The sequence below is a fragment of the Cyprinodon tularosa genome, unplaced genomic scaffold (genome assembly GCF_016077235.1).
Source record: "Cyprinodon tularosa strain WSP-4 unplaced genomic scaffold, ASM1607723v1 ctg137, whole genome shotgun sequence".
NCBI classification, from domain to species: Eukaryota; Metazoa; Chordata; class Actinopteri; order Cyprinodontiformes; family Cyprinodontidae; genus Cyprinodon; species Cyprinodon tularosa.
In genome coordinates, this window is record NW_024038189.1 from 846,416 (window position 1) to 981,952 (window position 135,537).

At 38.6% G+C, this 135,537-nt stretch overlaps 4 protein-coding genes and 1 long non-coding RNA gene across 8 annotated transcripts; 4 read left to right on the plus strand and 1 right to left on the minus strand.

Moving 5' to 3' along the window:
• The first annotated feature begins 39,448 nt into the window (after positions 1-39,448).
• LOC119778703 (putative GPI-anchored protein pfl2) lies at positions 39,449-67,603 on the plus strand. The gene is made up of 5 exons (XM_038278052.1): positions 39,449-39,636; positions 53,843-53,994; positions 57,667-58,304; positions 64,527-64,652; positions 66,918-67,603. Exons 1-5 carry the CDS (start codon positions 39,449-39,451, stop codon positions 66,972-66,974), a joined length of 1,161 nt encoding a protein of 386 aa, XP_038133980.1. The 3' UTR covers positions 66,975-67,603.
• A 4,194-nt stretch (positions 67,604-71,797) lies between these two features.
• LOC119778706 lies at positions 71,798-84,848 on the minus strand. Of its 2 annotated transcripts, none has more exons than XM_038278056.1 (6): positions 84,712-84,848; positions 82,673-83,047; positions 82,328-82,591; positions 79,717-79,801; positions 74,363-74,437; positions 71,798-72,035 (listed from the first exon to the last, which is right to left on the minus strand). In XM_038278056.1, exons 1-5 carry the CDS (start codon positions 84,761-84,763, stop codon positions 74,374-74,376), a joined length of 840 nt encoding a protein of 279 aa, XP_038133984.1. In that variant the 5' UTR covers positions 84,764-84,848; the 3' UTR covers positions 71,798-72,035; positions 74,363-74,373. The 2 variants fall into 2 exon arrangements, with proteins under 2 accessions (XP_038133984.1, XP_038133983.1); XM_038278055.1 differs by having other exon boundaries at positions 71,798-72,042.
• LOC119778707 lies at positions 75,868-78,267 on the plus strand. The gene is made up of 3 exons (XR_005280109.1): positions 75,868-75,928; positions 76,044-76,188; positions 78,073-78,267. It is a non-coding gene; the product is annotated as an uncharacterized LOC119778707 (long non-coding RNA).
• Positions 84,849-87,999: 3,151 nt separating the features above from the next.
• LOC119778669 (malate dehydrogenase, cytoplasmic) lies at positions 88,000-100,698 on the plus strand. 2 transcript variants are annotated; one of them, XM_038278016.1, is made up of 9 exons: positions 88,000-88,195; positions 94,240-94,338; positions 94,715-94,811; positions 95,429-95,604; positions 96,171-96,293; positions 97,028-97,204; positions 97,276-97,389; positions 99,221-99,310; positions 100,266-100,698. In XM_038278016.1, exons 1-9 carry the CDS (start codon positions 88,142-88,144, stop codon positions 100,386-100,388), a joined length of 1,053 nt encoding a protein of 350 aa, XP_038133944.1. In that variant the 5' UTR covers positions 88,000-88,141; the 3' UTR covers positions 100,389-100,698. The 2 variants fall into 2 exon arrangements, with proteins under 2 accessions (XP_038133944.1, XP_038133946.1); XM_038278018.1 differs by lacking the exon at positions 88,000-88,195 and adding an exon at positions 93,243-93,398.
• Positions 100,699-104,210: 3,512 nt separating this feature from the next.
• LOC119778668 (UTP--glucose-1-phosphate uridylyltransferase-like) lies at positions 104,211-129,778 on the plus strand. 2 transcript variants are annotated; one of them, XM_038278015.1, is made up of 10 exons: positions 104,211-104,382; positions 109,134-109,249; positions 111,747-111,854; positions 120,747-120,932; positions 121,012-121,145; positions 124,024-124,321; positions 124,395-124,592; positions 124,675-124,917; positions 124,996-125,100; positions 129,452-129,778. In XM_038278015.1, exons 2-10 carry the CDS (start codon positions 109,151-109,153, stop codon positions 129,557-129,559), a joined length of 1,479 nt encoding a protein of 492 aa, XP_038133943.1. In that variant the 5' UTR covers positions 104,211-104,382; positions 109,134-109,150; the 3' UTR covers positions 129,560-129,778. The 2 variants fall into 2 exon arrangements, with proteins under 2 accessions (XP_038133943.1, XP_038133942.1); XM_038278014.1 differs by lacking the exon at positions 104,211-104,382 and adding an exon at positions 108,709-108,881.
• The last annotated feature ends 5,759 nt before the right edge of the window (positions 129,779-135,537 follow it).

The following is a 135,537-nucleotide window of genomic DNA, read 5'->3' on the forward strand; positions in this document are numbered from 1 at the left end:
TCTCTAATAAGAGAAGCTCTGAGGCAAATGTCAACTTCAGAATCACTGTGTCATGATCTGGCCTGTTTGCTCTCCCTTAAATAGTCATTCCTTTCACCTGTCGTTTTCCCTCCCTGCATCAATTATAATTTATTCCTCTCACCTGTTTCCTCTTGGTTATATTCAGTTCAGCCTGAGCATTCAATGCCAGATCATTAACTGTTTTTCTGTTAGCATGTCTGTTCAGTTTATTTTCTTGGTTCATGTCCTGGATCCTGGCAGCCAGTGGAGAGAGGGTTTTTGTGTTTGTCTCGTCTCCTGATCGTCCAGTGTTCCTCCCCCGCAGAGTCCTCTGGGTTTTTTGGCTCAATATGTGGGGAGGTTCAGTTTTTATCCAGTAAGCCTGGCTCAAGGAGGAGACCAGTTTAAAGTCCTGCATCAAGTTCTGGTTCCACGTCCTGTCTCGGCTACCCTCTTCTACTGAGCCTGCTCATCTGCACCTGATCCTGTCTGCTCCTGTGCGTGACCACCTGGTCATGCTTCTGGTCCCAGTCAGACTTTGAACCCTCCTGGGAGCCTGTGGATGCCTGGAAGTCTGGATCCTGCCACCTGTTTCTGTTCCTGTCTATTCTGGATCCCTGACCAGGATCGGCTTCCAGCATGTCCTCTGGGACTGCAGCACTTGGGACATTCTAGGACTGGACTGTTAAACCAGGTAAGTGGCCAACTCAGATAATCATCTTCTGTCAGATGATCGTGGTCACTTACCTGTGTTTCTTCTGCAGAGTTCTGTGATTGGGCGGTGCCCTGCTCCCCATCCTGCAGTGTCCGTGAGCCACAGCTCCACTTTTGTTTTTGTTTTATTATTTTATAAACATTTTGAACTTTCCTACTGACTGTCTCTCCTTGAATACTGGGTCCATCTGTCCTTGGTTCACATTGGTAGCTAATAGAGGTTTGTAATAATATCATAGTGTTTTCTATCTAATCTTAACTTTATCTACTTTAAGAAAAAAAAATGCGCCAAAGTAAAAAAATATATATATATATTAAATTAATAAAGTACAAATCATTATGCTTTACATAACCCAACATAAAAATAACTCTCTTTTAGTAATAAGGCCGGTAGAGATTTAAAAACCACCAGGTAGGATGTCGTCGTAGCTGTAGAAAAGCTTTGGTCTCCTCTGAGCCTTAAAGTCTGGTGCAAACCTAAGCTGGATAGAGCTTTAAAACTTCATATTTTAACTTTGGCACATTTAGTTTCTGGGCAGAACAAGAGAAATGCTACACCATCAAATGTAAATGAGTTAGGTGCCTTTAGTTGGTACAGCAGGAGGTGAAAGCTGGTAAGTTATCTTCTGCTCCTCCACAGTCCAGAATGTTCCATGCAAATCCATCTCTTAGACTTAGGCTGTTTCTCAATATGTGTACCTGTGAGTTCTCATGAGCTCGTGTACTCGTGAAACGTCATCAGCCACAGCCCTACTACTTTTCCAATTCACAAGAACAGCAGAAAGCAGACAAAGTCCTCCCCCTTTCCTCAGCATGCATCAGAGCAGACTTGACCGTTCTTGAGATTGACCGCCGTCCCAGCATGCACTGCAGCAGCAGCAGCTTCCTAGTAACGCTCACAGAGTTCAGAGTATTAAGTTAAAAGTTCTCTTTTCTGCTGCTGTTGTTCAATAAAAGTACCTTTAAGATAATTTGAGGTGAGAACATTACACTTTAAAGCATCACTATATGGCACATTTACCAATTTTAATGCGTAATTATAAAGAAATTACAATGTTGAGAGGACTCTGCATAGCTGTGTGAAGGCCCGCTGGCTCTAATGGTGATTTTTTTTCTTTTATTTGGCAAAATGTTCATTTAATTTGTATTCATCTGAGTGTGTTAATTAATATTACCCCACTAATTGAAAAAATTCAGAATTTATTATTATCTATATACTATTAATAACAGGAGGTTAAATGCAGACAACTTTTATTTGCAAAGTGTATACAAAACGAAAAATTTTTTTTTACAGCTTTCATGACATTTCCATTTCTCAATGGAAAATGTGGAGTGTCGATCTATTTACAAAACAGGACAGGTCCAAAGCTGCAGCGAACATATGGGTCTGCAGAGAGGATCAACCATCCCTCCATCTCTAATTTTAGAAACACCAAAAACCTCATGGTCGAAGGGTCAGACTTTTACTGTCAGGTCAGCTAACACCTTCTCCCATTCTGTAAAATGCTAACTATTTTATCATTGATGGGTGTCTAATTCCCCTTGAAATTAGAAAGTTTACAAAAATTTTAATAAAGGTTCAATAGAGAAAGGGCATAGGCTGGGAGAAAAGCCACGATCTCCATGTTTCAATGCAGCTTTGTCACAATCAATGCCCCTATCAGGCAACTACACTGACATTTCAATACTTCCTGTTGAGAAAAAACATGGACTATTGGAAGCAGAAAAATAAGAAAACATAATGATGAAAGTGTATGTATAGGTAGAGACATATATGCTTTCTGCATCGCACTGTTTTCTTGTTCCAAGGTTCTCTTTTTCTGTATAGTTCAGCAGAGCAGTTATCACCTCAAACATACACAAATTACCATGGCCAAAATCTTTTAGAAATCTTTAGAAATTCTTTTGAACTTACACTACCGTTCAAAACTTTGGGGTCACATTGAAATGTCCTTATTTTTGAAGGAAAAGCACTGTACTTTTCGATGAAGATAACTTTAAACTAGTCTTAACTTTAAAGAAATACACTCTATACATTGCTAATGCGGTAAATGACTATTCTAGCTGCAAATGTCTGGTTTTTGGTGCAATATCTACATAGGTGTATAGAGGCCCATTTCCATTAGCTATCACTCCAGTGTTCTAATGGTACAATGTGTTTGCTTATTGGCTCAGAAGGCTAATTGATGATTAGAAAACCCTTGTGCAATCATGTTCACACATCAGAAAACTGTTTAGCTCATTGTAGAAGCTACAAAACGGACCTTCCTTTGAGCAGATTGAACTTCTGGAGCATCACATTTGTGGGGTCGATTAAACGCTCAAAATGGCCAAAAAAAGAGAACTTTCATCTGAAACTCATGTCTATTCTTGTTCTTAGAAATAAAGGCTATTCCATGCGAGAAATTGCTAAGAAATTGAAGATTTTGTACAACGGTGTATACTGCTTGCTTCAGAGGACAGCACAAACAGGCTACTGCGGGTACTATTTAATGAAGATGCCAGATGAGGACCTGTGAGGCGTCTGTTTCTCAAACTAGAGACTCTATTGTACTTATATTCTTGCTCAGTTGTGCAACACGGCCTCCCACTTCTTTTTCTACTCTGGTTAGAGCCTTTGAACCACACCTCCACGAAAGCCAATCGGTATCCAAAGTTCATCTTAAAAGGCCTCCGATCAGCAACTTGTCTGCTCCTAATGCGCAGGCGGTGGTTGTGCTGTGTGACTTCATTCAGATGACCCCGTTTCAACCCACCTCCAGCCCCTCCTCCACCATCATAGCTAAAGCTTCATTGTAGTTTCATTCCTCCCGGACTGTTACTGCATTCCAAGTCTCATTTCAACCGGTCCGGCAGAAGACCGCCATGTTGAGCCTGGGTCTGCCAGAGGTGTCTTCTTAATGGGGAGTTTTTCCTCTCCACTGTCGCTTCATGCTTGCTCATCATAGACAGATTCTCTCAACCTGTGTTATCCAAACTGGACTTCCATCTTCCAGGTCAATGAGCGAAGCTCTAGAATCAGCCTACGCAGTCCACAGGATCTCTCCATAAAGCTCAGCAGACCGTCTCACTAACCAGCGGTCTACAGACTGACCGACTTCATCTATCTGCACTGGGGGGAAACAGCCTTATTCTTTGCTCCTGTTCATGCATATCTATCAAAACTAAGCGCTATGTTTCCTGCCGAAGTCTGAGCGCCAAAGACAAAGTAATTGTATCAATAAATTTCTTCTAATTGTCTTTTCTATTCTTGTGGGTTATTCTGATTGAACTGTTGATTTCACCAAATTTCTTGTTTGCAGAAACAGAAACTCTTCAGAAAAAGTATGAGAGTATATATTTGCTCTGAGGACGGATGGACGGACGGACGGACGGATAGACGGGTGGTCGGACAGATGGATGGATGGTAAAAAAGCAGCATTAAGGTCTAATAGAGATAATACAAACCTCTGCCAGATCTGATTGCAGCTGTCTTATTCTCAAATGTAACACAGGATATGCACTAATCTTATTTATTAAGGAGCTTATAGCAGCTCACAATGAGAGGCTTTATTCCAACTTAGGCAGCAACCTTATCATTATCTGAGAGGGAAGGCGATTAGAAGCAAATTATTAAACACTGAATTAATTCTGAGAGCCAATCTAGATGTGATCTCTGTTAAACTGAACCAGTTTCTAAAGTGCTTTGACATCCAGATCTGATTATCGGTGGAAGTGTTGATGAAACATTGATGCATGTCTTTGACCATCTCCCCTTTTTGTACTCTTTTTTTTTCTCCATCTAACTATAACATTCATTTGAAATGCATTAGAAAACTTCTTATGATTCAAGAAACTTCCCTAAGTGTTGATTGCATTTAAAAAATGTTTTACAATATATACATGCCATTTCATTTTATAATGAAATCCCATCACTCCTCCTTTTATCTCTATATGCTTCCTTTTTTTCTTCAATGTGTTTTTAATGGTCTTCACATTAAAATCCCCATAAAGGACTTATAATATATCAAAATCATGAATGACCCTCATATATATATATATATATATATATATATATATATATATATATATATATATATATATATATATATATATATATATATATATATATATATATATATATATATATATATATATATATATATATATATATGTGCAGTGTTGGGAAAGTTCTCTTTCTACGTGAACTAGTTCAAAGTTCAGTTTACACATTTTAAAATGAACTAGTTCAGTTCATAGTTCACAATTCCAAAAAATGAACTAGTTCATAGTTCTTTTTTTTTTTTTTTTTCATATATTGCTCAATTACACCATAGCCTACTGTAGAACCACAGACAGCAATTATTTTATCAGTTGTAACTCTGAAACTGTGCGTCAGATTTCATCTTCATATCCAGTTTTGAATCCTTATCCAACCGGGGTTTACATTAGCATTGAGGGGACAGCATTTCTCCATTGTTGCTTTAATGCTTTGTTGCTGTCCATTCACTTCACACTAGTAGCAGCTGCAGCTTTCACTCCTACAGTATATTCTCAAAAACATCAGGAAAAATGTGCTGCTTGAATGGTCTTTTTTATGAGTAATTATTAAAAGAAAAATAGGAAAGCAGTCTTTAAGGTGCAAATGTTTTTGTTTTTTTTATATAATTTTTTCCATTTGAAATTCCATTTCAATACATACTAAAAAGGAATACTGGAATCCTGGAAAATTATACCAGGCAGGTTTAACAAACAAGTTACATGGATAGTAAAACCCTCAAGAACAGGGGTCTTCTATGTTTTCCAGACCAAGGACCCCCAAACTGATGGCGAGATGGAGCGAGACCCCCTAACTATATATATTGTATGAAATTGTGTCCTATAGTCACTCTATTACAGATGGAGTAATGTAAAGAAATACATTTCTCCCTGGGATTATTAAAGTTTTTCTGATTCTGATTCCTGGTTGTTGTGAAGGAAACGGCGCCCAGCTTGAAAGAGCTCCTGTGTGTCGCTGAATGTGTGCATTGATGACTGAAAGACATCTTCTGCCTCCATTTATCTGTTTACTACAGTGTGTTGATTTCATGTTAATGAGTATTTAAAGACATTTCAATTAGTGGGGGAAAAAAATGCAGGGGGGAATATAAAAATATCAACTAACCATGCAGACCCTCATGCAGTACCTCCGTAGACCCCCTAGGGGTCGCGGATCCCCTGTTGAAGACCTCCGCTCAAGAAGATTTTACTAACACAAACTGAGGGACCAGGCTGAGGTAGGAATTTAAGGTTACTGAAGTGCGGATTTTTTTACTGAAAGCCGGCGGGCAAACTTGTTGCCATCATCCTCACCGACCACCTGGTCATAAACCTGTTTTAAGTCGCCTCCATGCTGCTGTGGCTTCCACGCTGCATTTTGTTTTGATGACGCACGCGGCTGTAGGCTACGACGCTGGTAGCTGGTGTTGCCAGATTGGGTGTTTTTCCCGCTACATATTAAGGCCTGTTTACGGTGTGATTTAGCCGGGGTTTCGCCTGGAGGGCTTTATAGAAATCTGGCAACCTATTGAACGGAGCTGAACTGAGAGAGCATGCCGTTCACAGACACCAGAATGAACGAGTTCACAATAACGTTCATCAGGCAGTAATGCAGTACGTTCAGTTCACGTTCGCCCAAAATATGAACGAGTTCATGAACTTTCGTTCAATGAACGCGTTCAGGCACAACACTGTATATGTGTGTGTGTGTGTGTCTAATGCGGCCATGTCTTTAATACCTGGTGGGGACAATTTCCTAGGAATATTTTGGGGACTCATAGGTACTTGTGGGGACCAACGACTGGTCCCCATAAGGAATGTTTCTCTTCCTGGGGTGGGGGTTAGGTTTAGGACTAAGGTGTGAATTGAGTTTAGGTTAGATTTAGGGATAGGTATGTGTCGGTAATGGTTAGGGTTAGGGCAAGGGTCATGTTTAGGCCATATAAATTAGTGGGAAATGAATGGAAGTCAATGGAAGGTCCCCACAAGGATATTGTGACACAACATGTGTGTGTGTGTGTTTACACAGTATATGTGTGTATATATATATATATATATATATATATATATATATATATATATATATATATATATATATATATATATATATATATATATATATATATATATATATATATATATTCTGGCTTCTGCTTCTCCCTTGTATCTCTTTAGCCGGGTGGCTAGGGCGGCGAGTCTTTGTTTGGCAGTTTCTAGAGCCTCAGGAATCGACAGCTTGTTGTACTTAGGTAACCTCTTCCCTACACCTTTCTGCAGGTCTGAGAGCTGACTAACCTCTCTTCGTGTTGTCTTGATCTTGGCTTCTAGCCTTCTTCTCCATGGGGGCTCTGCTTTGTGGCCTGTGGTGTTTATCTTATAGCCAAGCATCTCTAGGATCACTGTAGCTGTGGCGTAGATCAGCTCGTTGGTCTCAGTTATGTCTTTAGTAGGGATAGTATGTAGTGCTGCATTTACATCTTCTAGAAGACTTTCAGAGGGTACTCTGTCACTTAGCCTTGGCAGTCTTGGTCGTCGTACTAGGGGATCCAGTTTCGTTATGATCTGCTGTCGCAGGTCAGCTGCCCTTACATTTAGTGGGCTTGTTGTTGTTGGGGCTGGGCACCCAATCTCTGTGTGTTGGGATGATGATATTTTCCTACTGACCTGTTGTCCTGACTCCCCCTTGCCGCAGCATGTCAGTTCCACCCCAAATCCAGCACTCTGAGACTGTACACCAAGCGTAGCGAGGGAGGCCGAGGGCTAGTGAGTATCAAGACCACTGTCCATGATGAAACAACTAAGATCCAGGAATACATCAGAAAGATGGCCCCCAAAGACAAATGGCTCGGTGAGTACCTCAGGCAGGAGAAAACCGAAAGTGAGGACAAGAAAGAGGAAGGAGAACCATCATGGAGGGACAAGCCGCTGCACGGCATATACCACAGACAAATAGAAGGCTGATATTGAAAAATCCTACCAGTGGCTGGAAAAGGCTGGACTGAAGGACAGCACAGAGGCACTAATCATGGCAGCACAAGAACAGGCACTCAGTACAAGATCAATAGAGGCCAGGGTCTACCACACCAGGCAGGACCCCCGATGCAGACTGTGCAAAGATGCCTCTGAAACAATACAGCACATAACAGCAGGGTGTAAAATGCAGGCAGGAAGTGCATACATCGAACGCCACAACCAGGTAGCAGTCATAGTGTACAGGAACATCTGCCATGAGTATGGGCTGGAAGTCCCAAGGTCAAAATGGAAGACACCTCCTAAGGTAGTTAAGAATGACCGAGCTAAGATCCTATGGGACTTCAAGATCCAGACTGACAAACAGGTGATGGCTAACCAACCAGACATCGTGTTGATCGACAAACAGCAGAAGAAGGCAGTAGTGATAGATGTGGCAATCCCAAGCGACAGCAACATCAAGAAGAAAGAACACGAGAAGCTTGAGAAATACCAAGGACTGAAGGAGGAGCTAGAAAAGATGTGGAAAGTGAGAGCAGCAGTGGTGCCAGTGGTAATTGGAGCACTGGGGGCTGTGACCCCCAAACTGGGAGAGTGGCTACAGCAGATTCCAGGTAAAACATCAGAGGTCTCTGTCCAGAAGAGCGCAGTCCTAGGAACAGCTAAGATACTGCGCAGAACCCTCAAACTCCCAGGCCTCTGGTAGAGGACCCGAGCTTGAGGATGACACAGACCACCCCACGAGGGGTGAGAAAACAGTTTTTATATATATAAAACCCTTCTTGGCCCAAGCTTGGAGAAAAAAAGAGGGGAAAGATCGCCCGTGATGGGTTAGGAAGAGTTTTTTTTTATTTTATTTTCTTTTTTTTATACATATATACACACAGCAGTAAGGATTAATTTTGGTTAACGTTATGCAGAAACATGAATAAAGGTATTACTTATGCAAGGTGTTATTTTTTTTAATCATGTAATTTATTTGTAGTTTCTATGAGCTTTAAAATAACAAAAGTTGCACATTAAGCCTGTCTGTCATTATAGTTTATAAACATTAAATAGATGTTAGATGTTGGAGATCGGCCTGTCTTCAGGTGTGGTCCTGTTTCTCTGGCCGTGGCTGGGTGGATGTGCTCTCTTCATCCTCTGGCATGGGAGCTGCCTTGGAGCTCGTCTGCCTGGCTGTGTGTTTCCTGGACGGGGCCGCCTTTTACAGCTGCTTGTATCTCTGCTTCTGTCTCCTTGAACCCCAGTCGGCCTCGGCAGATGGCCGCTCACACTGAGCCTGGTTCTGCTGGAGGTTTCTTCCTGTTAAAAGGGAGTTTTTCCTCTCCACTGTCGCTACAAGCATGCTTAGTGTGAGGGATTGTATTTGAGTCAATGAGTCAATGCAATCAACTGGTTTTCCTTAGATAGAAAACTTTGTATCAATTTGACTGTATGATCTGGTTGAACTGTAAAGTGCCTTGAGATGACATGTGTTGTGAATTTGGCGCTATATAAATAAACTGAATTGAATTGAATTAAATAAGATTTGATTATCTAATTAATACTAATTACTCAGTTGCCTTTTTACCAAATCTTTTCTTACTCTTACATTAGCAATTTCTTGAATGACTTGAGTAAAAATGTTGAATATGCTCCTCTTACTTGACTATAATTTTGGGGTACTCTACCCATCTCTGTATAGTTTATAACATGTTGAAATTGAATCTTCTTTTAGATGTTAAAGGGACACTATGCAACATTTTTCAGTTAATTAATGTGTTCCATAACGTTTTGGATGATTAAATGAGTCATTTCAGGTTGAACAAAGGTATTCTCGGCCGCCCTGGTGGTCTGTGGGGGAAATACCGCACTTGCAACTGCAGGAGCACCGACCCGCACCCACAGGCTCAGAAGTCTCGTGAGAGTCAGTCTTGCTTTACGGCGAGAACTGCTACACCCCCCAGTTAAAAGCATTCTCGTTGCTAGCACAGTGGCGATCTTTGTGCAGTTATGCTACGTTCACGCAGCAAAAGCAGCAAAATCGCGTCTGCTGCTTCATTTTTGCTGCTTGTACCAGTTAGTTCTGACTCGTGGCTGAAGCAGCTTTGCTGCTCCGGCTGTGTCTGAGGCGCGTTGGGCGGAGCTTCACTATCCTTTCTCTGCCTTGCAGCTATATTTGCTGTGATCAGTGGGAATAAAGTAGTTTTAATATGTGTTTAAGTGAGAAAATACACCTGAAAACGTAATCAGTGCAGTCAGTTCATTCAGATTATTATCCTGCCTTCAATATTTTTTCTGTCGGAGCCGCTCAGACCCCCACATACCAGCGGGGCGCCAACAGTATGGATCCCTTCATCAGCAGCGGTTCACCACGGCAGCTGGTAGGTGTTTTTCATCTAAATAATCCAAACTGCATATTCTGCCGGCAGATTTCTGCATTTTAAGTTAATTTAGGCGTCAATAAACTGTTTAAGAGGAGAGATCATCAGCGCTGTGTCTCTCTCCCAGCGTTAAACGCACCGACGCGCTGCTTCAGCTGCTCAGACGTGCTGCACCTGGTGCTCAAAACGCGCCGCGGGACCTTTTGTTGCGCCTTGACGCGCGTCAACCATTGACTTTGCATGTAAACTCGCTGCTTCTGTCGCGCCAGCTACGTCCAGTGTGAACGCAGCGTTAGTCATTCGCTGCTAAGCTCAAAACAACCGCGCCTGGCTTGACGGAGAAACCAGGAGAACAGCTGTGCATATTTACGACAGTGCACTTTTACTTTCGCCCTCTGGAGGGAGCCTCACTGGAAAATCAACACCGGTTGCATAGTGTACCTTTAAAGTAAATCAGTTTAATCTTCCAGTGTTTGTTTCTTCTAAAACATGTGAAAATGCCAAACAGTGTTTTGTTTTTTGTTTTTTTGCAAAGACCAGACTGTGTTGTGCACTATAAACAGAAAAACACACACCAGCTTTTGAAACTGCATAAAAAAAGTCCCTAATAACCATTTTAAGTTGAAAATATCTTTAAATAGATTTTTTTTTTTTTTTGATGCAGTTTTGTTTGAAGTCAGAAATTCACAGCTCTTTGTGGATGTACTTGTCTGTATGGATTAATTCTGGGACTAATTAAAGAAGTGGCTGACCAACAGGGTGAAACATCAGTGTCCATCCACATATACCCTCTTTTGTCATCTTTAAAGTGGTCGCAGGGGTGTTAATAATTTGCCCCCCTCCCCACCAACCCACCTAAAGTGTCTCTTAAGTGATGAGGAGGAGAGGGTCTGTTTGAAGACTGACCCTTCAACTCGTTTCTTGCAGGCCCCTCCTCCTCCTCATCCTCTCCCTCCCGCTCTTCTCTTTCTCCTTGCCCTGTTGTCTTCTTCTATCCTCTTTCATGCTCTATGGCCTCTGCTCCTCCTTTTCAATCTGCCCAGCTCAGCAGTCAACTCTTACAGGACAAACAGACTCGAACTGTTGCTTCACTCTTTCATGTGTGGGTGGTGGGATTGGGGGGGATTGGATGGTAATCAGAGAGGTTAAGGCCAGGAATATGTTGACCACATGTATTTTGAAAGGAGGGTTGTTGTGTTTGTATGTAGATTCTATTTGTTTTTCTATGGTTTTCACCTAAAGAAATACAAATTTGCTTTGTTACTTTCAGATAAATTTCATTGCTGCTAGTATTCCGAAATTAGCATATTTCTTTAGATTTTCCTTTTGGTTAACAGGTCGTTTTTTGTTCTTCCTCATCTTATTCTGTGTTTATTAGCCATCTTTTCAGGTCTTAGCACCTAAAACATCATACATACATACATACAGGGAAAGAAAGAAGGCGCAGAGACAATTAATTTAGTTACTCGAGGAGAGTAGGAAGAGACTGCAGAGTTTACAATCTCCACTCCACTCTGCAGTCTTCAGCTTTCTCCTTGCCATTTATTTAAGAAAAGGGGATGTCCCTAATTACACCAACTGAGGTTTAACTAAAGGGAAAGGGAAACAAAAGGATCTTACTTTAAACCTCAGCAGATATGTTAAAACAAAGCATGTGGTTGTTTTACAATTGAATTGTTCCAAGAGACGTGTTTAGAAGAAACATGTGATAGAGGCTGTTCAGGTCTCTTTCACAACCTGTCCGTTGCATGACCTTTATCTGGAACAATCTTAAGCAAGAGTTAATAAAAGATGAATCACACATTATACATCATAAAAGTTCATTAGAACACAACCCATGAAACACAAACGGAGTATAAATAAAATATTTCTAAGTTTTGCATTATTATAATTAATCCCCACCTCCTCCATATTCTATTAATTAATCAAAACTTGTTCTCATGGCACCCATAAACCCTCCTCAATGTAAAAAGCCCATTGGTTTCCTACCTAATCACCACGTTATTGTGTTTTATAGCAACCGTGAGATTTTTTTTCCCTCGGAAATAATTTTCCAAATTTCGATTCCTTTTTTAATAGGTATTTTCTCTCAAAATTAGTTTTTTAGTCTCACATAACATCAGTTTTTTCTATTAGCATGAAAATATATTCCCTTTATTAACTTCCTAAAATTATATTAAGTCAGTATCACATCTTTAACTCTTTAAACCTTTCCTAAATAATTCCACCATAACTAATATGCGTCTGCTACCACAGTTTTAACACAGCATAATGTGGCTGGCAGTTTGTCAAATGTCTATAAGGAAAGCTATCATGTTTTGCACAGAGGTAGACAAACTAAGGCCAAAAAATGAAGAAGGCTGTACAGAGATAATTTCCAAGCATTCGCATTTCCAGCTGCATAACATAGACTTGGGTTTGATCTGAACATAACAAATCGAAGAGGAATTTTAAGCCTGTAGGTTTCTTCCTGTTCAAAGGGAATTTTTCCTCTCCACAGTCACTGCATGCATGTTTGGTGTGAGTCAACAACAGAATGCAAGAGAAAACCATTGTTGGAAGCTCATTCAGGAGGAACATGTTTTGCAAGTCATTGACTCAATGCAAACAGCTGTTTTTTCCTTGAGAAAATGTTTTATTCAGTTTGACTGTATTGTCTCTGTAAAGTACATTGAGTTGACATTTGTTGTTTATTGGCACTATATAAATAAATTGCCTTGAATTGGAATAAGGAATTAGGTAGGAAATCCTGTATGCTTCCTATTACAGTTAATTCATCACATCCTAAAGGAGCAAAGCACAGACCAAGTATCATTCCTATCTGCTGCTAGGGACCTACTTTATACAGATTCCCACAATCCTCTGCATGACAAGACATTGTAAATAAAACTAAAATATGAACCAAAAAAATCAGCTCACAAAGCATATCAGTGAAAACAATCGAAGCAAAACTGTAAGTATTAATTTTTGCAAAAAACGAGAACAGACAAAGAAAAACAAACAAAGCCACGTTTTGGTCAGCCTGCTCAGCTGACCTTTTATATCGCAACTGAAAGTCTTCCTGGTAGCAGTTTGGATAACAAAGAGACAAAGAAAGGCTCTTTGTAATGAGGACGTAATGAGATGTGCACTGAACTGACAAATCTATAAAGCTGAGGTGTATTTCCTAATAAAAAAAAAATGTATCTGCTGAAGAAACAAATGTAAGACGCCTGCCGTCTAACTACACAGGGTGCTTTTATTTCACGCTCTTAATCGTACAGTTAGTAAACAAAGATGGCTTATAAAGTTTTTACCGTAACAATATAAAAACTGCTCACCCATGATGGAAGTGAACAATAATACATTAATTATTCTCTTTTACTCTGTGTGACAAGTAAAAACATAGCAACTTTATATACGTTTTGTTTTATGATGGAGAGCTTCAGTTCTTAGCTTCATTTCTGTAATCAGTGTATTTTGTCTTGGAAAGGCTGTACGCCCAATCTAACCTTTATAATAATAATAATAATACATTTCATTTAACAGCGCCTTTCTTGACACTCAAGGTCACTTTACAGAAAATACAAAAGATAAATAAAAGAAAGATGAAAATACAAAAATACAGATACAGGAACATAAAAACAATTATGGATAGGGAAAAGAGCATTGTATTCAATCATCCATGTGCATTTCTGCATTGTAATAACGCCTTAAAGACTAAACGCTGTCCAGATTCATCATAGCAGTCCAAAGTTTATTTTCTACGCACAGCAGTGTTCTTAAACAGGAGGGAGGGGCTCCGATTTGCTGTATTTGGATGGTGCCATCAACTTATCACCAGGTTAAATGAACAGGGTGAAGGAAAACTAGGCAGGGTTTTTTACTCTCTGGACATGGATTGCCTGCCTCTGATTTTCCCAGAGTGGTGAATTTCTCCACTAGTAGGTACTCTACATGGTGGTGTATATCAGCTGTCCCCAACCTTTTTTGCGCCACTGACCGGTTATATGCCAGACAATATTTTCACGGACCGGCCTTTAAAGTTTGGGGGGATAAATATGATAAAATAAAATAATACGACCGGCATAGAATGCAAAAAAAATGGCTTGTAGAGAGCCAAATTTGTGGGCACTAAGGTTTTCTGTGTGTATTTAAATTTAAATAATTTTACAATTAATTTTTAATCATTTTACATGAATTGTATTTCTTAACCACAACGTTTTTTATGTAATTGGTATTGTAATTTAATCTTGTGATTTTATATTTGTGTTTATTTTTAAGGTTGCCTTTTTAATATCTGGCTGGGGGACTACCGATGAAAATTAGCACTCCTTAGCTAACTCGGGTATATTTACATTGTTTTAGGCCCCGTCCACACGAAATCAAAACGAACACGAAACGCTAATATTTTCCAGAACGTTTGTCGTAAAGACGGATACGTAAAATAAATGTGATCATCCACACGAATGCATGAAAACGTTGCAAAATGTATGGCAGGCCTGTAAGTGGCGCTGTGGTGCCAGAGCAAAAATAGGCGACGAAATGTTGGGCATGCACACTAATATTTATACATGATTGCCCTGCGGGTCCATTTTCGTGGTTCAGTCAAATTCAAGTGCTGAACTATGTCGTCGATATTGCTCTGTTCTTCCTGGAGATATTCCAGAAGAAGAAGATTCTGTTCTAAGCCTGACAGCAGGGTGAGTAGCATGAGCAGCAACCATTCAACACAGTACGGCGCCAATGGTTGTTGTGATACTGTGTCGCGCATGCGTGTTTAGAGGCGACGCTATGACGCATGCGTGTAAGAAAAAAAATGGCGGTTAGAGCTTAAAGATGGAAACGCGAGAACGGCGTTTCAAAATCTTCCCACTCTGAAGGCCTTATAAAAAAAACATCGTTTACAGACCCCCGAAACGCCGGCTTCATATGGATGAGAGGCTGGTTTGGTGAAAAATTTGTGCGTTTAGGCCAGGGTTCGGCTTCGTGTGGACGGGGCCTTCATGTTGATTAATGTACACTGTCCCCTTTCAAATAAACAATAAATGTAAATGAATCAAATACAAACAGCATAAAAATAAAACTAACCATTATGTTGAATTAGTGGGAGCCCTGAGCTTGTTTCTCTGAAACAAGCTGGTCCCATCTAGGCGTAATCGGAGACAATGACACGAAGTGTCCTCCTGATGTCCACTCTGCTCCGTAGCTTTGTTTTGGTCGCTCTAACCGCAGGAAATAGGATGCGGGTTAGGGTTATACAGTAGATAGGATGCGTCTTGACCTGAATTAACCTGTGTCAAGAGGCACAGATGCACCGACTGACGTAATTGGGAGAGAATACCCCAATTTTAAAAATATTTTTCTAAATGAGACTCTAAGACTCTGATTGTCGATAAATTATATATATGTATTTCTTTCTGTGCGGCCCGGTACCAAATGACCGACAGACCGGTACCGGTCCGCGGCTCGGTGGTTGGGGACCGCTGGTGTATATGATGGTGTAGCAAAAGTCTTTAGCAAAACTTTTTGTCCCCCTTAGATGTTTCTTTTTTCTCTTTTAAAACAGCTTTTATTATTTTATTTTATAGTTTTTAGTTCATTTTATATATATTTTTTTTTTATTTCTATGTATTTCTTTTTTAATGCTTTTTTAAATGCTTTTTTTGTAGCACTTTGAGGCCTTTTTGGCTGAAAACTGCAGTATAAATTAAATGAATTATTATTATTATTATTATTGTGGAGTCTTGTTGTTTTCTACCTATTTTTCTGTCAGTCTTGACCTCAATCCAGACCTAGACTTAGACAACGTTTATTGTCATCTTGTACACACAGAGTGTTTTATTTGGTATACACAGAGTTTATACAAAACTAAATTTCGTTTTGTATAGCTTTCATACAGTAAATGAGCAGCAGCTTAGCAGGGAAATGAACATTTCCATTTCATAAAGTGACGCATTGATCAAATGTAAACAGCGTGGGAGAAAAACATGATGCAAAACTCAGTAATATGAAAGTTCTTATGCTACGTTCACACCGGACGCAGCAGGCGCGTCAGAAGCAGCGAGTTTACATGCAAAGTCAATGGTTGACGCGCGTCAAGGCGCAGCAAAAGGTCCTGCAGCGCTTTTTGAGCAGTAGGCGCAGCGCGTCTGAACAGCTGAAGCAGTGCGTCGGGCGCGTTTAAGCATCTGACACGCGTGACGCGCTGCAAACGCGCTGCTGCTCAAGATGGAAAATTGAACTTCAGCCGCGCGTCAGAACTAAACTGGTACAAGCAGCATAAATGAAGCAGCAGACGCGATTTTGCTGCTCTTGCTGCGTCCGGTGTGAACGTAGCATTAGCAGGGCAGAGAAAAATATATATGATGCAAAAATGCATTAGGAAAATATTTGTTTTTGTTTTTTGAGGTTGAGTTCTTTTTAGTTTGGTGTCGTCAATGTGATGCAGAGTCTGTGGCTTGATTTCAAGGTTTTACAACAGTTAAGCTGTCTGATGGCAGAAGGGAAAAGCTGTTGCAGAATCTGCTGGACCTGCAGCAGATGCTGCAAAGTCTCTTCCCAGAGGGCAGCAGGGAGAACAGTCCATGGTGGGGGAGTGAGGGGTCATTTAAGATGTTACGGGCTCTGGACATGCAGCGCTGGGATGAAATGTCTTTGATGTAGGGAAGAGGAGCCCCCATGATCTTCTCTGCTGTTCTCACCTTCTTCCAGTCTGAGGTGCTGCATCCTCCACACCACACAGTGAGACAGCTGGTCAAAACTGTTTTCCATCTATTTGCCTGACTGTTACTGACAAACTGCTTTGCAGACTTAAAAGAATAGTACACCCAAAACATGATTAGCCTTCATTTTCTACTCACCCCCATGCTGAACAACACTCTGGAGTACTTTTTTGATATCTCAAATGCATCTGGAGATCTGGGAGGCTTCTTGCTGTCTGCTGACATTCAAATAATGGAGGTCTATGGTGCCCGAGGCAGAAAGGTCCATAAAAGTCCACAAAAAACGTGTCAATATTCCTCCATACTGCTCGTCCAATGTATTCCAAGTGTCCTGAGTGGGTAGCGTCCATAATTTACTCGAAACGAAGTCATTTAGAATGTTTTTAAAGCATAAACAGTAGTATATAGGATTTCCTAAAAGCGTGTTCACGAGTCTACGGAAGCCTGCAGACCAAACCAGATGAAAGTGTGCATTCAGCGTCTGCTCTGCCGATAATGCAAGCGTAGAAGAAGAAATGTGCTGTTTACCTGTGCAAAGAAAGAAACAACGAAAGAAAAATGTCTGAGGACTTCAGTGTTGAGGAAGAGCATGAGTTCTTTGCCAAACTGAATGCGCACTTTCGTCTGGTTTGGTCTGCCGCGGTTTCCGTAGACTCGTGAACGCGCTTTTAGGAAATCCTATACACTACTGTTTATGCTCTAAAAACATTCTAAATGACTTCGTTTCGAGTAAATTCTGGATGCTACCCACTCAGGACACTTGGAATACATTGGACGAGCAGTATGGAGGAATATTGACACGTTTTTTGTGGACTTTTATGGACCTTTCTGCCTCGGGCGCCATAGACCTCCATTATTTGAATGTCAGCAGACAGCAAGAAGCCTCCCAGATCTCCAGATGCATTTGAGATATCAAAAAAGTACTCCAGAGTGTTTTTCAGCATGGGGGTGAGTAGAAAATGAAGGCTAATCATGTTTTGGGTGTACTATTCCTTTAACAGATCACCATAAACCCAGAATCTTCAGTGTGTGGCACCAATGGGTCTTCACTATTCAAAGGCTAACAAAAAATACACCTCACTAAAAATAAACTAGAATGAAAACTCTTATAACCTTTATTTTTATGTTCCCTTTTCCCTTTCTCGTGATTTATTCCCATCTGTCCATACGGACAGACGGATAGACAGAGAACCTGATATTTAGTATTACTTGATATCAATAAATTATGATAGTAAAAAAAAAAACATAAGCATTAAAAACATTTATTTTTTCAACAAAATGTTAGCCTTTGTTGTTTTTTTTACATTATTTCTGCTAACTGGGTTCCGTTTTATGTGTTTGACAGAGCTTTGTGTCAAAATACAAAACAAAAAAAACCCTTGCAAGAAAAAATCTTATTTTTTTGTTGTTCCCTCTTCCACCTCCATCCCCCCTTTTCTTCCTTCAGTACTTTCTTCCCAATTCCCAGGCACTGATATGTTTTCTCAGCTTGGGCAGGCGGCAGAGCAGCAGCAGCAGCAGTCAGGCTGCTGGCTGCCAAAATGGAATTAAGTCGGTTGCCAGGCTGGATAAGAAATTGGATTCTCTTGCTTTTCTGTTATCCCTCTGGAGCAGATCCTGTTGGCCGTCGGGGAGGGGTCGGGGTTTGTGGAGATGGAGTGGTGGGGTTTGGGGATATACAGGTGGTACAGCAAGGTTAGATCTCTGCCAGGTTGCTGTCACCTTTCTGAGCCCACATCAGGCCACACCTTTCCCCCCTAAACCCAGGCTCCGTGTCTGAGCAGCAGCTGCAGCCAGCTGGGGGCCGACATCAGGAAAACCAGACACACCAGCTTATGTATCTTCACAGGATGCAGCACCTGGTCAGACCTCCACCCTGCTGGGTTGTAACACTGCTGACTTATATCATTAGAGGCTTTGGGGCTTCATCACAAATCTCCTGGCAACTTCAGCTGGCACCATAATGGAGGAACAGCAAAGAACCTGCTGTGTGTAAATAATGCTCTGTTTGCACCGTATTCTGGGGAGAGGAAATCAGAGGTTGTCTTATTTTTCATGCACACATTGTCGAATTGCAGCTTCAGACGGGCATGGTCAGGGCTCTGTGGTCCTCTGACCCGTGTACACACGTCTTCATTAATAAGTCACATGATCGGCAACCATTAATGGTCTAAAGCTACTGTTTATTTGTCTTTTCTGGAACAAATTGGTGCAGTCTTAAATTATTCTGCACTAAGCCACAAAAATGACCCATGTGATTGTGATATGAACTAGCACCCCTACAGGCAGTTGGAAGCACTGCTCTCTGGTAAGACGCATGTTATCTGTCAAAGGAAACTAAGTTTGGTTTATTTATGTTTCAGTCTGGTTTAAAAAAAAAGGAATAAGACTGCATGAAAATGATTTTTTTTCATTTAAAAAAATTCTCTACTTCTATTAATTTGTATTATTTAATTCTCCTTCAGGCAAAGTCTTATATTTGCACTTCTTAGAAATTGTTAAAAAGTAAAACAAAGTAAAAATTACACATCAGTCTTTCAACATATATTAAATTAATTAGAATATGTGCTCAAATAAAGCTCATTTACAAGATTAAAAGTACTTTTTAAAAACAACATCCTTTAAGCAGGTATTAGGCTGACATTAAATGAAGGCCACTTTTCAGTATAATTTGTTTCCATTAGTCTAAAAAATATTTTTTTTCAATCTTAAATTTTGTTTTCTAATAAGCTTAAAGTTGATAATCACATAACTAACAGAAATAAAGGCTTAACACTATGAGCCCCTGTGCATTTATGCAAAATTATCGTTGACAGAAATGACAGAAAAAAACACAGTTGTCACAGAAATAACTTTAATCTGTAAAAACAGATTTTAAAAAATCGTAGACAGTCATTGCCTTTCATGTTTCTATAGAATGATTTAAAAGAATATACTCATTAAACAGGCCTGAACAAAAATGATGGTACATCAGAAAACAAAGTAATTTGACTAAACAACAGTGCCAGTGACATGGGTGGGCAGTGGGAGGCTGTGCCCACCCAGAGAAACAGCTGGGCCAATCCTGGGGTGTGTTTATTTTGTTAGTCTTGGTATATTTTTGTTTTTCCTTGAAAGTGGCACATTTTCTATCATTCCTATCTTTGATTTCTCAGTCATATTGTTTAACCAGTCAAACCAAAAAGGAGACTGAACAAGAAGCAACATAATTAATATTAGGGATGCACGATATAATCGGCCCTCTATCGGTATCGGCCTGTATCGGCCTTAAAACTGAATATCGGACATCGGCCACCCCACCAATATTTAACCCGATATTTGATCAGCTTCTGAGTTTCTAAAGTCAAAAAATAATAATAAATACTACTTCTTCTTCCTCAAAAACTTCTTTTTTACAGACTTAAAAACTTCTAAAGACGAGGGAAAAAATATTGATACATTAAAATATCCCAATATCTTCATATGCTGATATATTGCCATTTAAAAACACCATATCAATCTCTTTTACTAATGAAATATTGCTATATGTCATCGTTATGCTACGAAACCCCCCGAAAATTCACAAAATTTTGCCATATTTTTATATGTTGATAAATTGACGCGGTATCGATCTATTTTACTAACAAAATCTCACAAGAATTTGTAACAGAACGATGAAATTTCACAAGATTTTGAAAGTAAAATAGATCGATACCGCGTTTTTAAAAATCTATTTGATATCAGCATATGAAAATATATTTGAGTATATTATTTTTCAAAGTGTCAGAAATGGATAACAAAACTGCTTTTTTCAATGACTACTTATTTTTGTCCAGCTTTATCATCGGTATCGATATCTGTTATCGGCTACATGAGTTTTGAAATATCGGCATATCGGATATCGGCCAAAATCCCAATATCGTGCATCCCTAATTAATATCCATCGGAAAGCAAGATACACACATAATGCACACTTAAACACACCACTTATAATCATGTACACCAAAATATGAAGAACTAACATCCTTAGCGACCAAAATATGTAAAACAAGATTATTTGTTCATGGATTGTAGCGTGCAGTATTACATAAAATGCAGCTTGGCTAAAAGCACCACAGTGGTCACAAAGCCTTTGTTTAGGCCTGAGGCTAAAATATGTTAATTGAAAAAGGGGTTTAATACCTCCCCTTTAATTTATTTCTGCAACCGGGTCTGCCAAGTGGACATGTTATATGAAAGTATGGCCACTAATTAACATAACAGGCGTTTATAATCTTGAACTGTCATTAGTCTATATATGAGGCTGCAGGTAATCACTGTGAAGTTTGGTGACATGGTGTCTACCACACTCAACATGGACAGGAGCAAGTGAAGCAAAGAAGAGTTGCTTCATGAGATGAGAAAGAAATTATAGACAAACACGTTAAAGGTAAAGGCTATATGACCGTTTCAAAGCAGCTTCATGTTCCTGTTACTTCAGATGGACATATTATTCAGAAAGGTATTATATATGGGACTGGAATTCAATTCAGTTTATTTATATAGTGCCAATTCACAACACATGTCATTTCAACGCACTGAGAGACAATTCAACCAGATAATTCAGTCAAATTGATTCAAAATTTTCTATCTAAGAAAAGCCAGTTGATTGCATCGACTCGAAGACAATCCCTCACGCCAAACATGCTTGTAGCGACAGTGGAGAGGAAAACTCTCTATTAACAGGAAGAAACCTCCAGCAGAAGGACTGTAGCCAACCTCCCTGGATGTGGCCACAGGAAAAAAATGAATTACAAATCAAAGACACAGATAATAAGAATAGTAACAAAAGACTGATGAATGCATGAGTACTTTAAAAGATATAAGATGAACTTCAAGCTCAAGGAACATCAGTGTTGGATCATTGTTTGAGCTAAAGTGGACTTACAGTAATGTGAGAAGACCAAGAAGGATACCATTTTTAAATACAAGTTGCACAAAAGCCAGACTGGAATTTGCCAATCTTCATCTTGACAAGCCACAGTGCTTCTGGGAGAATATCCTATGGATAAATTAAACATAAATTTAACGTTTTTGCCAAGACACATCAAGTCTATGTTTCCAGACATAAAAATTAGAAAAGAACAGAGTCCGTACTGTGAAACACGGAGGAGGATCTGTTATGTTCTGGGCTGCTTTGCTTCATCTGACAGGGTGTCTGAATCTCCAAGCACAAACAACAATTTTTGCTGCACAAACGGAGCTGAGTTAATTGACACCTATTTCGTCTGATTTGAAGAAGGTGGGGGGGCTGGTTGACCTTTGATGACCTCTAGAAATATTTCTTTATATCTTTAAAACGATAGCGGCTCAAACGAAAATTTTTGCTGCACAAACGTAGCACAAACGTATAACATTAATTTTATCTGATTTCAAGAAGGTGGGGGGGCCAACTTCACTCAGGTTAATTACCACCCTCACCTGTTTATTCAGTTTATTTTTTTAAACAACTCGATTAAAGATGGATTTAAGTTTTTTTTTTTTTTTTTTTTTTTTTTTTCTTTCATTTTCATTGAATATTTAGCATTTCCTTTATTAGATTTAAGTTATTCCTTTGACCATTGTGGATTTTTTCTTTATCCACATTTGTAACTCGTCTCAGGGAATTGAGGACCTAAAAACACAAAATTGTCAATTTTTTATTTTTTTTTGTCTAACTTTTATAATGATACAAACAAAATTAATGAAAGAAGTTAAGGTGTTTTAAGAAGTTTATAAGGAATTTTGCGAAGCTGCCCTCCATTCATGATGTTATAGCTGAGCAAAAGCTCAGTGTTATGGATGGATGGATGGATGGATGGATGGATGGATGGATGGATGGATGGATGGATGGATGGATGGATGGATGGATGGATGGATGGATGGATGGATGGATGGATGGATGGATGGATGGATGGATGTTAGCAGCTGTCTGCTGTCTTCTAACAACAATAATTTGCTAACTTCTTTCCTTTGCATCTTAATCTTCGTTTTATTTTATTTTCATTTTTTATTTTCTTTCCATTCCTCCAACAATAGTTTGGAGTTTGTACTCCTTAGTAACTGGTTCTATATTTTTTTGCCTGCCTAGTATGGTTGTGCTATCACTAAGGGGGAGAATTAAGACCCCATGAAGAACCAAATAGCTTTTTTTTTTTTTTTTTTTTTTTTTTTAAAGCTGGAAGTCTTAAGTAGAAAATTGGCTTACCATGCAGATTGCAAAGTCAACAATGGGAACATATATCCCTGCTTGGAGTGATTGAAGTCCCTGTCTTTCTGATGAAAAAACTGTTTGATTTTTACTATGGCTCTTACATAAACTGCTAGCTTGATTTCACACCATGCATCTGAGGCTGGCAACAAACACTTTAATTAGAGAAAGATGATGAAGGGAAGGGGAGAGAGGAAAGGTGATAGACGGTAATAAATCCCCAGCACACTGCAGACAGCTTAAATATACAACCAGCAAAGCGAAATATTATTTTTTTTCTTCCTACTTTTCATATCTTATTATTTCTCTCTTCATTCTCTAGCTTAGAACTGTGAATATTTTTGCATAGCTTAAAGTCTGGTTGCTATCGCACACAAACTTACGCCGTTCATTAGCATCATCAGGGTTTATGCAGGAGGTCTGTAAGACTAGAGGGGATGGGTGCATGCCAAAATAATTTTTTTTTCTTTTTTTTGGGGTTAAGATCTGAACCGGACAATTGCATGCCTTATTCTGTTTTGTGGTTCCTGTTGTGCGGCAGAATGACGGTTCCTTTGAACTGGGCCCCTCCACGCTGTAAGATTAGCCCCTTTCAGAGTATCTCCATTATCTAAGTAGTTGTTGTTACGGTGATGGAAGAGAAGAAAGAGAAAGGAGATGATAAAATAAACTCAACGAAAAGCTCAAACCTATCGCACTTGATCCTGTGGTCATTATTAAGCAGCCAGACTGATAAGCAAGAGTGATAAACGCTCTCCAAATGTGCCAATCATCGCCTTCGCCTTCTTTAAGACCCACAAAACAATTGCCTTCTCCACTCAGTTTGGGCTTTATTGGTCAGCAAATAATCAAAGCACTTTTTTTTTCTATTTGAGGGGATTAGCAAGGCAAAGTTAAGCCTGCTGGACGAGACACTATAGCGGAGAGGCTGTCTGGGGGGGTCTTCTTATCAGGGGTATGCTGTTGGATGCAGTTCTGCCACAGGACTGATTGCTTTCACTGTCACTTGTCTGCTGAGAAGAACAAAGAAGCGCCACTGCCACAATAATGCCCCTGCTCTGATGGGACACAGAAAAGATGCCTTTGTGTGTTTATTATGAGGGGCAATAGGATCAAACATGCTTCCGCCCCCTCTGGTTTTTCCTTTTTATTCATCAGACCTCCATTAAAGCAGGTTCAATTCGTTTTTTATAAACTGCTTTTGCCATTTGTGCAATCAAGAGACCCCAAAGACAACACTGTTGAATGTCCCCACAGCATAAGGCTGCCTAGTCTCGTGAGACCATGCTGATCTCGCGAGCTTTCAAGATTTCACTCGCTAATCGGTCTGGAGACTCTCCGTTAAAGAAAATTTGGAGCCGTTCACCAAACGAACGTCCAATCAGCGTTGGCTTTGAGGTGGGTTGAGGTGTGACGCAACGAGAAGCGTGACAGTTCAGTCTAAAGAACATGGCGGCTTCAACCAATGAAACTAGCGTTAGCGTGGCTATCGAGGAAGTTTTACCGGAATTACAGAGTATTTCTTCACTGAAAGAAAAGCAAAACACTGCTCTGGAGGCTTTTCTCAGAGGAAAAGATGTTTTTGCTCTTCTCCCGACTAGTTTCGGCAAGAGTAGCCTGGCTGTTAGTACGTCATATGCTTCGTTGATCTGATTGGTTTATTTGGCCCGTCTATCAACAACATAGGCCAATCAGCTAACCAGTATTTTCGCCCCTTCCCAAAATTACTTCAACGGAAGGTTTCCAAATGGATATGCGGAGCAAATCCATCTGGCGGAGTCAGGTTAGAGGCTGCCACCACTGTGTTTCCCGAACATTTGAGATTCTTATTATGGATTACCCGTCTATGCTACTTTTTTCGTTGAAAATTTCCTTCTGCCATTGCCTCATCAAATGAGGAGGAGGAGCTAATTTACCTTGTAGCTTTGGAGAAAATACAAAACACAACATTTGTAAAGAAGTTTGTATAAAGCCAACACAAAGCTGTCATTACAGGTCAGAGAGCTGTAGGGGCAATTCATATCTGTGTCACATAAAAAACAGTTTGAACCAAGGTTTCCTTTTCCTGTCAAAATAGCTGTTTGTTCCAAACAGTTTGTTGTGTAATACCTCATATTTAGACCATTCTGTAAACGAATGTTAATTATGGGGGAGCATTTAGTCATCACCACAGATTGAAAGCTTAATTTTGGTCTAATTTGAACAAAGCGGTTTCTCAGAATGAAATTATTCAGAGGTGATTTCTGAATGAATGTAATTGAGGGTGTGAGTGTAAAAGGGGCCCAATATATATGTACACCAAACTTTTCAGATTTTTATGTGAAAAAAACACAAAAAAACTTCCTTTCACTTTACATTCATACTTTTCATTACTCATACCTTTGATTTGTTACATAAAATCTAAGATTTTCATTCTAAAAAGAGTGAAAGATTCAAGAGAAACTTTATAATATCACATGATATTAGTAGGCTTATCCAGCCCCACTTCTAAAAAATGACCTCTGTTACTATTCTAGATCCGGAAGCATCCCAGACCAGATTTGCCAGAGCACCTAGGAGACACGTCTTTAGAAAAAAACAAAACAGTAAACAGAAGGATTTGAATGTTTTTCTTGATGCAGTGTTGTTGGTCTCCAGACATTTAACACCATTTTGGATCAATCCAACTCCAAGTTTCAAATGTCACCTTTTTTTCTTATCTATGTCTGTCTCACTTGTTACCATCTCAGATTTCTCCTCATCAGTCTTTTTTCTATGACTCATTTTCTCTCTGTGTTATTCTCTGTTTTTGGATGTTGAGGGATTTTTGGATGTTTTATCTATAGAGCAACGTAAGATAAAGAAGCAGGGAGCCTGAGGGGACCACTGCGGCGTTAGGCGGACAGAGCGGCGCCACAACTCACTGGCAGCAACAGTTCAGCTCATACCCTCAAATTTCCTCAGTGCAGTCTAAAATGTGGGGCACAAAAGTGAATCTTTTCTCTTTGAATGAGTCAGCTGTTTAAATGTTTATGTTTTTCTCACAAGAGTTGATTAGAATGGTTTGAAATATAAAATCATTTTAACAGACACTTCCATGTATTTAACTTGTTCTTTCTAGAAATCATTCAGTTTTGTATCATTTTCATATTACATTTTACTGTAAAATTAAAGATTAGGACCCACCTGATCAATTAAGATTTACTTTGACCGACCTAATGCAGTCTACTTTGACACTCTACTACAAAATCATCATTTCTAATTTATTCAAGCATATCTGTGTCTATTTCTTCATCAGTTGTAAATTGATTGTGCACCAATTCACACTGGATGTATCTAAGGATCTGTTTGGACTTTTGAACAGGCTATACTATTTAAGATATATAATACTAAGCAGGACAAACTCATCAGCTAATCTAATGAATACTGTCCAATGTCTTCTCCTTTCTGTTGTCATCCTTATTAAAATGATATATGAAATGATGAAAATGATAGTTTTCTACTTCTAAAGCTAAAAATTTTCAATCATAATGTTTATTTTCCTACGTGACTAAGTTCCTGTTGTTTTTTTCTGTAGTATAAGCAATATATTTTGCCTGTGTCTAACGTCTGATCTGGTCTTTAGAAATGTGTGTGCTTTTCTCCATCATGGATATTAAACAAAATAAACACTGCCTTTAGGGTCATCTTTAGGGTATGAAATAAAATACATCTGCCAAGGCTCAGAACAGTATGATATCTCAAAAGGCGTTTATTAAAAACAACGGATTTACAGTAAACAGCTAGGGAACAGCGAATGGCACGGAACCTCTGCAGGAAGAAAACACGGGTTAGTGACCACGTTAATCTAACAGAGGAAGATTATAAATGTGTGATTCACTAACCTGGTCTTAAATTTCAGTCCGTCCTCAGAGGAAGAGGTAGATTCCAGCCGGTTGGCTGCCGACAAGAGGGGGCGAATGCTGCCCAGAGAGTCCAATATATTGAAGCCCAGAAGGCTGAAGAACAGGCCGGAGATCAGATCCAAGCAGATGAAGGAAGGCAGGAAAATCCAGAGGGCAAAGCCAATGCTGGTGTTGAGGAGATTCGCAGGAGTCCAGGCCAGAATATTAAAGGGGTATTGAAGGGAAATAATGGTCAAAGTCAGGAAGCAGTTCCAGGTTCGGTACTTCTGGAATGAGCTACCTTGTACCATTCGTTCTCTTGTTTGTATAGACACTTTTAAGAAACAACTAAAGACCCACTTTTTTAAACTCGTTTTTTAGTTTAATACTGTGTTTACTGTTTTTGTATGTTATTTTAATTTATAGAAACCTTTTATAAATTTTTGCAGCACTTTGTGACCCTGGTCTGTGAAAAGTGCTATAGAAATAAAGTTTACTTACTTACTTACTTACTTACTTACTTACTTACTTACTTACTTACTATTCCCTTCCTTCAGAGAACCAGAAGCGTATTTCTGCATGGCCTGTGATTCAAGGGCTGGTAAGCATTTTCTAAAAAAAATTGTCAGAATACTTAATTGCTCTACTGCTGAAGAACATCACAAGGTGACATTGAGTGAGTATAATTTCAAATAACCTCAGTTTATTTAGAAAGCACCAATTTTACGTAACGTCATCTCAACGAGACACAATTTAATCAAATTTTCCGGAGAGATTGGTTAAAAGTTTTATTTTTAAGCAAGTCCAACTAATCACATTGAATCATTGACTTTGCAAGATTGGCTCCTCCCAGTAGACTGTCGATTGCATTGTGTCATTGAATCTGCCACAATTCCTCACATGGAGCATTCATGCAGTGACAGTGGAGAGGAAAAACTCCCTTTTAACAGGAAGAAAATAGCAGAACCAGAAAAAAAGAAGAAGAAATTAAAAACAACATCCAGGAAGCTTTCTCAATTCAATTCAAAACTTGGATAAAAAAAGTCCAGTAGATGTTTTTTTTGGAATGACTATGACCTGGATGCCTGAGAATCTTCACCAGCATACAGGAGAACCAGGCTTATTGTGAGTGACCTCCATGCTGATGTTAACTGGGTTTAAGAAGAATAAAATAGAAGCACTGATTTCTTAAATAATTTATATATTGAACAGTAAATTAGCTTAGCAGATGGCTCTGTTTATGAAAGAAGCAGTTAAGCAGATGGGATCTGAGCTGGCTTTCATGATATAATTTTAAAAGAGAGAATATGTAGTTACTCAGAGTAAAAGCTAAGCTAATAGCTATGTTTAGCATTTAAAGGGGACTAAACATAAAAAACAGAACCATCTTTATTCATAGTATCGATGGCACTAGCCCAGGATGGTGTCACAGCTAAACAGAGCACTAGGCCAGATGTACAGTAGCTACTATGACTAGGAAAAGCAGAGAGGACATAAAGTGAAAAGTTAAACTGACGCATCGCCCCTGAACAACATATTTCTAGTTTTGTACAATACCTCAGAGATGAAAGAAGGAATAAGAAACTGTTTGATGCAAGATTAAAATGGCAAGCCCTCATTAAAAAACAGTTTTTTATTACATTATTTTCTAAGAGCAATTTAGTGCATTCCGGATGAAACTTCTATTTCAAATTGGATCCAAAGAAAATAACTTGTGCTTTGTCTGCATGAGAAAGTAACACAATTTTTTTAAAAGCAGAACATCCAAGTTTTAATGTGTTTTAGATATGCCTTTGGTCTATGTAATGGGATAGTTTCATACAGATTTAAGGACAAATATTGTATCATCAGCATAACAGTGGAAATTAATTCCATGCTGTCTAATAACAGTACTGATTGGGAGCATATAAATAGTAAAGAGAATATACCCTAGCACTGATCCCTGTGGTACTCCAAAGGTAACCCTGGAGGTAACATAAGATTTATCATTAAGATGAACACACTGAAATGTGACCACTGTTCCTGTTATTCCTACAGAACGCTCAAGAAAAGAATATTGTATCAAATGTAGCGCTGAGTTAATTATCTGAGGACATTAGATTATCATTTAGTATAATATAATAATATTATAATATAAATAAAAAAATAATAATATATATATATATATATGTATATAAAAAAAAAATAAAAATAATAATAATAATAATAATAAAACAAAATAATAAAAAAATAATGAAAAAAATAAAATAAATAAATAAATAGAAAAATAAATAAAATTAAAAAAATAAAAAAAAGAATAAAAAAATATATATATATATATATATATATATATATATATATAATTTCATCACTGTTGTTTCAGTTTCATGACTAGCTCTCAAAGCCCTAATTAAAACTATGCAAAAAGGTAATTACTTTGTAAATGCTCATACCCTTTCTTAGCATCTATTTTCACAGGAATTCAAGATAAGAATGCAATATTAGTTATAGTTCTATGAAATCATGTGGTACAAATCCTTTTAATAGATAGGCTGATTATATTTCAAATGGCAGTGGAGATTCAGAGGACGCTTCCTTCAATAATTGGTTGTAATTGGATCTAATATTCAAGCTGAAGTCTTAGATTAAGCTACTAATTTTGATAACGCACACAGCTAAATTAAATCAAACAGATCAAACATGATTTCGCTTTTAGAGTAAACCCCAATGCAGCCTCAGTTTCTGATGATGAACTAATCATATTTAAGGCGTGCCACTGATTTTATCCCTAATGAGGTGAATCTTATTTATAAAAAAATCCCATAAAACAGGCGTCTGTAACCTGCTGCACCAGAGCTGAATGTGGCTCTTTGGACCCTCTACAATATATATATAAAAATTATATGAAACACTAAATAATGTTCTATAATAACAAAAACTAAGCTTAGAAGCTATAGTAGTTTTTATAAAGAATATTTACATAATATTTTAATATAAATTTTCACAACTGGATGACATTAAAAGCACCAGAAATATGTTTACAGAGTTATTTTTCTTTAGCTTGGAAATATTATGGGGTCTGTTTTATTAGCATTTTTTTTTTTTACATCAAATAACATCCTATAAAAGTAACTCAATGCTTCTGCTTTATTAACTGTTTTATGTTTCCCTAATTTAAAAGTTAGTAATACATATTGATAGTTGGTTGTTTTAAGATGACAAAAGATTTCTCATGGTAGATATTTATCCAAAAGAATAGATTCTGTTGTAGTAAAAATCCTGCAGTATATTGCTACTCTAAATGTTTTTTACTTAGCCTGACTTAGGACAAAATGGCTCTTTGGCTGTTAAAGGTTGGCGACCCCTGCCATGAGGTAACTGCTAAGGGTTACGGTAGTGACTGGCTCAGATGAGCTTTTACTCTATTTGAGTTTGGAAACTGTGTTAAAAAGAAAAGGATTATCCTTTTTATCCTCTATTAATCAAAACAAATATGCTGCTCTTGTTATATGAAGAGTAATTTTATACAGAGTTCTCTAGATGCTTAGAGAACCATTTTACCTACATTTCATTGGTATTGTTTAAAAGAAGGCAATTCTAAATCAACCCATCGAGCCTGCTTACTAGGAACGCATTTGCTCTTTTTCCTAGAGGTTAGGAGGTAACTTTATTGACAAAATCCTCAATCTGATTTGAAGAAAATAAACAGCTGCCGTCTGCATGTCTTTTCTATGATATAGAGGAGATTAAAAAGGGAATAGATTCTTTTAGATTAATCAGATTTGTGACTGAATCTAATAACATCCAGCCAAACTGAAACCTTCTTTTCACCTTCACTACAAGTTGTGAAAAAAATGCTGTTGTTTCTTCACGATCAATGCCAAATATCAGCATAAGGTCCATAGTATGAAAACCAGAGCGTGTGGGTCTATAAACATTTTGACTAAAGCCAATTAAATCTAAGATAACATTAAAAGCTGCAATGAAGCAATCACTTTCAATGTTGATATGAATGTTAAAATCTCCACTATAATAACCTTTTCAGTATTTAAGACTAAATCAGAAAGGAAGTTCTTAACCCTATAATGCCAAATGTATCGTATTTGATACATACGGTTTCTGAAATGTTTTGCATCTGACACCTTTTGCATAATTTAATGGTAAAAACTTTGCTCAAAATCCTATTATACACAATCAGATATACCTGATAACAGCCAGTAGAAGACTACACAAAAATTAATCTTGACTTATCGCATAGTAATAAATTATTAATATCAAAAATGTGTTTCTGTTTTTTCTTTTTACATATTTTGTTAAAAGGCCAAATAAGGAATTAAAACAAAAAAAAAAAGTGATTTTCTGTTTTGTTTTATTCTTGGATCAGGATTTAAAGGGTTAAACTCACCTAAAAATTGAGACTAAGGGCCTGGTGGGAACTTATAACAAAACAAAACTATCCTGTGTTATAAACTAGAAGCTATTATTTTCCTTATTTTACATTATTGTCTTGAGAGTGAGAAAAAATATTTATTGAATTCTTTTAGAAATCTGTTTTGTTTTTCTCCATTCAAACTTGGCTTTTACTTAGGAAAAAAGAACTGCTGACGTTAGCTTTGCCAGGTGGATTTTCCTCAAGTGTAAAAATATGCATTAGGATCTCAATACTTACAGCCAGGCAAGAGGTGACATGACTGCAATGGCATGATGTTGCACATGTGAGACATCAGACATTAAAAGGTCAGATTCACTTACAAAAGATGTGAAATTCCCAGGACATTTCTCCCCCAGGAGGAGGGCAGAGGTGAAGAGTTGAAAAGTTCATGAATAGAGCAAAAGAAAGGTAAGTGGTGCAGTCATGCAAATATCTGATGCAAAGACAGAACGGGGCGGAGGGGCGGATTAGATCGAGCTAAGGTGACAAAGGACCAAAAATAGGTGGAACCACAGCGAAGGTTTTACAGAGTAAAATGAAACTTGTGCTTTCTTTTGGGTTGGCTTATTGTTTTAACAAAGATTTTTCCTCAAGGAATAGGAATTTAAAGAAGTTTGAGTGAACAAGGTGAGAAACCTATAAGTAAATGTGGTTGCCACCGTAAACCATTTTGGATCCTGGAACCACAGTTATTAAACTAATGTGTTTAAGTTAAACAGCCCTCTTGATAAATAAATGTGTTTTCTATAAACATTTTATTTCTTACAACTACTTTCTCTATATGTTCCACAGCAAAGAAAAGTCATTTGAAATGTATTTACTTTGTGTGTAAAAAAAACATTCAGAATACATAATACACAAATTGATGGTTGTTGTGCAAAACAAGCATGAGTTTTTCAAAAATATGTCTGGTGTAATTTTACATTTCTTTATTTAAAGCTACAGTGTGTAATTTTCAGCGACATCTAGCGGTCAGACTGCAGACCGCAGCAACATGAACATCTCCCCCCCACCGCTTCTCCCCCCCCAACAGTACGGCAAGCGTTACGGGACAAAATGTCTTCCACGACGTCCGCATCTTCTACCTTCTCAAGTGATGAGGTTTGTTTACATAGATAATTTTACAGATAGTATTTCATTAGTCTGTGTAGGGTATAGATTTCATGTAGACTTAAGATAATAAATATACCCGTTATTTTTTCTACATCGTTGTGACGTTTTGGTGACATTTTGGCGATCTCGCAATCGCTAGTTTGTTGGCTCTGCGCTGCCGTAGCGCAAAGATGTCTGCCTCCATGGCTGCGAGACCCGCTCCTATGTAATTATAAATAACGAATTCTAAGGCAACGCAAATATTAAGGTTAAGAGGCTGAGCTCGTAGATGATGATAAATAACATAGTTATGTATAATATATTACATTTCTGACTGTATATCCCTGTAATTATTACACACTGTAGCTTTAAATAAATTTTTTTTTTTTTTCAAAATCAGCAGGTTGTCTTTAGATAATCTTCAATGTTATTCTGTAAAAGTTTAGAAAAAAACGATCCACTGGACTTGGTTTCCAAGGTTTGAAGACGTTTCGCTCCCACTCCAGGAAGCTTTCCCAATTCAATTTTTTTTTTTTTTTTTTTTTTTTTTTTATTGAGAAAGCTTCCTGGAGTGGGAGCGAAACGTCTTCAAACCTTGAAAACCAAGTCCACTGGATCGTTTTGTTCTAAACTTTTACAGAATGACTATGACCTGGATGACTGAGAATCTTAATCAGCAATCTTGAATGTTGCAATTTAGTTTATAGCCTGCGGGACAAAAAAATAATGCAACTAATCTACAGTTAAATATAGTAATTATATAATATAGTAATTCCTCATATTATCAGTTCAAAGTAAAAATTTGTATTTGAAGTCTATTTTGTTGTAAATTAAATATATTGTATTAATTTCAGTGTTAAATTCAGGCAGATAAAGGTGGAAGCAGCCATGACCCGCAGATGTGAGGTTTCAAACAGCAAGTCAGCATTTGATACATATGGTTTCTGAAGTGTTTTGCGTCTGACACCTTTTGCATAATTTAATGGTAAAAACTTTGCTAAAAATTCTTTTTTACACAATCAGATATACCTGATAACAGCCTGTAGAAAACTACACAAAAAATATTATTGACATATCGCATAGTAATTAATTATTCACATCAAAAATGTATTTCTGTTTTTTCTTTTTACATATTTTTTTAAAAGGGCAAATAAGGAATTCAAACCAAAAAAAAGTAATTTTCTGTTTTGTTTTATTCTTGGATCGGGCTTTAACCTCTAATAACATTCCCAAAATGAATTTAATATATCTCAAGAACTACAGAGTTTATTTTAATTGTTTTGGTATCAAAATAAAGGCAAGACCCCAGAGAATATGTTACAGGTCTAAAATTTGGGTCCTCATGTTATGAAAAGGTTAAAGGGTTAATGCAGAATTGAATTGCACTTATCAATCTTTTACCTACATCAATGAAGAAAAAGTGTAATTCTGTAATTGATTAGATCAAATTTACGTTCAGTAATTTTCCTCTTTTAACTATTAAGGTTTTGTAGTTGTTATGTTGGAACAATCTTTTATAGTTACCGCCGAGGAACTTGGCTTTACTTTGCTTCCTGGACAGGAAGAAGGAACTACAACTCTCTGGTATGATCACACATAAGGGATAAATGAACACATTTACCCTTCTGTCTACACAATTAGCCATTAATCAGTTGAAGAGAGCTGCTTCTGGCCCAGTACCAGCACTTTAGGGTGTTTTCTATCAGTGCCATTCCAGACAGATGGTGGAGCAAGTGGAACTGGCACAGGAATTGGCTGAGACAGAGTGGATATTGTTGCTGGAGAGTGTTAGGAAGGGGGGTGGGTGTGGTGAATTGGGGTACGCAGGGCATGACCAGCCCTAATTATCCCAGATAGTTGCCAAGTGTTGGCGATGTTAGGAGCTTTAGCGGGGCTGTGTGATAGTTTCCCAGCTCCTCTAATCTCATTTTCAAGTGTAAGGAAGTTTTCCAAACATAAATTTTGTCACACATGTATTTTCTAAAAGTAAGCATTGTTGGATGCCATCAGCTCACCCTCTAGTCTTTCCCACGATATAAAAAAGCACAATGAAGATTTCAACCAGAAACTGCTTTTGGATCTGCTAAGAGCTTTTAATCGTTGGTTTAGATGAGTTTCTCTGATTCAGTTCGCAAATCCCCATTGGAATGCAACTGTGCAAACATTGACTTTGCGAAGATATAGATCGGCCGATGTGGCCTGGAGAGGAGCCCAGAGGAGCTGAGGGACAAAGCAAGTTAGGACACAGCAGGTGCGGTAGTGAGTGTGTTGAGAGGGATCAAAATGGCGGACGGGTGTTGTTTTCATACGGGCAAATGGGAAGGCAAGGCTCTTGCCTCTTTGCAAGGAACAGGAGATAACTGGTCATTCCAGGTGAGATCAACAGCCCCAAGTTCATCCTGAGGTCAGGTTAATCCAACACTATATCCCCTATTTCCATAAGCACCATGCATTATCCACAACAAAGTTTTGTCACTGATGCAATCACTTTTCTTTGCTCTAATCACAGTTTTCCATGTCCGTAAATATTCATAATCCCCGCAGAGTTGGTTCGCAAGACATAACAGGGCTTAAGACCCTGTAGCGTCGCCAGCTGAACTTAGAGTGTTGCAGCACTTATCTCCTGCGTACAAAAGAACTTCTTCTTTTCTCATAACTTTATCAGGCAAGCGATGGAAATCTCAGCTTGCGTTTAGCTCAGCAGCAAGAATTCAGCATTCCCAGCATTCCTTCTCTCTACTGACAACCTGAGCTGCTGAAAGATCGCTTCACTGGCAGCTTTAATTGCTGCTCACATTTGAAGTCATGGGAAATGTCATCATCAATAAAGATTTGTCCGAGGGAAGAAATACTTGTATTTCAAGCATGCTGGAGATTAGTAGTTGAATAGATTTGTGCTCGGCGGCGTTAAGGTTTCTTTCCTACATGCAAACGCGACTCTCTAGAGGTCACTAAATGTATACTATAAGAGTAGCTTTAATGTGTAGCTTGTTGGAAGATTTTTTTGTTTCTTTTATTAAGTTACAGACTTATCCATTTAATCAACAATTAAATACTTTTGTTTTGAGAAATTTTTCATAGAAATCTTATCAGTTATTCTCTTGTACACGTTGCTGCTTTCTGACATTTGACATGAAATTCCTGAAACCTTCCTGAATCTTTTCTTAGTTTTTTTTCTCCCTCTGAAATTAGGGATCTTGTGCACAAGAGTAAGCAACTTTTATACTACACTGCAAAAAATGGAAATCTAAATGAGTAATTTTTGCTTAAATTAAGTGCATTTTTTTCTTGAATTGAGGAGGTAATTGAGATACTTTGCCAATGGAACAAGACAATTTACATTTAAAATAAGAACAAAAATAGCTTTGTCTTATTTCAAGTGCATAGTATATAATTGTCTTGTTTTAGGAGTAAAAATACTAATTCCATTGGCAAATCATCTTATTTATCTACTCAAATTAAAGGAATAGTACACCCAAAACATGATTAGCCTTCATTTTCTACTCACCCCCATGCTGAACAACACTCTGGAGTACTTTTTTGATATCTCAAATGCATCTGGAGATCTGGGAGGCTTCTTGCTGTCTGCTGACATTCAAATAATGGAGGTCTATGGTGACCGAGGCAGAAAGGTCCATAAAAGTCCACAAAAAACGTGTCAATATTCCTCCATACTGCTCGTCCAATGTATTCCAAGTGTCCTGAGTGGGTAGCGTCCATAATTTACTCGAAACGAAGTCATTTAGAATGTTTTTAGAGCATAAACAGTAGTGTATAGGATTTCCTAAAAGCGTGTTCACGAGTCTACGGAAACCGCGGCAGACCAAACCAGACGAAAGTGCGCATTCAGCTCGGCAAAGAACTCATGCTCTTCCTCAACACTGAAGTCCTCAGACATTTTTCTTTCGTTGTTTCTTTCTTTGCACAGGTAAACAGCACATTTCTTCTTCTACTCTTGCATTATCGGCAGAGCAGACGCTGAATGCGCACTTTCATCTGGTTTGGTCTGCCGCGGTTTCCGTAGACTCGTGAACACGCTTTTAGGAAATCCTATACACTACTGTTTATGCTCTAAAAACATTCTAAATGACTTCGTTTCGAGTAAATTATGGACGCTACCCACTCAGGACACTTGGAATACATTGGACGAGCAGTATGGAGGAATATTGACACGTTTTTTGTGGACTTTTATGGACCTTTCTGCCTCGGGCGCCATAGACCTCCATTATTTGAATGTCAGCAGACATCAAGAAGCCTCCCAGATCTCCAGATGCATTTGAGATATCAAAAAAGTACTCCAGGGTGTTGTTCAGCATGGGGTGAGTAGAAAATGAAGGCTAATCATGTTTTGGTTGTACTATTCCTTTAAGGGCAAGTATACTCAATTTAAGAATTTTTTTACTTAATTCTAGATGGTTTTTGCAGTGTAATACTGGCAGCAAATCTTAAAAAGTGTGACCAAAACAGGAGTGTAAAACCTTGGATTTGGGTTGTTGAATATTTTTAAATGTTTATAATATCCAGTGAAGAGATGTAACTGAATTCTACATAAAAGCAAAGCTATTGGAAAACTACTGTGTTGTGGTAAAACACATGTGGGTCATTTTGGACTGATGATCACTGCAGGCAGCTGAATTGGACTTTTTCGATTTTTCTCAAGTTCAACAATGTTTATATTTAGCTTGATACGATTCATATGCCCACATAGAAATATATCCCAAGATTAAGTTACCACCAGCAACACGAAATAGCTGTTAAAGCACAGTCAGTGAAGATCAGCAGAGGTATTTGTGGGGGATTTTTGCCTTATAAGCCAACATTAAGGCCAGACCAACAGGGGGGAAAAAATTCTCACCAGTCTTACATCAGGTCAGTGAAAGTATTACAAGGTAACCAGGAACACATCTATGTTAAAGCCCAGATTGTCCACTAGACAAAAATACCAACACAGTGAGGACAATAGTTGAACACCCTGCTATTTTGCAAGTTCTCCCGCTTAGAATTCATGTAGGGGTCTGAAATTGTCATCATATCCACTGTTAGAGACATAATCACCAAAAAAATAAATAAATCCAGAAATAACAATATATGATTTTTTTTAACTGCACATAAGTATTTGAATACCTGTCTATCAGCTAGAATTGTGACCCTCAAAGATCTGTTAGGCTACGTTCACACTGCAGGTCTTAATGCTCAATTCCGATTTTTTTGTGAAATCGGATTTTTTTGCGTGTCCGTTCACACTTCCAAGTATATGTGACTTGTATGTGATCTACTGCGTGAACTGAAAGCGTTCAACCGAAGTGTACCGCATGCGCACTCGAGGACACGACGACGTCACATGTAGCAAGCGTCCTCAGTGTTTGCGGAAGTAAATATGACTCGTAATACCGCAGCGTATATTGCGTTCTTTAAGTTCTTCTCCAACAGGAGCAGGCACATTACGAACGAAATCTTTTTAAGAAGATCAAAAAGAAAGACCCTCCCCCGGTTCCGGTAAGATGATTGGTCTGAATCGAGCTATCTTTCCAAATATGAATTAAGTCAGCAACCTCACTTTCTCTCCATTGACTGCTTTCTGTGTTATCTTCCGCCATGGTTGTTAGTTTTTCCCACCTCCGCTTAGTAGGACGCAGATTAGTAACGTTTAGTAACATTTGTCAAGTATCAATGACGTGTAGGTCGGATGAATGCGACCTGGCCGTACAGACACAGGTCGCATTTGAAAAGATCAGATACGTATCGGATTCAGGACCACATATCCAAGTGGCCTGGGTCGCATTTGAAAAAATCCGATCTGTGTCGTTCAGACTGTCATAAAAAGATCAGATACAGGTCACATATGGGCAAAAAAATCGGAATTGGGTCACTTCAGGCTGCAGTGTGAACGTAGCCTTAGTCTCCCTTTAAAATGTCCACCTCAAATCCTTTTATTATCCTTAATTAGATGCACCTGTTTGAGGTCATTAGCTGCATAAAGACACCTGTCCACCCCATACAATTAGTAAGAATCCAACTACTAACATGGCCAAGACCAAAGAGCTGTCCAAAGACACTAGAGACGAAATTGTCAAAAAAGCTTCACTGTTGGAGCAAGTATTAGAAAATGGTAGAAGCTAAACATGACTGTTAATCTCCCTCGTTCTGGGGCTCCATATAAGACCTCACCTCGTGGGGTCTCAATGATCCTAAGAAAGGTGATAAACCAGCCCAGAACCACATGGGAGGAGCTGGCTAATGTCCTGAAAAGAGCTGGGACCACCGTATCCAAGTTTATTGCTGGTATTACACTAAGCATATATCTGAAATCCCACATGGTACACAATGTCAAGGCCTATTTTAAGTTTGCCAATTACCATTTGAATGATCCAAAGGAGTCATGACAGAAAGTCATGTGGTCAGATGACACCAAGATAGAACTTTTTGGTCATAATTCTACTAAATGTGTTTGGAGGAAGAGGAATGATGAGGACCATCTCGAGAACACCATCGCGACTGTGAAGCATGGGGTTGGTAGTATCATGCTTTGGGGGTGTTTTTCTGCACATGGGAAAGAAGTTTTCAGGTTTGTTGATGAGGTCCAGCTTTCACAGTACCAGATAACGAAAGAAAGACAAAAAGGCTAAATTCAATAAATTACAACAGAGAGCAGCATTTAAACAAGATACCTACATAACACTAGCCTGACGTAGTCCTACTCAATTCTAGTCAGAATATGAGTCTGATGCTGCTCCATAGAGCTGTGATTATGGGGCGTGTTTCGAACGAACCAGGAAAAAAAATGCCTCTGCACTCAATTGGATAGACCTACAACCAATAAGAGCAACGGAGTGCGTGACGTATGTTAAGCGACGCATAGTTGTTGTCAACAAAAATCAAAGCTTGCAGTTGCACGCCTAGAATAAGAAGATGAGCGTGAACAATTTTTGCCGGTGTTGCAAAAAGAACCTGAGGATACAAGGAGTCATTCAACACAAGAACCTCATTTTTAAGAAAAACAGTAAAGTCGAATACACATATGATCAAGTTCTCCGTTTAGGATTACAACTCTACAAAACGTCAAATAAATCGCATCAGACGTTATAACACGGTTGGAACGCGACATGCTTGTGTTAAAAAAATGGGCAGAAGACGAAGGAGACCAGCCGGAAGAACCGTCTTCATCTGAGGCATCAGAGAAAAGATACCGGGAGCCTACTCCTTCCAAGACGACCAGGACTCTGAAGAAGTTCTGCCCCAATCCGTCAACTCCAACCGGCACAAAAACGCAAAGAACCATTACAGAGGTAAGGTTATTAATACATTTCTACTTCTTATGATATGACTATGAGAATAACCTCATAACTACACTGTAACAAATTGCCCTGTATTTTTACAGTAAAATGCTGGCAGCAGGGTTGCCAGCATTTTACAGTTAATTATACAGTACCCTTACTGTAATCAACTTTACAGTATAATACTGTTACAAAAGAAATCTTTTGATTACAGCACATTGCTGTTTTTATCAGATTTAAATTGTCATTTAATTAAATGACAACTGTATGACAACATCATCTGACAAATAAATTATGCTCCAATTTACCGGATTGGCTCATAAAATGCAGGATTCAAATGGATAGTCCTTGTAAAGAAAATTTGTGGTTGATTGGTTGACGTGATTGATTACGTTACTGTTGATCATCTGTCCATCATCGTATAAAGCCCGCCCTGACAATTTGATTGGCCCGCCAGATATTGGGCGAGCATACTCGCGCTACTATGGAGCAATGCCAGACCGAACTTCCCGACCTCAAACGTTGTGGGCGGGACTAAGTTCGGAATGGCACCCAGGCTAACATAACACAGGAGGAAGCCACCAACATCAATGTCCAGGACAAGTTGGTTAAAAACCTGCTGACGAAGCCAGAGACAGAAGTTCTGAGTAAAGGCATGAATTCTGCCATTTCTACACAAAAAAATACCCATTGTTGAGTTGATCACTGTCAGTGTATTTTAGATAATATCCAGGGGAGGACATTCCATGCTTATATGGGTTCGCAAAAAATTCAGAAGGAAGGAACACCACTTAGACCCATTGTAGCAGCATTAACCCAGTAACATACAACATTGCTAAACAATTTACTAATATTTTAGCCCCCCTGGTGGAAAACACACCACATCACATAGAAAACTCCAAAGACTTTGCAAAACAATGTCAAACATTTAAAGATGGCGCCAAGAGAAACCCTGGTGTCTTTTGATGTTCTCTTTTCACGTGCATACCTATGTCAGAGGCAGTGGAAACAGTCAGGAAACGTCTTCAACAAGACATTGACCTAAACAGGACAATTTCACTCCAGACCAGATCTGCACCCTTTCCACATCATATTTCAAGTTCAGGGATGATTTCTATAGACATAAGCATGGTTGTGCCATGGGATCTCCCGGGTCACCAGTTGTAGCAAATCTTTACATGGAGGAAATGGAAAAGAGAGCTTTGGACTATTTCAGAGGAACACAATCAAGCCACTGGTTTAGATACAGTGGATGACACATTCATCAAAATCCAGCTAAAAGAAGTGCAAGCTTTCACAAGACACATCAACTCAGTTAACCACAATATCAAGGTTACCAGAGAGGATGCCAATAACAACAAGCCGCCTTTTCAGGACTGTTTGGTGAGCATAGAAGGAGCAGGGGGATTTACCATTTGGCAGTACTTGGCAGTCACCTAGGGCATCAAGTTCATAGGGGGCCCATAAAGCTCTGTTTACACGTATGGTTAATACAACTGTCCCATTTTTGTGCACATTAATTATGTTTTTGATAAAAATCCTTTCACTAAAATGCCATCAGAACACTGATAATATTAAGTGTGTCTCAGCCTGTCTTCGCCTAGGGCCCTGTGAAGCAGATGGCAACCTCAACATTGAAAACAATAGGAAATCCACTCATGCAGACCAATATCTTCTTTTTGACTCAGAACAGGACAGTTCTGAGACCCAGGAGTCTGCAGCCCGATCCGAACAGGGAGAGATGCAGGGCTCCAGGAATCCACAGGGCGTTCAGGCAGGTTCACTCTTCCATGAGTCCATCAGCAATCTCAAGCAGATATGCTCAGATGGAGACAGGCGGGCTCAGTGGTTGAGAGGAACAGAGACAAGACATGGTACGAGGAGAACTGGGGAACTTTAAACTGGCTCCAACCAACAGCCAGGCCTACTGACTTAAAACTAACTCCCACCAAAACAGGAACAGAGCGGGCTCAGCAGGCAAGAGCCAGGACACAATCAGGAGACACGAGACAAACACTAAAATCCTCTGGGGATAGGGATATGAACTTTGAATAACTTAAACTAATGAAACAAAAATACATCAATGATCTGGCACCGATAGCTGGGCTGAGACGAATATAAAGCAGCAGACGCTGGAGGATAAGATGAGCGACGATTAGGAACCGGGCAGAGTTAGGCAGGTGTTTGATATGAACAATTAAGGTCAGCTATCAGGGCAGATCATGACTAGCCTCGTGAGACCATCCTGATCTCGCGAGCTTTCAAGGTTTCACTCGCAGATTAATCTGGAGACTCTCCGTTAAAGAAAATTTAGAGCCGTTCACCAAACGAACGTCCAATCAGCGTTGGCTTTGAGGCGGGTTGAGGTGTGACGCAACGAACATGGCGGCTTCAGCCGATGAAACTAGCGTTAGCGTGGCTATCGAGCAAGTTTTATCGGAATTACAGAGTATTTCTTCACTGAAAGAAGAGCAAAACACTGCTCTGGAGGCTTTTCTCAGAGGAAAATGTTTTTGCTCTTCTCCCGACTGGTTTCGGCAAGAGTAGCCTGGCTTGTGGTTGTGTTTTCGTCGTCGCTCTGTTAGTGCGTCATATGCTTCGTTGATCTGATTGGTTTATTTGGCCCGTCTATCACCAACATAGGCCAATCAGCTAACCAGTATTTTCGCCCCTTCCCAAAATTACTTCAACGGAAGGTTTCCAGATGGATATGCGGAGCTAATCCATCTGGCGGAGTCAGGTTAGATCATGACAGCTGTATCAAAAAAATAAATTGTTTTTAAAAAGCATACATTGTGATTTCTTTTTTAGATTATTTCTCTCACAGTGGAAATGCAGCTATGATGATCGATTCAGACCCCCTCCATAATTTGTAAATGGAAGAACCAGCCAAATATTAGGGTGTTTGAATACTTATTTTCCTAGCAGTATATAAGAGCTTCACATATGGGCTCAGCACTTTAGTTAATCACTAACAGATCATCACAGTTTCCAGATAAGTTTCCTCAAAGGGAGTCCTGATCATTCTCACTACTGAATGACACACCAAGATACATTAACTTCTCTGTACCAGTCCAACTTTCCAAGCTTGTAAAAGTTTGAAACGTCTTTTTTTAAGAACAGCTCTCCTGTATAGTCTGTCCTTATATCTGAGTGAGCTATACCCACCTAAGCTGCACAAAACCAGTGGAAGAAGACATGTATGTTTTTACCTGCAAGGTATACCTGTGTGCAGGAGCTTCTGCCTTTGTAGGCATCTGTCAGTGGCTCACAGCAATGATGGAGGGAGGGAGGACGGACAATATGTGGTAATGAGAGACGTGGTAAACAGTCGGCCATGTCTCTGTTGCAGCGCATGGCTAACGTGACATATAAACCCCATGCTGTGGCACTTTGTTTACATGTCACCTGACAGAGCCGAAGAGGGGCCTGGAGTGGAAAAGAGACGCTCCTTAGTACCAGCTGATCATCATGGTTTCTAACATGCAGCTGAGGGATTGCTGCGAGAAGCCTTCGTTTGTAAGATACATTTGTTGGATTCCTGAGAAGTGTCACGTAACAAAGTAGAAATACTTCATTACTTAAGTAGAATATTTTTTATTTTTCAGAATTCCACTCCTTACAGTTTTTTTTTTGCAACGATCTCTCCTTTCTACTGATAACATTTTAAAAATAGACTTGTTAGTTATGTGTCTTTTAAGTTCTTTTTCATTATTGACTGCTGGTATTTTAAAACAATAAAAACCAGTGTTGTATAGTATCAAAGTAAAAATACTTCACTACTGTACTTAAGTATATTTTGGAGTACTTTCCAAGAGTATACATTTTTTTTGAGAACTTTCACTTTTACTTCACTACATTTACAAACTTAATTGCATAATTTTTCTCCGATATATTTTCAATTTTTGGTTAAGTTACTAAGTAAAAAAAAAAAAAACGAACGAGAGAATAGCAAATGTTTTGACCCCGCCTGCTGACTACAAAGTCTGGTCTTGCCTGGGCTTTTTCATCAACACCAATAGGATACGCCTTTTTCGCAAAGCCAGTCTAAATTTATCCCACACTTGGTTGTGTATATTATTTTAATTTTCAATTCAATTCAGTTTATTTATATAGCGCCAAATTCACAACACATGTCATCTCAAGGCACTTTACAGTTCAACCAGATCATACTGTCAAATTGATACAAAGTTTTCTATCTAAGGAAAACCGTTTGATTGCATCGACTCATTGACTCAAATACAATCCCTCACACTAAGCATGCTTGTAGCGACAGTGGAGAGGAAAAACTCCCTTTTAACAGGAAGAAACCTCCAGCAGAACCAGGCTCAGTGTGAGCGGCCATCTGCCGAGGCCGACTGGGGTTCAAGGAGACAGAAGCAGAGATACAAAAAGCAGCTGTAAAAGGCGGCCCCGTCCAGGAAACACACAGCCAGGCAGACGAGCTCCAAAGCAGCTCCCATGCCAGAGGACGAAGAGAGCACATCCACTCAGTCACGGCCAGAGAAACAGGACTACACTGGAAAACAGGCCGATCGCCAACATCTATAAACAGGGTGTTGATGTTGAATTTAACCTTCAAATTTCACCAAAATGTTAAAAAAAATGTCATTCAAACTGCACTTACTTTTTACTTATACTTTTCACTACATTACTTGAGTACATTTTTATAGTAATTCTTATACTTAAGTATAAGCCATTTCAGACACTTTAAGACTTTTACTCAAGTAACATTTCAGTCAGTGACTTGGACTTTTACCAAAGTCATATTTTGGAGAGGTACTTATACTTTTACTTGGCTCTGAGATTTCAGTACTTTATACAACACTGATAAAAACCATCAAAATAATTTGTTTCATCCTGACAATTAGTGGACTCTGTGCTGCACCAACTACTTGTTCACCGCATACCAAAATAAATAGTTTTTCAACATAATGCAAAGGTAAATTTCAAACTTATGATTTTAGTTATAAATTTAAGAAAATAAAATATGAGGAAAATATTTGCATTTATCTTTAGTAGAGTTGATCACTGCAACAGTGTCTTCATATGTTTGCCTTAATAGTGCATCAGATGGCTGCATCTGATCTTAAACGCTACTGTCCGTGTTCTCACTAGAACTAGGAAAGTAGAGCACATTTTCCCGGTTCTGAGGTCCTTCCACTGGCTCCCTGTAGCTCAGAGAATAGACCTTGAAATCCTTCTGTTAGTCTATAAATTACTGAATTGATCCCCACCTCAATCCATAACGGATCTGATTGTTCCTTATGTTCCTAACAGAGCACTTCGCTCTCAATCTGCAGGTTTACTAGTGGTTCCTAGAACTTCTAAAAGTAGAATGGGAGGCAGATCTTTTAGTTATCAGGCTCCTCTCCTGTGGAACCAACTACCAGTTTTAGTCCGTGAGGCAGACACCCTGTCTACTTTTAAGGCTAGGCTTAAAACTTTCCTTTTTGATAAAGCTTCTAGTTAGAGTGGCTCAGGTTATCCTGAGCTATCTCTATAGTTATGCTGCTATAGGCTTAGACTGCTGGAGGACATAGGGACCCCTTTTTCATCATTCTGTTTCATTCTATCTCTATTCCCCCATTTTGCAGTATTAGTTCAATGTCTAACTTTAAGCTCTTTGCTTTTTTTCGTTGTAGCTTCACCTCGTCTGTTCTTGTTTGGCTCTGACACCATGTTGGAGAGAAATATCAGCTGTGCTGCTGCCATCAACACCTTTGTTTATCACCCTTGTTTATAGCTGTTTGAGATTGGCCTGTTTTTCAGTGTAGTCCTGTTTCTCTGACTGTGACTAGCTGGATCTGCTCTCTTCATCCTCTGTCATGGGAGCTGGCCGTAGCTCGTCTGCCTGACTGTGTGTTTTCTGGACGGTGCCGCCTTTTACAGTTGCCTTTTTGATCTCTGCTTCTGTCTCCTTGAACCCCAGTCGGCCTCTGAAAACCAAACATTGAGGAGCAGCATTTAGTTCCTATGATCCAATGATCTGGAACAAACTCCCAGAAGACAGGAAAAGAGCTGAATTATTTGAAGTTAAAGTTAAAAACCCATTTGATTAGAGCTGCCTTTGACTTTTTGAAGTTAAACTACTAACTGAGTTTGTTTTACTACTGGCTTTTAACATGTTTTTATCTTTATTTAGTTTTATAATGCTTCTTTTATTGTGTTATTCCATTCTTGTAAACCACTTTAAATTGTCCTTGTACTAAATTGCTGTAAAATAAACTTGCCTTGCTTAACAAAAGCCTTCTTCGAGGGTTGTAGATCTACTTCAAAAATCAAGTTTAAAAAAGAACATATGAAAATTAAAAGATGTTACTATCTTAAAGTAAATCTTCTCTTCAGGTACAGCTTTTCCCTGCACTTCAGCATGATCACAGATACTAGTCATTACTAAAGTTTAGGAGAACAATAGTAAGATAATTCTCAAGAAAATGTCTCTAATTTCCCCATAATGGAATATTGTTTATTTTAATAATTCTTTGCTTTCCTATGACGGACCTGACCACGTTATCTGCTTGCATTCATTAAACAGTTTCAACATGACAGCAACATGAACATCTAGAGAGCTAACAGTTTGTAACAAAATCTGATTATAAGTGTGTGTGTGTGGGGCATGTGTGTATTGGGTTTTCACAAACTACAATGCCTACTTTAATTGACCGAGTTACTGGTTGGCTGTTATTTGGCAGGCTGGGACCTGCTGTGTGAATCACTCAAGGCTGCCTAATCATGTTTTGTCCTTCCCAGTGAAGGCTACATGAAGGAATGTCAGAATTCACCTCGCGGTCAGAGGAGTCACGTCGATAGGAGATTCATACAGGGACCGGGGTCATGTGGTCAATGAGGGACACTGAAGTATGTTTCTTTTTCATTTATCTGCAACCCATCTGGGTTTTTATTTTTGGTTTTTTGTCACAGATCTCTTTAATTCATTTGATCATCATCAAAAGTGAGATGTGAATATTATGGAGCTGTTTGCCTTAAATTAAATTATCACCCAGAGGACCACCCACATTGGAGAAATACTTCAGGTATCATCCTGCAGTGAATCCAGGCCAAACATAGCTTTACAATAGCTTCTCAGAGAGAGTTTTACCATAGATGATAGCAAGTGTGATGCAGAGATGTATTCTCCCAGAAGGATGAACAGCTACAGTTATTTTGGGGTCTTCTTGAACTTTCCAAGAACCATCAAATAACTGAAGGTGAAGGTGCTATCAATAAAAGTCCTAATTACTACAAGGACTCATTCTTGCATTTAAAATGCCAAGGCAGCTTTACTCTGGTGGGAAACCTTTCCTGTGGCGCCCCCTTGTGGAAAAACAGAAGTATAATTTCAAAAACTCTAAATGAGGGAGGAAGTAAAAGAAGAAAACTTTGAAAAGAATTTAGAAAAAAAAATCCCTAAAGTTTCACATGAGAAATTTCATTAAAAAAAGAACTTCTTGAGACAGAGTTTGTAGAGGTGACAACAAGTAATGACAATTTACAAAAGCGGAAAGTCAAACACTTTTTTCTATTCTAAATATCTTGTGTGTGTAGGGGGGGGGGGGGGGGGGGGGGGTTGTCTTTGTCTCTGTTACTTTGAGGTTGGACTCTTGTAATTCTTTGCTATCAGGAAGTCCTTAAAGGAATAGTACACCCAAAACATGATTAGCCTTCATTTTCTACTCACCCCCATGCTGAACAACACTCTGGAGTACTTTTTTGATATCTCAAATGCATCTGGAGATCTGGGAGGCTTCTTGCTGTCTGCTGACATTCAAATAATGGAGGTCTATGGCGCCCGAGGCAGAAAGGTCCATAAAAGTCCACAAAAACGTGTCAATATTCCTCCATACTGCTCGTCCAATGTATTCCAAGTGTCCTGAGTGGGTAGCATCCAGAATTTACTCGAAACAAAGTAATTTAGAATGTTTTTAGAGCATAAACAGTAGTGTATAGGATTTCCTAAAAGCGCGTTCACGAGTCTACGGAAACCGCGGCAGACCAAACCAGACGAAAGTGCGCATTCAGCTCGGCAAAGAACTCATGCTCTTCCTCAACACTGAAGTCCTCAGACATTTTTCTTTCGTTGTTTCTTTCTTTGCACAGGTAAACAGCACATTTCTTCTTCTACTCTTGCATTATCGGCAGAGCAGACGCTGAATGCGCACTTTCATCTGGTTTGGTCTGCCGGCTTCCGTAGACTCGTGAACACGCTTTTAGGAAATCCTATACACTACTGTTTATGCTCTAAAAACATTCTAGATGACTTTGTTTTGAGTAAATTCTGGACGCTACCCACTCAGGACACTTGGAATACATTGGATGAGCAGTATGGAGGAATATTGACACGTTTTTTGTGGACTTTTATGGACCTTTCTGCCTCGGGCGCCATAGACCTCCATTATTTGAATGTCAGCAGACAGCAAGAAGCCTCCCAGATCTCCAGATGCATTTGAGATATCAAAAAAGTACTCCAGAGTGTTGTTCAGCATGGGGGTGAGTAGAAAATGAAGGCTAATCATGTTTTGGGTGTACTATTCCTTTAAATGGTAATTATAAGCCTTCAGCTGATCCAAAAATGCTGCAGCCAGAGTTCTGATAAGAAAATTAATGTGAGATCAATATATTTCTATTTTAGCTTCTTTTCATTGGCTTCCTGTTAAATCCAGAATAGAATTTAAAATCCTCCTTCTCACATATAAAGCCTTAAATGGCCAAGCTCCATCTTATATCAGAGATCTGATTGTTCCTTATGTTCCTAACAGAGCACTTCGCTCTCAATCTGCAGGTTTACTAGTGGTTCCTAGAATTTCTAAAAGTAGAATGGGAGGCAGATCTTTTAGTTCTCAGGCTCCTCTCCTGTGGAACCAACTACCAGTTTTAGTCCGTGAGGCAGACACCCTGTCTACGTTTAAGGCTAGGCTTAAAACTTTCCTTTTTGATAAAGCTTCTAGTTAGAGTGGCTCAGGTTATCCTGAGCTATCTCTATAGTTATGCTGTTATAGGCTTAGACTGCTGGAGGACATAGAGACTGCTTTACAGTATCTTGCAGTATTTGTTAGTTCAGCCCCTAACGTTCTCCTCTCTCTGCTTTATATCAGTATAGTAGCTGCATCTGGTCTGTTCCTGTTTGGTTGTGACTCCATCCTAAAGAAAAATATCCGCTGTGCTGCTGTCATATAACCCTTCGATTACAGATGTTTGGGCCTGTTTTTCACTGCTTAGTCATGTTTTTTTTCTAAACATATGGACTCAGCTTTTACTGTTAGGTAGGTGGGGACCCCCATTTCATCATTCTGCTTCATTCTATCTCTGTTCTCCTATTCTGCAGAATCTGTTAGTTCAATCTCTAACCTTCTGCTCTCTCTGCTTTTTCTCATAGTAGCTTCATCTGGTCTGTTTCTGTTTGGCTGTGACTCCATCCTGGAGAGAAATATCAGCTGTGCTGCTGCCATCAACACCTTTGTTTATAGATGTTGGAGATCTGCCTGTTTTCCAGTGTAGTCCTGTTTCTCTGACTGTGACTAACTGGATGTGCTCTCTTCATCCTCTGGCATGGGAGCTGGCTCGGAGCTCGTCTGACTGGCTGTGTGTTTCCTGGACCAGGCCGCCTTTTACAGCTGCTTTTTGTATCTCTGCTTCTGTCTCCTTAAACCCCAGTCGGCCTCGGCAGATGGCCGCTCACACTGAGCCTGGTTCTGCTGGAGGTTTCTTCCTGTTAAAAGGGAGTTTTTCCTCTCCACTGTCGCTACAAGCATGCTTAGTGTGAGGGATTGCTGAAGAGTCAATGAGTCGATGCAATCATATGGTTTTCCTTAGATAGAAAACTTTGAATCAATTTGATATGTTGTGAATTGGCGCTATAGAAATAAACTGAATTGAATTTAATTGAATTGTTACTTCATTTATGTTCTCTATTTCATCCCTTAGACATGAAAGTAGCTTATAGTTAATCTGCTTAACTGTTTCTATCATAGACAAAGCCACCTGGGGAGCTAGGTTACTGTTACGTTTTCCAACATTAAAAGTATTTTGGGATCAGTTCTTCTATGTTCCCAGTTAGCCTCGGCAGAAGGCCGTCCACTCCGAGCCTGGTTTTTCTGGAGGTTCCTGCTAAAGGGCGCTTTTTTTCTCCCCACTGTCGCTGCTTTCTCTGTATGAGGGATCCCTGTAGAGTCAAAAACACAATGCAAGTGAATATATACCAAAGCTGGCCCTGCAATGGACTGGCGACCTTTCCAGGGTGTACCCCGCATCTCGCTCGTAGACAATTTGGGGCACAGACAACCTTTCTCCAATAAATCATAAAAACTAATTGTTAAAAGTTCATGAATTCTGTATTCATCTTCTTTATTTGTGGTATGTAAATGTAGTTCCTTTATTGCCCCAAAATGGGGAAATTTACTCTCTGCATTTAACCCATCCCCTTGGTGAGCAGTGAGCTGCCACTGTGTGGCGCCGGGGGAGCAGTGTGGGGTTAAGGGTCTTGCTCAAGAACCCAGAGTGGAGGCTGTGGGAATCGAATCAGGTAGATAAATGGTGCATTTACCTGCTGTGAAAACTTAATTCTTTTAATGTATCCAAACCATTTTATGACTTTTATTGTTCATTTATTGAAAGTCTTTCAAGTCTCTTACCTTCAGCCTTTTATAGCAGCCATGGATGTCAAACTCAAGTCTTCGTGGGCGGGTATCCTGCGACCTTTTGATATGTCCCTGATCCAACACACTAGAGCCAAGTGGCTTAATTAACCCCTCAGCATACAGTCAAGTTCTGCAAAGTTCTACCAAGGAGCTGATTATTTGATTTAGGTGTGTTGAAGAAGATACATATCTAAAAGGCGCAGGATACCTGCCCTTGATCACTGGAGTTTGAAATCTGTATTCTCCAGCCTCTGAACCAGAAAGCCTTCATATACACAAGTCCTTTGAAGGATACGCAGCTACTTGGATGATCAGTGAAGAAAGCACTACCCTTTGAAGCTAATTTGGTCTATATTTAAATTCTCCAAAACAAACCTTAGTTGTTATACAAACATACTGAAACTGTGATATTACTGCATCGATATTGTCAGCTATTGGTTTATAGTTTTCTTTCTCTATTGTCCTTTTTGCAAGTTTTTTAATTAACTCATTATTTTTTTACTGTTTATGTTTGCAGTGATTTCAGTAAAAAAATTAAAAACTATATTTTTGTTGAGATCACTGAGTCTGGGAGCGGCCATTTTTGCTCAAATATAGCAACGCCTCAATTCAGCCATTATCCGGCAGTGACGTCACGGTGCGGTAAGCCTAGCGCCATTCTCCCCGCTTTACAAGCTAAATCAATGGGAACTACTAGACACATCTGCAATCAACAACAATTATTGAAGATTTCCAGAGGACTTCACCATTGAAATTCACCAGAGCTATAGTGAAACTGACAATGCCCACGTGCATGGCAGCTGGATGCTGGAATACATCGGGTAAAAGTGAAAAAAAGAGTTATTCCCCCTTTCTGATTCCTGATCCTCCACGGACGGGTTGGTCGTTGGATCGCCGACTTGAAGAGGGAGGATTTGCCATCGAACTTCTGGCCAGAGAAAAAACCCGTAATATGTAGCCAACATTTGGAAGAAGAATGTTTTCAAGATGACTTGGATAATAGCGCGTTGTGACAAACACCAGATACAGCACTGGGACTTGATCAACAGCCGATACCGCACCGTGACGTCACTAACCAGTAGGTGGCAGTAGTGTTCTTTGACAAACATGGATGCCTCCATTAAAGCACATTCACATGAAAATTACTCTGAATTAAAAACGCTTATCATTTATTAAACAGTATGTAATAATTTCATATTTAAAGTAGAAGTTTGAATTCTGAATTTGAGCAGACTTTCTACTTTAACACATTTTTGTATTGTATTGAAAGCTATAGAATTTAAACCTTCGAGCTTTCCCGAGAAGAGATCCCAGGGAGCAAACACTTTATGTTATATAAAATGGCTATAAATGGACTTACATAATCATGAAGGGCACTAACTAACACTTGAAGTCCCACCCTGCCACGCCATCACATCACATACCTGTTCTTTGTAAATGATGAGACATTTCTGGCTCCAGCCTAATCAACATAATGGATAAAGTTTTTAGATCAAGAACAATCGGATGCACACTGGCAGACCTTTCTCTGTTCTGATTTATAACCTCTGTCTGTTAAATAACCTCGATAATTTATAGTGTTAAACACTGGTTAGGAAACTATGTACATCAACTAATATTAAAGGAATAGTACACCCAAAACATGATTAGCCTTCATTTTCTACTCACCCCCATGCTGAACAACACTCTGGAGTACTTTTTGATATCTCAAATGCATCTGGAGATCTGGGAGGCTTCTTGCTGTCTGCTGATATTCAAATAATGGAGGTCTATGGTGCCCGAGACAGAAAGGTCCATAAAAGTCCACAAAAAACGTGTCAATATTCCTCCATACTGCTCGTCCAATGTATTCCAAGTGTCCTGAGTGGGTAGCGTCCATAATTTACTCGAAACGAAGTCATTTAGAATGTTTTTAGAGCATAAACAGTAGTGTATAGGATTTCCTAAAAGCGCGTTCACGAGTCTACGGAAACCGCGGCAGACCAAACCAGCGCATTCAGCTCGGCAAAGAACTCATGCTCTTCCTCAACACTGAAGTCCTCAGACATTTTTCTTTCGTTGTTTCTTTCTTTGCACAGGTAAACAGCACATTTCTTCTTCTACGCTTGCATTATCGGCAGACGCTGAATGCGCACTTTCATCTGGTTTGGTCTGCCGCGGTTTCCGTAGACTCGTGAACCTCCATTATTTGAATGTCAGCAGACAGCAAGAAGCCTCCCAGATCTCCAGATGCATTTGAGATATCAAAAAAGTACGCCAGAGTTTTGTTCAGCATGGGGGTGAGTAGAAAATGAAGGCTAATCATGTTTTGGGTGTACTATTCCTTTAACAGGTAGGGTATATTAGGGTTTAACAAGAACGTACATCAATGATCCTAACCGTATTTATTTATTTTTGAGTTTTTGCTGCACTAGTGGCTTGTTTTTTCTACAGTAGGCTTACAGGGTGTGAGAGACGGGGAGAGACATGCGGCAAAGGACCACAGGTCAGGTTTGAACCCGGGTCAGCCGCATTGAGGACTAAGGCCTCAGTACATGGGTCATGCGCTTATAACCGCAGCCCCACTTGTACGCCCCACCTAACAGTATTTAAAGAGAAATTGTTTGTTTGTGCTCTATTTGTTTGTAGAGGTTGCTGTTTGAGAAAACCAGTAGGCAAATTGTTGTAAAATATTGAAAAAGGGAATGACGTGTAGTTGACTTTCCATTGTTGTTACGGATGTTTGTCCGGGAGGAGTGACTACTGCAGATTAGTCACTAGATAAAATCAGCTAGATTTTCTCAGATAAAAACTTTTTAATAGCTTTAAAGCTTTCATTTTATAGCAGTAAAAGCTGATAGATCCTTTTTTAAATCAAATATAAAACATTTCTAATTGATAGGAATAAGTTCAATTTACACAAACTGATGTATTTAAATCTATGAATATGGAAATATGTTTTACAGATTGTTAACCAACTTACAGGGAGGAAAACAGGGCGACCACTAGATCTTTTCTGATCTGTTTCTCAGTTCAAACGTCCTGATTCCACCTTTATAGCAATCCTCCCATAAGTTAGATTTGTCTGTCATTTTAAAATGCTTTTTTTATTTATTTATTTAACCTTTATTTTACCAGGAAGTCCCTTGAGATAAAATCTCTTTTTCGAGGGAGAACTTTACCAACGGTTCTCCAGATGTTCTGACATTTCTTTTTTGGGTGCCTCCTATTTTCTTATTATTAGTTTATTCATTTTAATCATCATTTAAGGATAAAAAGGCTCCTGACGTCGAGAGAAGAGCCAATTTATAATGCTACTTTACCAAAAATTAGATATTTATAAACACTGATTTTATTTAAAATGACAAAATTTTAAACATTTTTAATCCTACAAAAAAGGACAAAGTCTAAAGAAAGAAAAATATTTTAATCCAATATAATTTCCGCAGAGAATAAATGCATTCTAAACATTATCTGATAATTCAGCATTAAAGTCTGTAATGCTTAATAAACCAGTTTGACCACAGAGGGGCGCTGTGCTGAGGAATCCCTCATCCTGAAGGGAGAGCTCCATCCCTCCCACTGTTCCTCCCCCACCTGTGTGCAGGTCAGCCAGGTGTATAAAGGAGCCTTTCTCTTGGTGGAAACAGACTCCAACAGATTCACACACTGAGATCTTTGTCACAAACGGCCGGATTTCCTCCAGGAAGATGGAAACGCCGCTCAAACTCTGCATCATTCTCATCATTTTCTCCTCAGGTAAATAAAACAAACTCAGTTTAAGATTTTAATATCAAGCTGTTTGACTGCAGCTTAAAGGGGAATGAAAAACTTTGAGCATGAGAAAGTTAGCACCGATCTTTTGAAGGAATAGAGGATGAAAGCTTTGGTCCCATTTACATGCTGAGAGAAGGAAAGCTCACAGATTAATTGCTAAATATATTTCAATCAGAACCAACTCATTTAAACCTGCAAAAACTTTTCAGCTAAAGTTTTTTTTCCATTTTTACTTTAGTTCTAGGTGAAAATGAAAGGATCTAAAACAAACAGGAAAAAATTATCTTTAGTCAGCCTCATTTCTAAAAGCTTTGTTGTGAAGCTGCACCAGTATTCATCATTGTATCCTTCAGTCATAACTGCAGTATTAATGTGTGTAATACATGCATTGCAACGGATCCCTGCTGTGTTTATTAGGACCATACCGTAGAGTCAATATTGGGTGATGGTTGAAGCTGCATAAAGGGATTTTATGCATGTTGCTAAAGCTGATTGGCAATAGGGACAAGTTAAGATAATGTGGCCCAATTTAACAGAAATGTTCTCCCAGGACTCAAAAGTAGTTGAAAAATACTTTTATAGTTATATGTTTTCAGTATTATTCTGTCCTAACTTAGCCTCTTAACTTCCATCTCATTTTGGGAAATTCTCGCCTATTTTGCATCCCCAAATGGAAAAGCAAATAACTTAAGAGCTGTAAGTCCAACATTACATGTGCAATACATTATTTAAAAGCTAACACCCTCTAGTTTCTCAATATATAAATTAAAATTGGGTGAGTAGAACACAAACCAAGCTGCATCAGTTCAAACATGACTCAAAGTAGTTTTTTTTATTCTCAGAAATTATATGTCTTTTTTTAAACAGCACTAATAAAGACATGCTTGAGAAAAGGCAGGTCTCGTTGTATTATATTTGTTCTACCTCATTTCAACCACAAATGCAGAAAATTCCAGACCTCTACAGTAGCTATAACAGTTCCAGAGCTTTGGGGTTTTGAACTTTTGGTGTCACCAAATCTCTAAAAATGTGCCAAACACTTTTACTATGCTTTGCTTTACTATTTGACCCATAGAATAACACTAAAGCCTTTTGATGGCCACAAAACATTTATGAAGCAAGTATTTTCCACTGTTTTTCAGAATCAGAGTATATAAATGCTGAATTTTTACACCTATAATAACAACATAAAAATCTATAAAGATAGTGGAACTGCGGCTTTTCAAGCCAGTGCCTTTTCTGAGCTGTATTTTCCAATATTTATCGATAGCCTCGTGAGATCATCCTGATCTCGCGAGCTTTCAAGATTTCACTCGCTAATCAGTCTGGAGACTCTGGAGACAATCAGCGTTGGCTTTGAGGTGGGTTGAGGTGTGACGCAACGAGAAGCGCCACAGTTCAGTCTAAAGTACATGGCAGCTTCAGACGATGAAACTAGCGTTAGCGTGGCTATCGAGCAAGTTTTATGGGAATTACAGAGTATTTCTTCACTGAAAGAAGAGCAAAACACTGCTCTGGAGGCTTTTCTCAGAGGAAAAGATGTTTTTGCTCTTCTCCCGACTGGTTTCGGCAAGAGTTTGATCTATCAATTGGCTCCTCAGCGTCATCGCTCTGTTAGTACGTCATATGCTTCGTTGACCTGATTGGTTTATTTGGCCCGTCTATCACCAACATAGGCCAATCAGCTAACCAGTATTTTCGCCCCTTCCCAAAATTACTTCAACGGAAGGTTTCCAGATGGATATGCGGAGCAAATCCATCTGGCGGAGTCAGGTTAATATATCGAGGCCCTTGGCTTGAATCCAGCCAGCTATCGTTAAGGAAGCACATGTTCTTTTAAAGTGTACAAACTACCTGACCAGCGCTCTTTGTAAAAGAAATGTAGAAATTAAGTTGCATTTATTCTAGCTGTAACTTAGACACTTAGACTTAGACTACACAGAGTTTATACAAAAAATGGTTATGTATAGCTTTAAGAACATTACCATTCTTTAAAATGCAGCAGTGATCAAATGTAAATATGTGCGAGAGAAAAAAGAAGCAGGAAATGGAAATGAGTTTGACGCACTAGATGATCTGAAAAAAAAAAAGATGTCTAATTGGAAAAGCCTTTAACAGACTCATCATGATCATTTTTTCCTATTTCCTCCAGGTTCTAATAATTCTTTCTTCTTGAAAAAACTAAAACCATATACTAGCAAGAGAGTGTTATGGTATTAATTTTCTTTATCAGGGGAAAAAAAGATTTTGTGGTAAACAAATTGTGAACCATTTTTAAGAGGATAAGGATACATTTTATGGAAGCAAATCATTACCATATTTCAAATGAAAAAGCATTTTCAGAAATGCTTTTTCATTTTAGGAATGTGGCTGAATTGTTTGTTACAAATGAAATTAGTAATCAATAATCCTGTTTGCATTTTCATTTTCTTCTTTAACACTGCTCATCCTTTTACTCAATTAAAATGAAAAAGAAAAAGACATTTGAGATTTATTTTTCAAAATGTACCCCAGCAAATACATACCAAAATTCAATTTGAAATGTGAAATTTAAACATTTTAAGAATGTGGCTGCATTATTTGACTCATAAATGAAATTAGTAATCAATCATCCTATTTGCATTTTCTTCTTTAAGACTGCTCATTTTATGCCATAATCAAAGAGAAAACACAGCGGACATTGCTTTTTCGTTTTCGTAGTCTGCCTGTAAAGTACTGTCCATAACTCGAAAACGAAAAAATATTCTGAGCGGCGGGCGCAGCAGAGTGATGTCAGCAGCCCCTCTTCCTCATTTCCTTGCTAGATGGGCTACCCATCTTGTTCGGTAGGGGGCGCTGTGCACGTCTGCAATGCATTACATTGCATTACATAGAGGCAGATTGTTTGATTGCTTTTTTTTTTTTTTGCATTTTAACCAACTTTAGGATAAGAGCCAGAAATTGTATTTAACTTGAATTTAAGCAACACTAAGTCATTTTGTAACTAGTATTATCTTATTTTGAGCTATCGTAATGATTATTCAGGTCAATAAAAAGCACCTGCTCTGTGCAGGCTGCCCTTCTTAAAAACTCACCCATGTAAGCGTTAGAGGGGTGGATATATTACTGAATTAGTCATGGGACCCAGAAAGCCAAAAACAAGAACAGAAAAAAAATGCATCGAAATAAATATGAAATTTGCCTGATCAGACATATTGTTGGTTCTCTGATTCAATTTAATCCAGAGAGGTTCAGTATTTTTTTCTTTACTAGAAACTCCATGATTTCTCAATCTGCTGGTCCAAACTAGGTTTAGCGCCCCCGGTGGCTAAAAATGACACAGCTCTGCTTTAAAGTTGTCTAAAGTCTAAAAAGACTAAAATATCCTTTTCTTGCAGCTGGATTCATTCAGCAGTTGAAACCCAAAATACTGATGACAAAATGGCGATATAAAGATGATCCGTTCAACTTGACAATTAGAAAATAGAAAAATATCAATAATTAAGCATTAATAAGCTTTTAAAGTTTTCATTCTCTTTTTTATTTTCTAATTACATCTCCAGACGTGTAAAATTTAAAGTATAGAAAATATTTTGGTTGATTATGATGAATTAAATATAACCTAGATTTAATTTTGCTTATGTATCATCTGTTTTTCTTTTTTTTATTTGTTAGCATCGGCTCAGACCCCCACCTCAGTGACCAGCAGCCAGAATGCTACTGTAACAAACACCACCACGACCCAGAACACAAACGCAATTAACAACTCGACTGTTTCTGTTACTTCAAACATGGCAACAAACCAGAGTACAACCCTCTCAACTCCAGCTAACTCAACGACAAACATGACCACGACCCTGAGCCCAAACTCAACAACTGCTTCAAACCTGACCACAACTCCCAGTACAAACTCAACATCAACAGTCAATAATGTCACAGGTACATCCACCGTCAACCTGACCACAACTCCCAACACAAACTCAACATCAACAGTGGATGTCAATGGTACATCCACCGTCAACCTGACCACAACTCCCAGTACAAACTCAACAGGCAATAATGTCACAGGTGCTTCTACTGTGAACCCAACCGCTACTTCAAGCACTACAAGCACAACCCCAACAATGACACAGAGGCCCAACCCCACCACAAACCCATCGACCAGCCTTACAACCAGCACTGCCTCCAGCGGCGACAGCAGCGGCGACAGCAGCGGCGGCGGCAGCGGCGGTGGGGTTCCTGGATGGGCCATTGCCCTGCTGGTTCTGGCTGCTTTGGTTCTACTGCTGCTCCTCCTGTTTCTTATCGCTCTGGTGAGTGAACAAATAATCTGCATAATGAACCTTTGGATTATTCCATTTTATCTTTGTTTTATTTCATTCTTATTTTCCATATCAAGATGCTCTTATTTGAATTTTCTGCTTTTACTGTCATTTGCTGGTGAAGATTCTCAGTCATCCAGGTCATAGCAATTTCAAAAAAGTAAAAAAAAACAACAATCCTCTGGACTTTGTTTCCAAGTTTGAAGACGTTTCGCTTCCCATCCAGGAAACTTTTTCAATTCAAAGCTGCAATAGAGTCGATTCCTTCCCGCTATCATCCCCAAACCCATGCAGGGGAAAAAAACCATCCCCAACAATTACCCCTAACGACCCCCCTTTCAGAGGCATAGACCAGTATCAGGTATTGCAGGCTAAAAATAACCCAAACACTCCACATTTGTAGGGGTGGACCCATTCTTTTGGTTTAATTTGCGTGGTTTCTGGACTACTATATAAAGGCTTCAAACTCAACGCTAATTCTGACATTTAACACACAATGTTAAACCGATATTTGGTGTCAATACTTTGTAAAACAATCTGAAGCAGAAATACATTTAAAAAAATAATCAAAGGCCATAAGGATTGACTCTTCTCAGTCAGGGATTATCTGCCAGACTTTTTTACTTTTTAACAGTTTGTAGTCTCAAACAATCAGAAAAAACAGCTCTCACACCATTTGAGGTGCACCATCTCTGAATAAGGAAAATAAAATCAGTCTGGGTGCATCTCTTGATTACTTTTCTCTATTTCAGAATCAAACTTTTTCATATCTTAAGCATAATAAACCTTTAGATAAAAAATATCAGTATGTAAACAATTTCCAAAATATCTGATGAATTTACCAAGTCATGATGATCTGAGTGGCACCTGTAATTTGTCCATCACCATTTTCACCAGGATGCAAAGAGGTTGCCAGCATATACATCACGATGCACAAATGTTATCACTTCTCTAAAGGAATGCTCCCACAGAGTTCGGCATATTTGACTCTGCAGGCCTCTGCACGCACTCAGGATACACTTCTGCTCTTACTCAAAGCGGACGTCCACCAGCCACGTCTGCTCAAAGCTACATTTTTACAGCTGCATATGCATGCTCCATGTCAAGAATGAAATGAACCACCAGAGGTGTATAAAGTACTAAAGCACAAATAAAAATACTGTAACAGAAAATTACTTTAGTAAACCTGAAAGTCAGCGATAAGAAGAAACTATAGTTGTCATATTTTTTTTATAAAAGAACAAAGTCCTGGTTAATTAAGGGCATAGGGCTTTGAATCTTGAGGTTGTAATTTCGATCCCCCACTCCCACAGACTGTCACTCTGGCTCCCTGAGCAAGACCTTTAACCCCTCACTGCTCCCCAGGCGCCGCACAATGGCAGCCTACTGCTCCCCAAGGGGATGGATTAAATGCAGAGAAGTAATTTCCCTCTGGGATTATTAGAGTATATTAAAAAGATATATCCAAAAGTTATTAATCAATAAATAAAAATGGTTCACCTGTGACATCAGCACTGTGTTTCTGATGGAACGCATGGGTGTTGGTTGCCCCAATGGAAATCTATAAATCTTTCGTTTCACTTTTAAAAGTTTAGAATCATATTATTTATTGATACAACTTAAAGAATATTAGTCAGAAGCATCCGATGCAGGTCAAGCAGTTTAAAAAAGCAGCTTCTTCTCCACTGCCATTAGACTGCTTAATTTTTAATAAAATTGGTGGGTGAAGGTTGAAAAAACTTTAAATTATATCTCAGTCTTAGGCTTATATTTGATCACCATGTTATCACTGCTGCACTTTAGAAATGGAAATGTCTTGACAGCTGTACGAAACTAAATCTCGTTTTGTATACCCTCTGTGTGTACAAAACGATAATAAAGTTTGTCTAAGAATATCATTCACAATAATTAGGAAAGTGAAAGTACCCGGTCATAATGTACATGAAAGAAGCAAATCAAACAGCTTTTGTTGGTCCCTTTTCTTGGCTTAAGAAAAAACAATAGAGGAAGAATTTGTTGAAAACCTGCTTTAGCCTTTAGGAAACACTCAGTTCAAACGGTACTGACAGGAAGGATCCAGAATAACACAAAAGCCATTATGTAGAATGACATTCATTCACAACTGTCCGCCTGAGAAAACTAAAAGTGTCTTCTGAAATGTGTCCCCTCTGTCTTGGAGAGAAAAAAAAAATTATTGAAGTGTATTGTGTCAAAATAAAGGAAAATAAAATACATTTTATTACACTTTACCACCAATTTTAAGAATGGTTTAGCAGTAACTTGGGTTTACCAGCTTTAATCTCAATTCAATTCAGTTTATTTATATAGCGCCAATTCACAACACATGTCAGCTCAAGGCACTTCAAGCACAAGATTTAAAATGAAACTTAACTGTACAGATGACTTTTTCCCCCTCTGGAGATATAAAATAAATCAAAATGTGTTTTCTTTTTAGAAGCGTAGTCATAGAAAACGAAAGAATCTTGGCAAAAAATAATGTGGCGTATTATTGCTAGTAAAGAGTTTTGAGCAGGATGAGCAAAATTCTTCTATTCATTACTTTAACAGATTCTTTTATAATAATTCTGTTAATTTTTTTATTTGTAGTTAGCAGCAATGTCTCCGATTTTTTAAGTAAAGAGGTAAAAGTGTCATTTTTATGTCTGTAATGTAAGAAAATAAAAGTAAAACCCTCAATTAAAAAACTCAGTATAGGACAGATCTTAGAAAAAAAATTACTCAAGTGAGTTCAAGGATAATATATATGTTTGGGAGAAGGTTCTGCTCTGTGGGAAAATGACTTAAATGTCTACAGATATGTGTCCGTACAGCAGCTCGCCCATATAAAGTCAGAGTTACTGGACTTGTGCTTCATTTTTCTCTGTTAATTCAAAGTAAAATCAGTGTGAGCTAATACTATACGTCTGCTGAAAATAGGGGTGTAAATCACAACCATCATGGCGATTCGATTCAGTATCGATTTCCTGACTCAACGATTTGATTATTTTCGATACTCAAGAATACACCATGATACGATTCGGTTCGATTAATTTGTTAATTTTTTAATTTTTTTTACACCTTACAGGCTAGACAATGTTTCAAATTTGAATCAATGAAAGCTGTAATATCGTTATGCATTTTTTTTTGAGAAACAACAGCAAATAACAGAAGTAGAAAAGTTGCACTTCACCTATTCCTATTAAAACCTCATTCACTGAAAAATAATCATGCCCAGGCTCCAGACGTCCCGCTCCCTCCGCAGACGCTCCGCTGCTCCTCTCCCAAATTGTAGCTGACCGCAGACAGTGCCGCAGACAGGAGGCCGGCTTGTTTTGTTTTTATGACCGAAATTGCGGAAAACAACTTGAGGAGTTCGACCCGCTAGAAGAGCGAGGTGCGCGAGAACGCTGGGACCCTTTTTCCACCTGGATCTCCGCTCTTTTTGGCCCTCATGTCCCTCCGTCGTCGGACTAAACTCGCCCCCACTTCCTCGCCATATCTAGACCCACAGCGTGTACCACAGACCACGCTTCAATACTGGCCATAAATCAAAAATGTCTGCATCAAGCTCACTGCAACACACTGCTGTAAGAGTATAACCAGGAAGCGAGGTAGGAGGGCAAAATAGGTTTAGCGCCACCGCAGCACGGGAGGGAGAATTACGCTCAGGAGCAAATGGATAAAAATAGACCGGAGGAAAAAAAAAACATGAATCGATTCTCTTGCGGATGTATCGATGCATCGGATTGTCGGCTGTTGGATCGATGCATTGATAAAAAATGTTTATTATTTACACCCCTAGCTGAAAGCAGTATTTTTGCGAACCCATTTTCATATGCTCAGGATTCACCTGTTCGGTTTGCAGTCAAGTGCAAAGTGGCTGGGGTGAGAATCAGCTCCTCTAAGTACAAGGCCATGGTTCTGGAACCACAAAAGGTCGAAGAACAGTTCCTAACTTGTGGGGGAGTTCAAGTTATCTGGGAGTTCTGTTCATGGGAGAGGGGACAATGAACTGGGAAATAAATAGATGGAACGATGCGGTGCGGCTGCCGCTATGATGCAGACACTGCAGTGGTCCTTCTGGTGAAGAGAGAACTGCTCGAAAAAGCAAAGCTCTCCATCTCCCCGTCGATCTACGTTCCTACCCTCAGCTATGGCCATGGAATCTGGATCCTGACTAACAGAACAAGATCCTTTATACAATTGGCTGAAAATAGCTTTCTTCCCTTAGAGAAAGGGTTAGAGTAGAGTCGTTGTTCTGTCAGATGAGCATAACCAGTCAGACCAGCATACTCATAGTCAATACCCGTTTATCCCTTTAATTTATCCCTTTAGTTTTGTACAAAAAATAACTTTAAACTAGATCAAAATTCGTGTATCCCTTTAGTCATGTACAAAAAAAACTAATCAATTCATTACTTTTGGGTGCTTTTTGAAGTGTATGGTGATCTGACCTTAGATTGTTTGTACATGAGGGGATATACATGAAGGGACAAAAAGGGATACACTCCTGTCGAGGTAGTTTAAAGTCTATTTTTCATTCAAAACTAAAGGGATAAATGCAAAACTAGCATCTTGTGCATGCATATTGACTATGGGTATGCTGGTACGCTTCTCCTCCATCTCAAAAGGACTCAGCTGAGGTTCAGCTGCCTCCTGGACGCCTTCCTCCTGAGGTGTTCCAGGTACGTTTCTCCAGTGGAGCTGGAAGAAATAGGGAAGTCTGGGAGTCTCTACTAAGAGTGCTGCCCCATAAGCAAAGTACAAGCAAAGCAAAGTACAGCGAGGACAAGTATGGGTACACATATGCATACTTCCCACCAGGCAAAAAAGACGACATAATTTACATCCAAACAATGTTGACATTTGGTTGAAAAGTCAAAGGAAAAGGCCCTAATTGTGAGAACATTGAAAAGACGGAGTTTGGGTTTTCAATGTCTTTTCAAAGTCTGTTATAGGACTAAAGAAGGACAAAATCAGGCCGACCAAACACAGCCCAATTTCCACAACTGTTTCTGGACTTAATCAAGACTATGACAGACCGACCAATTTACCTTAGAAACACCGACTGAGTGATGTCTGCTGTTTGGGGAGTTGGTGTTACACAACACAATAAGTTACTTGGTAGAAAAATTCCCTTGAATAGGAAATGTCTTCAAACTGGACTTTGTTTCCAAGTTTGAAGACGTTTCTCTTCCCATCCAGGAAGCTTTTTCAAATTCAAAATGTCAGAAATAAGTGTTGAGTTCAAGGCTTTATGCAGCAGCCCAACAAAGCCTTGTTTTTGTTTAGAAAACATGCAAATAGAAAAAGATGAACGAGTCTACCCCTTTGGAATGGGGGTCGTTTGGATTCTTTTATTAGCCTGCATGTCTCTGAAAGGGCGTCATTAAAGGGAAATGTTGGCCATGGCTGAATAGGTGAGGTCTTCTGCTCTTCTATAAAGGTGTTGGGATTGCAATGATTGCGGGAAGGGACCAACTCAATTACTGCACTGTAGTTTTTTGAAAGCTGGAATCTGAGTCCACCCCCTCTGTTAATGTTTGTTGTTTTCTTTACACAGATGGCTTCCTTCACGCTCCTCTCAAACTACCTATTTTCTTTGTCCAAAATGTGAACATTCTGGTCCTCAAATGAATGTCCTTTGTCCATAAGGTGTAGATGTACTGCAGAGTCTTTTCCTGAGGAGGGCGCTCTTCTGTGTGGGGCCATCCGTCTGTGTAGATCAGAGCATTCCTCTCTGCATTGAACTGCAGACACCGCTCTGCTCATATTTGGTCTGGGGGTTTGGTCCTTAGGATGCACTAGCCTCTGTTTAAACAAAAATAAGGCTTTGCTGGGCTACTATATAAAGCCTTGAACTCGACGTTATTTCTGACATTTTGAATTGAAAAGCTACCAAAATATCTTCCGAAGCGAAACATCTTCATAATTGGAAACAAAGTCCCATGGATTGTTTTTTGACTTTTTTGGAGTGCAGTAGGAGTGTAGGAAATTTACGAAATTGACACTGTCAACATTCAAATCTTCCTGGACACTTTGTTTGGAGTCAATCTCCTACATACAGCAGCTACACCCAAGGCTACGGAAGCCTTTAGATGCTAACCCATCAAAGGTCACCGTCTGGCTACACCCTCATCCAATGTATTGTGTCTAATGACTTTGATCCTGTCTTTGATGTCATGTCAGTAAATCTATTTGTTGTCTCTGCAGCTGGTGTGGTTCTGCTGCTGCAGACACAGAAGCAGCTTCAGTCCCTATGCAAACCTGAACAACATGGACAACGTCCCGATGTACACCACCCACACCCGGTTCGTTGGGACCAATGCTAGAGAACAAGTGAGTGAGGCGTTCACGTCACCACTGGTCTGATCTGCAGCCGAATCCTGATACTTGGTTTCGTTTTCAGAAGAAATGTTGTTTCCTAAGAATCGGAACTCAATTCAATTCAAATCAGTTTATTTATATAGCGCCAATTCACAACACATGTCATCTCAAACATCTCACTTTACAGTTCAACCAGATCATCCAGTCAGATTGATTCAAAGTTTTCTATCTAAGGAAAACCAGCTGATTGCATCGACTCATTGACTCAAATACAATCCCTCATACTAAGCATGCTTGTAGCGACAGTGGAGAGGAACAACTCCCTTTTAACAGGAAGAAACCTCCAGCAGAACCAGGCTCAGTGTGAGCGGCCATCTGCTGAGGCCGACTGGGTTTCAAGGAGGCAGAAGCAGACATACAAAAAGCACCGAGCCAGCTCCCATGTCAGAGGATGAAGAGAGCACATCCAGCCAGTCATAGTCAGAGAAACAGGACCACACTGGAAAACAGGCCAATCTCCAGCCTCTGTAATTCATTCAGGGAGGAGAAATTAGTTCTATCCACTAACCACACTTTGCTGCTAACCAGCAAATAGCTGGTTTTAATCAGAGATGGGAAGTAACGAAGTACAAATACTTCATTACTGTACTCAAGTAGATTTTTCTGATATTTTTACTTTACTTTACTACTTATTTTTATGGCGACTTTTTACTTCTACTCCTTACATTTTTACACAAATATCTGTACTTTCTACTCCTTACAGTTTTAAAAATTGGCTCGTTACTTTAGTTTTGAATCATTTCAATGGAGTTACCGTTATTATTTTTCACGTCATCGATACCAAATTCAATCTAATTGGATGGGAATCTACGTTGCTTTTGACGCACCACTACAAGATGAATCGACAGATTCGGCGGTATTCATTGGCGGCAAATCATTGCAGCTTGGTGGCGGTGGCGTTAGCATAGTAGCATGGACGACGAGATGATTGAAAATGAACACAACGGAGATCTAGTCCTATTGGCAGACATCCATTTAAAATGTAGGCAACGGCATGAAAAAAGTGGTTTCTACTTTTACTTTTACACTTTAAGTAAATTTACAAGCCTGTACTTTGTTACTTTTACTTGAGTAAAGAAGTTTAATCAGTACTTCCACTTTTACCAGAGTATTTTTTTAACACAAGTATCTGTACTTTTACTCAAGTACGGAAAGTGAGTACTTTTGCCATCTCTGGTTTTAATGCATTGCTACGGTTCAGTGTTGTAACAACTCTGGAAAACTGTCAGTAAAGATCATTTAATTTATGTTTCCTAGGTATTTCTGTGCCACTGTTTCTAAATCAGAATATATGAATTAAACATATTTATTCCTCAAAGAGAAAATACACAGGATTTGTTTCTGAATATTTTAAGCATAAACACTGAGTGAAAAAGAAAAGGATCCTGTATTCTGCCAGGTGAGCATACCGGGTGAGACCAGCATACCCATAGTCAAAACCCGTTTATCCCTTTAGTTTTGTATGAAAAATACACTTTAAATTACCTCAGCTTGTGTGTTTTCCTTTAGTCATGGACGAAAAAAACTATTTAATTAATTACTTTTAGTGTTTTTTGAAGCGTGTGGCAATCTAACCTCTAATCTAACCTAAATTGTTTTTTTGGGACATGACTAAAGGGATACACCCCCGTTGAGGTAGTTTAAAGTCTTTTTTTGTACAAAACTAAATGGATAAACGCAAATCTGACGTCGCATGAGTATTGACTATGGGTATGCTGATCTGTCAGAACACCGGCAGATTTGAGGAGAGAAAAGCAAACATCCTGATAGAAGGGTGTTGGGTGTGTTAGAGCGTACGGTAAAAGTTATTTGGCTGTTTGCATTTTATTGAGTCAAAGTTTAAAGAGGGATCACAGGGAATCAATGAAAGCTATGACCTTCACTGTGACGAATATATCTGAGACAAAAAGAACAAATAAAAATCGTAAGAGTTGACTTTTAGCCACACGCCCTGAGCAGGCTGTACAAATCATCATCAAAGGGTTAATTTAATGCAAATGTTTTTTTTTTATGTTTCTATCTGGAGATTACAGTCATTCTTTTTTTTTACAGTCTGACACAATGAATTGCATCTAGTTTAAGCTATTTTATTAGACACACCTCAAGTAAGAATGTTGCCCACTTCAAGCTAAAAGCATCAGACCTTTTAAATATGAAAATAAAAGATTAAAAGGCTTTAAGAAGCTGATTGCTTTATGATTTATTGATGTGTTTCAGGAAGACCTGGGGAAGCACATGAACCGGCGGTCCGGCTCGTACACCATCACCTCGTAGTGAAACGTCACGACATCAGGAGAAGGGACACCTCAGATTGCAACGTTTTTACATTTCATTAATTATATGGCTGAAACTTCAAAATTATGCTGATTTTTGTTTATTATCTGCTGAGAACTGCAGCAGAAAATCAAAAAATTTTCCTTTTAACAATGTTAGTGTAGATGGGCCCAGTCTATGATGCCTCGCCTGATCTTTGGTTTTATCTCACATAAATGGAAGAAGAGCCCAGCGATCAAAAACCCACCGTTTTCTACAACACATGGATTTGGTTTAAAATGTTACTTTTAACCTTGATTTTAAATCTCATATATGATAATCTTACAGAACAGGGAAACTCCTCCTGGAAGCATTATTGTAATTTATAAATAATCTGACCCACAATATTGACCCGATTCTTTTATTCAGCTCTAAAGTACCTCTGAGCAGACTCTAAAACTATTATTTTTTTAAAGTTAAACTTAATAAAGTCTAAAGCAGGATGAAAAAGACAAGGAAACATCAGAGATTCATATAAAACAAAGAATAAAAAGAAAAAAGATCCATCACTTAGAAACCTCTCTTTTTGTTTTACATCTTAGACACATGAAGTTCTCAGATAATCTAAAGTCAGCAGGTGGATAAATGGGTGGAAAGATATATATATATATATATATATATATATATATATATATATATATATATATATATATATATATATATATATATATATATATATATATATATATATATATATATATATATATGATATTCAATAAATTATTCATTTTTTTAAAGTTAACTGCACAAACAATTAATTAATGCGTGTTAGTAAATCTTCAACATTTGAATGGAAATTAATTTTTTAACTTGCTTTTTGTTTTGTAAACACTTCATCTTGACTAATTATGTTGAATACAAAGAGTATCTTCTGTAAGTCTGTTGTATAGAGTCTGATACCTTCTGCTATTATCTGCTGGGGGGTGGGGGGGCAGCATAGGAGCCACAGATGTAAGGCAGCTGATAAAGAAGTCGGGAACCTTCTGGATAATTGTGCAAAGTGATTCTTTTGAACATGAGGAACATAAAAAATCAACCCTGAAATTCCTCCTCAGGGGACATTAAAACAAAAGTAGAGTGTCTGCAGTCAGAGGCTTCCACAGAGCCGCTGTAGGACAGACCACTACAGGAAACCTTTCCTGCCCACAGACATCAGCATCTACAACAACTTTTATTAACATACTTGAAGACTTTGAGTTGCATTTCATTTTTCTTTGGGATTAATTATGTGTTTTTTTTATATGAATATAGTACAACTATTGTTAAATGTCTCTGCTTTTAAAGGTTGTAGTTTTTGGTAACAATTAAAATGTGTTTGGATGATCAAATATCACATTCTTTATTTATCAGCTCAGTTTAAATTTTATGTAAATTTTTAAACGTACCACAATCAATGTTTTGACCATGAAAAAAACCTATAAACGTTTTTTTACTGTAATTTAAACGGACTTAGAAGGTGTAAAAAATTTTTACCTTTACTTGATGTAAATTCTAGAAAAGAAACTGCTTTACTGCACATTACAGGGAGATTGAAACTGATTCCTTTCTCAGAACCAGCCCTGGTTTCATATGTTCCTGAACTGCTTTCATTGTATTCCATCTGCCTGCAGATTGCCTTCTTTTTGCTGCCTCTGTTGTTTGATAAGTCGGTTTTACTCAAGGATCGGGGTTCATAATTTGGCAGCAGCCGCTGTGTCCCAGTTTACTCTTTATTATGCAGCTCCAGGAAAATTCCACCTGAAAATGGATCCTCATTGTTGGAGGACTGATGTCTCTCTTCCAGCCAAAGTCCAGGTTTGCTTTTGTTCAGCTTGGTCAGAGGGAGTTTCACAAAGGCGGAAAGGGAAGACAAAGGCGAGGAGAAAGGTGTGGCAGCGCAGCAATTCATGGCCTGAATTATGTTTTATTAGAGAAGGATAGAGCAGATACCAAAGTGAGGAATTGGGCCGGGCTGAGAAATGTTTCTCATTATTGTGACTCAGCTGACGTCAAACTGATTGTTGAGTTTTTATTTTTTCTATTTACATATTTCTTTGTGTAAAAGAAAGACAAAGATTGTTTTCTGAGGGTTGTACTGATATGTATTACCAGCGGTTTAGATATTATGGGCTGTGTGTTGTTGTTACGGCAGGTTTACACTGTTATACAAGCTGTACTACTTTATCAAAGGGTCATATCTAAAGCATAACACATTAAAATATGTAATAGAGAGATTTTTTTTACAGTTAATGCAATAAGATTAAAAGGGAGAAAACAAGCATTTGAAAATTATTTTTTGGTGTTAGATTGTGGGGCTGTATGGAAGAGGATTAGGGCCACTGAAAAAAAAAAAGTTAACAGATTTTTTTTATTTTATTTCAGTATAGTATGGGAAAAAAAGTCAGAATTCTGAGAAAAAGTCAGAATTCTGACTTTTTTCCCATACCAAACTGAAATAAAATTTAAAAATCAGTAAACTTTTTTTTTTCCCACTGGCCCTCCTCTTCCGTAGAATTCTGACTGAATTCTGACAATAAAAAAATCAAAATTCTGAGTAAAGAGTCAGAATTCTGAGAAAAAAGTCAGAATTCTGAAATTAAAGTCAGAATTCTGAGAAAAGAGTCAGAATTCTGAGAAAAAAGTCAGAATTCTGAGAAAAAAGTCAGAATTCTGAAATTAAAGTCAGAATTCTGAGAAAAAAGTCAGAATTCTGAGATTAAAGTCAGAATTCTGACTTTTTTCCCATACTATACCGAAATAAAATTTTTCAGTCGCCCTAATCCTCTTCCATAGGGCTGCATGTTACTGCACCTAGAAATAGAATTTGATAATTAAACAGATTAGCACAGAACAACAGCTTTATTAAATCAGAACATCTGAACCCCTACAGGGCAAACTACTCTGTACTTCATCATTATGGTTTCTTTATGTTATATTTTGATGTCTTTGTGGAAGCAACGGCAAAAACTTTAATTATTTAAAGATTTTAAGAAATAAAATAAAGATAAACTATGTGCTTTATGGCTATCTCTTAAACCTTATTTAAGAATGTTCTAATTATGGCTGAACAAATAATTGGATAAATCGTGATAATATTGAAATAACCATCAACTGATTTAGTAATAAATTAAACATTCACTGGAGTACAGAGACTCTAAAACGTGCCTTAAGCTGACAGAGCGACCCTCTAAAAGCAGGAATTATACCAAAATTGTAAAAACATATATAAAATTTTGAATTTAAGATTTAAAAAAAATGTTTCTTAATATGTTCTATCCAGAACTCCTTAAGTTGAAAAGTTTCACCTGGTTTAATTTGGTAAAAAAAAAAATCTTCCTTAAGGAACCTTTTGCTATCTGATTATTAATGGATTAATCGAAAACATAATCAAGAGATTAATCAATATATATATTCTGTAAAATATATATATATTCTGTAAAAACTACAACTATCTTTGTCTTCATGATCAGTGCTGTTGGGATTATTCTTATTAATGATGTCTGAGTCTGTTAAACCCTAATAATACCTGCCTGTTGTGTGTCAGAACTAATGTTTTCCCAAGAAGTTTATCTAATGAGGACAGTTCCTCAACAGAGATTTAAGAATAGAACGAGAGCGGGATCCTTGATCTAAGAACAAAGTGTAATATTTTGATAAGCTCCTTGGTTTTCCCTAGCCTGACGTAGTCCGACTCAATTCTAGTCAGAATGAGTCTGATGCTGCTCCATAGAGCGGTGATTATGGGGCGTGTTTCGAACGAACCAAGAAAAAAAATGCCTCTGCACTCAATTGGATAGACCTACAACCAATAAGAGCAACGGAGTGCGTAACGTATGTTAAGCGACGCATAGTTGTTGTCCACAAAAATCAAAGCGTGCAGTTGCACGCCTATAATAAGAAGATGAGACTTGATCGCGTTTCTCTGTTCCTCTTTTAAAATTAATTTGCTGTCGATATCTTCTAGAACAGACCTAATAGCAGAATCTACACACCTAAACTCTCCAGCGGCAGCCATTATTGTTGTCACCCAAGCGCACATTGGTCACGTGGTTGATTACGTGACTGTTGGTCATCTGTCCATCATCGTATAAAGCCCGCCCTGACAATTTGATTGGATCGCCTGACAGTGGGCGATAATACTCGCGCTACTATGGAGCAGAGCCAGACCGAACTTCCCCGACCTCAAACTTTGTGGGCGGGACTAAGTTCGGAATGGCACCCAGGCTAGGTTTTCCCTGCATTATTCAGAAGGTGGTTCTGCTGGCACCACACCATGAAGTTCTGGGTCCATCATTTGTACTCGTCTCCACCTCTGATTTAGCCTCGTGAGACCATCCTGATCTCGCGAGCTTTCAAGGTTTCACTCGCTAATCAGTCTGGAGACTCTCTGGTGACGCAACGAGAAGTGCGACAGTTCAGTCTAAAGAACATGGCGGCTTCAGCCGATGAAACTAGCGTTAGCGTGGCTATCGAGCAAGTTTTATCGGAATTACAGAGTATTTCTTCACTGAAAGAAGAGCAAAACACTGCTCTGGAGGCTATTCTCAGAGGAAAAGATGTTTTTGCTCTTCTCCCGACTGGTTTCGACAAGAGTAGCCTGGCTTGGCTTATAAATCTCTTATAAATCTCTTTATATGCTAAATGCATCCCAGCAGCATATAAGATACATAAATTACATATAATAAAAAACAAAAAAAAGGTATCGAAGAAATTCGGGACATTAAAACTGCAGGTAACGGATGCTGAAAACATGATCTATATATCTATTATCTATATATCTATATACCGTAGTTAACAACAGGCAAAAAGCTTGATTCCACCAATTTTCTTTTCAGACTCAAATAAAAACAGCAGCATATAAACAGCAGGACAAGAGAAACTGATGTTTCAAAGTTTTTGTTTTTGCTTTTCCTTCTTTAACAGGTGGCAGATGTTCAGTGGATTGAAGTTCTCATGATCTCAGATTAAATCGTCTTTTTTTTATCAAAAATGCTCTTCTTTGGTCTTTGAAGTTTTAACGACATCATAGGTCCTCAGCAGATCCTGTAAACTGAAACAGAAAAAAGTATAGTTAAGGAAGCAAAGGAAAGAGCAGTCGTTAGAGATCAGAGGCATCTTCATGTCACAAGACTCCATCTATCTACAGAGAGGTCTTCAGGAGATCTTTGATCTTTCCATTTAGGTGCACTTTTTATGTTCTTCTAAAACCAGCAGAACATGAGGACAATTTGTTGCATATTTGAAAGAGTGCCTATAATGTCTTTCAAGGCATTACGGATACAATCATTACTTTCTGCAATACTGTTTTCCAAAAGGAGAAACATAATGATCACAACAAAGTTCAAACAATGCAGGTCTGCCAAATGATATGGAATCATTAGAGAGTGAAGCATTTAGCTGAAGCTTTGCTTGAAAGTTTACACATCCTTCCCTTATAGGATGAATTTAAACTAGTCATTTAAATAACACAAAGCTAAAGAAAGTAAAAATTCTAAAAAATAAACGGTCCCAGACAAATTAGAGCTCATTGACCGGTGAAGCAACATACCTGTCAAAAGGTGCAACAGTCTGAACATTTCCTGAACGTTACAGAAAGCAGCTGATTTCAGTGATTATTGCCACGAAGTGTTGCGTAAAAACTTTTTATTTCAGGAGCTCCATCAGGCTTGTTTATTTATTATTATATATGCACACATATATATTTAAAATCAATGTCATGATTTCCATCATTTAATCATTTTTATGAATTTGTACTTATGTCATTTTCAGTTTTTTCTATACTTTGAGCTGTTTTTTTTCTGTCTGTAATGGAAGAATATGTAAACTTTTAACTGTAAATAATCAGCAGGCAGCAGTAAGGTTATCAATACAACAAATTGAGGCTCGAAATAATACCAGAAAAAATACTTTGTTTTCCATATAGTAAGAAAAGTAAAGGCAAATTTTTCATAAAGAATGTTTCATTTAATAAAAATATGTTCCTGTCCTAATTAGTGTGAAACAAATTTAAAAAAGCAAGAAACTTATGGGCCAAAACAAGGTAAAAGATTTCACTTGTAATAAATCTGATGTATGGAGGGCAGGTTATGGCAGTTAGTCTAAATGTAGTTAGAGAAAAAGTAAGAAGTTTTACAAAACATTTTTTAAATATATACATCTATAATTGTGAACTACTATGAAATCCTTTCATATCTAATATTTAGTGCATGTAAAGGTTGATCAGTAGAGGGCGCACTTGTACCTACTTTGGATCTACTGGGAGTCAAATTAATTCAAAACAATTAGCTGCAGATTTTTCTCTGTAAAGAACATCATCATCATATTTAAGGGAATTATTGTTTAAGTAGTTTTTATGTATATTATATATATATATATAGTTTTTATTTATATAATACTTTATTGTGAGTAATTAGCATTGAGGACATTGTCTGGTTCCATTTCTATGGAAGAGGGTTAGGGCCACTGAAAAACAAAAAGTTAACTGATTTTTTAAATTTTATTTCAGTATAGTACAGGAAAAAAGTCAGAATTCTGACTTTTTTTCTCAGAATTCTGTCTTTAATCTCAAAATTCTGACTTTAATCTCAAAATTCTGACTTTTTTCTCAGAATTCTGACTTTAATCTAAGAATTCTGACTTTAATCTCAGAATTCTGTCTTTTTTCTCAGAATTCTGACTTTAATCTCAAAATTCTGACTTTTTTCTCAGAATTCTCACTTTAATTTAAGAATTCTGACTTTATTTTAAGAATTCTGGCTTTTTTCTCAGAATTCTGACTTTAATCTCAGAAGTCTGACTTTTTTTCTCAGATTCTGACTTTAATTTAAGAATTCTGGCTTTTTTCTCGGAAATCTGACTTTAATCTCAGAATTCTGACTTTAATTTAAGAATTCTGACTTTTTTTCTCAGATTCTGACTTTCATCTCAAAATTCTGACTTTTTTCTCAGAATTCTGACTTTAATCTCAGAATTCTGACTTTTTTTCTCAGATTCTGACTTTCATCTCAGAATTCTGACTTTTTTCCCATACTAAACTGAAATAAAATTTCAAAATTTGTTAACTTTTTTTTTTTTTTCAGTGGCCCTAATCCTCTTCCGTACATTTCTCTGAGAAGTATGCTGTGTATACAGAGTAAATGAGCTGTGGCTAACAACATACCAAAGCCAGCTGGTCCAAATTTCCCCTAAAGTTTTTTCATCGTTAACACAAAGGTCCAAATTTGAAAAGATTTGATTTTGTCCAATCAGGACATTTGATTTAACAAGTGAACTTGAAAGATAAACCCTGTTTATAACCAAATATGCAGCAAAGCCAACACTGATATCATTTGGACACGTTTTATTATCTTACATGAAATGTCAGATTTTACCTGTCCTGATTTCAGTCCTCTCCCTCCAAATGTCTCTCAGTGTTTTCTGTCAATCTCTCCTTCATACAGAACTTCCTGGAAACACAGAAAAAATGTTTTAGTCCAGTAATTCCCCACTTGAAATCCTCAAAAAAACAATTATGGGGTCTTTGAGATCCACTAAAGAAATTAAACTAAGCAATGGTTAGAGATTTTTGCATTGTTTGCACACAAAAAAAAACTACTTTAGTTGCCGATGCTGTTTTCATCAATGTTACATCTGCAGTTAATTAATTTTTTAGAAATGTTTATAAACTAGAACTCTGCTCTAGATCACATTTACTCAGGGGGGGTTTTACCATTAGGCATTACTAGACAGTTGCCTAGGGCCCCAAGGTCCTGGGGGCCCCATTACAGTTTTTTTTGGATTGCTTACACACTAAAGTTAAAAGTAGTACACTATTAGCAAAACCTTACACTCAAGAAGCAAAACATCAGCCCATATTTGCACAACTATAAGCACATTGTCAACCTCACACTTGTTGCAAAACTCTACACACATTGATTTGCAAAACACTAAACACACTTAACATACATTACACACAAAAATCTATTATGAAGTCACTTCCGTGAAATACCAGAGCACTGACTGTCAAATTACCGCACCTTCCAACCAATTGATTCAACACAGTCATCAGGTGTGCAAACACCTGTTTGCTTAATTGTAGACACACCAATCAGGTGTATAAGCACTATAAAAAGCAGCAGGTGAGTTCATCGGTCTTCAAGCACAATGGAAAGAGTCAGAGAAATAGTAAGACGAGGTGGAGGAGAAGGAGGAGGACAAGGAGGAGGACGACGACAAGGAGGAGGAGAAGGACGAGGAGGAAGAGGAGGAAGGGGAGGAAGAGGAATCAACAGAGGAGGAATCAATGGAAGAGGAAGAGATGGAGGCCAGGCTGGAGGTAGGCGAAGAGGAAGAGGAAGACAAGAACGTGCTCAAAGAGGACCGAATCTGACAAATGAGATCCGTGCAACACTTGTTGACCACGTTGTCAACCACGGCCTGACGATGAGGGAGGCTGGACTGAGAGTACAGCCAAATCTAAGCCGATACACAGTGGCAAGTGTGATAAGAACATTTCGACTGGAAAATAGGTATTGTAAAAATATCATCATATCAAAAACATCTGAACGGTTTCAGCAACTGCTTACAGTACTGTATTCTATGCACTATCAGCACTTCTGTTACCTTTTCCTGTGAAATTACTGTACTATTGTTTACTGTTTTTTTTTTCTACATAGGATTGAGGGCCAGGAACGACGAGGGGGACGGCCTCCTATGTTCACAGAACAGCAAGAGAGGGAGATAGTAAACATGGTTTTGGCCAACAATGCTATAACCCTCAATCAGCTCCAAGCTAACTTTGTCAATAACCACGTCGGTTTCAACAATATCCATCAGGTCTCAACATCAACACTGGCACGCATCCTAATAAAAAACATATTCAAATGAAGAAAATGTATCGAGTGCCTTTCGAGCGCAATTCCAAAAGGGTGAAACGACTGCGGCATGATTATGCAGAGGTATGTATTCACCTAAGCATTGTGATCTTGCATACTGTCTCATAATCTTTTACTGTACTGTGATATGTATACTAGATCTACACTGAACACAATTTTGCCTGACACTGTTCTTCAGAGAGTTTTACAAATGGATGGAGAGGAGATCCAGCATGAGTTCATTTACGTAGATGAGGCTGGGTTCAACCTGACGAGAACACGAAGGAGGGGAAGAAACATCATTGGCCACAGGGCTATAATCAATGTCCCAGGGCAACGTGGGGGTAATATAAGACTCTATGCAGCCATTACACAGAATGGGGCCCTCCACCGCCATGCCCATATGGGCCCTTACAACACAGCACTCATACTTACATTCTTGGACCAATTGCACAACATAACAGCAGCAAATCAAGTCGATCATATGCAATACATTGTTGTATGGGACAATGTGTCTTTCCACCGCTCTGCTCTGGTTCAGAACTGGTTTCAGCAACATCCACATTTCACCGTCCTATATCTTCCACCATACTCTCCATTTCTCAACCCTATACAGGTGCTGGTCATAAAATTAGAATATCATGAAAAAGTAGATTGATTTCAGTAATTCCATTTAAAAAGTGAAACTTGTATATTATATTCATACATTACATACAAACTCATATATTTCAGATGTTTATTTTGTTTAATTTTGATGATTACAAATGACAACAAATGAAAATCTCAAATTCATCATATCAGAAAATTAGAATATTGTGAAAAGGTTCAAAATTGATGGCCCCTGGTGCCACACTCTAATCAGCTAATTAACTCAAACCACCTGCAAAAGCCTTTAAATGGTCTTTCAGTCTAGTTCTATAGGCTACACAATCATGGGGAAGACTGCTGACTTGACAGTTGTCCAAAAGATGACCATCGACACCTTGCACAAGGAGGGCAAGACACAAAAGGTCATCGCTAAAGAGGCTGGCTGTTCACAGAGCTCAGTGTCCAAGCACATTAATAGAGAGGCGAAGGGAAGGAAAAGATGTGGTCGAAAAAAGTGTACAAGCAAGAGAGATAACCGCACCCTGGAGAGGATTGTGAAACAAAACCCATTCAAAAATGTGGGGGAGATTCACAAAGAGTGGACTGCAGCTGGAGTGAGTGCTTCAAGAACCACCACACACAGACGTATGAAAGACATGGGTTTCTGCTGTCGCATTCCTTGTGTCAAGCCACTCTTGAACCACAGACAGCGTCAGAAGCGTCTTGCCTGGGCTAAAGAGAAACAGGACTGGACTGCTGGTGAGTGGTCCAAAGTCATGTTCTCTGATGAAAGTAAATTTTGCATTTCCTTTGGAAATCAAGGTCCCAGAGTCTGGAGGAAAAGAAGAGAGGCACTTCATCCACGTTGCTTGAAGTCCAGTGTAAAGTTTCCACAGTCAGTGATGGTTTGGGGTGCCATGTCATCTGCTGGTGTTGGTCCATTGTGTTTTCTGAGGTCCAGGGTCAACGCAGCCACATACCAGGAAGTTTTAGAGCACTTCATGCTTCCTGCAGCTGACCAACTTTTTGGAGATGCAGATTTCATTTTCCAACAGGACTTGGCACCTGCACACAGTGCCAAAGCTACCAGTACCTGGTTGAAGGACCATGGTATCCCTGTTCTTAATTGGCCAGCAAACTCTCCTGACCTTAACCCCATAGAAAATCTATGGGGTATTGTGAAGAAGAAGATGCAATACACCAGACCCAACAATTCAGAAGAGGTAAAAGCCACTATTAGAGCAACCTGGGCTATCATAACACCTGAGCAGTGCCACAGACTGATCGACTCCATGCCACGCCGCATTGCTGCAGTAATACAGGCCAAAGGAGGCCCAACTAAATACTGAGTGCTGTACATGCTCATACTTTTCATGTTCATACTTTTCAGTTGGCCAACATTTCTATAAATCCTTTGTTTTTATTGGTCTTCAGTAATATTCTAATTTTCTGATATGATGAATTTGAGATTTTCATTTGTTGTCATTTGTAATCATCAAAATTAAACAAAATAAACATCTGAAATATATGAGTTTGTATGTAATGTATGAATATAATATACAAGTTTCACTTTTTAAATGGAATTACTGAAATCAATCTACTTTTTCATGATATTCTAATTTTATGACCAGCACCTGTAGAAGAGTTTTTCTCGGCATGACGGTGGAAGGTATATGATCTCCGTCTCCAGGCTGAGGTACCCCTCATCCAAGCCATGGAGGAGGCCTGTGACCAGATGGAGGTAGCAGCAATGCAAGGATGGATTCATCATTCAAGACGTTTCTTTCCAAGGTGTCTTGCTAATGACAACATTGCCTGCGATGTTGATGAAATTCTCTGGCCAGATCCAGTTAGGCGAAGAGACAATGTCTAGGTTTTGTTTTGTTTTTTTTAAAGTAAACTTACAGTACAATACATAAAGTGACATTTTGTTACAGTATTATGAATCTCCATGTCAACATTTTGGGCGTGTTGAGAAATAAATAAGTTTCTTCAGTCTGCAACATTGGTCTTGTGTAGTGTTTGGTGAATTTACAATATATTTGTACTTTGTTGATGGTAGCCAACTCTAATCATAGGGAAGTAGAAGTGCTAAAAGTGTTTTAGGTTTATCACAGCAGAGTGTAACTCGTGCAAACAGAGTATAGTAATGTGAAACGTGTGTGTTTCATATGGTAACAAAGTGTGGTTTTTAAACAGAAGTGTATAGTTTTTACAAGAGTGTTTAATTATGCAAAGGATCTGTAGTGTTTTGCTAATTGGGTGTATGGTTGTGCTAATTGTGTGTAGTGTTTTGAAAACACGGGCCCTGTTTTGAAAATCGTGCTTAAGCAATCCAAAAAAACTGTAATCTCAATACAACTGTTCTGTATTTATGCACTTTAATTATGTTTTTGATTAAAAAAAATCCTTTCACTAAAATGCCATCAGAACGCTTATAATATTAAGTGTGTCTCAACCCCCCCAACCCCCCACCCCTTTAGTGTCCACCATATTGGATCAGTCCATTTGCTGCACATGTTCAGAAAGGTCCAAACAGACAGCAGCAAACCATTTGAAAACAAACCATGCAAAGAGCAGTGTTGCCAACTTAGCGCTTTAGTCGCTATATTTAGCCACTTTTCAGACCCCTCTAGCACTTTGATTTCTAAAAAGCTCCTAGCGCCAAATCTAGAGACTTTTTTCTGCTACTGGAGACTTTGGAGACAACATCTAAAAGCAGCGAACTCTGCTCTCCAGAGCGAGTAGATTGGTAACCCCGCCTCCTGCTCTCCTCTATCTTGTCTGCTGTCATGATTCATGCAGCTATTATTTCATCCAAATGAAAAATGGAGAACAGAGAAGCAGATCATGGCTTGTCTACAGTGAAAAGAAGGACTGGGTTATTTACTTTGGCCTTTTTGGAAACACAGGAAGGAGCAATCAGCTAAGTGAGCTTAGTGCTTGGAAAAAATCTTTCATTCCTTTAGAGACAGCATGAAAAGTCAGCTGAGTACAAAACATAGAGAGGAAAACAAGAAGAAAAGGGACAAGAAGAGAGGGACACAACCTAGAACAGATAATGGATGTCTATTCTATTAACATTTCTCTATCTGTAGAATGGCTCTGTTTTATGAGTTGTCGTCTCAATTCAGAAGGCCCCCTGCCTGTCTTTGCCTAGGGCCCCAAATTTCCTAAATCCGCCTCTGCATATACAAACACTTCATTTACCAACTGATTCATTTTATTGACAGACTAAAACATGTTTGTAGGAGAAATAGGAATTTATCCCTTAGCTTCTTTACCTTCTGATGAAGATGGCGGCCAATATGGCATTTATCACAGCAATCAAACCGAACAGAACTGTGTAGATTGTGCTTCTTCTGATTCCTGTGAAGTACAACAAACATTCATCAGTTTTAGGTAGATCTCTAGATCAAGGTTTACCAACATCTCAGCCTGTGACACTAAAAATAATGATGCATAAGACCTGCAACCCCCCAAAATAACATATTATCACTTCACTTTATGTTTATTTATAGAGTAAAGTAATGAATCACCTTCAAATAAATTGAATTTTTTTATATGAGATTATTTGACTCCATTTAAAATTAAGTATATTAATTTAATTGGACATTTATTTATTTAAGGCAAGGCAAGGCAAATTTATTTGTATAGCACAATTCAGTACAAAGACAATGCAAAGTGCTTTACATGATTAAAATATAACAGAATCAAAGCAATTAGGAATAAAAATAAGAAAATAAATGAATAAAATAAAATTTAAAGTTACATTTTACAATTTAATAGTATATAAAATATTTGAATCAAGTATAAAATAAACAGAAAAAGGAATAATGTTACGTCTACTTATTTTTTGGGACAATCACACACAGGAAAAATTATCTCATGATATCATCTGGCTGCATGGGCGGTTCTAGACAGGGGCCAACAGGGGCCGGTCCCCCTATGTTAAACAAGTCCTGGCCCCTGTTATGCCCCCTGTGCTGAAGGCCTACACTGCAAAAACTGGAATCTAAATAAGTCAATTTTCTTAAATGAGGTGTAAAAGTAATATTCCCTTGATTTGAGAATGCAGGTAAGATGATTTATAAGATATTTATGTTTAAAATAGTTCCATTTAATCATATCTAATTTATAATAATTTATTATTTGATTATACTTAACATAGAAGCAGAAATAATCGTTCCTTTAGCTAATTATCTTATTTACCTGCTTGAATTAAGGGGAAATGTACATATTATAAGAATAAGAGATATGCTGGTGGGGAGTGGCAGCTTAGTGGTTAGGGCATAGAACTTGGAATCCTGAAGTTGTGATTTCAAGCCCCACTCCCACAGACTGCCACCTTGGCTCCCTGAGCAAAGACCCGTAACCCCAGACTGCTCTCTGAGCGCTGCACAATGGCAGCCCGCTGCTCACCAAAGGGATGGGTTAAATGCAGAGTTAATTTCTCCAACGTGAGATCAATAAAGTTCAATTTATATTATTGTTATTATAGAAATGTAAATAATTAAAAGGTCGAAGATATCGCGTTGTATTTATCGCACATTGTAATTAGCCTCGTGAGACCATCCTGATCTCGCGAGCTTTCAAGATTTCACTCGCTAATCAGTCTGGAGACTCTCCGTTAAAGAAAATTTGGAGCCGTTCACCAAATGAACGTCCAATCAGTGTTGGCTTTAAGGCGGGTTGAGGTGTGACGCAACGAGAAGCGTGACAGTTCAGTCTAAAGAACATGGCGGCTTCAGCCGATGAAACTAGCGTTAGCGTGGCTATCGAGCAAGTTTTATCGGAATTACAGAGTATGTCTTCACTGAAAGAAGAGCAAAATACTGCTCTGGAGGCTTTTCTCAGAGGAAAAGATGTTTTTGCTCTTCTCCCGACGGATTAGCCTGGCTGTTAGTACGTCATATGCTTCGTTGATCTGATTGGTTTATTTGGCCCGTCTATCACCAACATAGGCCAATCAGCTAACCAGTATTTTGGCCCCTTCCCAAAATTACTTCAACTGAAGGTTTCCAGATGGATATGCAGAGCAAATCCATCTGGCGGAGTCAGGTTAACAGACTGCCACCCTGGCTCCCTGAGCAAAGACCCATAACCCCACACTGCTCCCTGTTTGCCGCACAATGGCATCCCACTTATTAAATGCAGAGTTAATTTCACTTCTCTGTTCTTGGGAAAGTGTAATGACAAAAAAAAAGAATTTTTTTTAAAAAAGCTAGAAAAAGAGACCCTGACTGATTCCTCCTTTGGACTAATTCACTCAGTCAGTTTTAATCTCCAGCCCTTTAATTAAAGGGTCACAGTTTTCATCATCACCTGCAACAATAAGCTTTTTTTTCATGTGTCCCATGAAATTCTTCTGGTAAATTTCATCTAGAACCTCCACTGTCTGCCTGTATATCAGCCATTACAACATAATGATCTGAAAAAACATTTTGCGAACCCAGACTCAGTATGCTGACGGGGGGAAAATAGTGATCTGTTGGACTGCTTGGTTTAAACTACAACGAATCAGGAGGGGCGCAACAAAACAAACACATCAAGGAAGTATGTACATGGTAAGTACATGGATGCCCTAACAACACAACCTCAGGGGAAGAAGAAGCTGCTTTACTATACAAAGATGGAGTATCTGATAAAATTAGGAAGATATTCTCCCAATAAAGCAAACTGGGCTGGTTTCACTAAAGGATTAACAGCCAATCATGCTGCATGCTGCTCAGAACAGCCAGAGAAAACAAAACAGGAAGAAAACACAGCATGAAGGAAAATGTTATTCTTATAGGAGTCTCCAGATGATGGTGGCTGTAGGCAGGAAGAATCACCTGTTACATCCTCTCACTGTAAACGCTGCTATTCAACATTCATGTAGAAAGGATCATTTACCTGCAGCCTCCACCTGCAGGACGAACGGCTCAGACTGCGTCTCCGTGTCGTTCCTCAGAGCACAGGTGTAGTTGCCAGAATGTTGCACAGTAAGAGGGTTGAACAGCAGGTTGCTCCAAGTCTGTGAGAGGATGACGCCATCTTTCTTCCAGGTGACCCTGTTGTGTTGGGAAGCAGAGCATGACAAAATGCAGCGGAGCAGGCCGAGGCGACCGCTTCTGAAGCCTTCTTCACTGTAACCCAGGACGCTCATCTTTTTGTCCTCTGCAAACAAAAAATGTTTTAGTTACTTGATATTCAAACTCATTTTTGCTACTAGTCAATGTGTGTTTGGTTTATTCTTACCTACAACGGTGAGCTTTACTCCTGTTGTGTTTAAAACGCTCCCTTCAACTTCATCAGCTTCCACTCCGAAGTAAAAGGTTGCGTCATCTCCCATTTCTACATCTCTTATCTGCAGAGAGCAGTTTCCCTTCAGGTCTCCCAGGTACTGGTAACGGGGGTTGTTGTTCGTTGAGTTACTGTCAAACACAGATGAGGTTGAATCTTGACACATCAGATGGTTCTTGCACCAGCGAACTCTGATGTTCTTCAGAGGGACTTCCGGTCCATCTCTGGAGAAAGATTTTAACGGTGTGAAGGAGCAGGGCAGGGTGGCTGTCGATCCTCTCACAGCGCAGGTAGACGTCAGCTCATGCTTAATGGTTTGACCCAGAGCTCCTGGAAACAGCATGAAAACATTTCATTATTTTACTGAGAGAACCCCTTTTTTTTCTTTTTTTTCTATTGTGTTAAACAGTTTTTTATTGAGGAATCATACATATAAATTGAAACTTCAACAATACACATTTGTCCTTTTTTTTGTATGTGAACAAAAAACATAAAGACATTACAAAATCAAAACCAAACGAAAGTGACATAAGTAAACAAGAACATTCTCAAAAAGTTCTGTTGAATCGCTTTAAGTTATTTGCTAATGAGAACCGTATTCTTTCCAGATCAGAGAGTCTTACCAGTTCCTCCAGCCATAATTTCTGAGTAAACCCCGTTTTAATCATTCTGCTTCATTCTATCTCTATTCTCCCACTCTGCAGAATCTGTTAGTTCAATCTCTAACGTTCTGCTCTCTCTGCTTTTTCTCATAGTAGCTTCATCTGGTCTGTTCCTGTTTGGCTGTGACTCCATCCTGGAGAGAAATATCAGCTGTGCTGCTGCCATCAACACCTTTGTTTCTAGATGTAGGAGCTTGGCCTGTTTTCCAGTGTAGTCCTGTTTCTCTGACTGTGACTAACTGGATGTTTTCTCTTCATCCTCTGACATGGTAGCTGGCTCGGAGCTCGTCTGCCTGGCTGTGTGTTTCCTGGACGGGGCCGCCTTTTACAGCTGCTTTTTGAATCTCTGCTTCTGTCTCCTTGAACCCCAGTCGGCCTCAGCAGATGGCCGCTCACACTGAGTCTGGTTCTGCTGGAGGTTTCTTCCTGTTAAAAGGGAGTTTTTCCTCTCCACTGTCGCTACAAGCATGCTTAGTGTGAGGGATTGCATTCGAGTCAATAAGTGGGAGGCAGATGAGAGTAAGTAATCATTTCTTCAGTTGAACTTCCATCTAGGCTCCATTTGTATAAAACATTTGTATAGAGCAGCCTTTGACTGTGCCATCTATACATTGTACGTTTCCAGTTATTTTTTCATATAGTTTTTGTATTTTAATTATTCACACTAATTCTCTTTAATTTTTGTGTTGACTCTAAGCCACTGTACTCTGAATTGTCTCCCCGCTGAACGGTGCTATAAAAACAAACCTGCACTGGCGACAATGGCAGCAATATGGATACAAACAATGAATGACATTAATGCCTGTTTTTATTAGAAACAGTTGAGGACAGAGTTGGACTGAGGTATTTTAGTTTTGCTTTAAACTCCTCCAGAATATTAAGGGTTTGATGCTGGGCTTTGATTTGTAATCTGTTCCATGCATTTTGGGCTGAAAACCTAAAAGTTGCATCACACTTTAACTCCTGCAGTATCTCCTGCAGTCTTATTTCAACTAAGCTACAAGAAGAAATGCTAATAATAATAACCTGAATAAGTTGGTTAATTTAGATTAGATTCATTCGTTCATAAGATTAAAGTTCCTTTATTTCCTTTTTCTAATATTTCAGCATTTTAGACTTACCCCAGTCTCATCTTTACTTTCAACACTTCAGCTAAGGCTTATCAGCATTGCTGCACAATACATCTTTAGCAGATTCCCTCTAAAAATAATAAAAAAAATATATATTTTTTGCAGAATTCTTCAGCTGCTGTTTCTGCAACATTTCAGCTTACAAGTCAGTCCTCTTTAAAAAAACACAAAGATAAATAAAACATAGCGATCAGCGGCTTACCTGAAATAAATACCAGAAAGACCAACAGAAGGTTTTGGTGCTGAAGAGCCATCGTTCAGTGATTTATATCACTGCTGAGATACAGACTGACTGAAACTCAGGTTGTGGGTTATATACCCGTCAGGAGTTTAACTTCCTGTTTCTATGAGCACCAAATGTCCTTATTTGGGTATTCCTGGTTGTGTCTTTTTTCTGTTAGTTAAAGAAAAGGAAAAAAATGATGAAAGCCAGGCTTTGATGCAACATACATCTCTATACGTCTTACAGGAAGAGGAGGTGATTGATGTCATCATCCTCTGCCAGGAACCAGGTTTCTGGTTTCACCTCATTTACACACCAATTGTTTTTTTCTTTGCCTCAAGGATGGAAAAAAGAAAGAAAATCTGGTCTCACCAGTTTTTACTGAAAAGACCAATAAATAAAAGTTGAATGGGTTTGGGTTGAATGGATGGATTTCTGTTCCTAAACATTTCTGGCTTCTCTTCAACCACCTGAATGAGGGATTATCCTAATAAAGTTCATTTAAAGTCAGGTTTTGTTTTGGTTTCTCTGGGAAGAAGAGATTTACAGTTGAATGTCTAAAGCAAGGCTGCCTTTAAGGGACCTGTAGGGGTCCCCAACTTTAATTTGGTGCCCCTCCTTCTTTTAAAAGAATGTCAGCGGGGGCTCTGATCTACTCTCCATACCCAGAACCAAACATGGAGAAGCAGCTTTTAGTTCTTATGATCCACTGATCTGGAATTAACTCCCTGAAAACTGTAAGGGTGCTGAAACTTTACGTCACTTTAAATTAAGATGTAAAAGTAATTTGATTATAGTGACCTTTGACTGAGCTTGACCGAACTTTATTCTCTTAACATTACGACTTTATTCTAATAATATTTTGACTTTATTCTCGCAACATTACGACTTTAATCTCGTAATATTACGACTTTATTCTAATAATATTTTGACTCTATTCTCGTAACATTACGACTTTAATCTCGTAATATTACGACTTTTTTTCTAATAATATTTTGACTTTATTCTCGTAACATTACGACTTTAAACTCGTAATATTACGACTTTATTCTAATAATATTACGACTTTAATCTCTTAATATTATTACTTTAATCTGGTAATATAACGACTTCATTCTAATAATATTACGACTTTATTCTCGTAATATTAAGACTTTATTCTCTTAACATTATGACTTTAATCTCATAATATTACGACTTTATTCTCGTAATATTAAGACTTTATTCTCGTAACATTATGACTTTAATCTCGTAATATTACGACTTTATTCTCGTAATATTAAGACTTTATTCTCGTAACATTATGACTTTAATCTCATAATATTACGACTTTATTCTAATAATATTTTGACTTTATTCTCGTAACATTACGACTTTAATCTCGTAATATTACGACTTTTTTTCTAATAATATTTTGACTTTATTCTCGTAACATTACGACTTTAATCTCGTAATATTACGACTTTATTCTAATAATATTTTGACTTTATTCTCGTAACATTACGACTTTAATCTCGTAATATTACGACTTTTTTTCTAATAATATTTTGACTTTATTCTCGTAACATTACGACTTTAATCTCGTAATATTACGACTTTTTTTCTAATAATATTTTGACTTTATTCTCGTAACATTACGACTTTAAACTCGTAATATTACGACTTTTTTTCTAATAATATTTTGACTTTATTCTCGCAACATTACGACTTTAATCTCGTAATATTACGACTTTATTCTAATAATATTTTGACTTTATTCTCGTAACATTACGACTTTAATCTCGTAATATTACGACTTTTTTTCTAATAATATTTTGACTTTATTCTCGTAACATTACGACTTTAAACTCGTAATATTACGACTTTATTCTAATAATATTACGACTTTAATCTCTTAATATTATTACTTTAATCTGGTAATATAACGACTTCATTCTAATAATATTACGACTTTATTCTCGTAATATTAAGACTTTATTCTCTTAACATTATGACTTTAATCTCATAATATTACGACTTTATTCTCGTAATATTAAGACTTTATTCTCGTAACATTATGACTTTAATCTCGTAATATTACGACTTTATTCTCGTAATATTAAGACTTTATTCTCGTAACATTATGACTTTAATCTCGTAATATTACGACTTTATTCTAATAAAATTTTGACTTTATTCTCGTAACATTACAACTTTAATCTCGTAAAGTTGTGATATTATTCTCATGATATTACGACTTTAATCTCTTAATATTATGACTTTAATCTGGTAATATAACGACTTCATTCTAATAATATTACGACTTTATTCTCGTAAAGTTATGATATTATTCTCATAATATTACGACTTTAATCTCGTAATATTATGACTTTAATCTGGTAATATAATGACTTCATGTTAATAATATTACGACTTTATTCTCGTAATATTAAGACTTTAATCTCGTAACATTACGACTTTATTCTTGTAAAGTTAAGATATTATTCTCATAATATAACGACTTTAATCTTGTAATATTATGACTTTAATCTAGTAATATAAGGACTTCATTCTAATAATATTGCAACTTTATTCTCGTAATATTAAGACTTTAATTTCGTAACATTACGACTTTATTCTCGTAAAGTTATGATATTATTCTCATAATATTACGACTTTATTCTCGAAATAGAAGACAAAAAAAAAAAATCTCTAGCCTGGCCCTAATACTCCGTCCTAAAATGAAATTATCGATTTTTGGGAAAAAAAAAATTGTTTCAAAATATCTTTAAGAAGAAATTATTTGAATAAAATATAACCAAATGTGGGATAAGAACCCCTTTAATCATATTAATCTTACAAGCCATGAAGTAAAAGTGCCACCTAAAGATACTCAGTGGTCCCCAGTCCCACAACAGACACCTTGGACACGCCCCTGGCCATTTTCTACACATTTCCAATCACTGATCACATTCTGCACAGAAGCTGCTGCTCATTATCCTTACGTAACCCTATCACATATATGTTGGGTTGCTGCAGCCTTGAGATCCCGTTTCCACTGCATTGACGTCACTGGCTCCCACACAGACCTCCTTCATGTTGCATGTCACTGTATAATCGCCCAAACTTTTTATTTATTATTATTTGCACCTTTTCCAGACATTAAAAGCTCCATGGTGTTCTAGTCAGGGGCTATTTGTGGACTCAAAATCTTATTAAGCGCCTAGGCTGGCTGCGGTCTGGGTCTGTGGATGTGTTCGCTGCAGGTAGGGCTGGAGGTGTTGGAGAAGACGGACTGCAGCGCGCGCGGTCACCTCGTGACTTTTGGAGGTATCCTATCCGGCCTCGCGCCCTTCTTTCTCTCCTCAAAGTCTCCTCGTTGTTTGAGGGGAAGCCAGTTATCTAAAGGCTAAAGAAAAGCAGCGGAACAATGCTGACGCTGCTGACCTCCATGTATATTGTGGTGCGGGCAATCTCCCGACAGGTGAGTTCAAGGAGGCACACAGATCACACGAGCCGCCGCGGGAATGCAATTGACCGCACGTCTTTGAACGCACCTCGGCAGAGCAATTCTTTTATTAAAATTGAAAGACCTCAGTCTGCCTGTTAGTGTCTGTGTGAAAAGGCTCCATTTCTTAACCATTTACTACCGGCTGCAGTGGTTTACATAGGAATGCACCATAGGGCCCTAATTTGTTTTGCTACGTAGGCTTTTAAAAGTAAAAGTTTTAATAATTGACTCAGTAGACAATTAAGCGTGCAGGTAGCTTCAACAAGAGACATATTTTCTAAAGTATTTGCTCTAATTTAAATCAAACTGTGCTGTTTTTGACGAAGTGTTTACTTCAGTAAGTCAGAGAATGTTAATTAAACAGCATCCGCTTTTTCTCTTCAGAATAAAAGTCAGCACGCAAGGCTAACCGCGTTTTGTTTTATAAATATTTCATTCTAAAATCATTCTAAAATAAGCTTGGCAATGCAAATAATGTGTTTTAAAAACTATGCCTCTGTATACTATGGAGCCCCACAACTTACATGGGTGAAAAAAGAGATGTGGTGTGCGCACAAAATACTAATTTGTTCCCACAAAATATTGATTTGTTCCCACTAAATACTGATTTGTTAGGACAAAATACTAGTTTCTTACCATGAAATATTAATTTGTGCCCTGAAATACCAATTTGTTACCCAAAAATAGGAATTTGTTCCCACGAAATATTAATTTGTTCCCACTAAATACTGTTGTTACTACTAAATATAAATTTATTACCACAAAATAGTAATTTGATCCTACTAAATATTTATTTGTGTCCACTAAATAGTAGTTTGTTCCTACAAAATATTAATTTGCTCCCACAAAATATTTTGTGGTTAAAAAAAAATAAAATAAAAAATTAGTGGGAATAAATTAGTATATCATGCACACGCTGTATCTCTTTTTTTCTCGTATGTCAGTTCTGGGGCTCTGTATTCCTCTGCAGCATCTTGGGCACAATCATCTATTAAATGTGAGCTGGCATTAAAGTTATGTATTAACAACGCTCCGTATTAAAAAGATATACGTATAGCCTATGATGCAGGAAGCAAAGTAACACTTTAATTTAGGTAACCGTTTCTAGCAAATATTTAGGCTAATTTACACAGAGATAGATACGGAAGAGGATTAGGGCCACTGAAAAAAAAAAGTTAACTGATTTTTTAATTTTATTTCAGTTTAACAGAATTCTGAGATTAAAGTCAGAATTCTGACATTTTTCTCAGGATTCTGACTGAATTCTGACAATAAAAAAAAGTCAGAATTCTGAGAAAAAAGTCAGAAACTGAAATACTAAACTGAAATAAAATTTAAAAATCAGTTAACTTTTTTTTTTTTTTCCACTGGCCTTAATCCTCTTCCGTAGATAGAAGGCGTTCAGGCAACAGAACATTTCCAAGGGCGCTGAATAGTAGCGCTTTCATCTTATTTTGAAGATTCCATTTTCATGCTTCCGGTTCCTCCCCAGCGTTTGCTACCTTGTAAGCAACCGAACAAACTGCAGCTTATCAGCACCGCGGTCAGTTCCTCACATTGCTGAGCTGCTGTAGCTCCAAGTAGGAGCAGCTCGACGAAGACAGGACCTGAAAATCCAACATGGCTGCTGTGCCCTTGACCCTTTTATGCACTGGCATCAATTTACCACACAGGAAATGATCCTCCAACCGATTCCTCTAATACAGTAACCTCCCATCACTGACCCAGCATGTATCCGAGGTTTCCCAGCCTCAGCACACTTGAGACTTAGACTTAGAGTGTATATAGTACAAAAAAGCATAAACAAAAATGTAATGTCCTGGAATGGGTTTCCCTTAGATATAAAATTATCTGCAAAGTAGAGAGCTAACATGGAAGTTGGTTTGGATAATTGCACTTGTACTGCAGAGATGTACTGACCTTATAAATAACAAAAAAATTACACAGGCTACACAGTAGTTGGCATGTGTTATTGCACAGTGAGAGAGAATATTGCACATGAGTGACAATAGGTGATGTTTTGCACAAGATGTCCAAGGAGGGGGTTGCTGACCCTTGTCCCTCTTCTTATCACCTCCTCCTCCCCCCCTAGTGAGGATTTGTGCATCAGTCAGTTTGTCCTGCATTTGGGGAGGAGCAATCTCCCACTGATCAGGCTCCTCTGAGCAGTGAAGACAGTGAGCAGAGGGTGGCTGGCATTGTTCATAATGTCCAGCAGTTTGTGACGTGTCCTTGTCTCTACTACCGTCCCCAGAGGGTCCTGCTTGTTTCCTGCTTGCTGCAGTGCACTGAGAGACCTTTATTAGCCACGCCCCCTCGTTCACTCTTTGAGCTGGTGTCAATGGCCTGTATCTCCTCAGCAGCGTAAGGTTTTTTATGCACAAAGCAAGAAAGAAAAACTAATAAAAACAGCTGAACTGGGGGCTGGAGTTTCCTCTTTAACTAAAATGATAATTCCACCTTCCTCACTAATGACTGTTTAGATCAGCCTTTGTTTGACTTGCTCAGACAGGTTTCAGTGTTCAAAGGCAAGGAAGTTCATTTCTGGATAAAATACCTTCTACTTTAGCTGCTCTGGTTCTTCACTGTTCCTCAAATAGCAGAGTTGTAAAGTCAGAAAGGATTCATTACAGGGATTAACCTCCTGCCAGACAACAGGTTGACCACTTAACAAGTTTAATGATGATGCAGAGACGTCCTGTAGGCGGTGATGATTCTATCTGGTTGCCAACGGTGGTTAAAACACAAGAAGAAGAAGAAAAAGAGACTCTTGCTCTGTTCGAAAACCTAGGACGGGTCCTCCAAGGACGCGGTCTACCTAGACTGGATCCTTCGAAGTCCTTGAAAATAAGGAGACCGGAAGAGTTTAGGCTGTAAATTCGACCAGGTCTACCCTTCGGCGGGTTTTACCGCCGTATGCTCTGTTGCTTAGCAACCGTAAACGTTGACACACAAAGCAGGAAAAGAATGAATACAGAAGTTTTCAAAACTGTTTATTTATTTCTTTTTTATTGTGAAGTGAACAAAGACTACACTAACAGGAATCCAGAGTGGAATAAATGTTCCAACCACCAGGAGCAGGAACAAATAAAATCAAATGTAATGATAGAAACCTTAGTCAGTTAAATAACATGCTGCTGTCATTCTGCACATCTCTGATGTTGCTGCTATTTTCAAATATCCATTACTGTAAAAATGTCCATAGCTGCATATTGGTTATTTATTCCCCAGTTTTATATTGTTAAAACACTTTACAGTATTGTATTGTTTATATTTTAACTCTTCCCTATTATGTTATTCTTATACATTTTTCTAAGGTCCTCATTTGTGTGACCATTTAATAATATTTCTGCTGCTGTAAATTTGCCCATTGTGGGACAATAATGAGATTTTCTATTCTATTCTATAAAAGGGGTCGAAAGATATAAGTAAATCTAAACAATGTATTTATAAAAAATATATCTGCAAAATCTCTAATATACAACAACAAAAAATACGTAGTTAAGCATATTGTGCAAAACAGCAATAAAAAGATAAAAATCCTATCAGATTTATAGTCCCCACCCTGCAGATCTATTAGAATCTGTCCTTTAATTACAGCCAAACCCATTTACACAGTAACAGATAAAAACCTTTAGATAAATCAAACATTACCGCCACATATCTCACTCAATAACCATTAAAACAACTATTTTTCATTAATCTCAGACGGAACTATTAAATGACTTGTATTACATTAAACTGAACTTCCAATTTTCACCACTGTTCGGCGCCAAGTAACCTTTACTCTGATCACAGCTTGCTTGGTCTCGCAATGAATCCTGGGATATCCAAGAATGCCGAGGATACATCAGACCCGTCCTTCAAATCGGGCAAAAAGAAGGACGCATTTTAAGGCCGCATAACGAGGACTCTTGGAATCCGACCAGACCTCGGCGCCGCGCTATGACGTAATCGGCCTTCGAATCCGGTCTTCTAAGGATGCGTCCTAGGTTTTCGAACAGAGCATCTCTCTAGAAGTTGCGAAGTGTGATTTAAAGAGTTTGTCCCAAGTGATCTATTTTCAGAAAAAAGAACCAGAGAGGTAGTGTCAGGGTTCTGCCCTCTGCTTGGGTTTATTTTTACGTTTAATTGTGTTCTGTGTCTTTGTAGCTTATTTCTACAAATGCTGAGTTCTTAAATGATCCTCTATTGCCCCCCTTGTGCTTGTTTTCCTTTCCCCTTGGCTGCTCCCAGTTGGTCCTGCACACACCTGCTTCATATCTGCTGGTTAGCTTGTCTTGGTTCAGTCTCCCTATATATACCTCAGCTCTGTAGTGCTGGTTTGTTGTGTCTGTTGCTTCCTCATTTCTGGTTCCCCACTTAACTATTAAATCAGCAAGACTCAACTCTGCCTCCTGATCTCTGCCTTTGGGTCCTCAAAAATCTCATCCAAACAGACAGATAGAGCTATCTGGTGCAGACACAGATCCATCCATCCATCCATCCATCCATCCATCCATCCATCCATCCATATTCTTCCACTTATCCGGGGTCGGGTCACAGGGGTAGCAGCTTCAGTAACTTGTGTTGATGTTTACATAAAGCTATGAAAATCAATTTAAAAAAAGAAAAATAAATGTCAGTTTTTTCCTAAAAGGTTAAGCCCACAAATGTTAAGGCTACATGATTGACAAGAGGATGTTATCTCTGATTGAATAGTTGTTTTGGAAATGTTTATAGCCGTGGTAGAGAAAGAGCACTATTTATTTCATTTATTTAGTTCACAGAAACTAAAAATCATACCGTTTCATTGGAATTAAACGGTTAAAAAGCGGAAGTCTCAAAAGCAAGTCCTGTAATACCGCCTCTTGCCACAATAGGTCACTGCTGTGCAGTTTAAAGAAACTCTCAAAAAGGAGTCTTTTCAGAAAATCGTTCATCTATGTGGCACAAGTGGGCGCGGTTTGATCAGAGCAATGCATTCTGGGATACTGTGTTCTTTTAGAAGAGGTTGCCGTGAATAAACAATGGGACGCTGATACTAAATGACTACAAGTCCCGTGTTTTAAGGGGGAGTGTCATTTCAACGTCCGTGTTTCCATACACCCATAGAGGTGACCCCTCCGCTCTCAATCCGACTCTGAACAGGGAGAGCAGCAGCCGAGCCAACCAACTCCATCATTTACTAGTAATGGTAAGACGCTCCAGTTATGCTTTAAAAACGTCAGCATGTCGTGTTTTAAATGTTTCTGTTTTTCGAGGTGAACCAAATGTCACGCAGACGGCGGGAACCGCGCATCTCCAGATGATGCTAAAATGCTAATATAATTTCTGATCTCTGCTAACTGAAGCAGAAATACAGAAGTGAAGGACGGGATGTGACGCAGCTACTGCAGCTTTGATATGTTGGCACGTGCATGAATGCAATAATTACAAATTAATAAATTAAATTAATATGAAAATGACAGCGGTGCGGATTAATTTTATGCCGCTGCTCGGCGGAGATTTCATACATCTGCATCCGCTTTGATAGGAGCTGACGGTGGCGTCAGTGTGACGTCACCGGGCCCCCTTTATTTCAATCTGTGCGATCAACCAATCAGGATCGACTTGATTAGGTCAAATCTCCACTAAAAGCACCACTTGTTTATTAGTTTTTTGTTGGAAAATATGATGTTAGCTGATTTATCTACAGGAACAGATGTGATGATTAAAGTTTAGATGTCTGCAAACCGATAAAATTCAAAACTAATGACTTGTTTTTGGAATTCAGATCAACATTGTATTTGTAAAGGAATTGCAGTGTGACTTGTTTCTCCTTGGTGTGAAGGACAGAGCTTCACTGTGGGACTAGTTGCTGAAGATGACCTTGTGAACCAGGAGCCTAACAGCAGGGTTAAACCAGTTTACCCTCCTTACATAAAAATGTTAAAACGCTCCGACTGAGCGATCCGACCAGCAGTGCAGGCTGCTGCCATGACACGTTCAACTAATTCATTAACTCGATGAAACTGTTTTTCTTCTTCTCCCTCCAGGCTGAACCGATCCGTGTTGTGGTGACTGGTGCTGCCGGCCAGATCGCCTACTCCCTGCTCTACAGCATCGCTAAGGGAGATGTGTTTGGGAAGGAGCAGGTGAGATTCACTCTCAGCTTTTATTTTATGACGTTATGTAACAGCGTTACAGTGAATCATGTATGCATCCTAGCAATAAGCATGATTCAGGGAAGAAAAACCATAATGTTGCAAACTATTCTGATAATCAGTGGTTACTGAAACATTGTATCCGTATCAACTTTAGGATGGTCCTTGGAAAATTCTCTAAATGCTTTTATTACTTTAATTTGCTCAAAATGTAATGTTTTACACGCTGCAGCTGAGCTGAAAGAGAAACCTTTACCCTCGTAAAAATAAAAACAATCCCACAGATCCAAACTAAGACCAATATTCTGAATGCTGTGGCTGCTTAGTCCTTGATTTATTTCCTCGTTTTTTCCCGTCCTGTCATCAGCCGATCATCCTGATCCTGCTGGACATCACCCCCATGCTGCCTGTGCTGGATGGAGTGGTCATGGAGCTGCAGGACTGTGCTCTCCCACTTCTGAGGGGTGAGCACTTCATTTAGTTTTTCCCCCCTCCCATTCTTCAGCCTGGAAACAGGAGGATGTTATTTTTAGTTCCTCAGCTTAAAGACATCTTCAGTAACTGATTATTCCTATAATCCACTTTATTCCAGGATGTTGTCATAAAGAAAAAAAATGCAATCCAAACACAGATCGCTGAAGTTGCACGCTGTCCTCAATGTCTCTGGGTTGTCCTTCTGAAGTGCACACTGGTGGAAGGAGTGTCAAAAACAAGGCTTTTGATTGGATGCTGGTTCTGGCACCAGAGCGGCCAATCAGAGCTGTGGTGGCACAACAATGCACCGAGAGCAGGACTTAGCACAGATTGAAGTTCAGCCTGATAGCAGCGTTCTGTCGACCGAGCAAACAGCTAACTTATCATCAGCAGGATCAGTCCAAGCAGCAGGACTTTATCTCTCAGAGGTCCTCAGATCAACATTTCTTAGCTTTGAGACCAGTAGCATAGTATCCATCCCAAGTCACACAGTAGATTATAAATAAAAAACTTCCTGATGAGCTCATAGTTGCTGAGGTTTATAACCTTCTAGTAAAGTGTTTGGAGCAGCTAAATATGTCCCAAACTCCTTTCCCTGCTTCTATAGAGGTCATCCCCACTGACAAGGTGGAGGTGGGCTTCAAGGACATCGACGCCGCCATCTTGGTGGGATCTATGCCCAGGAAGGAGGGGATGGAGAGGAAGGACCTCCTTAAAGCCAACGTGGCAATCTTCAAGACTCAGGGAGCTGCTTTGGACAAGTTTGCCAAGAAGACTGTAAAGGTGACGCCGCAGGCTTTCTTTTGACTCCATTTCTAGATATATGGTTGTTAAACTCTGTGTGCTTTACTCCAGATTTAGGGGGAATAATGTAGCAGGATTTTTTTGACTTGGTTCTTTGCATTTAGCTGCTAATCAAAACAGGACATGAAAGTGCTGCGATGAGCCGTTTTGGTCAGGAAAGGCCAGAGGAAGCAGCAACACGCAGGCTTCATGTTGCAGCAAAGGGTCAAATCTATGAACCGTCAGTCCACATCTGAAAAGTCACAAACATCATTACTTTGTCTCCCAGGATCCTGTTAATTTGGGGACCTTTAAGCGCCTTGATTAGTGAAGTAATCATTTGCAAACTGCTGTATAGAATCACTCTGATATTGTTTAGTTATCGGAAACATTTAAGCCGTTTAAAAAGGAGAAAAAACCCAGAAGGAGTCATAAAATTCTAGCGTAGGTATGTTATATTTTTTAATGTATATTTTACAAACTGCAGGGGGCGCCATTTGCCATGAGCTGCATGCAGTTGCAGTTTCTCCCTTCCTCACTGAGCTGTTTGATTCTCTTCCCTTCAGGTTCTGGTTGTTGGAAACCCAGCAAACACAAACTGTCTGATTGCCTCCAAGTCGGCTCCATCTATCCCCAAAGAGAACTTCTCCTGCCTGACCCGACTGGACCACAACAGAGCCTGCTCCCAGGTAAACACCAGAAAAAGATGAACCCAAAAACAAGGCTTTCCATTGTTAGCCTGTAATATCTGAAACCTGTCTATGATTGTGGAAGGTCGGTCCCCCCTTTAACCACCGGCCTTCCACAATCATACACAGGTACAGGCCTTGTTTTTGGTCCACTATATAAAGCCTCAAACTCGATGCAAATCCAGACATTTTGAATTGAGAAAGCTTCCTTGGTGGGAAGCGAAACGCCTTCAAACCTTGGACACAAAGTCCAGTGGATTGTTTTTTAAACTTTTTCAGAAAGGGTAAATACACTTACTTTAGGAAATCTAGATCTTTTTTGCCGTATAAACCCTTTTGTCTTTTATGTTTTCAATTTCACGTAGCCTGGTAAACCAGACCAAAAAACCACCTGCTTTGCAACACATCTCTGTGTTGTGATTGGCCAGCCAGTTCTAGGGCCTGAGGCATTGATCGAGGCTAGACCACTCGCAGGGGAAAATGATATTGGACACTGGCGGGTGGCGCTGGCTTTCTAGGCTACATTTCAGGAACATTTTGCTTCAAATCGAATAGAAATGACAGATTTTAGTCCTCGCTGGTTCCTCATGGTGATCATTACAGGAGAAACTTTTCTGATCACCAGACATTGAACCTTCCCCCCTCAATCAGAACCGTTTTTCACGGTTCTTTATATCTGTGAGGAAGAAACTGAGCCCAGTTAAAACTCTGTTTTACCTCTACCCGACCTGCAGGTGGCGATGCGTTGCGGCGTGTCCTCCAACAACGTGAAGAACGTCATCATCTGGGGGAACCACTCCTCCACTCAGTACCCCGATGTCCATCACGCCAAGGTGAACGTGGGCGGCGGCGAGAAGGCCGCGTACGACGCCGTGAAGGACGACGCCTGGTTCAGAGGCGACTTCATCTCTGTGAGTGCTCGGCCTCCTCTCAAAGACGGGAGCAGCGCCGAGGCCTTTTCTGACTCTCCTTCCTCCTGCAGACGGTGCAGCAGAGAGGCGCCGCCGTCATCAAGGCCAGGAAGCTGTCCAGCGCCATGTCTGCGGCCAAGGCCATCTGTGACCACATGAGGGACATCTGGTTTGGCACCAAGGAGGTCAGTGTTTGCAGAAAGTAAAGGGAGTTATCACTTCGACTAAAATATTTACTGAGAAGAGAAAGGAGCAGAGAGGCTGTTGCTCCTTCTGAACGCCTCAAATAGTTGTTCCAGTTTCCTTTCCCGGGTCAACCGTAGGACTGAAACAATCCATCTGATTAATCGATTATTGAAATAATCCTCAACTAATTTAGTAATTGGTTAATTGTTAACTGGAGTATAGAAACTGTAAAACGTGCCTTTAGCTGACAGAGCGACCCACTTAGAGCAGGAATTATATCAAAATTGTAAAAAAAGAATAAGCATCCAGAACCCCTCAGGTAGAAAGGTTTTAGTTTCACCTGGTTTGATTTAAAAAAATCGTCTTTACGAAACAGGTTACCGTAATTTTCGGACTATTAGCCGCACTGGACTATAAGCCGCAGGTTTTTTATGTTTAACACAAACTGTCTTGCGCTCGCTATGTCCGTTTCTCGCTTTCGTTCTGTCTCGTACCGCTCGCAGTAGAAGTCTGCTTCCGGAGGACCTCCGCATTCCCGCGCACGCGGCTACCGTACTTGTGTGTTGAAGTAAATGTGACGTCAACATGGTGGATGGTAAAATCCATAGATTTAGGTATTACCCTAGTGGCCGTTAGCTGTAAAAGTCCCACAGAGTGTGGAGGCGTTCAAAAAAGGCCTCAAGACATTTTTATTTAAAAAAGCCTATGAACATTAGTTAGTATTTTATCTGTGTGGTTTTATGGTTATTTTACTGTTTTGTTTTTACTACGTATGTTATTTTATTGTAATGTCTCATTTTAACTATGTATACTGTTTATTGTACGGTTTTGTTTTTAACTATGAATTCTGTAGCACTTTGAAATTTTTTTTTTAAATGTAAAGTGCAATACAAATAAAATTTATTATTATTATTATTATTATAGATAAGCCGCATTGTTATAAAAGCTGCAAGGTCGAAAAATGGGGGGGAAAATCATGGCTTACAGTCCGAAAATTACGGTAATCGATTTATAAAATAATGGTTAATTGCAGCCTTAGTCGATAGTAAGAACTCTATCCAGGGTAGGAAAGGAGGTCCAGACTGTTTGTTCTCAATCTGAACAGCCTTACAGATGAACACGCATCGATGACGCTGGTCAAGCTGAGATTACAGCCCTCTGGAAATCAGCCACAAATAAAACACAAGTTATTTGTAAAGTAGCAAACAACCGAAGCACTTTGTTATAAAACTTGCGCTTAAACTTACGAAGTTGTGTACATTAGCATGTATCACAAAGAGCACGGGTGAAGAAATGATGTATCTTTGTTCAACTGTGAGAGGGGAGGCAAAGGATTGTGGGTAACCATTACTGCTCCTAGCTGCAGATAGGAACGTCGGGAGTTTCTATGCTAAATGATCGATGATAGGAAGCGTCCTGCTTCCTTTTCCTACCTCCTTCCTTACTGACAGCATTATTCACAGCCTAAGTTTTTGGACAGATTTGCTCTTCCAAAACGGAGCCTTTGATTGGTTCTCTCTCAGCCAGCTTTCCATATTTGGCGTATAAACATTTAACCTGATCCTTGCAAAAATACCTTGAGTATTTCTCTCAGTATCAGTCTTCAAGTCTTCTCACATTAAATTTAGGTTTGAACTTTGACTAGGCTCATCCATCACCTTGTAACACCTGCCACCCATCTATTCTTCCTTAGTTGTCCTATCAGCTGAGATCCTACTAGATCTCTGCATCTCCTCCATAGTTCTGATGTTTTCTTTTTTCTGCCTTTTTCTGATTGTTTTGCTCGCTTTCGTTTTTGTTTATCTGAACTTTACGTTTGGTTTCCGGCAGGGTGAGTTCATCTCTATGGGTGTGTATGCTGCTGGAAACTCCTATGGCATCCCAGAGGACCTCATTTACTCCTTCCCGGTCCAGATCAAGGTGAGCTGCTGTAAATATTTGCTCTGGAAAAATATATTCTCGATTTTAAAGTCGTAGGGAAATCATATTTAAATGTCAAATCATTCTGGCTTAAACATGTATATAAATGTACTCTTTATCATCTGATAAAGAGTACATTTAAAAATCTGTTAAAATCTGTTTGTTTTTTTTTGTTTTTTTTCGTTATCTCATGCAGGCCAGTTAGTTATATGTCAACTTGTACACCTAAATTCGGAAAAAAATAAAAAATTTTCGGTAGCATCTTGATTCATTTGTCGCAGCTAATATACGCAACGATTGAAATCAGAATCCTTTCCTTTCCCATTGAGTTGCGTCCCAGTGTTCACGGGGATGGACGTCTGTGTCTTCAGCAGGCGTAGAGCTAACAGAACTGGCAGCGTTGCGAGGCAAGGGCTCAAACATGTACGGCTGGAAGCCTTCTACACCAAACCAAGCTTCTGCCGCCCTGGCGTCCTCTTCCACAACATCTTCGTCCCCGCTTTCCTCCTCTAAATAAAAAATGGATGACGGAGGAGACTCATCCACGACCTCCGACACTAAACTCTCCTCCTCTTGCATGTTTCCTCTGTCCATAGCGTTCCTTGACAGCGTCCTTTCAAAGTCACCAATTTAGTGCTACTTGGTCCCAATGGAATTTCCCATTGGGAACCTACTAGCACTAAGACGCTAACTGGTTAGCAAGATGCTTCTGACAAAACGGTCACAATCAAACTTGCTTGTGAACCTTCCACCACAACAATCCCGCCCTCTTGATAATCGACCAATCACATTCACTTTATTCGGAAATGCAACGATTGGAACAGCCACTTCCCTACGACTTTAAACACCTGAGAGACTTAAGAGAAAAAACCTTTTTATTTTTAGCATTTAAATACCTCATAAGAGTTTTTGAAGCACAACTACAAATAAGTGTTTTCTCTGTCATTCTTTGCAGAACAAGACCTGGAAAATAGTGGATGGACTCCCCATCAATGACTTCTCCAGGGCCAAGATGGATGCCACAGCCACCGAGCTGGTGGAGGAGCGAGACACGGCCATGGACTTCCTGTCCAACTGACTATCCCCCCCTGCTGGCCAACAGCAGCTCTTAGATCCTCCAAAGGCTGGCTGTTCTCGGCTCTGAAGATGTCCTCCACTGTTACGCCATCTGAGCTGCAGTCTGTGTGTCACCTCTGAGTGTGTGTGCGAGTGCGTTACTTGGGCCCTTCTTCAGGTTTCCAGAAAATCTGTTCTAACCTCCACAACCCAGCCTCCTCTGTATGCAAGACACCAAGAGAATATCTCTGTTAGTAGATGAAAACGCACATGTTGGCTGTGCAAAAGCTGTAACAAACCACCTTCTCTTCAATAAAACCAAGAAAATCCAACCCACTGTTTTGTCTCACTTCACTTAGTTTAAACCAAAAGCTCAAAATCAGACTGCTAACATAACTTATCTGACCTCAGATCAGGTCATAATAAGTTTTGTTCTGCTATTACTTGCAGTACATAATAGTAGCCACATGAGGGCAGCATAATTTCACATTTATGAGGTAGCTGAGAGTTTATATGAAATTTTTTGCAGATGTTTTTCCATGTTCTGCATGAATAAAAGTTCCTTTCTTAGCCTAATGACTAGGGCTGCAACTAATGGTTATTTTGCTTATCAATTTTATGTTTTTATTCAATTAATCTGATAGAAAAAGACGCTTGAAAAATATTTAAAACTGTCACTTGAGGAACCTTGATACAGCATATTCATAAACAAAAATGTTTTTAATCTTAAATGCTCTCTCTATATATATATATATATAAATGTATATATATAATTTTACATAAGTACAGTTCTGAGTTGGTTCCTCTTTCAGCTAATGACATAGGCTTTGTACACTCCACTTAGAGGTTAATCAATTAATCGAGTTGACGATTATTTCAATGAATTTATCACAAATAACCCAATTAATTGCTTCAGCAACACTTATGTCGTAGCTCTGTAACGCTACTGAGGGAGTTTTTATTCTTACGTTATAATAGTGTCCTAAAATGGCAAAACTTTAGCAGATGGCAGCAAAAAATACATTTGCAATAAAAGGGGATACAAAATTATGAAAGGAGGCTCTGCAACAAAAACGAGGAGCGCAGGAATAAGTGGATCTGGGATATTAACATTTTAAAAATGGATCCGCATACTGGAGCTACAACTAGTGTGCAGATCCATTTATCTCATTTTGTTATTGATGCCTCTGTGATTCAGCTCCTACTCTGAACTTCCTCAGGATATGTCTGATTTTGCTCCTTTTAAAAATTGATCTGCCAATGGAATGTATTTATAGGCCTTAGAATACGATAGTTAGGCATTATTCATTATTATTTAATCTTAATTCAACACATTTTATTCCAATAGCTAATGGTCTTCTCTCAAAACATGGAAAAATGCACAAATTCTAATAAAATTAGTTATTTTCCTTTTTTTTTTTTTTTTCTTGCAGGAAGAGCAAAAGCAAATGTGAAAAGGGATTTAAGTTATGCAACTGCATCTGGAATGTTGCTGGAAGTCATCGGACAGAGTACTCAGAATTTTATTTAGTTATGGGACCACTTGAACTCATAATCAAATGTTGGGTTTGAACTAGATTTAGGCTTTTATTTATGTAAAATGTAAGTGCAGCAAACCTTCAGAAAGGTTTCAGCCAAAATGGATTTTAAGGAGTCCTATATTATCAACGTAAATTGGACCAGAGGAATAGACTCTCTTGGCACCAAATTAGGGAGTGATGTTTAGAATACGGGAATGATCATGCCTGTTTTGGTTTCCAAATTAAATTAGTAGTTTATTCATCTTTGTTACCATAGTTCCATCGGTTCAGGTGACCCTACAGTTACGGGTGCATTTCTGCTAATCAGGATAAAAGGCCAACTGGTTGTGGACCAACGATCCAAGGCGTTCCTCAAAAAGTCTATTTGGAGGAATGCTCAGCAGAGACTCTACTTCCTGCAGCAACTCGAGTACAACCTTCCAAAGGAATTGCAAGTCAACCAATTCACCACCATCATTCTGTCCATTTTGTGCATCTGTGTCCATCTGTGTTTAGTTTTGCTGATCTAGAAAACAGGACACGTTCAAACTGCAGAGAAGAACATCAGGGCCGACCTTCCTCACCTGTCTGGGACAAACATCTCTGCTTTTCTTTTTGGTAGATATCTAAAATGTATTTCTCTCTAGTACAAATTTGATTCCAGATTACTTAAAATCAAATTTCTATTGGTAGAAATGTAATTAGTTATATCTATAATACAATTCTGACTAAGAATATTGTAATTCTGACAAGGTAGAATGCTTTAGTGCTATCTCTAATAGAAATGTGACTAGTCAGCCTGCCTATTTTACGTTAAAATGGAACCCCATTATTTTCTAGAATATTAGTCAAAATATATATTTTTTTAAGTATCTAAAACTGCATTTTACATTTAGATATCTGAAATTCCAATTTAACTAGTCATATATCAATAGTTGATATCTGTAATTATATTTCTACAAGTAGAAATATATTTTTGATGTCGACAATTGGATTTTTGGATATCTAGAATGTTCTATTCATTTTTGATACCTGAAATATTAATTTTGACTAGCATTAACTCTATTATGAAAATGTGAAATTAGAGTTCATCCTTGTCGGAATTCAGTTTTAGATAGGAATTATTTTTATTTTTATTTTTTGATAGGAAGAATGTTATTAAGTTATCTGGGAGTAAAAGCCCAATACACATGAATGGGAAATATTTTAGATATCTGAAATGTTTTTTTTTTTGTTTGTTTGTTTTTTTAAGACAGGAAAATGTTCAGTTTAACTAGTAAGAAATGCATTTAAGACATCTAAAATGTAAATTCAGTCAAGCTAATAAATGTTAAAAGGGCCATTTTAAATTTCTAAAGATTTCTTGGTATCTGAAAGTTACGGAAGAGTCAAGTCAAGCCACTGACAAAAAAAAAAAAGTTAACTGATTTTTAAATTTTATTTCAGTTTAACATGGAAAAAGTCAGAATTCTGAGATTAAAGTCAGAATTCTGAGAAAAAAGCCAGAATTCTTAAATTAAAGTCAGAATTCTTAAATTAAAGTGAGAATTCTGAGAAAAAAGTCAGAATTTTGAGATTAAAGTCAGAATTCTGAGAAAAAAGTCAGAATTTTGAGATTAAAGTCAGAATTCTGAGAAAAAAGACAGAATTCTGAGATTAAAGTCAGAATTCTGAGAAAAAAGTCAGAATTCTGAGATTAAAGTCAGAATTCTGACTTTTTTTCTCTAAATTCTGAAATTAAAGTCAGAATTCTGACTTTTTTTCTCTGAATTCTAAAATTAAAGTCAGAATTCTGACTTTAATCTCAGAATTCTGAGAAAAAAAGTCAGAATTCTGACTTTAATCTCAGAATTCTGACTTTTTTCTCAGAATTCTGACTTTTTTCTCAGAACTCTGAGAAAAAGTCAGAATTCTGAGAAAAAAGTCAGAATTCTGACATTAAAGTCAGAATTCTGACTTTTTCCCCATACTATACTGAAATAAAATAAAAATAAAAAATCAGTTGACTTTTTTTTTTTCCAGTGGCCCTAATCCTCTTCCGTAGAAAGTTTATTCTTATTAGTACAATTATATTGTTTGCGTCCGGAAATTTCATTTTTGCTGGCAAAAATGTAATTTAGGATAACTATATTTACAGTTATTTAGATATATTTGATAATCAACAAGGAGGACAGCGCTTCTAATAAATGTAAAAACGGCCTGCCATAGTAGCCTGTTAGACGATCGAGTTCCTCAATGGGCGGGACAAGCAGATTAACGGGCTCCTTCGACCAATAGGAGCCGGGACTCACAGCCCCTACCGTTACGTCACTACCTTGAAACAGAGGGGTGTGCTCGCGCTGCAGGAGCTAGCTCCTGGGGATACCTGAGGACGCTGGAAGAAGAAGAAGCCGCCCTTTTTTCTGGGTTGCTCTCGGTTTTCAGCCTCAGTGTGAAACTGCGTCTGATCCTCGGAGGGTTTCCTGGTTCGGCTGTCCTGAATCTTTCCTTCCACAGGTGGGTGAGAGGAAGCTGTAGCTGTTGGTGCACGAGAACTCAGTGCAGGTTTGGTGTCACTTTTCACTGCTGTGGACAAACATGGAGATGATTTAAAAGCTCTGAGTCCTGCAGCTGTGTCACACCAACCAGTGTCTAACCCTAAAACTGTTTTACGTTTACAAAGACTTTCATTTTATACTTAATTTAACTTTTCATTATCATTAAGCCCATTTAAGGCCAACCAAACCTTTAAATTGCTGTTATTTATGAGCTTTAAACGCTCAGTTTTTAACTAGAGACCCAGAAAAAAACAGAAGTGCTTCAGACTGACTTAAACTTTAAATAGTTGCTTTATTTAAATAATTTTAGGTAATAATTGAAATATAGATACATATAAAAAATAATATAAAAAATATGATATGAAAAATAAATATATAAAAATATATATTATAAAATAAATAATGATGCCTCTAAATGCTGGCCTAAGGAACCTTGACCTTTTGACCTCACAAACCGAGTTGGTCGTTAAGGATTTGACCAATTTGTTTTAAATGCAAACATCTAAAATGCTGGAAGTCCTGTTGCCCCTGTTCAAGGAGATTTTTAAGGTCAGGTAGAGTGAAAGGATGTGCTGCAGAGCTGCCATTTACGCCCCTCTTGATGGAAAAGTTACTGTTTTTAAGCCTAAATGGGGGCCGTGACATCCAAACATGAACAGTTTGGAGTTAAAACATAGATGTGTGGTCAGGATTCAGCATGCAAGGAGAAAATAAACAGGTTTGGCTGCAGGAAGGATTTTCTTTAACTTTCTTAAACATGAATTTGGAGCCAGAAAAGACAAACTTTCGAATAATTAATTCAATTCGGTTTATTTCTATAGCGCCAATTCACAACACACGTCATCTCAAGGCACTTTACAATTTTAGATCAATTGTAAATCTAAAAATAACAATGCAGACATGTTTGAATACTTTCTAATTGATCAAAATGCAAACTTTCACCTAAAATACTTATTTCGTATTTTATTGTACCTTATTTTCTTTTCTGTCCGAGTGAAAAAAGTGGTGAAACTAAATTTCTTATTTGTTGTTTTACTGAGAAGCCAAGATAATACAAATCATCAGGGTCACAGCCCAATGCTGCCTAAACTGTTTCCATGTTATTTAGATCTATTTGCTTATTTATTTTCCTCTATCTTTGTCCATTCTTCCCACCCAGGAATTTAAACCATGTTTAGTTTTTCTAAATATTGATGAAGCATATGTTATGCTACCTAAAAGGTCTGCGTTATCTACAGGCTATAAAATGTTATAGGTTCTATAAATTAATCAGAGAGGTCTTTAAGGTCCCACCTTTTGATTTGATTTCTACAGATTTTAAAACCTTTTTTAAATGACTTTAACTCATTAAGGTTGAAAACATTGCCCAAATGAATCAAGGTATTCATTTTAAGTAGGCCTGGGCAATTAACTGCAATTGAAAATCTGCTCAAAATATAAGTAAACACAATTTTCAAATCACAGAAGCCCTAAATTTTGGTAACATTACATTTACATTTCTCATTCCAGTCCTTTAGGTGGCGGTAATGCACTAAACGTGGGTTTGTCTCCACACAGAAGGGAAGAGGGAGAGCTAGCCAGCCGATCCTCCATGCAACTGTTTTACTCAAAGCTTACAGTAAAGTTTAGAAATAATGGACTCTGGACTAACAACGTTTCAAGATCAGGAAAAACTGAAACATTTGTGATATAAGCGCAAAAGAAAACTCAAAATAAAAATGCAATGATGATTGAAAATATTTGCAATTTATTATTTTTTTTTTTCAAATTTGGCCAACCTTAGTTTTCTACGGAGCCCCCTAGGGGACATGGGGAATTTTTTTTTTCTTTTGCATTCCCTCGCAAAATTTTGCGTTACCTCGCAAAACCTTTTGCAAAGGTTTTGCGTTCCGCACGCCTGAGAACGCAAAACCTTACTTCGGTCAAGTTAGAAAGATATTCACAGATTCGGACTTCCGGGATCAATAACTCTGGTTGTTTAAACACAAATGGCGCCTCTTTCATCCCCTGATAACACAGACTACGAATTACAAGAATCAAAAAGCGTTATTTTCGGAAAAAAAACAAGCCGTTCTCGGAGCTGGATGTATTACATTGATCTCTATGCACAGGCAGCGGCCAGGCGAGTGGTTAGGGACTGTCTGCAAATGGTAAAACAACAGCAAAACGTTGCAAATAAAAATCAATAACTCCTCTGCCAAAGGTTTTGCGTGGTACCGCAAAAGTAACGCAAAAGGTTTTGCGTGGTACCGCAAAAGTAACGCAAAAGGTTTTGCGTGGTACCGCAAAAGTAACGCAAAAGGTTTTGCGTGGTACCGCAAAAGTAACGCAAAAGGTTTTGCGTGGTACCGCAAAAGTAACGCAAAAGGTTTTGCGTGGTTGCGCAAAAGTAACTCAAAAGGTTTTGCGTGGTTGCGCAAATGTAACTCAAAAGGTTTTGCGTGGTTGCGCAAAAGTAACTCAAAAGGTTTTGCGTGGGAACGCAAAACTTTCGCAAAAGGTTTTGCGTGGGAACGCAAAACTTTCGCAAAAGTTTTTTGCGTGGGAACGCAGAAGTAACGCAAAAGGTTTTTTGCGTGGTAACGCAAAGGTAACGCAAAAGGTTTTGCGTGGTAACGCAAAAGTAACGCAAAAGGTTTTGCGTGGGAACGCAATACTTTTGCGAGGGAACGCAAAAGAAAAAAAAATTCCCCATGTCCCCTAGGGAGCTCCGTAAGTTTTCAGCCTGGGACGCTGAAAAAAAAAAAAAAAAAAAGGAAAAAAAGTAGTGGTACAGCCCAAAACAAATAAAAGCTAAAATAGTTATTTCACTATATTTATTTACAAATACAGAGTTGAGTAATTATTCAAATATTTTAAATGTATCTTTTTAAATAACATTTACTTTACTTTATTTTAAATGATTTAATTTAGCATTTTGTAATTTTATTGTATGTTTCATATATTAATAAAGTAATTAAAAATGTGAAAATTATTTCCGAACTTGTGACACCACACAACCCCCCACCCATGGGACGCATTAGTAATTTAGGATTTACTGGATTTCCCTAATTTATCCATCAAAGCATTTGTTTGTGTGTGTAACCTGCTGCATGCTTGATGCATTTATAAACTCGAATTAGTGTGAAAAGTTTATTTTTATGCATTTGATGATTAGGAAGAACATATTTTTGGTAATTAGAACAGACTAATACATTTTTGAGCTGAAATTTTTGGCCTCATGATTGCATAAAGTGCTTGTTGTGCGGCTCGCTCGCATTGTTATCCATTATTAACGTCTCCTTTTGATTTCTAAATGTTTTTTTTGTTTTTTTTTTAACCCTATAATGCCAAATGTATCATATTTGATACATACGGTTTCTGAAATGTTTTGCGTCTGACACCTTTTGCATAATTTAATGGTAAAAACTTTGCTCAAAATCCTATTGTACACAATCAGATATACCTGATAACAGCCAGTAGAAGACTACACAAAAAATAATCTTGACTTATCGCATAGTAATAAATTATTAATATCAAAAATGTATTTCTGTTTTTTCGGTTTAAATATTTTGATAAAAGGGCAATTAAGGAATTAAAAAAAAAAAAAGTAATTTTCTGTTTTTTTTTTATTCTTGGATCGGGCTTTAAAGGGTTAATTGAGACTTGTCCAAAGATGTTGACCTAAAAAAATCGTGGATCGGCTAATTTGATATGAAAGTAATCAGAATCGGTTTTATATAAAAGTATCGGTCGATCTCTAATCACAGCTTAGAGGAGAGATTGGCTGATTCTGATCTTTGACCAAATGATCGGTGCTTTGAGCAGGAAAAATGTTTCATGGGAATTTGCAGCATAATTATGAACCTTTGCGCTTGCAGAATTTTAGATGACTGATGGGGCTCAATAAACGGTTATTTACAGGAGGAGAAATCTGTTTATAGTGCAATTATCATGTGTTTAAGATGCTTACAAAATACTTAAGGCTTTAAAGTAATAAATTATTGTTTGGAGCCATTACTTAGGCCATCATGACGGAATATTCCTCTTAGGTTTCTATGTGGAATCATTTGAGTTATTTTGAGAAGAAAGGCTGCTCCTGAGCGATGATCTCCTGCAATTTATCAGCTGTCGGTGCCAAGAGTTTAAACTCTAAAGAGCTGGTAGTTGGAGTAGGACCTGAAGGGGGCCGTCCGGTGTCGGTCCCACCCTAACTCGATCGCTGTGCTCGAGTGTGATTGGTGTGTTTCTGTGGGCTGGGATGACAATCGCAGGGTCCCAGGGTCTGCCAGCTTCCTCTGAGCTGAGGATGAGGAGGCTGGACACAGAGACACGCTGCAGGTTTCTACTGGGGACCATTTTTGACTTTTTAATGCACACAAGGACTCGCCGTTAGCTGCTGCTGGTCTTCACACCTTAACATTAGAGTAACCTTTGTCCTTTAAACAGAGTCTGGCAAAATGTCGCTTACCGTGGCAGGTAAGTTAAGCGTTTGGTAGAAGCAGTTACCAGGACTTATCAGAAAGTTGTTCAGGACATGTTAAAATTAATATTTTTATTCTTTTCTGTTTTATTTTTACGTATTTTCTACTAAAATGCTGAGAGGGATCTTTTTCTGACTAATATTCTGAATATTTTAGATTTTTTAATCAGAACTAATGACATTAGTGAACCATGAACGGCTCTTGGGTTTCCAATAGAAGTCAAAGGCAGACCTGTGTGTGTTTGCAGCTCTCAGCAGAGGACCGATGACGGAGTTTGAGGAGAAGCTCCGTCAGCAGCATGAAGACTCCATGCATCGGGAGCTGGAGGCTTTGCTGGCCACCGCCAGCAAAGCCGATGCAGAGGTGGGTAAACTACTGCAGCTCTCCACATCGACACAAACCTCCTCAAAACACAGCATGCAGAGGAAAGAAGCTTTTTCTTTTCAAATTAATGCCCTTTTTTTTGTTTTTTAGAGGAAAATATATTTGCATCACACATTATCAGTGCTACTTTCCTTCCTCATACATTTATAATCCGTTTTAAACCTATTGATCTGTCTACATCCAGTATTGTTACGTTAAAACTACTCGGATCTCATAGTCCGTGACTCTTGATCCACTGTGGGCGACTCGCAGTGGATCAAGAGTCACGGACTCCTTTATCTCTATTTACATGCATTGGGTAAATGTTTGCAGAGCAAGCTTTACAGGAGACTGAAAGATCCATCAGAGCTTCTGTCTGAAAACACAGAGTCTGAAGTCAACAACCTTTAGGTCCTTTAGATCAGCGCTCATGCAAACACCTCCATGGTCCCAGAACAGCCAATGAAATCTGTGGACACGCAGAAGAAAAATGAATCAATAGTTTGACTTTAATGATTTCTGAAAGGCTGGAAATATGTCCTGCTATTAAGAAAAAATCCTGCTTTAAAACACTTTTTGAAATATTTCTTCTAACATAATAGTTATATCTTACATCACATTTGGATCAGTTCTATGGCTCCGACAAATGAGCCTTTCTTTTTTTTTTATGGTTGTTCCCTTTGGTGGTTACCGCCAGAACCAACATGTCGACAGATATTTTAGAAAAGGGCTTCCTAAAACAGGTTGGCACTTGAGGATAGAAATATTTGCTTTGGTTAAGACATAAAGTGAGAGGAAGGCGATGTTAAAGAAGTCTCCACTCTCGCTGCAGAAAGTGCGCAAAAAATTACAAGGAGGAACCAATTCTTTAGAATAAAATAGAGCTGCACCGATCAGGATTTAGGGAGCCGATTTCCTTTCACCAAAAAAAGTATCTGCTGATATCGTCGATCACGGCATCAGATCCATAGATTCTTCAATATTGTTGTGTTGGCGCCGGTCGCAACGAGCACAAACACAACAATATCGGCCAATTTCCGAGCACATCTGATTGATCAGTGCAAGTCTGTCTGAGAACCTATGCTGAGAGGATTAAAGAGGCTCTCATCAGGAGATCGTCGAGTTTTAATCATGTTGGGACTATAAATCTCAAATCAATCGATTGCTGGAGATTTGAAGCGTTACAACTGGACTTAATTTTATTAAATTTTTTTGGTCCACCACTGCTGGTTTTGGTTTGTTCGTGTGTTTAAAAAAAGAAAAAGAGGGTGAGATTAACCCCTTTGGGTGCAGAAATGTGCTTGTGTAACATGCCTTGCAATCCCCAATAAAAAGCAGAAGAAAAGAAATCTAACTGCAAAACTTGGATTTGCAAAGAATCAAAATGTCTGCTGTCTGTTCAAAGTTGTTCTTAGATGTTGTGAATAAACTTTTAAATCAATATTTTGGACTCAGGAGAATTTAAATATTCCTGTGGTGTCTGACGATGCATAAAAATTGTATATACCGTACATAAAAATGTTTGTATATCTGGAGTGTGTAACAATAGTAATTTCCCTCTGGGATTATTAAAGTATGTCTGATTCAGAAAAAGACTAAATTATATATATATTTTTTTTTTGATAGTCGAATGATTTATCAATTCTCACTGGCTTTTCAAAATAAAAGTTGAACACAGCTTAGTTTGCCGTTCAGGTTCTGAGTTGATTGGAGCCACCGGCGGTTGGTCCTAGCCTCGTGAGACCATCCTGATCTCGCGAGCTTTCAAGGTTTCACTCGCTAATCAGTCTGGAGACTCTCTGTTGAGCCGTTCACCAAACGAACGTCCAATCAGCGTTGGCTTTGAGGCGGGTTGAGGTGTGACGCAACGAGAAGCGCGACAGTTCAGTCTAAAGAACATGGCGGCTTCAGCCGATGAAACTAGCGTTAGCGTGGCTATCGAGCAAGTTTTATCGGAATTACAGAGTATTTCTTCACTGAAAGAAGAGCAAAACACTGCTCTGGAGGCTTTTCTCAGAGGAAAAGATGTTTTTGCTCTTCTCCCGACTGGTTTCGGCAAGAGTAGCCTTGCTTGTGGTTGTGTTTTTGTCGTCGCTCTGTTAGTACGTCATCTGATTGGTTTATTTGGCCCGTCTATCACCAACATAGGCCAATCAGCTAACCAGTATTTTCGCCCCTTCCCAAAATTACTTCAACGGAAGGTTTCCAGATGGATATGCGGAGTAGATCCATCTGGCGGAGTCAGGTTAGGTTGTTCCTGCCTCTTGGCGGCGTCTCCGCTGAACTTCTCATATATCAGATTTCTGTTTGAAACCAAAGCCACAGATTGAAAACTTCATTTATTTAAAATACCAGATTTCTTGGGACCATCTGAATGGGCAGCTGGACTTCCACTGGTGGCACTTTGACCACAGATCATAACCCAATCGTTACTCCAGTTAGTCATATGAAGAAGTCTTTTGCTGTAAATGCTGACGTCTGCTTGGTTCTGTTTCAGGTCTCCAGGAAAGACTTTGAGGGCTTCAAGAATCTCTTCCACAGATTCCTGCAGGTCAAAGGTCCCTCGGTGGACTGGGCCAAGATCAACCGGCCGCCTGAGGAGTCGGTAAGTCCCCAGATACATGAAGCCGCGCCGCTTATTTGGCTCCATGTCACAATCTCTGGTCTCGAAATACGCCTCGACTCAGACGGCGACGCACACAGTAGACCAACAATCAGATTTAAAAACATTCCACTTTGATATTGTCTTTTCTCTTATTTTTTTGAACAAATTCATAGTTTATATTATTTCCAAGTACTTGAATTCTTGAATTTGCAATCAGCCATCAGCTGTAGGAAAGGTTGGCAGACGGAAACCACCGGCTGCAGCATCGGCAGATAAAGACCTCCAACCTTTAATAAATGTTATTTCTAAATAAATCCCTTCAATTAAACTTCTGCTTACCTGCATATCTCTTCCTAATAGGCATCTTGAAATGTGCACTTATGCAGACTGAAGGCTGAACTTTATTCAGCCTAATGGAGGTTTGCTTTCAGAGCCATCAGCTGTAATCTGGTCTGTCTGCATCGTCCCATTGAAGAAGTGAACGGTGCCTGCAGGATTATTGGGCGTGTTTGTTGTATTTGGTGTACCTGAGGTCCTTAAAACGTCACTCCTGCTGAATCTGCAGTAGCTTTACAAATTCTTAGGAGTCTGAGTCAGGACTCCAGACCAACTGTCCGAATCCGGCCTTCGGAGGACGCAGCCGCCGGATTCACAGCCTTAGAAAGCAGTCAGATGATAAGTCGGGACTCTGTTTACTTCCTAAAACTAAAGCTTAACTCGCCTTTATTTACATCTGCATTTGCTTTGGGTTTCTCATCTAGAGAGGGATTTTAATTCTTATTCCACTGGATGGACGTCATCTTCAACACAAGTTTTGTATTCTTTTTGCAGATTCTGTCGGTAGAAGCTTGAACTTTGTTTTAATCTGTCAAAACAACCATAAATTGTGACAAACAAAGCTAACTTCTTATGGATTTCTTTTCTTCTGTGACAGTTTCTCTTAACCTGAGCTGTAGATCTTCACAGCTCCTCCAGAGTCTCAGTATTCAACCTGCTATTGCAGTTGTGCCAATCTTCCATTGTCAGAAAATGGATCAACCCTTCCTCAGATATTTAAAGCTGGTCTTCGTGATGCTGTTTCATTCCCTAATGTTCTCTAATAAACCTCTTAAGCCAGAAACATCTGCAGCTGGCACCAAGGATCGGTAGAAAATGGGGACATTTTAATACTTTGTAAACACTAATTTACTTAAAAGTTATAATTAATCTTGTCCTTCCACTGTACAACTATCCCTTAGTAGAGGCAATATGACTTTTTGTAAAACATCCAGAAGGTTTTTGGCTTCACCAGTTGTGCAAATATGCTGAAGTGTGGCGCCATTGTGTTTAAAAACACTCTTCAAATGATTAGCAGCTTGGTGGTAATGGGAGGAATCATTCACTGCAAAAGCGGATCTAAAAATAAGTAAATATTTCTTAAAATAAGCCCATTTCCAATAAGATGATCTGCCATTTTTGTTCTTGTAATAATTGTATGGAATATTATTCTCCTGAAGTTTTTTTTCTTCCTATTTTAGATGTAAATCATTTTGTTTTATTGGCATTTCCCTGTTCTGCTGGTTTGGCTCAGGTTTACTTCTACTGAAAATGTTATCTAAAAAAAAAAATATATAAAAAATATATTTTCTTAAAATTTGTGTATTTTTTTTACGGAAGAGGATTAGAGCCACTGGAAAGAAAAAAAAAAAGTTTACTGATTATAAGATTTTATTCCAGTTTAGTATGGGGAAAAAGTCAGAATTCTGACTTTTTTTCTCAGAATTCTGACTTTTTTTCTCAAAATTTTCACTTTTTTTTCTCAAAATTTTCACTTTTTTTCTCAAAATTTTCACTTTTTTCTCAAAATTTTCACTTTTTTTCTCAAAATTTTCACTTTTTTTCTCAAAATTTTCACTTTTTTCTCAAAATTTTCACTTTTTTCTCAAAATTTTCACTTTTTTCTCAAAATTTTCATTTTTTTCTCAAAATTTTCACTTTTTTCTCAGAATTCTGACAGCTAACAAACATGTTAGCATCAAGCCATAGCCATGTCTGTTTTAGAGACTAGCTCTCTTGTTTTAATGACCTTCTGCTCCTCCATTAATGAGGGGACCCCTCGGGCACGTAAAACGTTGCCTAATTCCGTCATTTTCCACCAATGTGTCACTGGCCACCTCAAACAACTCACATCTTTGTGAGTGAAGCTGAGTGCTCAACATCTCTTTTATTCTCTACTATTTTCTCTGTTTCTAATAATATCACTTGATCAAACCTTTCCTAACATTCTACAGTATAGAATAAGTAATAAAAGGGTTTATAATTCATGCCGATATCGTATCGGTTCAACATCGGTATCCTATCAGAGACATAAAAGTTGTATCAAGAAACACCTTGAATCTCCCCTTTATTTGAGCAGGTAAATAAAATGATTCTGCAAATGGAACAAAGTATTTTGGCGCCTAAAATAAAACGATTATATATAGCGCTCTTGAAATAAGATGAAGTGGAAGTTTCTTTCTTATGTTTCGAGCAACAATCTTATTCATTCACCTCACTTTTTTTTTTTTTTATCAGCCTATTCAAATCAAAAGCAAATACACAATAAAAAAAACAAAAACAATTTACACATTTTTAGTTCTCTCTTTTTGCAGGCCTATTGCCTGCTATTTTAAAGGTTTCTTTCTATTAGAATGAAGCAGACGTCCTCCTGAAACAAGCAAAGTGTAACCAGATCCAAAGGTTGAGGACATCCAGGTTCCAGCCGGGTATGAATGGTGACTTTTCACTCATGCTCTGGCGTTCTCACACCGTCCCTCGCCCCACAGCTCCCAAAATACCAGGGACAGGGAAGGTTAGAGCTAAGAATAGCTGAACCGCGGCGGCTATCACAAGGTCCGCTCTGATAGACCAGCATGCTGATATAAGGCCAGAGGAAGACACACACCCACCCCCACTGTGCTGCAGCTCTAAATCTTATTACTGTTGATTATCGCAGGGATACACAAGACAAACTATAACAAAATATGAAGCCTTATGTCCTCATCTGCAGCTGTGGTTAGTTTTATCCGGTTTAGTTGTCTCTAGAAACGCTGTTCTTTTATCGGTAGAGTCAGAGAATAGTGTTTGTCCTGCTTCATCAGGTCAGCATGTCTGCTGCGACATGAGGAGGGGGGGTCAAGAGCTTTTCTCAAGCCGCCCTCCCCCAAGAACTGCACCAGCACATGTGGTCTTCAGATTACAGACAGGTGGTTTTAGACAGTGGGACATCAGGCTGTATAATGGAGGCTAACCCTTTATTTCAGTCGGCTGCCAACCAGCTGAGCCGTTTGTGGATTGGAATCAATATTAGCAAGATTCCCCCAAATAACTCCATTAATCTATGTACGCCAATTCCTAACACACTCCCTCTCAACGCTCTTTACAGAGATAATTCAGTCAGATTGGTTCAGTTTTCTATCTAAGGAAAATCAGCTGATTGTATCCTGTCGCTAACTTTGCAGGATTGGTTTCTGCTGGGTGAGCCGATATTCACAAACAGCAATCCCTTACACCAAGCATTCATATAAAACAAAAAGAAACCTCCAGCAGAATTAGGCTCAGTGTCAGCAGCCATCTGCTGAGCCTGACTGGGGTTCAAGGAGACAATAGCAAATATGCAAAAAAGGAATATAGAAGAACTGATCCATAAATATGTTCTATGTTAGAAAAAGTAACAGTAAAGTAGATCCACTGGTGGCGCTGTTAAGCAGACGAGCTCTGAGCCAGTTTTCTTGTCAAAAGGAAGAGAGAGAGCTCATCCATTTAGTCACAGTAAAAGCTGGGCTCATCTCTGTGCCTAGGAGAGAAACTGGATTAAAAATAAAAAAACTGCCCCAGCTAATATTTCTCTTCAAGACTTTGTTTCAGCCAAACAGGAACAGATTAGATGAAGCTACTACGATGCAAGAAAGCAGAGAGAGCAGAACGTTAGAAATGGAAACCAAAAAATAGTGCAGAATGGGATAATAGAGATAGAATGAGGCACAATGATTAAAAAGGTGTCCCTATGCCCTCCAGCAGTCTAATCCTATAGCAGCATAACTATAGAGATAGCTCAGGATAACCTGAGCCACTCTGCCTCCCATTCTACTTTTAGAAATTCTAGGAACCACTAGTAAACCTGCAGACTGAGAGCGAAGTGCTCTGTTAGGAACATAAGGAACAATCAGATCTCTGATATCAGATGGAGCTTGGCCATTTGAGGCTTTATATGTGAGAAGGAGGATTTTAAATTCTATTCTGGATTTAACAGGAAGCCAATGAAGAGAAGCCAGGATAGGCGAGATATGATCTCTCTTTTTCATTTTCATTAGAACTCTGGCTGCAGCATTTTGGAGCAGCTGAAGGTTTTTAACTACAATTTGTGGACTTCCTGATAGTTAAGAATTACAATACTCCAGCTTTGAAGTAACAAATGCATGGACTAGTTTCTCCGCATCACCCCTGGACAGGAGATTTCTCATTTCCTGAAATTAACGTAGAAAATTCTAGAAACCTGATATAGGAATTAAATGACAGGTCCTGATCAAAATAACACCAAGATTTTTTACTGTTATATGAGACTAATTTAATGCCATTCCAATATGTGACTGAAAAGGAAAATAGTGACAGACTTGTCCAAAGATCATAACTTCTGTTTAGTCTGTATTTTAAAGCAGAAAGTTTAGATAAATCCAGGTTTTTATGTCTTCCAGACCAGCTTGTAGTCTTGGAACAGGTCCGTTTCTTTAATGGTCTTTGTTAGATGGAGACCGCTCTGCTCCTGTGTGTTTAAAGCTGCTGCTCAGACCACAGCCACCGTGGTTAAAGTGATGCAGACCGAGGGAAGCCTCTGATTGGTCCGTTATTCGACTATTGGAGCCAGTGGAGGGCAAAACTCCTACATCCGACGCCACTGTCGCCCAGTTTTTCTATATTCTTTATTTTTCTAAATGTTGGCAGCAGCAGAAGGATTTAGATTAGTTCCTCAGTCGTTTTACCTCTTTTTTAACATCTTCTAGCAGTTTCCCAGTTGTTGCCTTTGTGTAGACGGCAGCTCCTGCTGTCAGACCTACAAATCGGGGGTCTAGACTCGGAGCTTGCTTGATGTTTGGAGGCACGGCTCTGATTTCATTTGGACCTTGATCTTCTGTCTGGCTCCAGCTGACGGTGACTATTGATAGATGGAGCGACGGCTGGGGGTCATGTGACATTGCCTCCGTCAGTCCAGGCATCCCAGTTACTTCAGTGACATTTAGCAACATTTGTAAGAAGTTGGGGACACAGAGTTAACCCTTTCCTTCACAGTAGTGTTTGTACATTTCATTCCCCTTCAGCTATTTATCATTTTTGTCATTTTACTGCCACATTTATTTTATATACTAGACCAACATAATTGTCTATTAGAGGGCAAGAATATAGGAATTGATACCCTTTTTTTTTTTTTTTTTTTTTTTATAAAAATTTGATGTGGTTTAGGTCAATGTTTTATTTCCATCTCCTTTAGTTAAACTTTATAGTAAGGCTGAAACAATTGATAGTGATATATCAATTATTGAAATAATCCTCAACTAAATTAGTAATAATTGATTTAGTTTAATAAACGATTTAGCTTAATAGTTATCTGGAGTATAGACTCAGAGGGACCTACTTAGAGCAGTAATTATGCCTAAATTAGGAAAAATGCATAAATATTTTGAATTTAAGACTTCCACTGGACTCAAGTGGAAAATTTTTTCACTTCGTTTAATTCTGTAAAAAATCGTCTTTAAGGATCCTTTTGCTGTCCGATTATTAACCAATTAATAAAAAAAATAATCGACAGATTAATAAAAATGATTGTTAGTTGCAGCCCTAGTTTTAAGTAATTTGTTAGTTTTTCTACCAGTTTTGAACATTGATAGACTCGAGGTTTGCCTGTTTACGGAAAATCTGCAGTTCAGTCAGATTAGATGCAGAGCATTTATAAACAGAAGGGCAGAAAAAAGCATGATGCTCCCACCACCATGTTTCGCTTTGGGGACGATGTCTTTAGTTTTGCATGCCTTTGGTTTGGTCTGTGATATTAAATCCTAATATGATCCATTTATGTTTTTGTCAAGTTTTTTTTTCTATCTCATGCAGCTTCCTCACTTGAAAAGGGATGGATAAATTTATGCAGTTTCATCAACAGGGTTTTACTCACAGGACCACGCAGTTTCCTTCCTTTTATCTTCCATTTATCTAGTGTCAGAATATATTCACAATTAGTTTTTACCTACTAGAAGCAGGTAAAAACCAATTGTGAAGAAAAGAAGAAAAATAATTACTAATTTGTATGGTAGTTTACATAAATTAATTCCAGTCAAACTACAAAGGAAATGATAATTCAATTCAATTCAGTTTATTTATATAGCGCCAAGTTCACAACACTTTACAAGTTCACCATCTCATCTAGTCAAATTGTTTCAAAGTTTTCTACCTAAGGAAAACCAGTTGATTGCATCGACTCAATGACTCTTCAGCAATCCCTCACACTAAGCATGCTTGTAGCGACAGTGGAGAGGAAAAACTCCCTTTTAACAGGAAGAAACCTCCAGGAGAACCAGGCTCAGTGTGAGCGGCCATCTGCTGAGGCCGACTGGGGTTCAAGGAGACAGAAGCAGACATAGAAAAAGAAGCATAGATAAAAAAAGCAGCTGTAAAAGGCGGCCCCGTCCAGGAAACACACAGCCAGGCAGACGAGCTCCGAGCCAGCTCCCATGTCAGAGGATGAAGAGAGCACATCCAGTTAGTCACAGTCAGAGAAACAGGACTACACTGAAAAACAGGCCAAGCTCCAACATCTATAAACAAAGGTGTTGATGGCAGCAGCACAGCTGATATTTCTCTCCAGGATGGAGTCACAGCCAAACAGGAACAGACCAGATGAAGCTACTATGAGAAAAAGCAGAGAGAGCAGAACGTTAGAGATTGAACTAACAGATTCTACAGAGTGGGAGAATAGAGATAGAATGAAGCAGAATGATGAAATGGGGGTCCCTATGTCCTCCAGCAGTCTAAGCCTATAGCAGCAGAACTATAGAGATAGCTCAGGATAACCTGAGCCACTCTAACTATAAGCTTTATCTAAAAGGAAAGTTTTAAGCCTAGCCTTAAATGTAGACAGGGTGTCTGCCTCACGGATAAACTATATAAAAATTACTAAGCAAACTACTGTGAATCAAACCCACAAAGTAATTAAAGTTAAATGAACAAGAAACTAAACTTAAGTTCTTTAACTTTAAAATACGTTTGAAATAAATATTTACATTTATTTAAATATATAAATACTACTTTTTTTATAGTTTCATGTTGTTGTTCTTCTTAATCTGATGCTAAATTAATTAATAGTTGAATTTACCCCAAATTCACTATTAAAAAAACCACACAAAAAAAACCAATCAATTCAATCATATAATCAAACAACGCCAGACTTTACCACAGTCCACCTCCTCAGTTCGGGTGTTGCTGTTAATGGGTGTTAACGAGACGGAAAAGCTGGAGGAACGTAGGTAACCTTGCAGTCTGATCTCATAAACATCACAGCTTCTCTTACCGGCTGCCTCTCCACCCGTCTACAGATTCATCCACATCTGCACTGCAAAAAATTCAATCTAAATAAGTCATTTTTTTCTCAAAATTAGTGAATTTTTTCTTGAATTAAGTATTTAAGTGAGACACTTTGCCAATGGAACAAGACAATTTACACTTAAAATCAGAAAAAAATGTTGCATTGTCTTTTTTTAAGTGCATAATATCTAGATACCTTATTTTAAGAGTAAAACTACTCATTCCATTCGCAAATCATCTTATTTACCTGCTCAAATTAAGCGTAAATACTCTTAATTTTAGACATTTTTACTCATTTTGAGATAGTTTTTGCAGTGTGCACACGTCCTCCAGGATCTCTGATCATAAGGGTCCCAAACTTCCATCCTCTTTGTCTGGTTTTCTCTTCTGCTCCTTCTTCTATTTCCGTCCCTGTTTTAGTTCCGTTTTTTTTTTTTCAATTAATTAATTGGTATGAACACCAGCATTCATAATGTATTGACTTATTTGTATCCTATCCTTCGTAGCTTCTGATATTTTATGTTTTCACACTTGATTTTAGGCTTTTCCTCTCTTTTCACGCGTCCTTTGATCCATCACTTCCTTGTTTACTTGTTGCATAAATGCAAATTATTACACCTCCCTTCAGGTAGTCTTGTAATGATAAATATTAAAAAACACTAAAGTTTACTAACAAATGGAGAAAAACACATTGATAATATATAATAGGCACAAAGCCTTTGAATGCAACCAGACTGAGCACTGGAAAAAATCTAAATCTAGAGAAGTCCATTTTTCTTAAAACAAGTGCATTTGTTCTTGGATTGAGGAGGTAAAAGAGACATTTTGCCAATGGAACAAGACAATTTACACTTAAAATAAGAAAACATGGTTGCATTGTCTTATTTCAAGTGCATATTATCTAATTATCTTATTTCAAGAGTAAAAATACTAATTCCATTGGCAAACTATCTCATTTACCTACTCAAATTAAGAGTAAATACATTTAATTTAAGAATCTTTGTACCTTTTTCTAGGTTGTTTTTCCAGTGAGTTATAGGTGTAGAAATGTTGACAATTTGATAATTTATATGACTTCTTGTTTTCAGAATATATATCATGATTTCACAAAGTCTTACCAAGTGAAATAGTCTTACTGCACTGACAGGTTATTGGAGTTATTCTAAGTAGAATCTTCTCAAAATAAGATTAATAATCTAACATAATCTGCTCTTGTTTGGTGCATAATTCTGAGACAAGACCAAGAAGTCGTTTTGGTTGGATCAGAGATCCTAAGCATGATCCTGTCTCATGCTGTCTGATCAGATCCAGCCTTATGATAAGATCAAGGCGAAGGGACTCCCTGAAAACATCACCTCCTGCCTCAACAAGCTCGCTGTGGTCAAACTCAACGGAGGTCTGGGAACCAGCATGGGCTGTAAGGGCCCCAAGAGTCTGATCAGCGTCCGCAACGAGAACACCTTCCTGGACCTGACCGTGCAGCAGATCGAGGTACCGGCAGCCAAACGGCGAGCGGCTCGGCGCTGTGGAGATCCAGACTTCAATCATGTTTGTTCTGGTTTGTTTGCAGCATCTCAACAAAACCTTCAATACCGACGTGCCGCTGGTCCTCATGAACTCTTTCAACACAGACGAGGACACGAACAAGATTCTGCAGAAATACAAACACCACCGGGTCAAGATCCACACGTTCAACCAGAGCAGGTGACCGGCGCAGAAAACCGCTAACCGCTACATGACGTTAAATGGGACGTCGACGCAGAGATCTAAGCAGATCTGCCTTGTTTTCAGTCCGGGGTTCTGCTCAGGTTCTTTTTGTAAAACTCGACTGGACTAAATCAAATTATTTTTAATTCGATACATTTTTTTTTTAAATCCTTGAGATATATTCTCATTTTCAGGTTTCCCCACAAACCATAAATATAAACAACAGCAATATAAATCATATTTTAACACAGAAGCATCCACACCATGCATAAGTACACACACATTCACACACACACTCATAATACTCAATGCTTCCCTCAAAAACAGCCAACTAGTATTTAAAAGTACACATACACTATATTGCCAAAAGTATTTGCTCACCCATCCAAATTATTGGAATCAGGTGTTCCAATCACTTCCATGGCCACAGGTGTATAAATTCAAGCACCTAGGCATGCAGACTGTTTTTACAAACATTTGTGAAAGAATGGGTCGCTCTCAGGAGCTCAGTGAATTCCAGCGTGGAACTGTGATAGGATGCCACCTGTGCAACAAATCCAGTCGTGAAATTTCCTCGCTCCTAAATATTCCACAGTCAACTGTCAGCTGTATTATAAGAAAATGGAAGTGTTTGGGAACGACAGCAACTCAGCCACGAAGTGGTAGGCCACGTAAACTGACGGAGCGGGGTCAGCGGATGCTGAAGCGCATAGTGCGAAGAGGTCGCCAACTTTCTGCAGAGTCAATCACTACAGACCTCCAAACTTCATGTGGCCTTCAGATTAGCTCAAGAACAGTGCGCAGAGAGCTTCATGGAATGGGTTTCCATGGTCGAGCAGCTGCATCCAAGCCATACATCACCAAGTGCAATGCAAAGCGTCGGATGCGGTGGTGTAAAGCACGCCGCCACTGGACTCTAGAGCAGTGGAGACGCGTTCTCTGGAGTGACGAATCGCGCTTCTCCATCTGGCAATCTGATGGACGGGTCTGGGTTTGGCGGTTGCCAGGAGAACGGTACTTGTCTGACTGCATTGTGCCAAGTGTAAAGTTTGGTGAAGGGGGGATTATGGTGTGGGGTTGTTTTTCAGGAGCTGGGCTTGGCCCCTTAGTTCCAGTGAAAGGAACTCTGAATGCTTCAGCATACCAAGACATTTTGGACAATTCCATGCTCCCAACTTTGTGGGAACAGTTTGGAGCTGGCCCCTTCCTCTTCCAACATGACTGTGCACCAGTGCACAAAGCAAGGTCCATAAAGACATGGATGACAGAGTCTGGTGTGGATGAACTTGACTGGCCTGCACAGAGTCCTGACCTCAACCCGATAGAACACCTTTGGGATGAATTAGAGCGGAGACTGAGAGCCAGGCCTTCTCGTCCAACATCAGTGTGCGACCTCACAAATGCGCTTCTGGAAGAATGGTCAAAAATTCCCATAAACACACTCCTAAACCTTGTGGACAGCCTTCCCAGAAGAGTTGAAGCTGTTCTAGCTGCAAAGGGTGGACCGACGTCATATTGAACCCTATGGATTAGGAACGGGATGTCACTTAAGCTCATATGTGAGTCAAGGCAGGTGAGCAAATACTTTTGGCAATATAGTGTATGTTCATTGCAACCTCATGGTACATGTACTTAAAGGGACAGTGTTTAGATTTACCTCCACCTAGTGGTGCACTAGATTAATTACAAGCCACTGATCTCTATTTATTCACTGGATTGCTAATTTCCCATTGGTAGGATGCGGTTGAAGTGAAGTCACCGGCCGCCATATTGGTACTCCCTTGTTAGACCAGATGCAATGTAAACGGTACGTTTGCTACAGCATCAAACAACGATTATGTTCTCATTTTTAGGGGAACTTAAGACTTTTAAAAATAAAGATAAATTCATCGCTTTGATGCACACTGGCTGTTTCATAGTATAAGTGGATTACTTTAGCTTATAATAAAATAAATTAAATAAAATAGACGCATCACATTGCATAGTCATTATGAGGTCAATTAGGTCTCTAAATGTTCAATTCAATTCAGTTTATTTATATAGCGCCAAATTCACAACACATGTCATCTCAAGGCACTTTACAGTTCAACCAGATCATCCAGTCAAATTGATTCAAAGTTTTCTATCAAAGGAAAACCAGCTGATTGCGTCGACTCATTGACTTAAATACAATCCCTCACACTAAGCATGCTTGTAGCGACAGTGGAGAGGAAAAACTCCCTTAGAACAGGAAGAGACCTCCAGCAGAACCAGGCTCAGTGTGAGCGGCCATCTGCTGAGGCCCACTGGGGTTCAAGGAGACAGAAGCAGAGATACAGAAAGCAACTGTAGTTAGTCACAGTCAGAGAAACAGGACTATACTGAAAAACAGGCCGATATTCAACATCTACAAACAAAGGTGTTGATGGCAGCAGCACAGCTGATATTTCTCTCCAGGATGGAGTCACAGCCAAACAGGAACAGACCAGATGAAGCTACTATGAGAAAAAGCAGAGAGAGCAGAACGTTAGAGATTGAACTAACAGATTCTGCAGAGTGGGAGAATAGAGATAGAATGAAGCAGAATGATGAAAAAGGGGTCCCTATGTCCTCCAGCAGTCTAAGCCTATAGCAGCATAACTATAGAGATAGCTCAGGATAACCTGAGCCACTCTAACTAGAAGCTTTATCAAAAAGGAAAGTTTTAAGCCTAGCCTTAAATGTAGATTTAGGGGACAAAAATAGGATTTTGTGGCATTGCCATAAAAAATGGCAGCAACTGTTGTAAAACTCCTTTAGACACTGGAAAGGAAAAGTTTAATAAAATAACGATGTGTTCTTTTCTTTATGAAAATGTCTGAAAGTCATGAAGTTCCTGGTCTTTGTTCCTGGACAGATATCCGAGGATCAACAAGGAATCTCTGCTGCCGATTGCTAAGAGCATGGGCGTGAACGGCGAGAACACGGAGGCCTGGTACCCGCCAGGTCACGGAGACATCTATGCCAGCTTCTGCAACTCCGGGGTTCTGGACAAACTCCTCGCCGAGGGGAGGGAATACATCTTCGTGTCAAACATCGACAACCTGGGCGCCACCGTGGACCTCTTCATCCTCCACCACCTGATGAGCCAGCCGGCCGACAGGCGCTGCGAGTTCATCATGGAGGTCACGGACAAGACCAGAGCTGACGTCAAGGTGAGCGCAGTTCCGACTCGATCCGCTCCAGTGCGAGGACATCTGCTCAGACTTGCCTTCTACCTTTCTGCAGGGTGGAACTCTGATCCAGTACGAGGATCATCTGAGGCTGCTGGAGATCGCTCAGGTCCCCAAAGCCCATGTGGACGAGTTCAAATCCGTCACAAAGTTCAAGATCTTCAACACCAACAACCTGTGGATCTCCCTGCCCGCCATCAAGCGGCTGCAGGAGAAGAACAGCATGGACCTGGAGATCATCGTAAACCCAAAGGTGCTCTACTCTCTCCCCTTATTTACAAAATGAGCGTTTCTGGAACCTTTTGGTTGAACCGGAACCTTTAACTCCTGGGCAGACATTAGATGGTGGCCTGAACGTCATCCAGCTGGAGACGGCTGTGGGAGCCGCCATTAAGAGCTTCAAAAACGCCATGGGTGTGAACGTCCCCCGCAGCCGCTTCCTGCCCGTGAAGACCTCATCTGACCTCCTGCTGGTCATGTCTAACCTGTACAGCCTGGACGCCGGCTCGCTCACCATGAGCAAGAAAAGGGAGTTCCCCACGACGCCGCACGTCAAGCTGGGCAGCTCCTTCACCAAGGTCTGAAACCGTCCCCACCCGTTTCTGACGCTCTGTAACTTCAGGACGTGCTGGAAGTTTGTGTCGCTTGTTCTGCAGGTTCAGGACTTCCTGACCAGGTTTGAAAACATCCCAGATATGCTGGAGCTGGATCACCTCACCGTGTCTGGAGACGTGACCTTTGGGAAGAACGTCTCTCTGAAGGTAAAATACGATTCTCATCACAGAAGAAAACCACTACATGTGTTCACTGGCAGATCTCTATACTGAGTTTGAAAGACAAATTAGTTCCAAGGCTCAGTATGTTTGAAGAAAGTTTAGTGAAATGAAGAAGCTGCAGGATTTAAACAGGTTTTAACATCAGATTCTCTGTAGAAACCATCGGCTGTGTTGATTATTGGTTCTGATACATAAACCAGTGACTGCTTTAAAAAAAATAAAAACACATTGAAATACTAAACGCTAGACTTTAAAACATAAAAACTGCAGCAGAAGCAATATTTAAAGAGATGATTTGTACGTCACTAAAAGCTGGCACTGTTTTGGCATCGGGGGGCGGGGCTAAACTGAAGCCTCCTTCACGGGCCTTCAGTTTTTAATTGATTGATTTTTATTGATCTCACAGTTCGGATATGTACTCGTTACATCAGCTCAAATAGTCAATGGAGAAGGTGCCAAAAAAAGGAAAAGGTGCATGCGGTATATAATAATAATAATAATAATAATAATACATTTTATTTAAAAAGGCGCCTTTCTGGACACTCAAGGTCACCGTACAAAACATAAAAAGTGTCAGAAAAAATAAAAATTATAATTATAAAAACATTTAAAAACATTTAAAAATACAGAGGCTGTATACTATATACAGTATGCGTCCACATATGACAGATATTTTTGTTTAAGCAGGATTATTATACAGGGTTAATGCACAGGGTTTTTACATGGGTATTTATATAGATGGGTATTTATGTATATATATAGTTATTGCACAGGGTATGAAATAGTAATTGCACATTATACATTGCAGAAGTTATTGCCGTTGTCTCATTGTAGTTGCGTCTGGTTGCAGCAGGGATGAATGACCTGCGGTAGCGCTCCTTTTTCCCAGTAAACTAGGGCGACCAAATGTCCACTTTTTATATGCTGATGAAGATTCTCAGTCATCCAGGTCTTAGTCATTCTGTAAAAGTAAAACAAATATCCGCTGGACTTTGTTTCCAAGATTTGAAGACGTTTCACCACCTCTACAGGAAGCTTTCTCAATTCAAATGTCTGGATCCACAGTGAGTTTGAGTCTTGTATAGCTTGGAAACATGCAAATGGTAACAGACGAGTGGGGTCGTTTGGTTGCATTGTTGGCCTGTAATATCTGAAACCTGTCTTCCCGACCAGAACCAAGCGACATTTGATGTGTTCGGATGCAGAAGTCTAATCCGTCATTAAATAAATATATTTGCCAATGAATCTAATTACTTACATTCATATTTATAAATAAAAATAGAGTAAAAGTTTCTAAAGTCTAAAAAAAAAAATAAAAATACTTCTTCTTCTTCCTCAAAAACCTCTTTTTTACAGACTTAAAAACTTCTAAAGACGAGGGAAAAAATATTGATCCATTAAAATATCCCAATATCTTCATATGCTGATATATTGCCATTTAAAAACACCATATCAATCTCTTTTACTAATGAAATATTGCTATATGTCATCGTTATGCTACGAAATCCCCCGAAAATTCACGAAATGTTGCCATATTTTTATATGTTGATATATTGACGCGTTTTTAAAAATCAATTTGATATCAACATATGAAAATATATTTGAGTATATTATTTTTCAAAGTGTCAGAAATGGATAACAAAACTGCTATTTTCAATGACTACTTATTTTTGTCCAGCTTTAACATCGGTATCGATATTGGTTATCGGCTACATGAGTTTTGAAATATCGGCATATCGGATATCGGCCAAAATCCCAATATCGTACATCCCTAATTTTTTTGGGTCACAGGCTGAAATGTTTAGGAACGGTTGTTCTAACTGGTAGATTTTGACTGGATCTCCATTAGTTTGTTTGGATTAGAGAAATTTATCTGTTTGGACCCAGTTTTAATATACTCATAAAGGAAATAGACTCTGAAAGGAAGCAAAGTGTCTTTTTTTTTTTTTTTATTATATATAGCTAATGTGGAAACACTGAATGACCTGTGCATGGAAAAATGGAGTCAATGGACTCGTATGTTTCTTTAATTTAAAAAAATTCAATTTGGTGCTGATTTAATGTCTAAGAAAAGACGACGTGCTGTTGCAGAGGATGTCCGTTTACTAGTGACGGGTCCAGCAACCCCGATGCTTCGGTGCACGCATCGAGCCAATAGAGCAAAACACTGTATTGGTGCTTGCTCGTTTCTAGGAAGTCATGTGACCGATGCAGGAGTTGTTTCTAACGGACTGACGCAATAAACTAGGCTTAAAAATGTATCTGTCAACATGATGCATCTGCTACAAAAAATGTCTTATCTTTTGCTGTTCATCATTAAAATGAAGGATTTTGGAGCAGCCTAAAATTTTCTCGTTGTCATCCTTTTCCTCTCATTTATCACTCAACTTATCTGAATTAAAGTTAAATTATGATTTAAAAAACTTGTCAACAAGCATCTTCATTTAAATATTTTAAATTTAAACATAAATTTGAAATAATACAGGTGCTGGTCATAAAATTAGAATATCATGAAAAAGTAGATTGATTTCAGTAATTCCATTTAAAAAGTGAAACTTGTATATTATATTCATACATTACATACAAACTCATATATTTCAGATGTTTATTTTGTTTAATTTTGATGATTACAAATGACAACAAATGAAAATCTCAAATTCATCATATCAGAAAATTAGAATATTACTGAAGACCAATAAAAACAAAGGATTTATAGAAATGTTGGCCAACTGAAAAGTATGAACATGAAAAGTATGAGCATGTACAGCACTCAGTATTTAGTTGGGCCTCCTTTGGCCTGTATTACTGCAGCAATGCGGCGTGGCATGGAGTCGATCAGTCTGTGGCACTGCTCAGGTGTTATGATAGCCCAGGTTGCTCTAATAGTGGCTTTTAGCTCTTCTGAATTGTTGGGTCTGGTGTATTGCATCTTCTTCTTCACAATACCCCATAGATTTTCTATGGGGTTAAGGTCAGGAGAGTTTGCTGGCCAATTAAGAACAGGGATACCATGGTCCTTCAACCAGGTACTGGTAGCTTTGGCACTGTGTGCAGGTGCCAAGTCCTGTTGGAAAATGAAATCTGCATCTCCAAAAAGTTGGTCAGCTGCAGGAAGCATGAAGTGCTCTAAAACTTCCTGGTATGTGGCTGCGTTGACCCTGGACCTCAGAAAACACAATGGACCAACACCAGCAGATGACATGGCACCCCGAAACCATCACTGACTGTGGAAACTTTACACTGGACTTCAAGCAACGTGGATGAAGTGCCTCTCTTCTTTTCCTCCAGACTCTGGGACCTTGATTTCCAAAGGAAATGCAAAATTTACTTTCATCAGAGAACATGACTTTGGACCACTCACCAGCAGTCCAGTCCTGTTTCTCTTTAGCCCAGGCAAGACGCTTCTGACGCTGTCTGTGGTTCAAGAGTGGCTTGACACAAGGAATGCGACAGCAGAAACCCATGTCTTTCATACGTCTGTGTGTGGTGGTTCTTGAAGCACTCACTCCAGCTGCAGTCCACTCTTTGTGAATCTCCCCCACATTTCTGAAGGGGTTTTGTTTCACAATCCTCTCCAGGGTGCGGTTATCTCTCTTGCTTGTACACTTTTTTCGACCACATCTTTTCCTTCCCTTCGCCTCTCTATTAATGTGCTTGGACACTGAGCTCTGTGAACAGCCAGCCTCTTTAGCGATGACCTTTTGTGTCTTGCCCTCCTTGTGCAAGGTGTCGATGGTCGTCTTTTGGACAACTGTCAAGTCAGCAGTCTTCCCCATGATTGTGTAGCCTATAGAACTAGACTGAAAGACCATTTAAAGGCTTTTGCAGGTGGTTTGAGTTAATTAGCTGATTAGAGTGTGGCACCAGGGGCCATCAATTTTGAACCTTTTCACAATATTCTAATTTTCTGATATGATGAATTTGAGATTTTCATTTGTTGTCATTTGTAATCATCAAAATTAAACAAAATAAACATCTGAAATATATGAGTTTGTATGTAATGTATGAATATAACATACAAGTTTCACTTTTTAAATGGAATTACTGAAATCAATCTACTTTTTCATGATATTCTAATTTTATGACCAGCACCTGTACAATATAACCTCCAATAACTTCAATGATTTCAATGTACTACTGTAGGTCATCAAATCCATTCATTCAGTCTGTCCAATAATCTGCCTGTAGTGTCTTTAAATGTCCAGCAGGTGTCAGTATTCTGTGAGACGGCATCAATGCTGTTTGGCAATGTGTCAAAACTCTTCAAGATTCCTCATTAAAACATCACTACCTACACTAATCTCATGTTTATCATGAAATGCTTCATCCTCACCAGGGAACCGTCATCATCATCGCCAACCACGGCGACCGGATCGACATTCCAGCAGGAGCGATGCTGGAGAACAAGATCGTCTCTGGAAACCTGAGGATCCTGGATCACTGAGGAACCAGATAGAGGCTGCGTGCACAAAGAGATTCCTGCTCTGCAGATGAAGGGTGGCGCTGATGCTGTATGATCACTGTGAATGTTTAGGTCAGGTCGGTCCTGCTGATGTTTCTATGCAGACCTTCGGTTCTTCGCCAGGGAACCTTCTGTTACTGCAGACACTCGCTGCCAGATGTGGTACATGTTCTCCTCAATAAAACTGTAGGAGTTTGGTCATTGGAGCGTTCTGTGGTCTGTTTGGGAACAACACTGAATTTTTTTTCTTAATAAATCTATTCTATACAGAAGAGATCTTATTTTCAATTCAGTTTATTTCTATAGCGCCAATTCACAACACATGTCATCTCAAGGCACTTTACAGTTCAACCAGATCATCCCGTTAAATTGATTCAAAGTTTTCCATCTAAGGAAAACCAGCTGATTGCATCGACTCATTGACTCTTCAGCAATCCCTTACACTAAGCATGCTTGTAGCGACAGTGGAGAGGAAAATCTCCTTATCTCGTAATGAGATAAGCTGTCAGATTTTTTTTCTTTTCATTTCTTTGTAAAAAGATATTAAAGATAGAATTACGGAAGCGTATAGCAATAACCAATGCCACTGGATTAAGACTTGCATCTAAAATAAGAAAAATCCACTCCATTATATCTATTTTGAAGGCAAAAATAATTTCCAGATGCAGATTATCTAGTTTCTCTGCTCAAATGACTTATTTTGAGAAAGTTTTACTTATTTTTACATCAGTTTTTGCAGTTGGGCATCTTTAATATCAACCATAAAAGACGCTGAAAGATTTGCATAAAGTATTAAACGTCCTGCAAGATAGACACACACACATCTATTGCTGTAAAAAAAATTAAAGGAATAGTACACCCAAAACATGATTAGCCTTCATTTTCTACTCACCCCCATGCTGAACAACACTCTGGAGTACTTTTTTGATATCTCAAATGCATCTGGAGATCTGGGAGGCTTCTTGCTGTCTGCTGACATTCAAATAATGGAGGTCTATGGCGCCCGAGGCAGAAAGGTCCATAAAAGTCCACAAAAAACGTGTCAATATTCCTCCATACTGCTCGTCCAATGTATTCCAAGTGTCCTGAGTGATTAGCGTCCATAATTTACTCGAAACGAAGTCATTTAGAATGTTTTTAGAGCATAAACAGTAGTGTATAGGATTTCCTGAAAGCGCGTTCACGAGTCTACGGAAACCGCGGCAGACCAAACCAGATGAAAGTGCGCATTCAGCTCGGCAAAGAACTCCTGCTCTTCCTCAACACTGAAGTCCTCAGACATTTTTCTTTCGTTGTTTCTTTCTTTGCACAGGTAAACAGCACATTTCTTCTTCTATGCTTGCATTATCAGCAGAGCAGACGCTGAATGCGCACTTTCATCTGGTTTGGTCTGCCGGCTTCCGTAGCGTCGTGAACGCGCAGGTGCGCGCTTTCAGGAAATCCTATACACTACTGTTTATGCTCTAAAAACATTCTAAATGACTTCGTTTCGAGTAAATTATGGACGCTAATCACTCAGGACACTTGGAATACATTGGACGAGCAGTATGGAGGAATATCGACACGTTTTTGTGGACTTTTATGGACCTTTCTGCCTCGGGCGCCATAGACCTCCATTATTTGAATGTCAGCAGACAGCAAGAAGCCTCCCAGATCTCCAGATGCATTTGAGATATCAAAAAAGTACTCCAGAGTGTTGTTCAGCATGGGGGTGAGTAGAAAATGAAGGCTAATCATGTTTTGGGTGTACTATTCCTTTAACCAATTTTGAAATTGGTAAAATTATCTGCATCGGGTGCAAATGAGACACCTTTAAACCTCAGAAATAAAGCTTGTTGTGCTTCTGTTAATGTGACAATATGTTATTGTGAGGGCGTCAAAGAAGATAGTCGCAGCTGACTACTGATTTGGAATGGAAGACGTATCAGGCTCATTTAGGAAAATAAACTTGCTGTATTGAAAGTTTTTCTTGAACAGCAGGCTGTAAATGCTTAGTCTCCAAAAACCATTAAATCTCATTGGGCTTTTAATATTGATATTAAAGTGAAAGGCTTATCAGACCAGACTGCATTTTTTTCATCTTTCAAGCGAGGTGTAGAAGGAAAACAAAGGCTTTTCTACTGAGTAGGTTGATGAAGTATCATGGTTTAGGGATGATCTGACCAGCTCTTCTTCAAAGAATCCTTGAATTCTGCCGTGAATCAGAAGCAGCACCAGGAAAATATAAGACGCTAGTACAGCGTTTTCCAAGCCAAGGACTCCAAACTGATGCAAGATGGAGCAGGGACCCCATAATTTTATATATATTGTATGAAATAGAGTTCTAACTGGTCCTATAGTCACTCTATTACAGATGGAGTAATGTAACGAAAGTAATTTCTCCCTGGCATTATTAAAGTATTTCTGATTCCTGGTTGATGGGACAGGTGTTGTGAATGAAACGGTGCCCAGCTTGAAAGAGCCCAAGCTCACTTCAGCAGGGTTGCCAGATGTCACCTACTCACATTTTCCAGCCCAAAAAACTTCTCAAACTGCCTGTATATAGATTAGATGAGCTTTATTGATCTCACAGCGGAGAAATTCACTGGTCACATATTGGCATAGTAATTAAAGAAGGTGGTGCATTAAGAACAATATATATATATATATATATACAGTACATCAAGATAAATAAGGATTAAGGTGCAAGTGTATATGAAATCTTGCCTAAATTAAACCAAAGTCTACTGATTTCTTAGGCCATAAATCTAAAGAAAAAACATTTTTTACCCATAGACGACCATCCTAAACTGCCAGATTGGGAAACATCCCAACCTGGCAACAATAAACGTAAGATGGGAAACATTGGCCTTTAGACGCAAAACCGCAACATATTTTTGCAAAATATTTGGACAAAAATTCACCAAATATAAGCGTAACATCGTAGTTTGGTTTAAAGAAAGCATTTTAGTTTTATTATAATTTATTTTGATGCAAGGATTTTACAGTTTGAAGAACTAGAAAATGACACCATATGCGAACCATCACAAGGATGTTCATTACAAAGGAAGGGCTATATATACTGCATGCATCACTTAGGTAGTTAACGTTGGATTACTTCTTGAGCTCCTTGAGTTATTTACTGTCACAGGTAGGAGCTTCGGCCGGAGAGGAAGTGTTAGGGCCGGTATGATTTAACCCTTTAAAGCCCGATCCAAGAATAAAACAAAACCGAAAATTACTTTTTTTTTTTTTTGGTTTGAATTCCTTATTTGCCCTTTTAACAAAATATGTAAAGAGAAAAAAACAGAAATACATTTTTGATATTAATAATTTGTTACTATGCGATAAGTCAAGATTATTTTTTGTGTAGTCTTCTGCCCTCTGTTATCAGGTATATCTGATTGTGTACAATAGGATTTTACCATTAAATTATGCAAAAGGTGTCAGACGCAAAACATTTCAGAAACCGTATGTATCAAATACGATACATTTGGCATTATAGGGTTAAGGAAGAACGGCCCACCAGATTACCAGTCCCAGCCTGTAAGTATCTGAAAAATAAAAGTAAGTCCAACAAAGACGAGCTGAGAACAGAAGAATGGGGGAAAAAAAGTCCACGGTCTAGTCAAAGCACCAGTATCATTAAGATGATAATGCAGGATCAGATGAAACAAGCATCTCTTTTATAGCTGTTTTAGGAGTAGAGCAAATTTCTCTAGAAGTATCTCATTATAATCCAGATAATTTAAACTGAAAAAATCTTTAGATAAACCAAAGACATCAATTTACGAGGATCTCCTCCCTACAACTATTAATCATACCACTAATAAATATTGTGCTGATTATTTCTGGCTAAATTTTTTTTGGGCAATTCCACTAGTTGGCCAGTAGGTGTCACTGTATACCAAGAGACACAATTAAATCAATGCAGGAGGATCAATAAAAGGCTGGAACTCAACAGTATTTCTGACAGAATAAACTGGATGCCTTTTATAAACACAAGGCTGAAGGTGCCTTCATCAGATCCAGGAAACGTTGGCTGGAAGAAGGAGAACGACGAAAAATTCTGCTTACTTTTTTAGACTTGAAAAATACAGATCAAAAATAAACTCTATTTACCAACTAAATATCAATGACATTATCTCAAACAATCCTAAAGAAATTGCAACCTTTTGTACTATATTTTACTCTAATTTATACAGCTCAAAATATAATAAAGAGATATCAGAATCATTCCTTAACAAAATAAAAAATTTACAAACTATTGATGTAGAAGATAAAAATTACTGTGACAGCCCATTTACCGTGGAGGAAATTTCTAAGTGCATTAATGCACTCAAGGCCAATAAATCCCCCGGCAAAGATGGTTTATCTGCTGAGTTTTATCAATCATTCTCTAAGCATATAGCTCCATTTCTCTTACAGGTATTTCTAGAAAGTATAGAGAACAACACTCTCCCTCCTACCCTGACTCAAGGCCTAATAACACTCATCCCAAAACCAAACAAAGACCCTCTATTTATTGATAATTGGAGACCTATAAGTCTACTCAATAATGATTATAAAATTATGGCTTCAATACTTGCTTACAGACTTAAAGAGGTTTTGGACACTGTTATTGATGAGACACAATCAGGCTTTATGAGGAACAAACACATCTCTAACAATATTAGACTTGTTCTAGACTTACTTGATTATTCATATCTAGTGCCTGATGAAAGTTTTATTCTTTTCCTTGATTTCTATAAGGTCTTTGACACAATAGAACATCAATTCATTTTTCAATCTTTAATAAAATTTGGTTTTGGCCCCTTTTTTTGTAATGCAGTCAGAACATTATACTCCAACTCCAATAGTGTTATTAAATTGCCAAACGGCACCACCCCAAGATTTGACCTAAAACGTGGCATTCGTCAAGGATGTCCCGTCTCACCTTATTTATTCTTACTTTGCTCTCAAATCCTTACAACTCATATCTCCAATAGTACCGTACAAGGAATCAGCTTACCTAACAAAGTACTCATAATCAGCCAGCTGGCAGATGATACCACACTATTTTTAAGGAATGCAAACCAGATCCCTCTGGCCTTAGAGGTGATTAATACTTTTTCCAAAGCCTCTGGCTTATTTTTACATTTAAAAAAATGTGAATTGCTACCGATTAAGGATTGTCATGCTAATGATATTTGCAATATTCCTGTTAAACAAGAAGTTTCTTATTTAGGAATCTTAATCTCTAAAGACCAGAAGTTAAGATGCTCCTCTAATTTAATACCAATTATACAGAAAACCAAAAGTAAACTGAACCAGTGGCTTCAGAGGGATTTATCTCTTAGAGGGAGAATTTTAATTTCTAAAGCTGAAGGATTATCCCGACTGACTTATGCTGCTCTCGCCTTACATTTAGACAATAAAATCTGTAGAGATATTGATCGTACGCTTCTTCATTTTATATGGAAAAATCGTACTCACTATACCAAAAAAAGTGTTATTATGAATAATTATGAATCAGGTGGACTTAACTTTCTGGATTTCTCTACCCTAAATAACACATTTAAAATTAAATGGGCCAAACACTTCCTTAAGAATCCAACCTCTATCTGGAACATTATACCACAACACATTTTCTCATGCTTTGGTGGCTTCAACTTTATTTTACATTGTAATTACAATGTTGAGAAACTCCCTGTAAAACTCTCATCTTTCCATAAGCAGGTGTTCTTAGCGTGGACGCTCATTTATAAACATAACTTCTCACCTCACAAATACCTCATCTGGAACAACAGAGATATTCTATTTAAAAATAGGTCACTCTATCTTGAAACTTGGGTTCAAAATGGAATTTTACTGGTGGCTCAGCTGATTAATAAAGAAGGACGATTAATCAATTACAATGAATTCTGCTCGATATATAATTTTCCAGTTAGTATCCAGGAATTCTCCATGGTGGTTAATGCTGTACCTTTGGGCACCTTAAT

Bases quoted from the DNA above. Each gene is read 5' to 3' on its own strand.
- LOC119778668 (XM_038278014.1), top strand. The intron at 124,322-124,394 runs GTGAGCGCAGTT...ACCTTTCTGCAG, and splicing joins AGACCAGAGCTGACGTCAAG to GGTGGAACTCTGATCCAGTA. The intron at 125,101-129,451 runs GTAAAATACGAT...CATCCTCACCAG, and splicing joins GGAAGAACGTCTCTCTGAAG to GGAACCGTCATCATCATCGC.
- LOC119778706 (XM_038278056.1), bottom strand. From the start codon at position 84,763: ATGGCTCTTCAGCACCAAAACCTTCTGTTGGTCTTTCTGGTATTTATT. The intron at 82,592-82,672 runs GTAAGAATAAAC...TTTTGTTTGCAG, and splicing joins AGTAAAGCTCACCGTTGTAG to AGGACAAAAAGATGAGCGTC. The intron at 74,438-79,716 runs GTAAAGAAGCTA...CTGTGTTTCCAG, and splicing joins GCCGCCATCTTCATCAGAAG to GAAGTTCTGTATGAAGGAGA.
- LOC119778669 (XM_038278016.1), top strand. From the start codon at position 88,142: ATGCTGACGCTGCTGACCTCCATGTATATTGTGGTGCGGGCAATCTCC. The intron at 94,339-94,714 runs GTGAGATTCACT...TCCTGTCATCAG, and splicing joins ATGTGTTTGGGAAGGAGCAG to CCGATCATCCTGATCCTGCT. The intron at 99,311-100,265 runs GTGAGCTGCTGT...CATTCTTTGCAG, and splicing joins CCTTCCCGGTCCAGATCAAG to AACAAGACCTGGAAAATAGT.
- LOC119778703 (XM_038278052.1), top strand. From the start codon at position 39,449: ATGCTTGTGTTAAAAAAATGGGCAGAAGACGAAGGAGACCAGCCGGAA. The intron at 53,995-57,666 runs GTAAATAAAACA...TTTATTTGTTAG, and splicing joins TCTCATCATTTTCTCCTCAG to CATCGGCTCAGACCCCCACC. The intron at 64,653-66,917 runs GTGAGTGAGGCG...GATGTGTTTCAG, and splicing joins GGACCAATGCTAGAGAACAA to GAAGACCTGGGGAAGCACAT.